The sequence below is a fragment of the Hyperoodon ampullatus genome, assembly GCF_949752795.1.
Source record: "Hyperoodon ampullatus genome assembly, chromosome: 15".
Classification (NCBI taxonomy): Eukaryota; Metazoa; Chordata; class Mammalia; order Artiodactyla; family Ziphiidae; genus Hyperoodon; species Hyperoodon ampullatus.
Genome location: NC_136928.1, coordinates 37,839,970 through 37,955,497, shown reverse-complemented (window position 1 = coordinate 37,955,497; position 115,528 = coordinate 37,839,970). Strand labels below are relative to the sequence as shown.

Sequence of the window (115,528 nt, the reverse complement as noted above, 5' to 3'; positions counted from 1 at the left end):
GTATGTGTACCTTATGCCTTACATCCTTCAGTCTCACTCAACTGTTATTTGATCAGGACCTTCCATGACTATATATACATTGGCACTCCATGTCTCCCCTCCTTTACATTTGTCCGTAGCACTCATTATCTGACTTTACTGTTTGTTTGTTTATATTTGTTTTCCCATACTGGAATATAAGCTCCGTGAGGGCAAAGTTTTGTGTTTTTGTTGAATCCCACATTTGTAGAACAGTGTCTGCTTCCTGTTAAGCACTCAGTAAATATTTATTGAACATTCAAAGTACTACTAATAGAACTTCGGTTTTTGAAAGAAAGAATAGCTTTAATTATTAGATGTTTATGATTTTTATAGTTCTGCTTCATGTGACATTGAGTTTATTATATCAGAATCATGTACATTCAGGTTGATGACTAATAATGGTGACCCAAATTGTTTGAAAGCAGAGTAATCCCAGTGGGAAAATGACTGTAGAATTTGGACAGTAATCTTAATTGTGATGGAATCATCATGATGCTAAGTAACTTGCTAAAGATAAAGACCTAGTTTATTTTACAGCTAGAATGTACGTAAATGTTGAGCATATTTCTAGCTAGAAACAATGTGTCTTTTCACTTAAGTGTAATATCCAGCCAAACCATAAATTTACTGGAACGATTAAAGCTAGTCAATTTCATCAAAATGGGGAATGTGTGAATGTCATAAAAATTAAAATTCTGAGTTGAATGATACTGGGAAATGAGAAGGAGAGCATAGTAAGACTTGGGGTCAGAAGAGTTTGGAAAGCAAAAGAAAAAGATTAAAGACACCTAACTATCATTAATATTTCTTAGAAATTATGATTTCAAAAGAAATACTTCTGTTGTATAACTTTAAAAATCATAAGCATATAACATACTTTAGTAGAACTTACCAGGGAGAAAAAACATGACGGCATTTCTTTCCTGTTCAAAATATGAACCCAAGATATCTCCAGATAGTAGCTTATAGATGGTGAACTTTTTTTTTTTTAATACAGAATCCTATAATTTTGTAGTAACTAGCACTTATCAGCTTAAACACTGACTGTTAGGCTATCTAAATGGATACTTCAAATTAAACAACTGACTTGTTTTGCGGGGTTATTTTTCTATGTAATTTGAATCAAGGTCCTGCTACGTTTGTGTTCAGAGTATTTCCAAAGGATTTTTCATTTTTCAGGTGCTATTTACTGATCACAGATTTTATTTTATAATTAAAAAAAGTGGCAACCTGCTTCTTTTTCTCTAAATGTATTTATACTTTCATCTGTTCTTTTATCACCCTACTTTTAGTTTTGAGGAGAAGATTACCTCTTGCTTCCTAAACTCTACTTGTATACTGGATCCCTCTTCCTTCTCTCCCATCTTGTTTCTGTATCCTCATATGACCATTTAGTGCTTTTCTCGTATAAACACGGTAACTGTTTTCTCTAGCCTAAAAGAGAAAGGATAAACACCTTTCCTACCACTATCATGCTCCTTCCCTTCACATCCAGACTTACGAAATACTTTCAGCCTCCATTTCCTCACTTCCCAGTCATTCTTTAGCCTATCAGTCTTTCTCTTTTATCTCCTACTATTTTCTTATGATATTCTGGGAAAAGTGACCGGAGATACCCTCCCTTGTCAAATCTAGTGTCTTTTTATCAGTCCTCACTCTGCTTGACCTATCCATAACCTATCCTCTTGACCACTCCCTCTTCAGATACTCCTCTCTGAGGTTGACTTTCTTTCCAGAGTCTCATCCCCAGCGCTCAGTTGGTGCTACTTTTTTCCCCTGGGTGACCTCATCAGTGTTCAGAAGAAAGCTTCAGCTTTCTCTTACGATACTTGAATGTCTTTATAAACTGGCTACTCCTGTTGCATTCTCTACTTTCATTAATGGCATTACTATTTACCCTACCATCCAAGATATTTAATAGGAGCCTCAAAATCGTATTTTATTCTTTTTTGTCCTCACACTCAAAGAGTTATCAAGTCCTTTTGGGTCTGCCTCCTGAAAATCTCTTGCATTTGTCCTTTCTTCATTCCTGCTGCTTTCTTAGTTTAGGCCTTCATTCTTTTTCCCTAACAAGAATCTTTTCCATATCGCCCCAGTTAAAGATAATACCCTTTCTTCCATACACTGTATTGCATAGTTAGCATTCCTTGAAGACTCTCTCAGGCAACTAGTCCTCCATGCCTTTCGCATGTTGCCCACTCTGCCTCTGCTTTTTACCTCCGCAGCAAGCAGCCTTCAAGATGGGGCTTCTCTGTGAAGTTTTTTTTTTTTTTATTATTAATTGATTATATTTTTATATTGAATAATCAGAAAAGTTTATATAATCATATAGAAAATGTTTATCTTTTTCTAAAATAATTCAGTTGGGTTTTTTTCTTATTCAAATTATCCCCCATACTTAATGCTACCCACCTTCTCATTATTTTTTTTTTTTTTTGCTTTAAAACAAATTTAATCAGTTATACATATACATATGTTCCCATATCCCCTCCCTTTTGCGTCTCCCTCCCACCCTCCCTATCCCACCCCTCCAGGCGGTCACAAAGCACCGAGCTGATCTCCCTGTGCTATGCGGCTGCTTCCCACTAGCTATCTACCTTACATTTGGTAGTGTATATATGTCCATGCCGCTCTTTCACTTTGTCACAGCTTACCCTTCGCCCTCCCCATATCCTCAAGTCCATTCTCTAGTAGGTCTGTGTCTTTATTCCTGTCTTACCCCTATGTTCTTCATGACATTTTTTTTTCTTAAATTCCATATATATGTGTCAGCATACAGTATTTGTCTTTCTCTTTCTGACTTACTTCACTCTGTATGACAGACTCTAGGTCCATCCACCTCATTACAAATAGCTCAATTTCATTTCTTTTTATGGCTGAGTAATATTCCATTGTATATATGTGCCACATCTTCTTTACCCATTCATCCGATGATGGACACTTAGGTTGTTTCCATCTCTGGGCTATTGTAAATAGGGCTGCTATGAACATTTTGGTACATGACTCTTTTTGAATTATGGTTTTCTCAGGGTATATGCCCAGTGGTGGGATTGCTGGGTCATATGGTAGTTCTATTTGTAGTTTTTTAAGGAACCTCCATACCGTTCTCCATAGTGGCTGTACCAATTCACATTCCCACCAGCAGTGCAAGAGTGTTCCCTTTTTTCCACACCCTCTCCAGCATTTATTGTTTCTAGATTTTTTGATGATGGCCATTCTGACTGGTGTGAGATGATATCTCATTGTAGTTTTGATTTGCATTTCTCTAATGAGTAAAGATGTTGAGCATCCTTTCATGTGTTTGTTGGCAGTCTGTATATCTTCTGTGGAGAAATGTCTATTTAGGTCTTCTGCCCATTTTTGGATTGGGTTGTTTGTTTTTCTGTTATTGAGCTGCATGAGCTGCTTATAAATTTTGGAGATTAACCCTTTGTCAGTTGCTTCATTTGCAAATATTTTCTCCCATTCTGAGGGTTGTCTTTTGGTCTTGTTTATGGTTTCCTTTGCTGTGCAAAAGCTTTTAAGTTTCATTAGGTCCCATGTGTTTATTTTTGTCTTTATTTCCATTTCTCTAGGAGGTGGGTCAAAAAGGATCTTGCTGTGATTTATGTCATAGAGTGTTCTGCCTATGTTTTCCTCTAAGAGTTTGATAGTGTCTGGCCTTACATTTAGGTCTTTAATCCATTTTGAGCTTATTTTTGTGTATGGTGTTAGGGAGTGATCTAATCTCATACTTTTACATGTCCCTGTCCAGTTTTCCCAGCACCACTTATTGAAGAGGCTGTCCTTTCTCCACTGTACATTCCTGCCTCCTTTATCAAAGATAAGGTGACCATATGTCCGTGGGTTTATCTCTGGGCTTTCTATCCTGTTCCACTGATCTATCTTTCTGTTTTTGTGCCAGTACCATACTGTCTTGATTACTGTAGCTTTGTAGTATAGTCTGAAGTCAGGGAGCCTGATTCCTCCAGCTCCATTTTTCGTTCTCAAGATTGCCTCTGTGAAGTTTGATCCTAGCTGAGGCACAGCTTTACACATACCCACCCTACTGCAGAACTCCTCTCACTGAACTATACAGTTATATGAAGTTTCTCTCGTTCACCTTTGGAACTCCACCACTTAGCGCAATGCCTGGCACAGTTGGTGCTGAATAAATGGTAGTATTGATAGAGAGGGAAGGGTGAAATTGACATAGGTGTGATTATAAAAAATGTGGACAAGGATATGGCTATTAAAGTGAAAGGTATTTAACCTGGCAGGAAAAGCCACGATGCCAAGATTACCAGGCTTGTGACGTACTTTACCCTGTGCCTCCTGTAGTGTCAACTGTATTGCATAGAAATTTTACAGTTACTAGGACTGTTTCATATCTCTGACCTTACTCCTCCTCTCTCTGTGTGGCAGGTTTAATCTCAGTTCTCCTCTGGTGCATTTCCTCAGCACCTTACCCTTGCACAGAAACTCCAGTATTCATGTGATCAGTCACATTTTTGTATGTCTAATGTGCAAAGCACCATGTTAGGGGCTAGAAATGACATAGAGGTGAATGAGAAAGTCTTGCTCTCAAAGATGTCAGTCTTTTTCTTTGGAGGGATAACATATAGTAAAGTGCATAAAGTGGACTAATTTTAAATTTGCAGCTTGATGAATTTTTACTTATGTAAATAATCATTTCTAGCTCCCCAGAAGTTTCCTTCATGCCCCTTGCCAATCTACCTACTCCTCAAAACCACTATTCTGATTTCTGTCATCAGAACCTACTATCTTAATGGCCTTTTACATTGGTAACTGGGCTTCCCTACTCAAAACCTTAGTGAACAAAAACAGCTGGGTTGTCAACTTCTAACCTAATGCTTCAGAAAAATTAATTATACTGTCCATGTTAAGAGAGACTTAGAATTGGTGGTCCAGTCTGCCTAGTAGCTCCAAATAATTTCTTCTATCATTAATTGATTGAGGGATTTAAAAACTTACTGTGTGATGTTAAATAGCATGGAGAAATGGAAAGAGTAATTTTTAGTCAACATCTGGGTTTGAATCTTCAGCTCTACCACTTAGAAGTCATTTAATATTTAGCAGATCACACTTTCTATGGGCCTGTCTCTTCAGATATAAAATGCAGAAGAAGAAACACTGTAAATTGTATAGTGCAAATCAAATATTGTTAGTAAACCAACATATGCATATATCCTGTGGCCCTGATAATCTCTAATCCAAACACTCCTTCCAGTTCACAGAGTGACAGATCACTATGGATTAGATTCTTTAGTAAGAACCCTGGAATGACTTCCTCTTTAGAATGGCTAGCTATTGCCCAAATTTGGAGGACTTTCATTTGGCCATATTCTTTCCAGAACATTTCCTATTGTATAGTGAAGATAAGGTCAGTTAATGACTTCGGGTTCTGAAATTCTATGACTCAATTTCTTTGCCAAAATTGACTATGAATTGGGAGTATTATGACTATCTTCCTAAGAAGGAGTCTCATCATAGCTAATGAAGTGGCCACGTAAAGATTTCTGATCTGTTTTGTTTCTGGAGATTGAGTATGAGAGGGGGAAAATTAGGGTGCTTTTTGCATCACAAATAATACAAAATTTCATGCTATTTAACATTATAAGCCCAGGAGTGGGTAGCGAATCAGAGATAAATGTATGAATTGTCTGTACCCAGTTTTATGCCTTTGTTTGTCTAAGACTTGGTCAACTTAATATCTTAACTAATACATCTTAGCAGTTTAAAGTACAAACTTAACATCAGTAAAGTCTCCAAAGTAATCATGTCACCACTACTTTCACTAATAAAACACAGATACAATTTTTAAAGAATTATTTCTTCTAAATATTTTTTCTATTCTAAATGTCTGTGGCTTTAGAAAAAAGTACCTGCTAGTAATTATCTACTTAAAGGGAGTAGCATTTATCATACTCTTTTTTCTTACATCTCCTATTTCTACAATTTCAGTTTACTATTGGACTTCAAAAATTTAAAGAATCACCAAAAATTCATTAAATACCTATGTGTGAACAGTAATACACAGTAATTAGTACAGAATGTTGGTGCTTCAGTAAATCAAGTTTTCAGGAATATCAGCAGATAAGTAAAATATAAACTTTGTTAAAGGTATCATTCATCTTGCTTATTTTTCTTAAGCAGAACATTACAGCTCTGCATAAAATGTAGTGAAAAATAAGTTGGAGTGTTTGGAGACCCCATTTGTGGAATTCAGTCTCAGGAGACTTCATTGGTGACACACTTGATTTTATTGGGTAATCAGCTAAAAATATTGGTCGCTGGTGCACAGTTCAGATAGCTTTAAGATGAGATGGAAAGGAAAACACAAAGTTTTTGGGTAACGGGCATTCTTAAATGCATGGTTCAGACCAGATGAACCCTTTTGGAGATGACTTCCATTTTAAAAGAATGTACTTAAAAATACTGTTGACTATGATGAATCCAGATCCCTGCAGAAGGGCACTATTCTATTTTTTTTTTTAACTGTTTTGAGTATTTGTATATGCTTCTTAATGACTGTAATGAATTTGGAAGCACTGAAAAAAATGATTTTTAAAAGTTCTCAGTACTCAATTATTTAATGTTAAAAGTTGAAATCAATTTTTAAATGTCAAAATGTCTTTTGTACAGAATATTTTATTACCTTTGTAATATCCTGTATACAGTGATTTTTTTTCTTGATAATAAATGGAAAAAATTCTAAAACCCTTAAAAAATTTGTTGCTGTTTGACTTTAAAATTATAAAGATTTTCTTGTATTTATAGCATCCTCCTTAAAGAGAAAGGCAGTTTTGGTTGCTTAGAAACATTAGACATTTTTATGGAATGCTGTATCTGAATATACTTACATATGTAACTGTCCTTTAAAATGATAATTTTTGTAGAGTACTGAAATGCCTTTTAAAGAGATTTTCATTTTCTGCCTTCCTGACTTATTTCCTGCCTGTTTCTCTCCCTTCCTGAACAATTCAGGACAAAAGTCATTTGCTTATTCTGAGCAAGGTACAGTTACCTATTGCCACAGGGGGCGAAGATGGTGGCCCATTGTGGGATTACAGTGTGGAGCCTGGGAACATTTGAGGGTAGTAGGGAGGGGAGTCTCAGTGATCTGAAATAAGGATGCAGCAACAGGAGATTGGTGACTTATGAGGGGGAATGATCTATTAAGGAAAATATTAAGGCTAATGGACCCAGATTTCTCACTGTCAGAAAGGACTTACAAATGCGGAAAGGGGGAAAACTAGAAGAAGGTTGGAATCGGAAGTACTGGTATAAACTCATAATTTTCAATATATGTAGATAAGTATATAGGGGTGTGTGCATGTGTGCATGCCATGAGAGGGCTTGGTAGCAGCAATGCTGCAACAGCAGTGAGCACACCTAGTGCCCAGATCTTTTTTCTATCATTTTCCATGAAAAGGAACCAGTTTTTCTTAGAGAAATAGCCCATTCCAGGGCTGGTGCAGATGAAATACAAGATGAGCCTGGAATGTCTCTGTATTAGAAATACAATAAGGGAAAGCTCTACCTTTCAGTGTAATGCCAAAAGGAATGGTGGAATTAGAAAATCATTTGATAATCATTGTGGTAATAGATTCAGGTGAAAATCTTCAATAAATGCTAAAACTAGTGAATGAAAGTTTGAAGGTCTCCCTACAAGATACTTATTAAAGGGAAAAAAAGGGTAACTATAAAAGTGAAGGAGATTGGCACACACCACCTTCGTTAACTGATCAAAGCCCAGTCATCAGTAACTGCAGTGATCAAAATTGTGACATCTGAGAAGATGCAAGAAGATAATCTCCCTTCTGTGGTATTCTTGCTAGAAAGGTACAAACTGAACCTAATTATAAGGAAACATCAGGCAAGCCCAAATGAGGAACAGTCTGCGAAATAACTGGCCTGAAATCCTCAAAAATGTTGAAGTAACGAAAGTCAAGGAAAGACAAACTGTTTCAGATTGGTGAAGATTAAAGAGACATAGTTAAATACAAAGTTTCATCCCCTGACTGTGAAGGACATTTTTGGACAACTGGTGAAATTTGAGGGGGGGGGGGTCTGTGGATTACATAATAGTAATATTAGTGTTAATCTGATTTTGATAGTTACATTGTGAGGAAGTAGAAGAATGTCCTTGTTTGTCGGAATTTGTCCTTGTTTGTAGGAATTACACACTAACACATTCAGGGTGATACATTTCTGGGAACATTCTTCGTACTTTTCATGCAAGTCTCAAATTATTTCAAAATGAAAAAATTGAATTGAAAAGTATAAAATATATTTTCCCTATAATAATAAAGGGCAGCATTTTAAAATATCAACTCAGGAAAGCTTACATCAAAGTTCATTCTCATATGGACTTAAAAATCAAAGAATAAAGCCCCAAAAGATCTATCTAAGTAAGATGCCTTTTTCTCTTTGGAAATAGAAATCTAACTTCTAAATTGATTTCATATAACTTGTAAATGAAACCAGTTATCTTATTTGGGAAATTTTTCATTTTACCAAATTTTTTTTTCCCCCACTTTTCCAGGTACTCGGTGTTTTTCCTAAACTAAACCACGGACTATATTTGGAACAAAGAGATACTAAAAGTACAAAGGGCCCTTTCTCTTAAGTGTTGTTGTTGGTGTTGTTGTTGTTTTTTAAATAAGCTATAGAGGATCACAAAAGTAATTTTAAAATATTTTTATATAGGCAAAAGTTAAACTATGTAGTACTCTCATGACTTAATGTCTTCTGTTCTGCTTAAATAAAGACCTACATTAATTTTTGACAACCTATGTCTCATATGGATATTTGGAGTAAGTATTTGCAGCTAATGCTTACTCTTGAAATTTTGTATAATCCCAGGAATAGAAATTTAAGAAACAAGTCTTCTAATTTAAGTTTGCTAAGGAGATTCTTAATTCTTCCATTTGCAGATCCACTAAGTTCAAAGCTGAGCCAAAAAGAAACCTGCAAAAGACTATTTCCCAAATTATTTAAATCTCTTTTGTAGCAAAGTTTCCCCCAAAACTGAGAAACATCCACACAAACGTTCTTACCCTTTTATCAAGTTTATTTCTATTATCCCTTTCTCATTTACCAGCATTGAAAATAATGAAAAAGTTATTTGCTATTATTCACATATGAAATTTCTTCATGTCAGTTAAACCGTTTTCCTGATTCTTAAGGTGAATGATACAACTTAGTATCTCTGAATCATGTTTAATATAGAGATGGGAAATTGAATAATCCAATACTATCCAAGTCACATGTGTTCCAAAATAAGCTCAGAAAGTTGAATCAGGGTGATGGAAATTGCACTTAAATCTGAAATTTTAATGAGACTCTTTTCTGAAACTTTTCTCTTAATGATCTATCCATTTTCTTTGCTTCTTTAATGTTTTTCCTCTTCGTAGTACCAACTAATGATTAACTAATTAACAAATGGTAATCATATGAGCTCACGTGAAATTTACCTGGGCAATTTTTTGGTAAGCTTGATTTGGTATCTAAATTCCAAAAGTCAGTTCTCATGGTTATGTCCATTAAAATGACATTCTTGGTTGCCTCCTTCATGTAGCAGATGCTCAATAATAAGATTTATTAGAAAAGACTCTAGGGACCGGGAAACTTCAGTCCTAGTCCTAGATATGGAAGTAACTAACAATTTTAGATAAGTCAGTTCACTTCTATTCTTTGGTTTTCATATTTATAAAGTGGAGATGATAATACCCTATCTACCTGATGAAGATGTTTGACATTGGATAATACATTGAAGCACTCTGGAATAATATCAGCTTATCTTTGTTTAGCAATGTCAATTTTTCAAAATCTTATCCCTGGGATTGAAGTCATTGAAGGCACTTGTGACTCCTTATTTAAAAGATTTATGAAAGTCTCTTATTATGGTATGCCTCAATTCCTAAGGTCTCACATTCTCTCCCCCAGGAAACGTACTGACAATTTTAGATTGTCAAAAGTGTAACTTGGAGTCATTAAGGTTTGTGACAAATTGTACCAAAACACACTTCTGTTGGTAATAGCTTGCTTGAAGCTTACTGGGAAAAATATTAATGATGTCAGATTTGCATTTGGTATCTTAGAATATTACAAGGATACTGTGCTGCATAAATCTAGATGTAACTTTTATCAAGATCATTTAAAAAATTTTAAACCTGATTTTAAAAGTGGTATCTGGGCTTCCCTGGTGGCGCAGTGGTTGAGAGTCCGCCTGCCGATGCAGGAGACGCGGGTTCGTGCCCCGGTCCGGGAAGATCCCACATACTGCGGAGCGGCTGGGCCCGTGAGCCATGGCCGCTGAGCCTGCGCGTCCGGAGCCTGTGCTCCGCAACAGGAGAGGCCACAACAGTGAGAGGCCCACATACCACCAAAAACAAAACAAAACAAAACAAAAAAGTGTTATCTATCCTGTGGAGGGCAATTTTGCTGAAAGAAATTACAGCTTCTCAGATTTTCAGAGAATGTATCCTGTTTGTGTACCTCTCTGAATGAATGGTTTCATTATTCAGTTTGGCTTGTGGGGGGTTGGAGAAGGAACAAGAAAAATCATAAGACATCCTTAGAACAATTCAACACAAAATATACACGTACATAGATCCTGAGATGTTAAAACAAATTTAAAAATAGATAGATCAACATGATCCAAATGGTTTCCAAGACACCGTTATGGTGGGTAAAAACAGCCATTTTACAGTGTATGCTGAATGGACGTCCACATTTTGCTGGAAAACCCTACTCTTTGTTTCCCATTGAAAGCTAGTCATCCAGAGCAGGGGGCCAATCAACATCTACAGACTAGAAAGAAGAAAACAAGTCATTAAAACATTATTGTTCTAGTAAGCATTTGCTGGTAATGCTGTATAAATCTAGTAGTTCTAATATAATGCAACAGAAGAAACTGCATTGGAAGAAAAGAGCCATTGAACACCACGATTTAACACTCTAAAATCCATTCTAGGACCTGGGATTCTTGGGCCTGAGGTCTGTTCCTGAATTCACTGAGTATTTGGTTACTCAGCCAGTTATTAATTTTACCTTTTGGTCAATACAAGACTAGAGTATGTTTAAATTTTTCAAATGTTATTTATGGGAAAAGTAGCAAATAATTCAGGGGCCAACAACAACTTTCCCTCAGAAGTCTCAGCAACTTTTAGTCTGACTGTTTTCATTTTCCCATAGACTACTCAAGTAGTCTATATACTTATAATCTTGTTTGTAACTTAGCAACTAAATGTGAAATAAATGGTTATGAAAGATCACTTGTAACTAGAAAAGGATTAGAGATCTTTGCATGTCACTTCAGCAGAATTTTTGTTTCTTTTAAAATTGAATTTATCTATCTCTACTCATCCTGGTTTGGCACTTCTAGAACGAAACCTTGATCTTTAAGTCATAATGGAATTATAGCAGCAGATTATTTGTCTCCACATAAATAATCATGTCCCAGGCATTAGAAGTATGAAATTGCACTTTGCCTTAACTACCCTAGAGGGCCTAATTTAGAAGTTAAAACAAAAAAATACAAAAAACGAACAAACAAAAGCAAAAAAAAACTACCATACCCATGTAGTTTTTCGAGACTTAAAGTGTAAAACCTGAAATGATTTACTACAGATTATTTTTTAAATTAATCTGAGTCACTACCAGATTTGGAAATTTTTATTAGAAAAGCCCAAATAACTATTGTGTGTGTGTGTGTGTGTGTGTGTGTATGTATGTGTGTGTGTGTGTGTATGTATGTGTGTGTGTGTGTGTATCTTTTACAGATGCCAAGAAATACTTTGGTTTTGTTTCAGAATATAGCCATAAAACAAACACCCATATATAAATTAATGGGTGGTTTCTCAAGCCTGAAAACCAAACATTACTGATCACAATCTTGTATGTGTTGAGGTCAGGGGAAGGTAGGCATATTTATAGGGTTTTAAAAGTTCTACAGGTGATTGCAATGGACAATCAGGGCTGAGAAACCCTGGCCTTTGGTTCTTTGACACTCCTAAGCTGTCCTAAGAATTAAGGTCAAAGAAGATGAATGCATTTGGGATTTTCTTTAAGAGAAGGTTGTCTTCCTCAAAATGATAGTCTTACTAAGAAGACTCCCTGCAACCTTGAAGATGCTGTCACTGGTTGTACCACAGGTGTATAAAATCTAATCTGAAAGCACTCAAGAGAAGTGCTGGTAAAGCAATGACATTCCAGTGATCATTTGATTACCATGGCTGTTTTCATACTAGGCAATTATACCCACTTCTTTTTATTTATAATGAGATTATTCCCAAGTGCAAAAATTCCTTTTTTTGTGTGGGGTGTGGGGAAGCTGTTCTTAACCAGATATTTACCAAAGTGCACAACTCGTGACTCAATACCTATTGATGCTCAAATGAGAAAAATGTTTATGGAGAATTGTCTGAAAGATCCATTCATTCCATTCTTCTAATTACTTAAGAATGTAATCTGATTTCAGTTCAGACTATAAGAGCAGAGAATTTCTCTTATACCACATCACAGAACACTTATAGAACTGCTTTTATTTATAACCATTGGCTCATCCCATTTTCTATCCCTGTCTTGAATATATGTTTCTGAGGAGGCTGCCTTAAATTCTTTATAAGAGAGTCCAAAGGATATATGAAGGGCACTTACAACTTCGTTTCCTTGCTTGGTTTAAGGGTTTAGATCTCATGTCATGTGTAAAGCACAGTTAGTAAATTAGCTATATATTTGCAAGGATTATAAATGAGACCTTGTGTTTTTTAAAAAATAAAAATTCTGAAGATAGTCCCTCCCTGCAATTCAATGCTACTGTGAGATTTTGACCATTTTCAAATACCTATTAAAGTGAATAGTACTATTTGGTTTAATGCTAAAAAAGCATAACCTTGGCTGATTCAGTGTACAAATAGGCATTTCCACAATAAAATGGTTTACCTCAACATCCAGCTCAAGAATGTCTGCAGTCACATCCATCAGAGAGCAAATGTTCGGCTTCGTTCTTCCAAAGTCTCCATGTACAAACTCTTTAATGTAGCTGGGTTTTGTTTAAGGAAAAAGTGAAGATAACCATGCAATACCAACAGTTTGATGAGATTTGACAGGTTGAAGGGGAAATGACAAACAAAAGCAGAAAGGTTATAAAAGGGAGTTTATTTCTGAGCCATGACTTGGGATGTATGTCTTAGAAATTACAGCTGTGGCAATAAATAAACTAAGGATGGCAAACTGGTTCCTTCCTACCAGCCTGGCAGCCAACACTGGGACCTAGGGCCTATGTCAAACTTCCCAAGAGTCATGACTTTTCTTTTGACTCATCTCCAAGTGCCAAGGTTTGAATATGGATTTTAAAAATTAACTATAATTCATCGCTTTAAAAAAAAAAACCTCAGCTATTTTCTTTTTTGCCACAGATTCTATTTGGTCATCTTTTTGGTCTCATCATTTTTCGATAATGACAGTAGGCGGTTGCCAAATGGTAGGTTTTCACAGGGTCACTCATAGAGTGACCTCAATGATGGCTCTCCTTATAACATGACCCAGTGACAACAGCAACAGTATGGGAGAGAAAATGAACTTATTAATTTAGACTTGATGAAGGCCCTTCAGAAGGATCATCAAAGGACCTAAATTTTAGTTGTTTGCAACTCTTGCATGGTTAGCAATAGACCTAATTCTTTTTTGTGTGTGTTTTCTTCATAGATCTTCAAAATTTCAAAGTCAATGACTGATCCTAGAATTATTCAGATTACCTTAACACTCCTTACACAGAACTCTACTATAATCTTAACAGTATTTTATCTGAAAGATGTGTTTTTGCCAGCATTCAGTAAACACTCATTTAGCATTATGTTGTGTCTATAAAGCAGCACTTAGTATAAAACTTAATACAATTTGAATATAAAAAAGTTTATTCTCAGATGATAAATAAAAAGTTAACACCATAATATGCTGACATTATGTCCTCCTCACTTTCTGATAGTTTATTTACTATACTTTCACCAAACGTTTTGACTCAAGCATAAGGCATATAATTATCTATTAACTGTCTTCTTTGCTAAACTCATAATTACTCAACAATTGTCCTTTTTCTCTCACTTCTTTAGAGAGTGCTACTTCTAAGTAGCAATGATGAGGGGAGATGACCAGAAAGCCCCAGAATAAAAGGTCCAGAATGTTTTTTATGAGGTATAAGTCAAATGAACTACTTCAGTATACTGAGCAATATATGAGAAAAATTCATATTCTTCTGTGTATAACCACATGGTATCTAAAGTTTTACCAAATAGGGACTTCCCTGGTGGCGCAGTGGTTAAGAATCTGCCTGCCAACGCAGGGCACATGGGTTCGAGCCATGGTCCGGGAAGATCCCACATGCCGCAGAGCAATTAAGCCCATGCACCACAACTACTGAGTTTGTGCTCTAGAGCCTGTGAGCCACAACTACTGAGCCCACGCGCCTAGAGCCCGTGCTCTGCAACAAGAGAAGCCACCACAATGAGAAGCCCGCACACCACAACGAAGAGTAGCCCCCACTAGCCGTGACTAGAGAAAGCCCGCGTGCAGCAACGAAGACCCAACGCAGCCAAAAATAAATAAATAAAATAAATTTATAAAAAAATAAAGTTTTACCAAATAGCCTTTCTTGGCTAATGCCTTAAGTACATGTACATGGCTGGTTCTAAAAATATGTTAATGAGATTGAAAAGACATTAGCTTCTCCATAAGACCACTGCATTTCTTCCTAGCACACCAAAACCAAAGCTGAAATTAGGTAAAAATATGTTTTTAAAATCTGTGATTTCTTTGAAATTCCATCCACATTCCATCTACAATAGGCAAATGTGCTCCATGCCCACTGGTCTAAATAGATCCAAACTGCAAAAATTTAGAAGATTTTAGGAGTAAATAACCTGTACCTGTTTCAGCTTAGTCACTCCTGGGGTGGAGTAGGGAAAGAAGAGGGGAGAGAAGCTTGATGGGAAAGGAGAGGCAGACTAATTATAGCAATATAGTGAGAACACTATTTGGTGATTAAAATGACATTTTTCCCTCTGTTGTATCCAATAAGTATGTCATTAGTTTTATACTAATTAGAAGGTTTCATGCTTCATGCTATTGGATCACAAAATAATATAAAGCCAAGAAACAAACAAAAACTAGGAGCACCTTTGAAAACTAAACTAAAGCTAAGATTATGGCAGCGCCCTGATATATTTTAACCAGCAACTAAGATATGATACAAAACCACACAAAGCAGGGTAGGTTATGAACAAGTGATCAAACTGGGACTATTATTCTCTTGTTCTGGGCCAGTGGCCAAATAATGTGAAGGTCTACATGTAAAGTAGGGCCATTCCCATCTACCATCCCTGTTTAATCATTTGGGGCAAATGCTCGAAATGCTGAAAGGACTCAAATGTGGTTATGAATATGTGACTTGCAAAATGTGTAAAGACATGAATCGATGAATGAATCAATCAAAAGTGTTCCCTGGGGCTTCCCTGGTGGCGCAGTGGTTGAGGGTCCGCCTGCCGATGCAGGGGACGCGGGTTCGTGCCCCGGTCCGGGAGGATCCCACGTGCCGCGGAGTGGCTGGGCCCGTGAGCCATGGCCGCTGAGCCTGCGCATCCGGAGCCTGTGCTCCGCAACGGGAGAGGCCACAGCAGTGAGAGGCCTGCGTACCGCAAAAAAAAAAAAAAAGTGTTCCCTGAGCACTTACTATGCCCTCAGCACCTCAGCATCATGTGAGACACTAAAAATTTTAAGGTTCACATTGAATTGGCTGCTGCCTCATGGTTTAATATGTCATCTTGAAAAACACAAATTTAATGGGTAAAAACACTCCAGACCAAAAAAAAAACAAAACAAAAAAAGGATTCTTCTCCAGCCCAAACCTTTCCCGAACTGTTCCGAGATATGGTTGAACCTCTTTTCTAGGGCAGCATGAACTTTCCTAATAGGATTCTGGTTAGATTAGTGCTACACAGACGGTGAAAGGATACGTTCCTGCCTGAGTCTTCAGATAGAGACGGAAATGGTGCTCATCCACATAGTGTGTCTCCATGGAGTGAATGATGCGAGTTCTCACAGCCAGGGGCCTCCGGTGAAGGACCCGTAAAGGTGTTTTCTGGTCAATCTTTAAGTCCTAGAGGAGGATATGATAACCACGTGTCAGCTTTGCCGCCCAGTGAAGCCCACTTTAGCACCTCCTTTGATCATCCATGGCTCACTACAGGCACCCCCATCTATCACTGTCAGGATAGAAACTAATACTATCATAAATTGTATCCTCTAAGGTTCAGACTCTGTGGGACTTCCTATAACCTGGTCCACAATTACTCATTTTCTGGGCCCCAGTATGCCATTTAAAAAAAAAAAAGGCTTTGAAGTAAATGATACCCAAGGTCTCATCTGCTCTAATATTAACAAATTGATTGGACCCTGGAGTCTTATCCTGCCCTTTAAACAGAGCTCTTCTAAAAGATAATGTTCTTACCTTTTTTTTCCCTAACCCAACAGAGTGACCTAATAGTGGGGATTTCAGACTGAGGTGAGAAATGGTGTAGAAGGTGGGACATCAGCATCACCTGTGTGCCTGGACAGTGTCCATGTTTTAGGGAGAGCCATATACCTACTCACAGGATTTTTTTTTTTTTGGTTATACAAAAGGATTTATCTGGAAAATTAACAGCTGCATCTCTGTCTAGGGTGGTATTTCCAAATAATAATTACAAATAAGTGTGTACAATAAACAAGGACCTCTCAATATTTGTTAGCCCAGTTCAGGTTACTTGAGAATAATACTGCATGTTTCTTTACAACTCAGGTTTTTAGGGACAAAGTCTTGTTTTTCTCACAATTAGAGATGTCCTTTTATGTCACAAGATATAAATTAAGAAATAGAGGTTGGGCTTCCCTGGTGGCGCAGTGGTTGGGAGTCCGCCTGCCAATGCAGGGGACACGGGTTCGTGCCCCGGTCCAGGAAGATCCCACATACCGCAGAGTGGCTGGGCCCATGAGCCATGGCCGCTGAGCCTGCGCGTCCGGAGCCTGTGCTCCGCAACGGGAGAGGCCCCGACAGTGAGAGGCCCACGTATCGCCAAAAAAAAAAAAAAAAAAAAAAAAAAAGATATTGGGCATAACCAGCAACGCAGGTTCATAAGAACTTTGAATCCTCTGAAATTTCTTGTAGGAACAACTCCTGCCTGATTTACATGATTAGTGAGTGCCTAAAGCCATGCTGAGAAAAGAAAGATTTCTGTCTGGTCTCCCCCTACCAAGTTCTGTACCAAGAAAGAAGAGCAGGTTCTGACAAAGACTACACTTGAAATGGTATGACTGCTTTTATCAGGGCAGTGAGTCAGTGACTCCTCCTTACGATTCTATAATTCTTTGATTTTTAGAAGCACTTTGTTCTGATGAGATAAGTTGTTTCCACAACGTTTAACATTACTCTGGCCAAAAAGACCAAAAAAAGGACAAGGCTGAATTATTATAGAATCGATAAAGATATGGCCTCCACAAGAGCACAGAACCAGCTGGCCTTCAAAGGAGTGACTCGCTAAGGTGTGCCCTTCCCCTCTGTTTCCTTTACCTCGAGTCACTCCCTGGACTCTGACCCAGGAACAGTCAATGGAGGTACAACTGAGCTAGTAGATGCACCACTGCTTCCAACATAACACTCAGATCAACACACTTGCGTGTCATTTTTGGTTGCTTGTGTCTAGCAAATGAAAGGAAACTGCTTCATTTACTCTAACACTGCACTCTGCTGTCCCCATACTGAATTTTCAGAAACACACGCAGGTGACTTTTTTCCTTAGAAGTAGGTTGCCCTTAAAAAAAAGGAGACAAGTGGTAAATTTGAAGTGACCTTTTCTCAGAATGGGGCAGTAACTCAGTTTTTTTATTTTTGATGCCAATAGGAATATCTGAAAAATGTTTTAACCCTAACACTTTAAAAAAATTATTAGACGTCACGTAGTCTCATCAGTCCAATTGGGCGGTGGGCCATTAAATCAGACCCTTTCACTACCTAGTGTGTACCTGTAACAATCATCTTTCAGCATCATTTCTGAATCAGCTCTATGGCTACTCCCAAACTGTGAATCTATTTTTAAAATGAGTTTTTATTTTCCCCACAGCATTCTAAATGAGCTGTATACATGTACACACGTGATAGAATAGAGGTTTACAAATTTGTTTTGCAATCTTAAGGATATCTGTCTATAGCATAACTATCATCCTAAAGACTCCCTAGATAATAGGGCCAAAGGCCAGAAGGCCTTAGATTTGGAATCACAGAATCTGAGAAGTGGAGGGCCCACTGGGGATCATCTAGTCCACCCCTCATTTTATAGGTGAACTTCTCTAAGCAGGTGAAATGACATGTATGATTTCACCAAAACACTCATACTATAAACATTATTCTGCACCTTGCTTTTTTCTGGTAATATCATGGGTGTTCCTACAAGTCCTAGATGTAGACCTACCTTTATCTCTTTTTCCAACAGTTTTAGGCATATATACACACAATAACATAAATTAAATGGGATCACATGCTGTTTTAGTTTTTTTAAACAGCTGTATAATATTCCAATGTGTTCTACCATTTCCTTATTGAAGGAAATTCACTTTTGTTTCCAGTTTTGTTGTTGATTTTGTCACTCTGAACAAAGTCAACAAACATCCTTGTGCACCTATCCTTATGCACTGGAGTTTTATTTCTTGTCCTGCCAGTAGTGGAAGTACTGGGTAGAAGACCAGTCTATTTTTTATTTTTACAGTCACTGCCACATTGTTTTCCAAAAAGGCTGAAACACTTACATTTCTACTGAAAATGTATATAACTAGGCTTCTCCTCCCTCCAACCAACAGGCATTCTTAGTCTCAGAAGAATAAAGTGATGTCTTATTGTTACTTCAGTCTGGAGGTGGAACATCTTTTCAAATGATTCTTGGCCATTTGGAGTTGCTCTTTTTTCAGCTGTCTTTTCAAATATTTTGTCCATTTTTCTCTATTGGGTATTTGTATAAATCCTATTTATGGTATTTTTTTTGCCATACAATTTGTTTTCTTTATAGTCATATATATGTGTATACATAAGCACACACTTGTGTGTGTGTGTGTGTTTAAATCACAATGTATCATCCTCTATATATCCTTATAGCTTGTTTTTTTTCCCCTTAGCATTCATCAGGAACATTTTCCTTTGTCAATGAATATTCATCTACCATATACTTTCTAACAGCTGGCTAGTAATAGTCCATCATACAGATAAGCCATAAGATTAAACCAGTCCCCTCTAGATTATTACAAAATATTGCCCATTTAAACAATGTTGTGATAACGATTTACATCTTTGTGCCCATTTATGCTCATTCCTTGCATGTGAAAGTAAGTTATCTTTACAGGAAGCAGTGGGGGCAGGTGGGAAGAAACATGCAAACGAACATGTAGACCCTCTACAGCAGCATGCTCATGTGAAGGAAAATCTAGCATGTGCCAGAACATTTGTGCTCTACATGTATCACCCTGATGTATTTATTTAACAACATGTTTTATTTATGCACTTAATCTGAGCATCAGTTCCATTAGATAAGTTCTATTTTCTATTTCCTTTTTGCAAATGGCCAAATATAATAATAGCATTGCTGAGTGTTTTCTATGTGCCAGATTCTATTCTAAGAGCTTTATATGACTAAACCCGTTTAATTCTTCTAACTAATTTCACAGATGAAGAAACTGAAGCATAAAGAGGCTAAGCAACTTGTCCAAAGTCACACAACTAAGAAATGCAGAACCAGGATTTGCACCCAGACAATCTGTCCTTGGAGTCAGACTCTTAATCACTAGCAACACTGCTTCTCACACAGGTTAGATGAATTGCCCAGTCATTTAACTAGTAAATGGCAAAGGCAGGATTTAGAACCAGGTCTCACAGTCCCCAAAGCCTATGCGCTATGACTTGTTGGTAATAAACGAGAAGACAAAGGACTCTTTTATAGGCAGTAGAAAAATAAAAGAATTAGAGCACTGAACTACCTTTATGTCATCTAGGAATTCAATGTCCTTCCTCTGTATTGCTTTATTTGTCCATATTAAGGCACTATAGGTCTTGGTCTTTTCTTCTTCACCTTCTTTCATATGACCTATTGCCTCCCTAAACAAAAACAATAAAAGAAAGTTTGTCTGAATATATAAAATACAGACAAGACTTGCCCCAAACTTCCCTTTCTTTAAAAATAGATTTATTGAGATATAATTTACATACAATTCCCCTGTGTAACTGAACGATTCAGTGATTTTTAGTACGTTTACAGAGTTGTGCAGCTATTACCACAATCTAACTTTAGAATACTTTCATCACCCCAGAAGAGAAACTCCACACCTATTTGCAATCACTTCTCATTCCTCATTTCCCCCAGCCCTTGGCAACCACTTGTTGACTTTCTGTCTCTATAGATTTTCCTACTCTGAACATTTCATATATTAAAATGTGAATATTGTAAAATATACAATAAGTGGTATTTGATGTCTGGCTTCTTTCACTTTATAATGTTTTCAAGGTTCATCCATGTTGTAGCATGTATCTGTACTTCATCCCTTTTCATTACTAAATGATATTACACTGTATGGATATACCACATTCACATTTTGTTCATCCATAGACATTTGGGTTGTTTCTACATTTTTGCTATTATGAGTAATGCTACTATAAACATTCATGCAGAAGTCTCTGTGTGGATGCACATTTCCATTTCTCGTGGGTATATATCTAGAAGTGGAACCGCTGGGCTATATGGTTACTCTATATTTAACTTTTTGAGAAACTGCCAAACTGTTTTGCAAAGTGGCACCAGTTATAATCCCACAGCAATGTATGAGGGATCCAGTTTCTCCATATCCTTGCCAACACTTGTTATTTTCTGTCTTTTTGTGAAGTGGGATCTCACTGTGGTTTTGATTTGCATTTCTCTAATGACTAATGATGTTGAGCATTTTTTCATGTATTCACTGGTTATTTTGTGTATCCTTTTTTGGAGAAATGTTCACGTAATCATCTCTCCATTTTTAATTGAGTTATTTTCTTATTATTGAGTTGTAGGAGTTCTTTATATATTCTGGATACAAATCCCTTATCAGATAAATGATCTACAACCAAAACCCCCCTCTTGAAAACATATCCAGTGAGCCTACCCTTACCTTGTGACAAGCTGCAAGTCACGGACTTGGATTTTGTTAGATGAGTTATTAATTTTCTGTAGTAGTAGAGAAAGAAAAACAATTAGCAACTCTAGTTCAGTTACAGAGTTGCAGAAACATGACAATTTCCATGTCATGAAGTGGTTTACCTGCTGAAGTTCCTTAATTTCTTGTGAAGTGAAATGTACTCTATGAGGATTCACCAGCTCAATTGCAAAGGGCCTTCCTGGCAGCACACACCCCGTCATGAAACAGAAACGTGTTGATGGAGTTAAAACATTTGGGCTAATGCAAGAGGGTTAGGAGGTGTGAAAAAACGAGTTGAGCTCTAGAGGACTGAAAGTTTAGTGACATGACTACATCTGGGGGAGAGAAGAATGTGTGAAAAGAATCATGGGGCTTTTTGGGGGCTGCTAAACCCCAGGACAGGCAATATGTAAAAATGACTGCTTTCCCAAAAGTCCACGAACAAGCCTGTGTTAATTACAAAATCAAATCCAAACAGCCACTAATTGACTTGGTTACACTAACATAATGTTGTCACATGCAGCAATGCCCAGGTATACCAAATTGAAATACATGCTCCTAGCCTAGTGAAATGAAAAGCTGAGATTCCATGAGAAGGGACTATAAATCTCAAATACCTCAGGATTACTCTCATCATCCTTCTTGTAATGCAACAATGTAAAATGAGAGAAATGAAGGCTAAGAGAGCAGAAGCACTTTTTAAATGAAGACATTTTGCAATTTAAATGAGGTGCATTTTGAAAATTGTACTGGTACTGAAATGTTATTAAAAGGAACAATTAATTATCAATTTTTGGAAAAAATCAGGCACCTCTTTGTTAATGCACATAGAAGTCCCTTATAACCTACAGGTATTCAATAAAGATGGCCTCTGAAGAAATGATCCCTGTTAAAACATAGTCATATAATTTACAAGGGTAGCTCCATAATCCACAAGGCTTCCTCACATGGAGAAGCTCTGGGCTCTGCCAACTTTGATTCTGACTAAGTGACTACAAAAAAGCTGCTGTCTGAAAAGGGTGATAATATGAAAGTTAGTTCCAGTCAAGTGATATTGTCACAATCTTACCATTTCCTAGTGTTCTCACATCTACATCTTCTCTCCCAGAGGATGAAAAATTAAAGCCTTTGGAAAGCAGATAAAGAAAAGAAAAAAAAAATCAGAGACATAACAGTGCTAAGACTTTCATTCCCATCCTTTGGTAGAAACCCAATTTGTCTTAAACAATCTACAGGAGAATCCCAAGGAATAGTCATCATCACACCTCTAATCCCAATCTCTACTAAAAATAGCAATGATAATAATAAATACCATTTATTGAGCACTTATTACATACCAGGTACTGAGCTAAAATTCTGCATACATTATTTCATTCAATCCTTATTACAACCTTATGAGGTAGGTATTAAATAAAAGAACAACAAGCTTCTGAAACGTTAAGTACTTTTCCCAAGGTAACATGATTAAATGGCAGCGCTAGATGTTTCTGATGTCAAAGCCAGACCTTACTTATCATCCCAGTCCACCATCCCATAGGAAAGCCAAAGGCAGAGCACTGTTTGGAGGAAGGCCCCACTACCACCCTGGCTACAAACTTATGGTGAAAAATCTATCTTTCCTCTTTTCCTTAAAACAAAAGAAAACAAAATAAAAACATTATTTGAGAATTAAATTCTATGAAAAGAAGAGGAGGGGAAAAAAAAGGTTTGATTCTAAAAGGAAATTCATTATGTAAGCAAACCTAAGCTAGAACCACAATATAACTAGTATACATTTTAAGATAGATGGATCATCAGACTAAAAGCTGCAAATATTGGAATGGGAAAGTGGTCAATACAGTGTGGGTGGGCAGGGGAAGTGGTTCCATGACAACTTTCTTAGATACAGAAATAACTGATGATTTCACCACAGCAAAGATTACCATGAGCAGGCATTATTCTAAGTACTTCATATATGTTAACACTATGAGGTAGATACTATCATTATCCCCATTTTATTTATAAGGAAGGTGAGACAGAGACAGCATAAGTAACGTGCCTAAGATCACATCACTGGTAATTGGTAGGGTCAGGATTTGAACCAGCCTGGCAGTCTGGCTCCAGAGTCTCTTAATCACTGTCTACACTGCACCACCACAAAGACAGCTGGAAGAGCTCAGACTCGTGCCAACTGGGACAAACAAGACCAATCAGTCCTCTTGTACCAGGGATTGGGAAAGACTAGGATGTTTTGGAAACCCTGGTCAATCCATAGTTCAGCCACTTCGGAGAGCACAAGATGAGGAAGGACAAGATTGCTGGGAAGGACAGACAGGAAAGGGAGAAGGGAAGGAGGGTCTGTACCATTTTGACAGACATTTTTCTCCCAGGAAAGGTTCAATATGCAAAGGTCCCATGTAGATTTTAGAAAAAGGAAGGCTAAAAGGCTTGAAAAGTGCTATAAAAACTACACTGAAGATTAGCTCTCCTTTCTAGGATGTTTAGCTGTGAAGAAAGTAACATTTCACCCTTCCTTCACCTTTAAGACATCCCTTTAGCAAGTCAAGGCCAACACTTGTTGGAAACATGGGCTCCAAGCTGTTGTCTGTCACCCACTGCCAAGGTGAAGTGGGCTCTTCTCTGCCCCACATGGCCCAAAACTGTGGGTCTCCCAGAGAGGACCAACCCAGGACTGGTTAGGTAAGGCCTAGGTATCTAAGGTTGGCCTAGAATTCAAGCTGCTCAGAGGTCTGGGTAACTTGTGCAGTGTTAACACCTGGGGACTAGCCAAGCGGGCAGCCATGAGGGGCACAATGTCAGGCTCTTCTCCAGGTGGAGAATCTACACCAGGCAGGTAGTAGGATTCTGCGGACCATTAAGTCCCAAAGAACCCTCCATTCCCTGTCTATACTCCATTGTCAAGCAGCTAATAAACTTATAGCAGGGCTTCCCTGGTGGCGCGGTGGTTGAGAGTCCGCCTGCCGATGCAGGGAACGTGGGTTCGTGCCCCGGTCCGGGAAGATCCCACATGCCGCGGAGCGGCTGGGCCCATAAGCCATGGCCACTGAGCCTGCGCGTCCGGAGCCTGTGCTCTGCAACAGGAGAGGCCACAGCAGTGAGAGGCCCGCGTACCGCAAAAAAAAAAAAAAAAGAAAACCTACAGCAACATCAGCAGCTTCTAGTCAGAGTCAACAGACTCAAGAGTAGCGCTAACTAGGGATGGATAGCTACATGGAGAGTTCAAAATGGCATCTGGGAAGCTGAAAGATACTCCCTGGGGTGGGGGTGGGGGGCTGTAGTTTGTCTTATACCTGCCCACCTCCATCTCTAATCCAGGCATAATACTGGGGAACCAGGGCCCTACAGTGACTAAGCCATAATCTGTGACTGATAGGGGTGGAGGGAATGAACAGGACACAAAGAGGTAGATCTACTAGTGACCACTCAATCAGACCAGAAATCTCAAATTCATAAATTAGCCCATAAAACTTCCCACAAATTCCAGCCCATCAACAAGAAAAAAGTACAGAAAACTAGGCTCTTGAGAAGTCCAAAGAAACATTAAATCCAGATTAAGGGAGAAGGGGTATTTATTATATCTTTTAGGAAAATGTTGCAAATTTGGATCCTACATTGAGAAATACTTCAGGGGGCAAACTTTAAAAAATAATTTGCAATTATGAATAATAAATGACAAAAAAAGGAAAAGGAGTCACTGCCTTAAGTATGAGGAAATATATGCTTAAAATTTAGTTGATTTTTCTAAACTCACATTACGCCTTGCCTTATCCCCCTAATCCTGTGAGTTCTACAGACTTCTGCTCAATGGAACAGATATTTCAAACATACAAACAAACAGACAACAAGGACAAAACCAAGGGCAAGAATGATCAGGAACTGTAAGGGGTTCCGATAGTCTGTAGTAGCTCTCATACCTGGGGGCAGATAGACAATGGGACTGAAGGATGGGCGGAGGCCAGATGATGATGGTCTCAGAATATCAAGTTATATAGTTTGGACTTTACCCTGTAGCTAGTCACTGACCAGTTTTCAGCAGGGAACTGACATGACAAATATTTATTCCATAAGTGAAGTAATAAATGTATTAGGAAAACATTTCTTAGACATATTGATTTTGAGAGTGTGTCAAAGTTTTACTTATTAACTAGAGAATGGCAAGTAGAGAATATGATGTATCAGTCTGAAGTGGCTGACAAACAAGTTTGTATCTCCCGCGGAGGGGAAGGAGTACTAGTTACTTCTGCTTTATAGAAGTAGCTAGGCTGCTTCATGCAATACTGGTTTATTTTCATAGAGCTGTAAAGCACAGAGGTACAACAGTCAGAACCATTTTCCCAGAGCTGTCAGATGTGAATCACAGAAGTAACGAGTAATGTATCTGAGAAGCACAAGTTTAACAAATCGATGCTATTAATCAGGCATTTCTAACAACAAGGTTTTATTTCATGACAAGGAGCCAGTTAGCACAGAGACCCAGAGGTCTGCTTTTTCTCAAGCGGCTCTTAATAAATTTCCTCAGCACACAATTACAGATGCTAAACACACAGTTTGCTTTATTTTCAGTTTGGGGAAATTTTTATTCCCTCCTCAAATGGAAAATGACAACAAATCACCTTCATGAAAGCTTGCAAGGGGGAAACATATAGCTATTTCAGAGCCCCCCAACAGCCCTCTTGGTAATGGAGGCTTCCTTGGGACCCAAATAATCAGAACTAAATCTTGAATCTTCTTACAGAAAGGGAATAAGGTAGCCCCCCAAAAAGAGTTTGAAGGATACTTTTCATGCTAATGCTTTATTTTCACTTCTTTGTAACTTGGATAAGTCTTATGAGATAACCAGTGTGTAAGTATTAAATTAAGTAGGTAAAAGCTCGTGGCAATAGCCCTCTACAGCTAAGATTTTGAAAAATATTAGGTTGCTAGGTTAGTTTCTTCTCCATTCAGTAAACAATTCTTAAAGGCCCTTTTTAAAAAGGCCCACCTACCTGATAGGCAACAAATTATAAGAGGGATATGGTTTTTGAAGTGTTTCTCTTTCCTCTTAACAAGCAGAGAGCTGGAAGGGATAGCCACGTCTCATTTTGGTCACCTGCTCGCCATTCCTAAAGCAGGCTTGTCTTAAGGTTTGTCAGAGAAAAAGATGGATGTCTCGGTCTATCTGGTCCTTCAAAAAGGGTGTTCTTGGACTTCCCTGGTGGAGCAGTGGTTAAGACTCCATGCTCCCAATGCAGGGCCTCGGGTTCAATACCTGGTCAGGGAATTAGATCCCACATGCGTGCCGCAACTAAGAGTTCACGTGCCACAACTAAGGAGACTGCCTGACACGACTGAGGAGCCCATATGCCACAACTAAGACCCGCCATAACCAAATAAATAAATAAATAATTTTTTTTAAAAAAAGGTGTTCTAATTATGCTAGGAGACCCACTCCAAAGAGTATGATATACTTATTCATTGTCTACAGTTTCTCCTGATGTACAACATGGTTTCTTGTGATTGAAATCTTAGTCCCTTTCCTCTAGTCTAATCCTAGGTGAAATCACAAGGTTTTTTACTCCTTTGACCTGATAGCCCTATTGAGCAAAGAAAGCATATGCCTGACAGGATCTGACTCACCCCACAAACCTGGGCTCATTAATACTTAGGAAATTAAAACAACACAACTACTATTGAGTCTTTGTAAAATGGTAGCTAGTGATCTATTTTCTCTAGGCCTGAACTTTATTCTAGGACACTTTAGCCATTAAGATGGAAGCTGGGCATTTGCCAGTGATTATTCTTGAACAAGCACTGGATGTGGAAGCTGTATTTTAATTACCTCATATTCCCAAAAAGAGGCAGAGGCTCAAGGTGTCCCAAGGTCAGAGCTTAAGTGCATTCATTTAAAGTAGTTTCAATTGTTTTGAATTTGCCCAGGAAAAAGCGTAATCTTGAGAGAGGAGAGAAATCCTAGGGCACCTTGGCTCAAATTCAGCCCAGGGCAGAGGAGCTCAGGACACGGCGGTCCCTGTTCACAGGAAGCTGCCAGTCAAGGGGCCCAGACTTGGTGGTGGTTTACAAAATATAGAAATCTTTCCTGCCACCTCCAAGAAGTCTATTTATGAATGACAATGTAACTAAAATATGAATATTATAACACTTACTCTCTGCTTTGAACACTGTCAAAAGATGGTCTGAAATTAATTCTTCCACTGAAGAGTCCAGCTTCCTTTCTCCATCAATTATCCAAGGAGTTTGTGGTAGATTCCTGGAGTATTTATTATATCTCCCTGCCAAAGAAATATAAAGGTTACCTGGATGGAATGGTGTGCTTAACACAATAGGATAAAAAGGAAAGCAACAGCTATTTATTGAGTGCCAGTATCCTAGGTGCTATGATATAAAACAAGGCTTAGCCTTCAACTAACTTACAATCTAATTTGGAGAGTCAACACATACACATAATTAAATGAAAAAATTTAAGGTAGCAATAGAAGAGATGGCTAAAGACACGGTATGAATCATCAAATGAGTTCTAAAGGAATGCTCAATATACTTATTAATTTTTTTGGCTGACTGAACAAGTTACAATATTATGGAACACACTATGAATCACTTAAAAAAAGAGCAACTACTGTTTTTATGCCTGGTTAATAATACTCTCAGTGTAATAGTCATTGGTGATCATGTATTCCAAAGAATTCAAATACAGGAAATTTTGAAGTTTTTGTAGGCAAAAAAAAAAACAACAAAAAAACCCCTAACAGAATATGACTCACTGTTTATGAAAAAAGCTACGCCAAGGCAGGTAGCTTCTATTACCCCAGGGCAGGGTATTATAGTCAAGACTAAAGAACAATTTCATTTCAGCTATTACTATGAAACAGCTGTAGCTTTCAAAACAAAAACTTTTTTTCAGGATTGATTTCATGTTATAAAACATCCTCTCCCTTCTCCTGACCAGTTTCAGGTCTGTACATGTACCCATATTTTTACCTGGCCATCTCTGATGAAAACTATTAAAACCTGGGAAGTATCATTTCCCTTCAACATGGCATTTTAAATAACAAATCTCCTGAGTGACCCTTAAGAATGCCTACAGAACCTACAATAAACTTGGTTATCAGCTCTAGTTCTCAAAAGAGTTAACTAATCAGAAATTATTAACAACAGTAAGAAGGAAACAGAGGAGGAGTTAGTTGAGTTTTTCAGAAAGGAGAGAAAATTGACAGTGTAAGTATATCCTGGACTAAATATTTTACCAGCCACAAAAACAGCACCATGAGCACATTCAATTTCAACAACACTGCATACAGCCTTTGGTGAGTTTGGAGGACAAGGAAACTGCCTGCAAAACAAAATAAATTTTACAGCTACTATTTTCCAGACATGATATTGAACCACATAACTAAGATGAATCAGCACTGTCTGAGTTACACAGAGCCTGAGTCTCTCAAGGACTAAGCCTCTCCCTAATTTTAAGTTTTGGAACCATAAGGGTCTCTTAGGCCTCTGGAGTACCACTTTTAATACATGAGAGTGGCACTAAGTAAATAAGGGCTCGCTAATAACATTCATGCTCAGGAGGCCTCATGTTCCCAAATGACAGTTTCCAAAATCAACCTGGAGATTTGGGGGAAAAAAAATCCATCTATATGCAGTGGAAACCTCTCCAGGTTCACTTTGCTATCCATGAACACTTGCTGCTGGCTGACAAGGTCCTCAGTCATTTGGGTAAAGCTGGTGTGCAGTCAGAGACTGGCCCCATGAGCATGTCCCACCTGCGGGGAGGGTACTCCAACATTTTTCTCTCTTTTTCCTCTTCATTTCAACTATGACCTTGGGAATCAGACCACAGAGCCAGAAAAAGTGGAATATGGCAGACTCTATCCTTTAGCTAAGAAACTTCAATCCAGCTGAGGACAGACCAGAAAGAGCAATGTATGGCTTTATTCTCTGTCCACCATCTGAGAAATTCCAGAGCCATGGAATGGAATCTACCTGTAAATGACTAGATGTGCACTTAATCCAAAATGCTTGTCTTAAAAGTTTTCATTCCGTTTCCCAAGATGTCTTAACAAAGAAAGCACTTAGAAACTCAGGAACTATTGCTTGTAGAGAGTAACTGTCTTTACTTCCTAAAGTTTAATAGGGAATTCCCTGGCACTCCAGTGGCTAGGACTCTGTGCTTCAACTGCAAGGGGCACAGGTTCAATCCCTGTTCGGGGAACTAAGATCCCACAAGCCATGCAGCATGGCCAAAAAAAAAAAATTTTTTTTAATAAAAATATTTCCATTCTGAGACTCATGTTTAGTCAGTAAAATATATGAAACATTCCTCATAACTTCTTCTGGAAGGGTAACTGTGATAATATTTTATTAAATAAAATGAACACACTGAGAATTAAATCTAAGATTTACTGTAGTTCAGTATATTTTAACAAGAAAGGAAACTCAGGGGCCCTTTTCTCCCTCTTCTGAAGACGTACAATAACAGGAAATCCAGGATAAGGGATGTAATGGGGCCAGTCGTAGGCTGGAGAATCAGGAAACCTGGCTCTACGTCCACTCTCTACTGCCCAGTTGAAATCTTAGGCAAGTCAACTCCCTCTTTGGACCTCAATATCCTCCTCTAAAAGATAAAGAAGTTGGACATGATTCATAAATTCAAATATTAATTTGACATTTACGAACACCACTACATGCCAGCTACTGAGCCAGGGATTGGGGATATAATAAAGATTAAGACACAATCCTGTTCCCTAAAATATATCCAGTCTTGTTTTTGAGATAATCCAGATTATTTCTAACATTCCCTTTATTCTAAAATTCCACGATTATTTCTTGTTTCTATAATTCTACTTACTTGCGGAAATCCTCTTCTTTAATCTTATTCAAAGCTTTCATAACTGCCATTCTAGTGAATACTGACTATATAGGGTAAAATGAAAAGAAAAGACATTTATCACCTATATAAGTGACTCATCATTCAACTCATCAGAGTTGAAACAAAGAACACGGTTGGAGAAATTATATCATTTTAAACCATACTTAAAAGGGAGAAATATTTAATAACTTCAAGAAAATAAATGAAGCACAAGTGTTCATACTGTCAGTTCTGTGATTGGTAGACCCTATAACCCTTCTCTTCAATCTAGTCTATGTCTCTAATACCAGGTGGATCTAGCAGAATGTCTTCTTCACTGCACTCTCCCATTCCCCTCAAAATGTGGTATTCCTCAAATACAAAAATGATGACATTGCAGGAAATGTGCTTTGAATATTTTTTCCTAGACCTCAAAAGAAGTTTAGGCTGACCCATCTATCTTTTCTTCCCTACATCCCTTCAGGGGCCACGGTATATAGTTTAGGAGTTGGCTGCCAGGGTAAGGGGTAAAACAGAGCCAACCAGCCTGACTTGGCATCTAGCAATTCAATATCACTCACCAACCTCTGAGAAAGTAAATGAATCCACTATACTGAATAAAGGGGCATCTACAAATGTCCCACTCTGGGTTTTTTAAAATAAGAAAAGCCAAACCTCGTGGTAGATATACTAGAACTAATTAGTGCATATATTTGTGGTCACTGTGACAAATCACAATTATTTCTTCTGTTATGAGAAATTATACTTGACTGAAAAGAAGAATAATGTAGGTATCTAAACAGTTTATCATCAAAGAAATGATTTTCTAAACCATATTCTGGGGAACCCTAAGGTGTCGTAGGGTTAGAATTAAAAATTAAGTACCTGTTTGTTAAGATATGAAATCTTAGGCCTGAAAGAATCTCAAAAGGTCATTCAAATTATTCCCAGCCATAAGGCAGGAGAACTACATTTAAGACTATACAACACCTACTGGCCAAATGGCGTGGTGTCCATGATCATTTGACAAAAACTTCCTTACTCTATTATTTGATGCTGGTACTTATATACTTCCTCAAAGATAACAAAAAATAAAACTAGATCTTTAATATAAATATGGCTTACAGCTCATTTGGGCAGAGCTTCCCAATTGGTATGGCAAAGCACACCACTGGGCTACAGTTGTGCCCAGATCCCTCTAGTTCACAAGGGCTGAGGGGCAGGGCCTGGAACAATGAGAACCCCCAGGCCTATTACTTACAACTTAGAGCAACTTCATCTGTTAACCTCAGGGTGCTGGCCAAACATGGCAATGTTCTAGGTATACCATGATGTGAGAAAAGGAGGCAAGCAGTGTTTTAGGCTTCCTGCATTTCTGATTATTTCCACACAGGGCAGTTGGCAAATGTTACAAACTCCCCAACCCTCCCTTCCCACCCCAGGCAAGAGGAAAGACCAAAAGATGTATCTTTGGCAATAAATAACAACCACAACAGCAAAATTGATGTCGGTAAAACTAGGAATGCCTGAGTCTACACAAAACCAGCTAAGTAACTGGGGTGTGAAAGCTTGCCAATATCGTGCCATGCTATTCTATCCTGGCATAATAGAAACTAAAAGTACATGCTAACTAATTTTTCTCATTAACATGAAGACCAGCTCACATCAGACAGTAAAGGAGAGTTTAAATAAAATACCTTTTGGCAAATGTAGCCTGAAATAGGCTCTATTAATTCAGGACTGTTCTAAATAAAATAATTTACTTTGGATTATATTTTCAAAATACCGATTTCTAGAAAATAAATATTAGACAAAAGTTTGGAATGGTGATGATACTGAACAGGTATTTTCCCAGATGACATAATCTTGGGGAAACAATCCAGACACTGACACAAGCATGAGAACATTTGTGTGTTACGACTTCCCAGCCAAAGGCAAAGGTGTTGAGAATTGAAAAAATGGAAATAAGTGTAGCAAATGGAAATATTTAAAGACTGATTCTTAGTATAATAGATTGCCAACATTTCTAATGCATATCCTTTTTGTTGTTAATTTGAATATTCAGCTCAGACAAAACTCACTAAAGAGTAGGAAGCAGGAATCCTTCCTTACCTGTTTGTTTTTGGCTGGCTTGAAACAATCTGGGCATATCGCACGTCTAAGTAAAATTCAAGGTAATATAAAAGATTAATGAGTTTATTTTGGGGAGGATAAAATTCAAATATATTTTATACAACATGGCTGCTAAATTCAGGATATCAGAAGCAGACAAAATGAATCCCTATATGAGCTGCATTGGTTTGCCTAGACCCTTATGTCAGACAGCTCACAACCTACTAAGACATGACAAGTTCTAACAGGCTCATTAGAAAGAAGAGCAATACTATTTTCATGAAAATCAAAAAAATATTAACAATGTTGCACAATTGGCATTGTTGTTTACATTGTAACTTACAGGAAGTGGCAATCCTCAACTGTTTCTGGGTGAGCAAAGACCACACTCACTTCAAACAAGCTCTAAAAATTATAAAGACAGTTTAAAGATGAGCAAAAGGAAACTAACATCTAACAACTTATGAATGGAAACAGAAATTTACTCTCAAAGATTGGCTCAGAAAAAGAGTGACAAGGAAAACTGGAAATACTACTGTTTTCAAATCAGCTTGTTCACAGGGCAGCTGTAAAGGAAATCGTCTTTTTTTTTTTTTTTAACTTCTAAAACTCAATCATCAGTGATCCTACAAAAAACAACTTTAAAACAAAATTTAAAATAAATTTGTATGATTTTTTGTACATGTATACATTTTTGTACAAGTATATTTTTTCTACATGTATATATTTTTATAAGGTTATACAAAATTCCACACTGAGAAAAATATATAAATGTACAATTAGGTATGAAGATGAATGAGAATTCAGGGAATTGGAAAGGGATAACTGAAAGAAATGAAGAATTACTCCTCTCAGTACTATGATTAGAATTATTAGCAAAGCAAATAGCACTTTATGCACATGCTTAAAAACTCTGTATGAGGCTTGTTTTAAGTGCTCAAACTTCTTAATGGATTTGACTTTTAAAAGCAAGATCTTAATTTTTTGTTTTATTAAAAAAGTGATCATAATAAATTATAAAATAATCAAACAGGATGGGTTTTCAATCCCATTCCACTGAGGTAGAACCAGTAACAGTTTGGCATGTTTCCTTCTAGCCATTTTTATGAATATAAACATAAATGTATATACTTCTTTGTATATTAAACAGACTTGGAAAATTGCTTAATTCAATTAATATTGCATCATGAACATCTTTTCCACTCTAGGGACTGTTGGACGTTTAAGTTTTAGTTACGTTTTTCTGTTTTTAAAAAATGCCACAATGAACATCCTTGTACACAAAAAAGCACAAGTTCATACTCTATATACATTTACCTCCATGGAGATTATACAAAATTCCACACTGAGAAAAATATATAAATATCATACCATATAACAATTTTTCCTTTTTTATTGAGTTCTATATTTACTGATTGCATTGGATCGTCAGCAGGCTTATTAGCGACTCTATAATCACAATAGTGAATAGCTAAATTTTTGCTCTAGTCTAATCTACAAAATAAAATTAAAATTACAACACATTCCTTTTACTCAAGAAAACTTCATTCACCCTGAATCCATTAGAACATTACCGCATCTTTTGTTTTCTATTTTCTGTTCTCACTGATTCAACGTGTAAAATTATCTGTGCTTCAAACTGAAATTTGAGGTTAAAATATTTTGCATCAATGACTTCTCTAATTTCCAAAGTACTTTCATCACCTCATTTCCTCTTCATACTATCTGTGAAGTGGTTTTATTCTCTATTCTCTTAGTATTCAGTTTGAAGGACAGAGCTTACTCTTACTAACAGAGGGAAACAGAGCTATATAACTCAGAACAAGGAAAAATTTTTAATTACTTAGCTTTGAAAGATGGTTTTGTGACTTTACTTGAATAGGGGTGTGTCTGATATTCAGGGAATTTCCTTCATGCAAAATGATGAAGCAATGGGGCCATACTATTAAAGTCTAATTTAAGAGGAGCTGGGAATATGTCCTGTTTCCATGTCTGGAAACCTATTGAACTCTTCCCTAAAATTCAATCCATTTCAAAGGCTGAGGCAAGGTCTGCCTTGGAATAGGGGAGATGGTAAGTGTTCTGGTTTCAAAGGCAGTCTGCTTAAAATTAAACAGAGGGACCTGAGATACGAACAAGGTGGGATAGGTTGAGCCCATGCTCACTGTAGTCGAATAGGGTCTGTCTGCATATTTGAAAACAAAATTAGCCGCAGATAACCAAAATTAAATAGTCTAGAGTTGACTCCATACTTGTTCATAGTTATTTATGTTTAGCTTTGTATCAGTAAATCTGTCTATCTAATTAAACTATAAATATACTAAAGGCAAAGATTCACTTCTAACCTTTTAAGGTCAATTAGGATACACTGCACCTGTTATAAGTGTCTTGGATCACAAAGAAATCTTTAAAAAAAAAAAAAAAGAAAGAAAGAAAAACTTTAACCTCAATTTAAGACTGTTAGAAATTAACATTTTAAAAGTTTAAAAATCCTTCATTGGATTATTGAAAGAGAAGATTCTTTTGGATAACCAAAACTCTGCCATATAATGAAGTAAAACTAGTAAAACCACAGAATAAAATTAACAATGCTGATGACCCAATACCTTTCCATCAATGGGAACACCCAGTTCCTCTGAAAACAGGGGGTGAGTTATCCATTTGTAGGCTTCTTTTAGCTGAACTGTATCATTTCTTTCCAGCGACAGACTCTGCTTTCTGAATAACATAAAAATTAATTCACTGACATGAAAAGCTTCATTTTTATGAAAGCAAGAATTTATGTGATTATTAAAAAGTATGTATTATTGAGTGCCTACTATGTCCCAGGCACTATTCTACACATTAGATAGAAAGCAGAGACCAAAGCAGACAAAAATTCCTCAGTTCATGGACCTATATTCTAGTAGAATCAAGAAACTACTTTTTTTTTAATGGCATATAAGACAGTTTTTGAAGCTTCAAAGACAAAAGCATACAAATGAGATTTTTCTGAGATACAATTGCCAGATTCCAGGATTTATACATCAGAAGATGGAAAGGTGGAATAGAGAGGATTATTTATTGCTTAGAAACTACAAACTGTGTATTACAATAATCTCAGACCAAAAATGTTTGTATCTACTCTCTTCCTGATAATGGAGGCTTACTTTTGGGAAATCGATGTAAAAGCTGTACTTCTCTTTACTGGTGAAGAACAAGTATTAAATCCTAAAGTATCAGTGTTCTAGAATGCTTATCAATTTAACAACATATAAATATCTCAATAAATATTTTACATTCCCCCCAAATCTACTCATGAGCCAATAAATAGGTTTGGGGAAGACCCAATTATGAGTTCTAGCTTTTAGTTTGTAACCTAAAATGAGATAGAAAGGAACTGAAGTAAAAGGAAAGAAAAACATGGTATGGTAATATTTAAACAGTCCTACTCTGCAATATCACTATTAAACAGGCTGTATCATTCAAATAATTAAAACTTCAAATCAGTCTTATAGCTATTTACAGGACTGCTTTTAACAAAAGAGGTGTTTAGGCCAACTTGTGAATCATTTCTTTCAATGTCCTATTTTCACTATTAGAAAGGACAATATAGTCAATATCCATTGTAATTTAATTCCTCAAGACCAAAAGACACTACGAACTACAGGTAGAAAACAAAAAATAATTTAGCTAATGGCTAAACTTAATTGATCTAAATACACACACACACACACACACACACATACACACACACACACATAAAGACCACTGTCCCTCTAAAAATGCAAATTAAGAAATAGTTGATCTACCCATTCTTATCCAGCTGAGAATAACTGGTTAAACAGAATGCTTTCATATGCTTTGGGATTGTGGTTTAACAATGAAATACTCTGATAAGCCCTACATCTGACAAAAAAATTAAGTTACTTCTTTACACTTAAGAAATTATTCAAACACTGAGCGTTTTAGCTTCATAAACCGTTCCTAGTTCTCTATCAGAAACATTTTAGAAATTTTCAGACTATCTTGATATTATATCAACAGTTTAACTAATGATATTTGCATAAAATAGCATCGCAGTTGAAAAGTAAATAATTAAGGGATGACCATATATTTTAAAGAACAAAAAGGTGAAACAGAAAACACAAGAATGGAAAACCCTTTAAAAATTGTTTAGACTCTAGAGAGTACAAAGGATTGTAGCCAAAGCCAATCCTAAAAATGGATTAAAACATTACTCATTATATATTTAAGAAAACTGATACTTTAAGTCCCTCATGTCTTTGAAAAACATTTAAAGCACGTTAATCCAGTTTAAAAACTTCAACTACAGGTATTTTTTCCTTCCAGATTAAAGAGCTATAAGAAAGGGTTAAGAGACATTTTGGAAACCTTAACCTCACATTTAAGGCAAAAATAAAATACTTAAAACTCCAAATTTTCAATCCTGCAAGTTGAATGTGGCTAATAGCTTTTCTAATATAATTTAGGGTGAATGTTTTCACAAAGGTCCTTAGCTTATGGCTGATGGTCCTTTAGAGGAATCAGTAGTCATTAAGGTAAATTCAGTACCAATTTAATACTTAGTAACTGCATTTCCCTCTTTCCTCTGTTAGATAACTAATGATGAGGATATCAATTAGGATCACTTTTGCTATAGATACAACAGGATAACCATTCTAAAGCAAACATGAACCAAAATATCCAAAACATTTTTTCCTAAATTCCTTGAATCAATTCTTTAACGGCAATTCCTCCACAACCTTTTGATATTAGAATGAACTAGGGACACTGAGAGAAAAGACTACTATTCTATATTTTTTTTCTGTTCTAGTATCCCTATATTGATCAGGATCTTTTGGAAGAACTAAGCTTAGTTTAAAATACTTCAATAAGAAATAACAACAGCAAGCAAGGTAGATGGAAACTGGAAACATTTAAAAAATAGCATGCTCTGACTTGACTATGCTAACAAATTTCTCAAACATAGGACCAAATTTTATTATGCCAGAATAACAAGCATTTGAGACTAACTTAACATAACCGAACAGAACCCCCAAACCTTTAATAAATATGTGGTTATTACCCTTTTAAAAATGCAGATGTGAAATACAACATACACAAAAAAGCCAAATCAACTAATTTTCTATAAAACACCAAGTATGAGATTCTGATACAGAAATTTATACTTCTCTCTGTGGTTTTCTTTCCAGAGTACACAGGAAACTCCAGTAGTCACATGGTCCTTTTCATACTGGTATAAAATTTTTAATTTCAAAATCCAGAAAGCTCTGGGAAATTAAAGAATTTTTCCTTAACTCAGTTGACAACCAAACTCTGACTTGAACATGTGAGGCTATTTATTTAGACTTTGTTTATCAAATTTATTGTGACTATTCATATATTTCACTGCAGAAATATTAATGTTTGATTATATAGTACTACCCCAGACCCTGGAGGAGATGGGTATATTTTATATGGTATTTATACTGCATTACATTTCCAAAGTCTAAAAAATTCTAAATTTCAAAACACATTTGGCACCAAGGGTTTCAGATAAAGGATTGTGGACCTATGTTTTCTATGTCTTATCTATGTATAAACTCACTGTTGTTCTGCCTTAACTAGGACTTTACTATGTATCTTTTATAGCATAATTAGTTTTATAATTTAGTTTCTAAGATTAGTATAAAATGTGTTCCTTTAAAATAAGTTGCCAAACTACATGCATTTACATTCATGATAAATCTACCAAAAAAAAATGAGTCTGCTTTAATAGACTACTAATATGCTGTGCAAATAAACCAATTAAACAAGGTTAACACCTTATATATATACAATAAAAATTTCCTCTTTGTGCCAATTTCTCTAGCAGCTAGTGAACTCCCTCTAAAAAAAGAGATAGTAGTAGTAAAAGTACTTTAAGAATCAGGTAGCTTATATTTAAAGGGTAGCAAAAATTCCCTACCTAAATTACTTACCCCATTTCCTGTTTTACCAGCAACCATGCAGCATGCTGTAGGCAATTTAGTCACACCCAGAAAGAAAAGGGAAAAAATGTTCATTGAAATTTGGTTCCAATATCATTAGTGAACTGCCTAAGTAATTTGCTAATCAAACTCTCCTTTTTAGGAGAGGAGTTAGTGTTCAGAAATTCGGCAATGACCTCAATCTCATTTAAAATCAGAAGTGAGGTAAGATGCCACTTTGTAGTGCTGGCTTGCTGTGGCCTACGAATTCAACAGTGGTATAACCCTCCTCCCCACAGATTTCTATTTCTCATTAATGAGTTACAAGTGTTTTTTAATATGGGTAGCTTACATTTTTTAAAAAAAATATCTTACTATTTCATAGGGGAAAGCTCAAAGTGATTGAGGAGTACATACTATGTCCCCAAAGAAGGCCTCAGTTTTTTGTTTTTGTTTTTTTAATAGAGCTAACATTTTTAACGCTAATTAATGATATCCACATGTAAGTGTTTAGGAGTAAAATGTGCTAATGTCTATAACTCACTTTGAAATACAACAAAAACTAAGATGGGTAGCTGGATAAATTGATAGGTATATAATAAAGCAAATAAAGAAAAATAGCAACAAGTATAGAATCTAGGTGGGTATATGGGTGTTCACTGTACAATTCTTTCAACTTTAATATAGTTTTGAAAATTCTCATAATTAAATGCTAGGGAGAATGTTCTGGGAAGGATTAATAAAAAACTGAAAAAGTTGCTAAAATGAAAACAATAACATTCACAGTCATGGTCGTTATGAGGATTAAGTGAAATTCATATAAAATGCTTTGCATGGTAAGTGTGTGACACTAAGATTTCTCAGTTTGCCATTGACTCCCATAGCTTTCACCTTAAAGAAAGGTAATACATGGCCTGCCTCGTATATACAGCATCCTGTGAACATGACAGAGGCATACATGTGTAAGTCAATAAAATGCCATAAGTAGTCTCTGCTTCTATATGTCACAAAAATGGCCAGTCACATCCACTTCAAGACCTGGAGAAAGAGAGGGACAGAGAGAGCAAGACAGAGAGAGAGAGACAGGGAGACAAAGACAAAGAGAAAGAGAGAGACAGAGAGAGACAGAGAGACAGAGAGAGAGAGAGAGACAGCTTTTGTCGTGCATATGTAGAACCCTGTCCTTTTAAACTTCAAGTGGCTGGTGGGGCACCAGAGACTGCTAAAGACTTAGGATCATTTGGAAACATTAGGTGCATTACTTTGTTCAGACATGAGCCAAGCAGAATAAATTAATCACTAGCTAGGTAAGAACTAGAACTGTTCCCAATGCCTAAATGTCTCATCAGTACCTTCCGATCTGTTAGTTTTGTTTACTTTGCTAGCTCAAACTAATACCATTTATAGCGCTGCAAGACCCCTTCCTTCTTGCCTTCCATTTACTCAAGCCCTCTCTGAAAGTGCATGGGCATGGTGTAATACACAAATTATGAGTTGTCAGAAGACCTGGCTTTAGGCTTTACCAGATTTCTGGCACTCAGTTTCCTAATGTATAAAATAAGAGAGTTAGACTAAGATGATTGTAATTTAAATTTTTCTGGATGGCTAAAGGTCATCATTAATGGACATTACTTAGTATACTGTTTTGTAACAGGGGCTATTAAGACTTATAGGACTTTGAGATCATAGAAAAAAATAAATAATAATAAAATAGGGCTTCCCTGGTGGCGCAGTGGTTGCGAGTCCGCCTGCCAATGCAGGGGACGCGGGTTCGTGCCCCGGTTTGGGAAGATCCCACATGCCGCGGAGCGGCTGGGCCCGTGAGCCATGGCCGCTGAGCCTGCGCATCCGGAGCCTGTGCTCCGCAATGGGAGAGGCCACAGCAGTGAGAAGCCCGCGTACCGCAAAAAAAAAAAATTAATAAATAAAATAAAATAAATAAATCGACTAAGGTTGAAACCTTGTATTCAATGTTACCCCACCTTCCTTCAGCCTCCATACTTTACTTAACAGATCAATAAATACTTGTTTCCTCATCTGTAAAGGGATATTAATACTCCCCTTGCAGAGATATTATAAGGAGTTAATGAAATTATGTATGTAAAGAACCAAGTAAGATTCCTGGAATGTACTTAATAAATGGTAACTATTACTGTCATTTTTGAATTAAAACCTTATCTGTATTTCACAAGTAATAAAATTATTATCCCTTTAAAGACTAAAAAGGCTGGATCCCTTTCCCTCACGTCCCAAACTGCTCTGCTATAAGTAGTTCTGGAACCTCCCTCATCAATGAATCCCTCATGGGTATCTGAGCTATAGAGAACTATCTGTCCTTTTTTTAAGGGAACTCAGACTCTTCTGTCCTTTTATATTGACCTTTTTCTCTCCTCTTCTGAGGCAAACTCTGTTCCCTATGGTCACTTCCAGATGATGCCATCAAGTCTGTAATCTACCTGCCATCTTCTGATTATAAAGTAGGGTAGAACTGGAGGTTGCCAAGGGAAACCAGATTACCATGTGTAATATGTAAAATTAAATCAAATGTCTTCAGTACCTGAGATTTGTTAAAGGGTTTTTCCTTCCTAATCCTTTGCAGGCTCCCTGCTTAAGCATGCCAGCAAGTTGGACTGAACTAATCACACAGCAGGGGCTGGAAACCTGAATCCCAAAGTAGTCAGTGTTGCTCAATTATTCAATTTTTATCACACACTAATAATGCCTTGGACCTGCTTCTGCTGAGGAAAAAGAAGTACATTTCCCCCTTTCAGTCACCAAGATAATTTTAATAAATGTTCTATTCCTTAGTGGAAAAAATTCATTCTCTAGAGTAAGCAATTTAATTCTTCCTCTGCAACAGAACCAAATGGCATTAAAGTTATCAAGTTTAATCAAATTTGATACCAAAGGCAGCATGTCACCTCCTGAAAATTCAGAAACCACAGAATTTAATCCTGGGCTCAGCTTTGCTAAATGGGGCAGTTGAATAACGTGCTTGCTAAAAGTGCTTGTGCACTCTGGCCATACACAGACATACAGACACACACACACAAGCATATACCTGTATACACATATCATGGAAACTCTATGCCTGGGAATGGATTTTTTTTTTTTTTTTTTTTTTTTGGCTGCGTTGGGTCTTTGTTGCTGTGCGCGGGCTTTCTCTAGTTGTGGCGAGCAGGGGCTACTCTATGTTGCAGTGCACGGGCTTCTTGTTGCGGTGGCTTCTCTTGTTGCGGAGCATAGGCTCTAGGCGTGTGGGCTTCAGTAATTGCAGCAAGCAGGTTCGGTAGTTGTGGCCCGCAGGCCCTAGAGCATGCGGGCTTCAACAGTTTTGGTGCACGGGCTCAGTAGTTGTGGCTTCCGGGCTCTAGAGTGCAGGCTCAGTAGTTGCAGCACAGGGGCTTAGTTGCTCTGCAGCATGTGGGATCTTCCTGGACCAGGGATCGAACCTGTGATCCCTGCATTGGCAGGTGTATTCTTAACCACTGCGCCACCAGCGAAGTCCAGGGAATGGCTTTCAGAACTCATAGAGTTCTGAGCTGGGGGTGCATCCAGCACCAAACTATGAGAGTGGATTACAGTAAGGCCAGGGATTGAGGCTGATTCAAGCAGAGGTGGAAGGAAGGAAGAACAGAGAGAGAAGGGGAGGAATTAAAAATGGCATGTTGTCACATATGGATCAATGGAACAGAATAGAGAGCCCAGAAATAAACCCACACACCTATCGTCAATTAATCTTCAACAAAGGAGACAAGAATATAAAATGGGAAAAAGACAGTCTCTCCAGCAAGTGGTGCTGGGAAAGTTGGACAGCTGCATGTAAATAAATGAAGTTAGAACACACCCTCACACCATGCACAAAAATAAACTCAAAATCGCTTAAAGACTTAAACATAAGACATGACACCACAGAACTCCTAGAAGAGAGCATAGGCAAAACATTTTCTAATCGTACCAATATTTTCTTAGGTCAGTCTCCCAAGGCAATAGAAAGAAAAACAAAAATAAACAAATGGGACCTAATCAAACTTACAAGCTTTTGCACAGCAAAGGAAACCATAAAAGGAATGAAAAGACCACCTACAGAATGGGAGAAATTATTTGCAAATGATGCGACCGACAAGGGCTTAACCTCCCAAATATAAAAACAGCTCATACGACTCAACAACAAAAAAGCAAACAACCCAATTGAAAAATGGGCAGAAGTCCTTAATAGACATTTCTCCAAAGAAGACGTATGGATGGCCAATAGGCACATGAAAAGATGCTCAACGTCACTAATTACTAGAGAAATGCAAATCAAAACTACAATGAGGTACTACCTCACACCAGTCAGAATGGCCATCATTAAAAAGTCTACAAATAACAAATGCTGTAGAGGGTGTGGAGAAAAGGGAACCCTCATACACTGTTGGTGGGAATGTAAGTTGTACTGCTGGAGAACAGCAGGGAGGTTCTTTAGAAAACTAAAATTAGAATTACCATATGATTCAGCAATCCCCTCCTGGGCACATACCCAGAAAAAACTATAATTCAAAAAGGTACATGCACCCCTATGTTCATTAGCAGCACTGTTCACAATAGCCAAAACATGGAAACAACCTAAATGTCCATCGACAGATGAATGGATAAAGAAGCTTTGGTACATATATACAATGGAATACTACTCAGTCATAAAAAAGAATGAAATAATGCCATTTGCAGCAACATGGATGCAAGTAATTATCACACTAAGTGAAGTAAGTCAGAAAGAGAAAGACAAATGCCATATGATATCACTTACATGTGGAAACTAAAATATGGCACAAATGAACCTATCTACAGGACAGAAACAGACTCACTGACATAGAGATCAGACTTGTGGTTGCCGAGGGAGAGGGATGGACTGGGAGTCTGGGGTTGGTAGATGCAAACTATTACATTTAGAATGGATAAACACCAAGGTCCTACTGTATAGCACAGGCAACTATATCCAATCTCCTGGGATAAACCATCATGGAAAAGAATATAGAAAATCATGTCTATGCATGTAAAACTGAGTCACTGTCATGCACAGCAGAGATTGGCACAGCACTGTGAATCAACTACACTTCAATAAAAAGAAAAAAAGGCACGTTGGGGAACTACAATTCAGTAAAGTTGGAGCTTGGGGTATGTATGTGTGTACATAAATGTGAGTAGGGGTTCAATGACTAGAGATGAAACTGGAAAGGTCAGCAGATTTTGAGTGCCAAGCTAGGGCATGAAACCAAAGATTGAAACCATAACATGAAGTGCCACGTTATGTGTATACAAATTCCCATGGCAGCACATTTGATCTTCTATAATTGATCAAGTCACAATATAACCATCATCTTCACACTATCGTTTTTCTTATGCAGTAGCTTAAGAGAAAAATAAAGTATTTCTTGTACAAAAATATTTCTTTATTATACATGGGAAAATACAGTGTGAAACAGGCATATGTTCAGAAAAATGTCAGAATGACTGTAAAAAAAACAATCCACTTTTCTCATATTTGTTGCCTATCTGGGCCTTACAGACACCTGAGTCTGTAATTCCTGACAGAAGGAAACAAACACTAGACTAAAAGGTAGGCTCTAAATATTGTGTGAGCACTTTGCAAGGTGGCTTATCTCTCTGAGTCTTGGTTTCTCAACTATAAGATAAAGTGGCTCAACACTTCATTATTTGGGGGGTACCTCCTATGTGGTGATATCTTTACTGAGAAAACAGACCTGAAAGACTAGTTTCTGCCCATAAGGGAACTCGTGAACTAGGAGAGAATAAAGGTAAGTAAAATGATAATAAAACCACAATAGTGATTAATAATATTAATACAAATAAAAATACAGAATGGTGGGGGCTGTGACAAGGACATATTCTGAGTGGACACTTAGGGCATCCTCAGCTCAGCCTTGGCATTAGAGTTATCAAGAAGTGACACCTAATCTGAGCTCTGAAGAATCAGGGATTGAGAATTAACTGGGTGAAGAGCGGGGAAAGTCATTCCAAACAGAGGAAACTGTTGTGCAAAGGTCACGGAGCATCAGGAAGGTTCTGGGAACTAAAGGTTAGTGGTCCCTACAGAGCTGGGGATGTGTGGCTGCAAAGTGCAAAGGAGGAAGCAGGACTAAGATCATAGAACTAGTGTACCCATGCTAAGAGGTTTAGATTTTTACACTTAAGGCAATATGGTGCCACAGAAGGATTTTAAGCAGTGGAGTAGCATGGTCACATTCGTCATCAGGAATGCTCACTCTGGTTGCAGTGGGAATGAGAGGAAGAAGATGGGAACTAAGGGAAATGAAGATGTTTGGTAAACGAAAGCAGTAATTCAAGTAAGAAATAACACATATGGCAGTGGCGGTAGGAATGGAGAGGAGGGGGCAGCTCTAAGAGGCAATAAAGACACAGGCCAGTGGGACTTGGTGATCGACAGTGGTGTTGGGGTTTCTAAATTACCACTAATGCCCTTAAAACTCTGAAGTCTTTTGAATCCTACACATCTCTTGGACTCATTTATAATTACAAGGGTAATGCAAATATAGATGTGCACCAACAGGGAAATGACAATAGTTGTGTGGGCAGCTAGAAGTACTATCCCCTGCTCTTTCTTCTTCTCCCAACACACACACACACACACACACACACACACACACACACACACACACACACACTCTTATGTATTTTTCTTGCATACAAATAGTCAGTTGGGAACTAGGCTCGATAATGATGTTAGTAACAATAGAAACTCTTATTCCCTCTTCCCACCCAGCAAAACTGCCTAAGGTTTCCTTCTCCTCCTCCCCACCCTGCAGTCTGAAACACTTTGAACATCTGCCTGCTCCTCACCTTGGGTCAGGTTTGGTGTCAGGCGTGGTGGCAGAAAGAGAGGTAGCGAGAATATACTCCTAGAACCCCTCTAGACTCTTCCACTTAGCTACCCCCATGTCTCCTTACCACCGTCACCTCCCTGCCACTCTTCTTTTCCCCAGAATCTCAGATGTCAGACCTGTGATGTAAAACTAACACACTGAGTCTGGATGTCTCTTTTGATAAATAAATGTTCTGTTAGCCATATTTAAAAACCCACCCCAATCCTCTACATTATCTTTCTCCACAGGGTTGAGAAAAAAAGAAAATGAAGCCAGACATAAGACCTTCTCACTCCAGCTTTTCCTACCACTGTTGGCAATAAAAAGCTTTAGATAGCATTAAAAAGGTTGAACATGTTATTTTTGACAAGGCAAGAGGAGAAAAGCAAGGACAAGTCAGCAAAGATAGACTGAGTCTGCAGAGCCGACTTACGTACAGCTCTGCTGACCCAGTTCCCAAGAGGATTCCTATTTCCATTTTGTGAGTTTGAAGAAGGAGAATTTCTATTTCATTTTCCAATAGTCTAGATGCTGATGTCTGCCTACCTCTGAAGGACTTGAGTGGCAATAATCACAAGAGGAAATTCTATGGGGGTGGGAAGATGGGGTAGGAGTGCAGGGGGAGAGAAGGAACAGAAAAGACATAACAGCTGCAATGAATGAAAGGCTCTGGGACAGACATAAATAAAGACAGATACGGTTCAGTCTTGTCCTTCAGTGTCATATACTAATGAGGAGATAACCCGGCAACTGAATTTCAGGTAATTCTAGAGCTCAAAACATCAGTGAAACAGAGACATCTCAACAAATATCTGTTAGCAACTGGGTGTGGCTGAGAGTGCAAACGTGTTTCCTTCTAGAATTTGGTTTTAGAGAACTAGCATCCTCACTGAAATACTGGTTAATGTGAAGTGAATGTGCAGATTGAAGAGGCTTCAATGTATCAACTAGCTCAACGTCAATAGTCATAAATACAATTTTACTTCAAGACAACTAACAAGAAAAACAGCGTTTAAAGTAAATTTTAAGGTTTGGAATACCAAGGAGACAAACTAATTGTTAGTTGCTGAGAACCTACTAATTGTTGAAAAAGGTCTCTTCAATAAATAACTCAAGAACTCTAAAAAGAGAATTATTTAAAAATTATTCGAAATTATCACAGAAAAATTACAAGACTGGCATCATTCCATGTGTTGAACTTGATTTGCACTAAATGTATTCTTAGGGATAAGGATTTATTTATTGCATTTTTAAAAATTAATTTTTAGATATTACTTTTTAAATATACTAAAAGAATATTATAAAATAATCAGATTTCTGGCTTCAAGATGGTGGAAAAAAGCCCTTTCTGCTCACTTCTCTGGAAGTGAGCAGAAAATCACTGGAAAATCATTGCAAAATCAGGAGAATGAGAAACAGAAAAAGAAACTCCATCTACAATGAAACAAGAAAATACTCATCATCCCAACTCTTGATAGGTGACAGAAAGGGAATGCAGGAGTAGAAAGTAGCAGAGTCCAGGAAGCTGATCCCTCAGTCTCAGCAAAGGGAGATGCTTGCTCCTCCAAGCCCTGCAAAGCTGAGGACCAGAGACCTAAGACAACAGAGGGTGAAACATGGGCTAAAAAGAAGAGGAATAGCTGAAGGCTTGTATAAAGAATGGATAGACTCCCAACCTCCTCCCTGACACCAAGCAATAGGAGATTTATACTCTGAGAAACTAAACTAGAGGTGTCTGCACTAAGGAGCCCCTGGCAAGAGGACAGCTGGAGTGAAACCCTGCAAGGAAAGCAGGAGGGGTCAGTGAGAGCTTACAGTGTGATCAGAGACCTGCAACCCCCTTTCCTACCCTGCTCTGGGTACTCAGGCTGCCAAGCTTATATCTTTCTGGATGGGAGCTTAGAGGATTCTTCTCTGGATAAACTGGATGGTTTTTGAGGGAAATTTTTCAGATAATGTCATATGGTCCTTCCTTACAAAAAGTCAGTTTACTACCTGTTCTCTTCCAATAAAACCCAGTCAACAAGCACCACCATCCCACACCATACACACATAACTTTCAATCACCTTTTAATGTTCTATGCTTAAATGAATGGACAGAGATCACTAGTCATTTGAAGAAAATCTCTAACATGAAAGGAAGAAACCAAAACATCAAACACAAGTGGAAAGAATAATACACGAATTCCCATGTATCCTTCAAGCTGGCTTCAAGTTATCAACATTTTGCCAAACATGTTTTATCTATCTCTATTACTTTTTTTCTTTTTAAGAGGGAGGTGGGCGGGAGTTATTAAAAGAAAATCTCAAACAATTTCACCTGTGAATATCTTCCAATGGAAACATTTTGTTTGTTTGTTTGTTTTTTTGCAGTATGCGGGCCTCTCACTGTTGTGGCCTCTCCCGTTGCAGAGCACAGGCTCCGGATGCGCAGGCTCAGTGGCCATGGCCCACGGGCCCAGCCGCTCCGCGGCATGTGGGATCTTCCCAGACTGGGGCACGAACCCGTGTCCCCTGCATCAGCAGGTGGACTCTCAACCACTGCGCCACCAGGGAAGCCCCAATGGAAACATTTTTAAAAGCAATATTCTTTGCTGTCATTTAAACTTACAGTGAAAATTTTCTGATGTCAATTTTAAAGTATGTAAGGAAGTACATAGTTTCTCAAAATTCTTTTGGGGGGCTTCCCTGGTGGCGCACTGGTTGAGAATCTGCCTGCCAATGTAGGGGACACGGGTTCAAGCCCTGGTTTGGGAAGATCCCACATGCTGCGGAGCAACTAGGCCCGTGAGCCACAATTACTGAGCCTGCGCGTCTGGAGCCTGTGCTCCGCAACAAGAGAGGCCGCAATAGTGAGAGGCCCACGCACCACGATGAAGAGTGGCCCCCACTTGCCGCAACTAGAGAAAGCCCTTGCACAGAAATGAAGACCCAACACAGCCATAAATAAATAAATAAATAACACTTAAAAAACAAACAAAAAAATACAGGATGACCATTTAAAAAAAAAAATTCTTTTGGGGCTGGAGAAGGGTACATAAGCAAAAAAGCGTGAAAAGCATTTACTGAACCTTAGCATAGACCAACACCATTAGAAATGAAAAAGGGACTAGAACCACGTGTGCAGGGAAGGGTTTTCTTTTTCTAATTTTCTGCTCTTTTTATATAACATGTTAAAAAGTATAGAATATACTGTTATTTACTGCGGAACGTAATTTTCTCTCTCTTTCTCTAAGGATATTATCTCAACCTCAAAGGTTTTGTGTTTTTTCAGCAAAAAAAAAAAAAAAAAAAAGAGTATGAGGGTCCCTGGGGAGCTGAGGAGAAGGAAAGACCTCCTTCCTCCCATTCCCCCTTTCTTCCTCTTACTCTTATCATTGGATAGATATAAATTGCCACTGCTGCTGCTGCTGCTGCTGGGAACCTGGGTAAGACATGCTGGATATGGTCCAGAGCGACCATAGTCAATGACAAATAACATTGTGTGTCCATGTGTGGTAGGTATACATTAGTAGACAAAACAGACACAAATCCCTGTCCTTAAAAAATTTATAGTCAAACAGAAAACAAGCAAAATAAGTAAACAAATCACATGCTGTTTTATGTGATAAATGCAATGAGAAATGATAAATACAGTGGAGAAAAGTAAAACAAGAAAGAGGAATGGAAGAAGAGCAATTTGCAATTTTAAACAGAGTAGTAAGGGAAAGCCTCACTGAGAAGGAAAAAAAGATATGAAGGAGGTGAGGGAATAAGCCATACATATATCTGAGGGAGAAATATTTTAGGCAGAGAGAATAGCAATGCAAAGGCTCTGAGGCAGAAGCGTGCCTGTTGTGTCCAATGTGGCTGGAACAGTCAGGAAAGAGAACAAGTATAAAGTGACGAAGTCAAAGAACTAAGGTGCAGTGGTAGGGCAGGGCCAGTATAGGACCTTGTAGGCAATTAAATGACTTTGATTTTACTCCGAGGGAGATGGGGAGACATAGGAGGGTAAGCAAAGGAAGGACATGAATTGATTTACTTTTTAAAGTGGTAGGGGACAAGCATGGAAGCAGGGACAGCTTTTAGGAGGCTACTGTAAAAATCCAAGCAATTGCTCAACCTGCCTCTGGATAAAGGAAATGATTTTGACAGGTAAAGCAAGGAGAAGGATTAGGGTCTTTTCCAGTCTTGGATCTCAATGCCTTCAAACTAACCCTTGTTCAACCGTCCTTGGCCCTTTTGCTGAAAGAATAAGTTGAGGCTTTAACAGCTAAAACCCTGTCCTAGGTCTTGGCTTGTAATCCTATGCCTCACTGTGCTGGATTATTCCCTTCCAAGAAGGAACTCCCAGTGCACAGATAGCAGGCAGGAGGTACCAGGCCCAGGCATCTCATCTGTGCCCTGCAGTACATCTCCACAGGCACTGGCCTTCAGAGCCAGAGGCTTCTAGACTGTCATCATGGATAAGAAGATCAAATAGTCCAGTTTGATGGGATTGGGGAAGAGAGTACACTGACGATAGACAGCTGGCATGCATAGACTGCAGGCCCCAGGAAAGTACGGACCATGGGATTCATAGTGGCCAGGATCCTGTACATAGCAGACTCAGTCTAGGGAGTTTTCTGGATTCCTTGGACACAATATGGGTTTCAAGAAATCCAATGTAACCATCAGAGCATGAGGCTGGCCTATGATAGCAACTTCCCTGGGAGAGCCTCCCACTCTTCCTGCTACAGCTCAGGAACTCCATGCCTTTCATCCAGGCTGACCATCAGAAGTCTGCCACTTCACATATCTAAGTCACTTCTGTAAACATGGCCCGTGGACAAAATCAGCCACAAAGAAGATCCAAAATACCAAGTGGGCCAGTTCTTCTATCTACATTGGGGTGCTGCTCACAAGCACACATGAAGAGACACACAATAAATATGTAAAAAACAAAGATGCAGCAAATATGTTTGTGTACGTACAGATGCAGATATATATATGTATGTGTATATATATATATGTGTGTATGTGTGTGTGTGTGCGTATATATATATATATATATACACACACATATATATATAAACATACCCATAAGGCAGAAGGCAGAATATTCTATTCAAAGAAGATTTCAAGAAACATAGCTGATAAGTATATGCATTTTCAAAAAAATTAAATTATTAAATCTAGATCAGTGGTTCTCAAACAGTTTGGTTTCAGGACTTTTTACAGTATTAAACATTTTTGAGAACCTGATATAGGTTTTGTTTATGTTGGTTATATCTATCAATATTTATAATATTAGTAATTAAAACTAAAAATTTTTTAAATATTAATTCATCTAAAATTGATAACAAAGTAATAAATCTACTACATGCTAACATAAATAACATTTTTTAAATATTATATTTTTCAAACAAAATAATTAGAAGAATGGCAATGCAGTACATTTTTTCAATTTCCTCAGTCTACATCTTAATAAAAGATAGCTGTTTTTTCATATCTGCTTCTTCATTCAATTTGCTGCAATAGTACATATCATGTAGCCTCTGGAAAACTCCACTGTATCCTCTTGAGAGGATGAGAATGAAAAAGGCAAATAAGTTATATATATTATGAAAATACTTTTGGCCTTATGAACCTCTTGCAAGGACGCCTAGTAGTCCCTACACCACACTCTGAGAACTACTGATGTGACTGAAATGAACAATTTTGAAGGAACATACAAATAATTAAAATTTGACTCAAGATGAATGAACAAACCCATATAGACCAATAACCTTCAACAGAATAAACTGAAAAAGCAATAAAGATCTCCCCTTAGTACTCCCTAAAATGTTTTCTTAAGTGTAGTCTACCAGAACTTCAAGAAACAGAAATAGATTACTCCTTTGTTGATAAAATTTTCCAAAGACAAAAGACAGAAAGCCTAAGTTTGCACAAGCCTCTTAGATAGTCTCATCCACCAGAGGGCAGACAGCAGAAGCAAGAAGAACTACAATTCTTCAGCCTGTGGAACAAAATCCACATTCACAGAAAGATAGACAAGATGAAAAGGCAGAGGGCTATGTACCAGATGAAGGAGCAAGATAAAACCCCAGAAAAACAACTAAATGAAGTGGAGATAGGCAACCTTCCAAAAAAAGAATTCAGAATAATGATAGTGAAGATGATCCAGGACCTTGGAAAAAGAATGGAGGCAAAGATCAAGAAGAGGCAAGAAATGTTTAACAAAGGCCTAGAAGAATTAAAGAACAAACAGAGATGAACAATACAACAGCTGAAATGAAAACTATACTAGAAGGAATCAATAGCAGAATAACGGAGGCAGAAGAACGGATAAATGACCTGAGAGACAGAATGGTGGAATTCACTGCCGCGGAACAGAAGAAAAAAAAAAAAGAATGAAAAGAAATGAAGACAGCCTTAGAGACCTCTGGGACAACATTAAACACAACAACATTTGCATTATAGGGGTCCCAGAAGGAGAAAAGAGAGAGAAAGGACCCGAGAAAATATTTGAAGAGATTATAGTCGAAAACTTCCCTAACATGGGAAAGGAAATAGCCACCCAAGTCCAGGAAGCAGAGAGAGTCCCATACAGGATAAACCCAAGGAGAAACACACCAAGACACATAGTAATCAAATTGGCAAAAATTAAAGACAAAGAAAAATTATTGAAAGCAACAAGGGAAATACGACAAATAGCATACAAGGGAACTCCCATAAGGTTAACAGCTGATTTCTCAGCAGAAACTCTACAAGCCAGAAGGGAGTGGCATGACATATTTAAAGTGATGAAAGGGAAGAACCTACAACCAAGATTACTCTACCCAGCAAGGATCTCATTCAGATTCGATGGAGAAATCAAAAGCTTTACAGACAAGCAAAAGCTAAGAGAATTCAGCACCACCAAACCAGCTCTACAACAAATGCTAAGGGAACTTCTCTAAGTGGGAAACCCAAGAGAAGAAAAGGACCTACAAAAACAAAAACAAAACAATTAAGAAAATGGTCATAGGAACATACATATCGATAATTACCTTAAACGTGAATGGATTGAATGCTCCAACCAAAAGACACAGGCTTGCCGAATGGATACAAAAACAAGACCCATCTATATGCTGTCTACAAGAGACCCACTTCAGACCTAGGGACACATACAGACTGAAAGTGAGGGGATGAAAAAAGATATTCCATGCAAATGGAAATCAAAAGAAAGCTGGAGTAGCAACACTCATATCAGATAAAATAGACTTTAAAATAAAGAATGCTACAAGAGACGAGGAAGGACACTACATAATGATCAAGGGATCAGTCCAATAAGAAGATATAACAATTATAAATATATATGCACCCAACGTAGGAGCACCTCAATACATAAGGCAAGTGCTAACAGCTCTAAAAAAGGAAATCGACAGTAACACAATAATAGTGGGGGACTTTAACACCTCACTTACACCAATGGACAGATCATCCACAATGAAAATAAATAAGGAAACAGAAGCTTTAAACGACACAACAGACCAGATAGATTTAACTGATATTTATAGGACATTCCACCCAAAAACCACAGATTACACTTTCTTCTCAAGTGCGCACAGAACATTCTCCAGGATAGATCACATCTTGGGTCACAAATCAAGCCTCAGTAAATTTAAGAAAATTAAAATCATATCAAGCATCTTTTCTGACCACAACACTATGAGATTAGAAATGAATTACAGGGAAAAAAACGTAAAAAACACAAACACATGGAGGCTAAACGATATGTTACTAAATAACCAAGAGATCACTGAAGAAATCAAAGAGGAAATAAAAAATACCTAGAGACAAACGACAGTGAAAACACGATGATCCAAGACCTATGGGATGCAGCAAAAGCAGTTCTAAGAGGGAAGTTTATAGCTATACAAGGCTATCTCAAGAAACAAGAAAAATCTCAAATAAACAATCTAACCTTACACCTAAAGGAACTAGAGAAAGAATAACAAACAAAATCCAAAGTTAGCAGAAGGAAAGAAATCATAACGATCAGAGCAGAAATAAATGAAATAGAAACAAAGAAAACAAAAGCAAAGATCAATAAAACTAAAAGCTGCTTCTTTGAGAAGATACACAAAATTGATAAACCATTAGTCAGACTCATCAAGAAAAAGAGGGAGAGGACTCAAATCAATAAAATTAGAAATGAAAAAAGGAGAAGCTACAACAGACACCTCAGAAATACAAAGCATCCTAAGAGACTACTACAAGCAACTCTATGCCAATAAAATAGACAACCTGGAAGAAATGGACAAATTCTTAGAAAGGTATAACCTTCCAAGACTGAACCAGGAAGAAATAGAAAATACGAACAGACCAATCACAAGTAATGAAATTGAAACTGTGATTAAAAATCTTCCAACAAACAGAAGTCCAGGAGCAGAAGGCTTCATAGGTGAATTCTATCAAACATTTAGAGAAGAGCTAACACCCGTCTTTCTCAAACTCTTCCAAAAAATTGCAGAGGAAGGAACACTCCCAAACTCATTCTATGAGGCCACCATCACCCTGATACCAAAACCAGACAAAGATACTACAAAAAAAGAAAATTATACACCAATATCACTGATGAATATAGATGCAAAAATCCTTAACAAAATACTAGCAAACAGAATCCAACAACACATTAAAAGGATCATACAACATGATCAAGTGGGATTTATCCCAGGGATGCAAGGATTCTTCAATATATGCAAATCAATCAATGCGATACACCATATTAACAAACTGAAGAAGAAAAACCATATGATCATCTCAATAGATGCAGAAAAAGCTTTTGACAAAATTCAACACCCATTTATGATAAAAACTCTCCAGAAAGTGGGCATAGAGGGAACCTACCTCAACATAATAAAGGCCATATACGACAAACACACAGCAAACATCATTCTCAATGGTGAAAAACTGAAAGCATTTCCTCTAAGATCAGGAACAAGACAAGGATGTCCACTCTCACCACTATTATTCAACATAGTTTTGGAAGTCCTAGCCACAGCAGTCAGAGAAGAAAAAGAAAGAAAAGGAATACAATTGAAAAGAGAAGTAAAATTGAAATGTAGATGTTATGTAAATGTTTGTAAATGATGTGTACTATAGAGAGAATCTAAAGATGGTCGTCAGGAAACTACTAGAGCTTAATCAATGAATCTGTAAAGTTGCAGGATATAAAATTAATGCACAGAAATCTCTGGCATTCCTATAACACTTAATGATGAAATCTGAAAGAGAAATTAAGGAAACACTCCCATTTACCACTGCAACAAAAATAATAAAATACCTAGGAATAAACTTACCTAGGGAGACAAAAGACCTGTATGCAGGAAACTATAAGACACTGATAAAAGAAATTAAAGATGATACCAACAGATGGAGAGATATCCCATGTTCTTGGATTAAAAGAATCAATACTGTGAAAATGATGATACCACCCAAAGCAACCTACAGATTCAATGCAATCCCTACCAAATTACCAATGGCATTTTTTACAGAACTAGAACAAAACATCTTAAAATTTGTATGGAGACACAAAAGACCCTGAATAGCCAAAGCAGTCTTGAGGGAAAAAAATGGAGCTGGAGGAATCAGACTCCCTGACTTCACACTATACTACAAAGCTATAGTAATCAAGACAATATGGTACTGGCACAAAAACAGAAATATAGATCAATGGAACAAGATAGAAGGCCCAGAGGTAAACCCATGCACCCATGGTCAACTAATCTATGACAAAGGAGGCAAGGATATACAATGGAGAAAAGACAGTCTCTTCAATAAGTGGTGCTGGGAAAACTGGACAGCTACATGTAAAAGAATGAAATTAGAACACTCCCTAACACCATACACAAAAAGAAACTCAAAATGGAGTTTAATGTAAATGTAAGACTGGACACTATAAAAATCGTAGAGGAAAACATAGGAAGAACACTCTTTGACATAAATCACAGCAAGGTCTTTTTTGATCCACCTCCTAGAGTAATGGAAATAAAAAGAAAAATAAACAAATGGAACCTAATGAAACTTCAAAGCTTTTGCACAGCAAAGGAAACCATAAACAAGACGAAAAGACAACCCTCAGAATGGGAGAAAATATTTGCAAACGAGTCAACGGACAAAGGATTAATCTCCAAAATATATAAACAGCTCATGCAGCTCAATATTAAAAAAACAAACAACCCAACCAAAAAATGGGCAGAAGACCTAAATAGACATTTCTCCAAAGAAGACATACAGATGGCCAAGAAGCACATGATAGCTCTCAACATCACTAATTATTAGAGAAATGCAAATCAAAACTACAATGAGGTATCACCTCAGACCAGTTAGAATGGGCATCATCAGAAAATCTACAAACAACAAATGCTGGAGAGGGTGTGGAGAAAAGGGAACCCTCTTGCACTGTTGGTGGGAATGTAAATTGGTACAGCCACTATGGAGAACAGTATGGAGGTTCCTTAAAAAACTAAAAATAGAATTACCATATGATCCAGCAATCCCATTACTGGGCATATAACTAGAGAAAACTGTAATTCAAAAAGACACATGCACCCTAATGTTCATTGCAGCACTATTTACAATAGCCAGGTCATGGAAGAAATCTAAATGCCCATCGACAGACGAATGGATAAAGAAGATGTGGTACATATATACAATGGAATATTACTCAGCCATAAAAAGGGACGAAATTGGGTCATTTGTTGAGACGTGGATAGATCTAGAGACTGTCATACAGAGTGAAATAAGTCAGGAAGAGAAAAACAAATATCATATATTAACACATGTATGTGGAACCTAGAAAAATGGTACAGATGAACCAGTTTGCAGGGCAGAAGTTGAGACACAGATGTAGAGAACAAACCTATGGACAGCAAGGGGGGAAAGCCACGGGGTGGGGGGATGGTGGTGTGATGAATTGGGCGATTGGGATTGACATGTATACACTGATGTATATAAAATTGATGACTAATAAGAACCTGCTGTATAAAAAAATAAATAAAATTAAATTAAAAAATTTTTTAAAAAGATAGAAAGCCTGATAATTAAATCCACATAGCTTACATAATCTAATATTCAAACCATAATCCAATATGTAATCTAATTGCATAATTTAATACCCAAACCAAAGGTAGCATAAAAATGGTAAATAGGCTATTCTTATTTACATATATACATACATATGTATGTGTATATGTAAAAATCCTATATAAAATATTAATAAGTCAAATTTTTATGTAAATAAAATGACTAAAAATGTTGTCTCAGGAAAACAACAAAAGTTCAACATAAGAAAATCAATTCATTTACTTGACTATAATAATACCTAAAAAGATAAAAATATGTCTGCAAATATCTGTTCCTGATTAAAAAAACTTCCTATACTTGGCATAGAAGCAAACTTCCTTAAATAGAGAAAGAGTATGTATCAGAAAAGAGTTAACAATGTAATTAATATTTAAACTCTAGAAACATTCCTATTATTGAGGGTCAAGACAAGAGTCACTAGTATTACCATTATGTAACATGTTTTGGAGGTCCTAGTCAAGTCTACAAGATAAATACACACACATACATACATACACACATATACATAAATAGTAGGAGAAGAAGAGTAGAAAAATGATCATAATTTGCAAATAAGGTAATAGCATATTTAGATAACCAACTGAAAAACCACTAGAATTAACAATAGAGGCTAGAAAGTTGGGCAGTTACAAGATAAATATCAAGACACACAAACATACACACATTACTTTCCTAGTAACCAAATAGAAAATGTTACTAAAAGAAAAAAAACCTACTCAGATTACAATTAAAATAAAAAATGAAAACATGTTAAAAAAAACCCACATAGGAATAAATTTATGAAATGTGAGATGAAAACTGTAAAATAATTGTAAGCCCAAACAAGGAATTGAAAAAATGTAGAGAAATTTGTTCCTAGTTGAAAAGTTCCATAAAAATTAGAAATTTAAGTTTGTTGAATGACCATAAACAAAGATAAATGACAAATAACAGGCTGGAAGAAATAAAATAGACAAAGGATCAATAACCATATGTCCAAAGAGCTCTTACAAATCAATCTTAAAGAGCCAAATAACCAAATAAAAAGGAACCCCAATGGTTAATAAACATGCAAAAGAGATGTGAAAACTCACTTGAAAATCAAAGTGTAAATTAAACAAGATCATTTTTGCGTGGTTTAGAATACGAAAGGGTATGATATACCCAGTTTGGGCAAGGGTACAAGGTTGTAATACACTGTTGTAAACTGGTAACATCTTTTAGGAGGGCAATTTGGAAATACTTATCAAAATTTTAAACAATTCAAAGAGAAGAGTTGCCCATTTTAAATGTAAACCTCATTCTCCATAAATACAATAGCTATCTTTAGAAGTGCTGTGATGACAGAATGAATGTTTTGTAAACTATAAAATGTACACACAACACCCTCCCCCACCCCATATATCATGATCTTATTTTTAGAGAAAAATTTTTCTCCAAGTTAATGAATTTTATTATAATTTGAGAAACAGCTTATGTGTCAAGGTATTAATATTGGAGGCTTTCTAAATTTATTAAAACAATGTCCTGAAAACTTCAAACAAAATCTTTCCAAATAAATGACAAACTCCTCTGATCTGGTAAGGTTTAGTGTGCCTACCACTTTTTCTTTCCAGGAACTTGCCTAAGTAGTGTCAGAGGCAGGATGGGAAGGAGGTCAAAAAGCATCCTGGAAAAAGCATGGGAGTCTGAAATAGAAAGAACTGGGTTCAAGTTCTCTTCCTACTTAGCAGCAAGTAATTTGGGGCAATTAAATGCCCTTTTGGTGTTTGTTTCCTCGTCTGTAAAACAGGGAGAATGCTGTTTCTTGCATAATTGGAAGTTTAAATGAGATATTATACCAAAATGTTAATTGTTGTTTTTATAATGCAGGTCTCCTAACTCTGTTTAGTAATGCACATTAAACAAAAACGGGGATTTCCTCAAGCCTTGCCCCTTCCAAACTTTCAGTTATAGTTTTAGTCTAAAAGTTTAAGAAAGGTGATTTGTTATGAATTTGAGAATGGAACAGCATCTGCACTGGGCCAGTTTCTAGCCATGAATGCTAGTTAACGGGTGTGCAAGACATAAAGGCAAATGATCAAGGCACATCAAACCATATACCCAACAACAAAATGCAGTATGATGCTGATGAAAGGAGAAAGGCAGGGGCCCTCGGACCTTAAATTTTGTCCAGTTTGAATCCTGCCAATATCTTTATTAGGACACCTTGATATAGTATTTGGAAGGAAGGGAGGGAGCAAGGGAAGGCAGAAAGGTAAGGGAGAGGGAAAGGGGGAGAAAGAGATGGAGACAGTGAGAGAAAAAGAAGGAAAAAGGAACCACAGATTCCTACGAATAATTTGGTGAAGACTATCTAACGGCAAGATCTAATGACAAGGCTTTGGTGGCTGGGATATTTCAAGTGCATTTCTAGAAAATGGCAGTGTGATGAGTTATTCATATACTACCACTAATTTGTACAATATGATATAAAAATAGAAGCTAAAATAACTAAACAAATAAAAAAGGCCTAAGTTCATGAGATGTCAAAAATGATTATTATACTCATGAGTCTAATTGGTAATGAATTTTTTCTAACCTTTTCTTCCACCTACCATTCCTCCATTACATAACCTTAAAATATGCAAACATTGTAAAGGTCATTATTGGGTAGGAACCCTACTATTAACTGCCAAAAAAGAATATAAAATTTCTTCAAGAATATTTTTTCTTCATATTTTTCCATATAATTAATTTGTAAAATAAAAACTAAATTGACAGATTTCCATTAGGGTTGTAATAGCATAAAAAAGTATTTCTAACCTCACAGATGAAAGAAACTAGACAGTATACTTTGATTTTGGTAATTTGTTTAATGTAGTAAATAAAAATAATGTAACTATAATAAAAATTAAAATGAGACAAATGCAAACATTATATTTTAAAAGTAAGCAAATGTATTTGGACTTCTAGGTGAAGAGAGAATATCAAAGTCAGGTATGTACTTTTGCTAATCCTCTAAAACAACAAGTAACGAGATTTGTTAAAAGAGCATAAAATCCACCAGGATGGGGACAGTGGGAGTGTAGTTAGAAATCTGGAAGTTGGAAAGCAGATAGAGGAGTGGTAAAGGACAGAGACACACACACACACAAAAAAGCTGAATCCTAGACTGGCAGCACACATAACTGATACGCCACAATCAGCAAAAGTCTGAGGAGTAAACACACCACCATGGAATTCTGTAAGTGGGGATAGAAGGAGCAAAATAAGGAAGTTTGACTGAAAATCTGTTTGAAAAAAGAGGTAGATCTTCAAATCCCCTACATCACTTCATTCAGCCAGGTGAATGACCTGCCCTAACTCCTCTAAAAGACTATTTATTTTTTTTGGAGAAGGTAAAATGAGGGTCTTTTCAGTGGGGGTCATGAGTCACATGAGGGGAAATGACACCAGATGGCAACTTGGATCTAGAGGAAATGAGGAGCACTAGAAATGGTAAATTTGTGGTAAATATAATAGGTAGGCATATTGTTTTCATCTCTTCTTTAAAAGATACATATTTCAGGGCAAAAATTATAACACAGTATTGTAGGGTTAAAACGTATATAGACATAACAGATACATAACAATTGACTAAGAACAGTAAAATAGAAATATAATGTTGTAAGATTATAATATTCCTGATTGAGTTAAGATAAAGAGCATCTTATAAGCATATTATAGCCCCTAGAGCAAAGGTTGGCAACATTTTTCTGTTAAAGACCAGAAAGTACATATCTTAGGCTTTGCTGGACATATGCATCTAGCACACCTAATCAACTCTGCTATTGTAGCGCAAAAGAAGAAAAACCCAAAATAAACTATCTAAGCTCCCAACTTTAGGAAGACAGAAAAAGAACAATTAAAGCCATAATAAGTAGAAGGAAGAAAATAATAAAGAACAGAAATCAATGAAATATAAAATAAACATATACAGAATAAATCAATGAAACCAAATACTGGTTCTTTGAAAAGATCAATAACATTGGTAAATCTCTAGCTGCACAGATCACAAGAAAAAAAGAGAAGACACAAATTACCATTGTCATGGAATAAAACATTAAACCATAAGAAGGGGGAACATTATGAAAAACTTTATGAAAATAAATCTGACAACTTAGATGAAACAAATTCCTCAAAAGATACAAATAACCAAAACTGACACAAGAAGCAACAGGAAACTTGAATAACCCACTATCAACTGAAGAAACTGAATTTGTAATAAAAAACATGGTCAAATATCCTAAGGAATCTACAACTATTAGAACTATTAGAACTATTTTTAAAAGTTTAGCAAGATTGCAGGTTACAAGTCTGCAAAAACCAACTACATTTCTACAGATCAGCAATGAAAAATTGGAAAATGCAATAAAACTCCAATTCCAATTACAAGAGCACCCAAAACAATGAAATTCTTAGGGACAAATTATTTTAAATATGTGTGAAATCTGTACACTGAAAACTGTAAACCATTGTTGAAAGAAATTAAAGATCAAAATAAATGAAAGTGGGAATGTAGACTAGTACAACCACTTTGAAAACAGTTTGGCATTATCTGATAAACTCAAAGAAGTGTATTCCTTATGACTCAGCAATTCCACTCATAGGCATATACCATAGATAAACTCCTGCATATGTGCACTAGGATAAACTTCAAGAATGTTGATGGGATTTCCCTGGAGGCCCAGTGGTTGAGAGTCCGCCTGCTGATGCAGGGGACAAGGGTTCATGCCCCGGTCCAGGAAGATCCCACATGCCGCGGAGTTGCTGGGCCCGCGAGCCATGGCCGCTGAGCCTGTGCGTCCGGAGCCTGTGTTCCGCAACGGGAGAGGCCACAACAGTGAGAGGCCCACACACCGCAAAAAAAAAAAAAAAGAATGTTGATGGTGTCACTGTTGAAAGTAGCTAAAAACTAGAAATAACCTCAATATCTGTTAATAGTAGTATGAATAAATTGCAGTATATTCATGCAACTAAATACTGTACACCAATGACAACCTACAGCTCCACATAGCAATATGAATGAATCTCTTAAAAATAACATCAAATGATAGAAGCCAGACATAAAAGATTTATCATGTTATGATTCCATTTTATATAAAGTTCAAAATCAGGCCCATTTCAACTCTAGCTTTAGGAGTAAAGACAATGGTTATCTGTGAGAAGGAAGGGGTTAAATGCTGATGAATATAATAACATAAATTGCTAAAAAGAAAATGAAAATATTTCTATTCCAGGATAGATTTCAACTTCAAGGACTCACATCATGTAATCTCTGTGTTTCCTATGAGGCAATTACTTAAAATGTGAGAAACATGAAAGACAAAACAAACTGGAAAAAGACTACCTAAGATGTCCAACAAGCTATCCAATAGATGTACTATATCACAAGCTCAGGAAAAAAGAGTCTCTATGCTAATTGAATATTGTTTATCTGAACACTCACTCTGATTCATTACACTATACCTGTAGTGAGTATGATTAAAAGCCCTTCAAAAGATACATGTGGTGCATCTTAATCTTATTTACAAAATAACTCAGGTTGCATCATGAATAAAAATGTATCCAAAAGAAGTGCCCTGAATACATGTCTGCATTTAAAAAAATCTTTTGGAATACCAATTTAGCATTCGTTCCTGGTTACTGATTTATTCAATAGGGCTTGAGTGGACATGCCCACTTTCTTCATAAGGAGAGATTCTACCAGGTAATGCTTTCAGAAATACGATCCAAAGTCTCACTAAAATCATTCTCTCACAGTTTCTAATATGAATTTATAGTGATAATACCAAATGAACAGAATATTATCAATACACATAACACCCCAGCTTCACAAAAAATTTAAATCCTAGATGTGAACTGAATTCTAAATAGAAACTATTTTATATTATGATTCTTTTTTTTAATGAGTTGAGTTTTTTTTAATTTATTTTTATTTTTATTTTATTTATTTATTTTTGTCTGTGTTGGGTCTTCGTTGCTGCACACGGGCTTTTCTCTAGCTGCGGTGAGTGGGGGCCACTCTTTGTTGCAGTGTACGGGCTTCTCATTGCGGTGGCTTCTCTTGTTGCAGAGCATGGGCTCTAGGCACGCGGGCTTCAGTAGTTGTGACTCACGGGCTCTAGAGCGCAGGCTCAGTAGTTGTGGTGCATGGGCTTAGTTGCTCCACAGCATGTGGGATCTTACCGGACCAGGGATCAAACCTGTGTCCCCTACATTGGCAGGCAGATTCTTATCCACTGTGTCACCAGGGAAGCTGTGATTTTTTAAATTGAGATAAAATTGGTATATGACATTATATAAGCTTCAGGTGTACAACATTATAATTTGACATCTGTATATACTACAAAGTGATCGGTACCAATAGTCTAGTTACCATCCATCACCATACAATTGACCCGCCTCACCCATTTCATCCATCTTGCAACCCCCTTTCCCTCTGATAACAACCAATCTGTTCTCTGTATCTGTGAGTTTGGAGGGGTTTTAAAAAAATATTTATTTATTATTTTTAGCTAAGAAGCCCATGTGCCGCAACGAAGATCCCACGTGCTGCAACTAAGACCCAGTGCAGCCAAAATAATAAATAAATAAATAAATATTTAAAAAAATAAAAGCAAAGATTTGTAAAGATAACATCCAATATTTTAAGCAGTACAACCTAATTTTTTTAAAAAAAGAAGCAGGAGCAGCTGTAGCACTACCATTAATCAATACTACTAATTCTTTTTTTTTAAAGGTAAGAAAGTACCAGTACTAGTTCTCAAGAAAGAGATTTCTGAGAAGTCAATAATGAAGTTGGATTTGTCTGACTTCAGGGTGGCACCAGCTCTCTCTTTTTGGATATTTGGAAGTACACATGACAAAAGGACATGGCTGAAATCCTGACATGCCCACCTTTAATTATTAAGGGAATAACATAATAATTCATCATCACACACACCTACCAATCGTCCTAAGATTAAAGGAAAAACAGAAGTAGCTCCTCACAAAAGTGAATGGAAATTCCTCTATTTTAAGACATCTGCTGGGGCTTCCCTGGTGGCGCAGTGGTTGAGAGTCCGCCTGCCGATGCAGCGGATACGGGTTCGTGCCCCGGTCCAGGAAGATCCCACATGCCGCGGAGTTGCTGGGCCCGTGAGCCATGGCCGCTGAGCCTGCGCGTCCGGAGCCTGTGCTCCGCAACGGGAGAGGCCACAACAGTGAGAGGCCCACGTACCAAAAAAAAAAAAAAAGACATCTGCTGTAAAAAGATATTTGATTTAAAACCTCTTCTGTACCTATTCCAATCATCTGATAACAAAACTTGAGCTCAAGTGTGGTGGGAAAGTGCTAAAAAATGTAATTTTAATTTTACTTTCAAAGTTGTAATTTTAGAGAATCACCAAATAAATTGGTGGTTTATCATCATGTTCATTAAATTATTACTCTTGTTAAAATATTACAAGAGCTCTGGTTCCACATATATATATTATATATATATATATATATACTTTTTTTTTTTTTTTTTTTTTTGCGGTACGCGGGCCTCTCACTGTTGTGGCCACTCCCGTTGCAGAGCACAGGCTCCGGACGCGCAGGCTCAGCGGCCATGGCTCACGGGCCCAGCCGCTCCGCGGCATGTGGGATCTTCCCAGACCGGGGCACGAACCCGTATCCCCTGCATCGGCAGGCGGACTCTCAACCACTGCGCCACCAGGGAAGCCCAATATATATATATACTTTTACCAAGAATCCTTTCCCTAACTTTGAAGATACTATACCATTTGAGTGTAAAGGTCAAAACCTAGACTAAGCCTCTCCTGTAAACACAGATACACAATAACCCACTTCTGATATCTATCTGACCAAATCACAGTGTAGGTAGTAAGTAGGGCACAGCAATAATCAAAAGCATATACTTTGGAGTTGGATACATGAGCGTTTAAATCCTAGCTCTGTTATTTATTAGCAGTGTAACCTTGAGTTTCAATTTCATCATCTGTAAAATAGAATAACACTGCCTACTTCAAGGGGTTGTTATGATTAAATGAGACAGCACAGGCAGCACACTGACCTACAAATAATAAATGGTGGCAGCTACTGCCCCTTGTTTTTTCCAAGAAAGGGGTTGTATCTTACTGCTCCTAAAACATAAGCACACATTGTGGTGGTGTGGCTGTTTCACATATAAACTATCACTTTATATACATATATTGTATATATAAATTATGAATGATTTTTCAAAAATAATAACTTAGTAGTTCAGAATTACTAAGTCTAAAACATGGTGGTGATCTCAGCAAAAAGGGTAATTGAGATGACTTCTCTATGTAACAAAAGAAATCTGAAATAGAGTCTAATTTAGAAGCTCCCTTTTTCTGAAACTTAGTCCACTAGGCCATGCAGTCCTAAAACTGAATGAAAAAAAGGAAAGTTTGATAAGGAACTCAATAGTTGGTAAGTAGCAATGTGAAAATATGTTGCATTTGATGGGGAAATAGAAAAAGGGTTTCCTTCATCTTGTATTCCTATTAACTCTGTTATATAACCATTTCTCACTAAAAATTTTAAAGATGCAAAATGTGACAATTAATGAGACTAAGACCATACAAATTAAAACATAAACTTCAAAATTTTAAGGCTGCCTCATGCTCTTAACACACCCTGCTACCTCTCAACCACCCACACTGGTGGATTAGCCATAGCAACCTTTTCTTTCTTGCTGCCTCCTCTGCCTATACTTAGCTGGTTCAGGCCAAGAAAAAAGCAAAGCTAGGAAGTAAACATACGCATCTTCAAGTATTTAAACATATGTCTGAATACTCCGCCAACTGCATTCCTGAATCCAGTATACATTATTGTGATGGTTTTTAGAATTAGCCTTGCTCCTTGTCCTACTTCACCATGGCATCTCATTCGTGGGAATATGATTTGTTCTTCCTTGCTACAATGCTCAGTGACTTCAGGAAAGGGTTCTTGCTTTATTTGTTGGTCTCCCTGCACCTGTACCCTCTAATAGTGAGTTATTAAACCTATTCAATACCTGCTCTGACTCCCTGACAGCTGGACTGCTGACTGCCCACCCTAAACTAACGAGGACTTGGGTTCTACAAAGACCTTGACTAATCACAGGTCACTCATCTTTTCTTCCTTGGAACACACATCCCAATTGTAGATGGAGTAACAGAATCCTGAACCTGCTCCCATGTCTAGTCCCATGTTCCCCCTGATGCAACAGCTCTGCCTAGATTTTATCATTCTTTTGTCCCCTGATCCTTCTCGAGTGTATGGCTTAACAAGTGCAGTAGTTAAGAAAAGGCAATGCCCATAGAGCCAAGGTGGTTAAGTAAATAAAACACACCTAAGTATAAAAGATGGAGAGATGGTGTGGATTAAAAAAAAAAAGAGCATGAATGAGGGAGACACACCCAAATTCCAATAAATGTGACACATTGGGCAAGGTTTGGTCTTCCCCCCTTCACATGAGATGAGTGAGATGATTAGTGAAGTAATCCCAATCTGTGAGGCTGAAAAAAATCATCCAAACATATCTTCTTTCCAATTCACAGACACTGGGGATCCGTTAAATTTTCAGAGATTAAAAGGTTGGGAACTCCTGGACTCCATCAGAGATTCTCAGTAGGTTTTAAGGGATTTATACCTGGGGTGGTGGCATGGCCAGAGCTCTGACAAATCACAACCATATACATGTCATTTTTCAATGAGGCTAGATGGTCACCAAGGTCTCCTACAGATCTATGATTCTGTGATTCTGATCATGCAGGCTTCCATATACTGATGTTGTGCTCACAGAGGTATGCTATTGGGGTCACCTCTCATAAGGAAGATGGGTCTGCTGCATGTCCTCTGAATGGCTTAAAATGTTGCAGCCTGTATATGCAAAACATTAGCAAGGTTACATCCCCCCAACCCATCCATAAAAAATCTACTGAAAAATCCCTGAGAGGCCGAGACAGTGATTGCTATAATTTTGCATGTTTTTCAGTGCCTCATTCAGCAACCTTGTAAAAATGCTTTGCATGGATAAATGGACCACATAAAGATTGAAGCAAGTCTTAACTAACTAACCTAACCAAAAAATAGGGTTACAAAGTCTGAAAACTCCTTAGTAAGCTCAGAAAATTTATTGATTGAAGTGAACCTTAAGTTGGTACTAAATGGTGGGTAAGAGAGAACAGAAACTGATTTAAGCAGGGTGTTTGTCATACAAAATAAAAATTAAGAAGTCACGCAAAATGAATAAAAAGTAGAAAATATGCATGCTAAATTAGAGAGTTGGGTTAATGAATGAAGATAGCCAGCTCAGGCCTACACATACAATATGAAATTGAAAGTGTAGCTCTCTGTACTTGAAGTCAAAGAGATTTCATCAAATTCTGTACTATGAGCTAATCATAATTAGAAAAAACACTGCCCTTTAGAAAAAGTAAGCACATCAATCAATTACAGAGGGGGAAAATTACTGGAGTGTCCAATTAAGAAAGATCCTAGGTTAATGGCTGGGAGTTTAAGGGGTCTATGTAAATACATGCAAAATTCTGAATACATGCATTTTTAGGACAAGGGAGTCATTGCTTTCTTTAGATTCTTAATGAGATGATGGTCCCAAACTGGTTAAGACTGCACAGATTTAAGTAAAACTCCAAAGTCTTTTGAATACCCATTTGTCAGAATTTAAGAAAAGAACAATTTTGTAAATATAAACTGCTACCACAGAAATGGTACTGCTTTTATTTTTGGCTACTTTTCTAGGGCTGTGTATAACTTATAGTACTTAGTGCAAAGCATGGAAATATTACAAAGTATAACAAATGAGAGAAAAAAGGTTTTGATTTGATAAATAAAACTCAAACTATACCAAGCTGCATATAGAGAAGTAGGTGTTTCATACGATCAAAGTAACATTTAAGGGACAATTAACATTCAAAGTCAGTAGTAATTAAGGACCTACTGTAGAGCACAGGGAACTCTACTAAATACTCTGTAATGACCTATGTGAGAAAAGAATCTAAAAAAGAGTGGATATATGTATAACTGATTCACTTTGCTGCACAGCAGAAACTAACACAACGTTGTAAATCAACTATACTCCAATAAAAATTAAAAACAAAAACCAAAAAAGTCAGTAGTACACAACTGTTTCCCACACGCTGCTCCTGAGGTGGGGCCAGTAGGCCAAACTGATAGTACAATATTGCCCCCTACTGAACTGTACTAGTAAAGATAAACCTAGAAGAACAGGACTTTAAAGTGCTTACTTTTAAAAGGACCTACTTGGAATGCTCTTTTCCCATCAACACCAGGTTAGCCTAATATTAGCATAAGTCTGGGTTATTCACTCTATGGTAATTTTAGTGTGGCAGTAATGTAATGTGGTGTAGGAGTTTAGAGGAATCAATCATGAATATAAGGTAACATTTAAAAATTACTATAATAAATATTTTTCTTAAAACTATATAGGATGTTGAAGTTTGTAAAGGCTGAACAAAGTCTCTAGTCTAACCAACTATAGGTTTACAACTTCCTTATATATATATATCTCTGCCAAGTAGCTGCCCAGCCTTGGCTTAAACATTCTGGTGACAGAAAACTCACCATTCCTGAAAACAGTCTATCCTGTTTTGGATAATCCTCCTTACAGCTGAAAATTACTTTATCTCTCCAGGAGAAAACCCCTCAAATATTTAAGCAGAGCAAATTCGTCCCACTAAATCATCTATTCTCCAAATTCAATAACCCAAGTTCCTTTGGCAGCAGCTCCTGTGACCGGGGTTCAGATGTCTCCAACATTCTAAATGCACTCATCTAAATGTGTTTGTTTCTATTGTTGCTATAACAAATTCTCACAAATTTAGTGGTTTAAAACACAAATTTATTATCTTACAGTTCTTTAGGTCAGAAGCCTGACACTGGTCTCACTGGGTCAATAGGACCATATTCTTCTCTGGAGGCTCTAGGCTAGGAGGACCTGTTTCCTTGCCTTTTCTAGCTTTCAGATTCCACTCATTTTCCTTGGTTCATGGCTCCCTCCCACTATCTTCAAAGTGAGCAACACTGCATCTCTCTGACCATTCTTCCACAATCACCTTTTTCTCTTACCATCACCTCAGCCAGGAAGGGTACTTTTAAGGACTCACATGATTAGGTTGAGCCCACCTAGATAATTAAGGATAATCTCTGTATCTCATCATCCTTAACCTTAATTACTTCAGCCAAGTCCCTTTTTTAAAAATGCAAAATAACATATTCACAAGTTTGGGGGATTAGTACATGGACTACTACAAAATGCCTTCCCATTTGTATTTGTTCCTCCTAAAGTAGAACATTCCATCTGAATATGGTACTCTAGGAATGGCCAGCACTGAGTAAAAAAGGATTGTCACCTTCATCTTTTCAGATACTATACTTCTAATATCTGGATGAAAATCCAAAGAACTTATCTAATCACACCCATAATTCTCATTGGGCTACTAACTAAAACTCCTAAGCCATCACTATAAACACAGCTCTTTTTAAAAAAATTTTTATTGGGGTATAGTTAGTTTAGTTTCAGGTGTACAGCAAAGTGAATCAGTTATACATATACATACATCCACTCTTTTTTAGATTCTTTTCCCATATAGGCCATTACAGAGTATTGAGTAGAGTTTCCTATGCTATACAGTAGGTCCTTATTAATTATCTATTTTATATATAGTAGTGTGTATATGTCAATCCCAATCTTCCAATTAAACATAGCTCAAGCCACTCCTGCCTCATCCTTTACTTGGCAGTTGTTTTTCTAAACCCAAGTATAAGAACATAGGTTTAAGGACTTCCTTAGTGACGCAGTGGTTAAGAATCTGCCTGCCAATGCAGGGTACATGGGTTCGAGCCCTGGTCCGGGAAGATCCCACATGCCGTGGAACAACTAAGCCCGTGCACCGCAACTACTGAGCCCATGCTCTAGAGCCTGCAAGCCACAACTACTGAAGCCTGCGTGCCTAGAGCCTGTGCTCCACAACAAGAGAAGCCACCGCAATGAGAAGCCCACGCACCGCAACGAAGAGTAGCCCCGGCTTGCCGCAACTAGAGAAATCCCGCACGCAGCAACGAAGACCCAACGCAGACAAAAATAAATAAATAAAAGCAAGAAGAGTTTATGCAGAATAATTCTCTTTTTTAAAACAGCATCTTCTATTTCTAATATGGAATATAAATACTTCATAAGTATTCAACATATTAAGTTAATATTGTTAAAATCATCACATGTGGTAAAAATGGACAATACAAATTTTAATGTAAAAATATAAACTTTGAGATGAAGATTGGTAGTAAGATATATAACCACACTTAGAAAATATATTTCTTTTCCTATTTTTGTTACTCAAACACCGAAAGCTTTTGTGAGTCACTTAGCTTTTGGAAGTCTGTTTTTCTCCACCAAAATTGGACCCTGGAGATGACCTATCTGTGAGAAATGCATTGATGATTGACTAGAAAATGACTTTTAAGTGTTTATAAACCTCAGTATTATCATTATCACCGCCTTTACTCTTCCATTTGCTCCATTATCTTGTCATCAACAGAGATACTACTTAAAATCACTCTATTCTTTTTCACTTCCCAGCTCTTCTCTATCATTTATCCAGCCTCAACAAGTCTTAAGTCAATCTTTAGCCTTTTAGGGACTAATAAACATATTCACCCAAAGAAAATGACGGTATAAGATGTAAGGTGATGTTTTGGGATTCTTAGGGAAAATATACCTCATACATATAAATGGATGTGTTTACAGCTCATTATAATTTGAGATTACAGAGGCCATTTTCTCTATACTACATTTAACAGTATTAACAAAGATAGTTTTGTGTTTTCACATCAGTTTCTACACATAGGAACATTACAATAATGACTACTATTATTTATTTCACTTACCAAAAGAAAAAAGTTAAAATAAATATGAGGCTATTTCTCTCCCTTTTTCCATTGACTAAAAGAGGTGCCGTCTTTTTATATTTTACTCTGGAAAAGAGAAGGCTCATCAAAATTAAAATGATCTTATCCTAGGACCATTATAAAACCCATACATCTGCCCCAAAAGATCTCTGAAGTCCTGGTCAAATATCTTTCTCTGACCAACATGCCGCTCAATGAATGTTGCTACTGAATTAGGACCTTTTAAAAAGATGGCAGTACTGTGATGAATAAACTAACTTGAACCAATAATTCCTTTTCTCATTCATTCACTCAACATCATTAAGCAACTATAATAATGAATGCTTTCAGTCATTCAATAAATTCATAAAATGTGAAAATATAATATGGGAAGGAATATTTATACTTATTTTTTTAGAAATGTCTATTGTGTACTTCACATATAGTTTTATGTATGTAAATGACCTTACCTCTCTTACAGATAGCTGTGGTGGGAAGGAGACTGACAATACCAAGTTGGTGAATTCAAACCCAGAGGCCTCAACCTTTTGGCACACCTAAAAAAGTATTACATAAAAAGTATTTTTTATTACATAAAAAAGTATTATATAAATTCCCAGGAATTGCTGAAATTTTTACACTTATCTTCATAACATGAATTTTTGGTCCAGGAGATGACACTGCAAAACTTCTAAACTTTTACCTTTGAGTAGGAAACTCTCACAAACATCCTGAAATCAAATATTTGCCAAATATGACCCTGAGGACTGATATCACAAGGTGCCAAAAGAGCCAGGACTCACCTGCAGAACAACCTGTTGAATATCAAGATACTTTTGTATTAAGTCACCTGGTAATTCAGAAAAGATTTTAAACAAAATAAAGCCAAATAGGCACTCTTGATACCTGGAAACAAAAAGCAATCCCACCTTTAATCATGTACCGTCCTCAAGGCTGTTAACACTAGGCTTTTCTAGACACTAAAAGGTATGACTAAAGAAGAACTTTTCTCTAACTCCTTAGTTATGTTAAACAGCAAAGGGAAAACTGCTACATTTTTGTTCAATTGAACAGCACTCATAACTGAAATACATGGATACATATTTCATTAATTTTCAGACATGTTGATAGAAAGGTAATTTGAGAATAGTAGGCTTTTTTCAAAAAAAATTAAGAAAACGTTCTAATGATCCATTTGTGTGAAACAAGTTGAAACGAATGGCATTGTTCCTTTGGATACAAGAATTCTAGGCCTTAGAACTGAAAATCTTTACGAATCACACATTAATAAAAAAACAGTTTACCTTTTTAATGAACTCTTTTTCACAGAAATCTTGAAGAATTCCTAGGCATACATTGCATACATTTAAATTTAAGTTCTTGGAAGCAATGTTTCCATCTTCAATAATCGAGATCTTTCCCTCTCCATTTTGACTCAGATTATCCATCCCATCAATCCCATCTTCTAGTTCTTGTAGTCGAATTTTCTTGGGAGGTGGGTTTGGAACTTCTGAAACTAATTCATCTTTTTCAGTTTCCAGAAATTTTTGCAGTTCATTGAGCAACTCCTGGAAAGTTAATTAAAAAAAAAAAAGTAATGACACTTTGACAATGTCCTTAAGGGTAAGATGAAGCATGAAAATTATGATATATCACAGACTTATACAATGCTGACTTATATTGGTTCTGGAGCAGTTAGTTTTATTAGCCAGCACTGGCCTTCAGGAGAATTTAAAAGAGAATACCTAATTCCTATAATATATGTGTGAATATTTTTTCAAAAGAGTTTCATACATCAGTGAAGCTAAAATCCTAAATCTGAGATGGAAAGGCTCCATTAACAAATTTATTAATTTGGTCTGTAGTTCTGTTGTGAGGGTCATTCACTTGCTAATTTCAGCAAAACAAACAAACAAAAACAAAAAAACCCAATTTCAATTCTAATTATTAGCAAATAGAAATGCAAACTGAATTTCCATCTATGCTAGGTTATTTAATAATCTCACAACCACTAAAACTTCATATGTACAATATTTAATATGAAATATGAAAAGTTACATAGATTAGAAGTCTATTAAGTAAAAATAATTTCTAGGCAATTTACTAAACAAAGGCAAACAGATGCTGGCAATGCTGAAATTTGGCATAATAATTACAAACCATTTACAGGCATTAATTGAAAAAAGCCCTCTCCTACATTCTGGTTTGCCTAATTTCTGTCACTCTTTGTATTGGAATGTAAGAAGTGGCATTCCTTTCAAACCACTATCATATTTCAGACATTCTACTCATCTAAATACTCAGAGGACTTTTCTTCTGTTTTGTCTACATTGGGCAGGTTTTATTATTCAGTTGTTGAATAAATATCCTTTTGAAATTCACTCATATTACAATTTACTGACTCTAAAGGGAAAAATCTTTCACTCAAACAAACTTAATTCATTTTATTAAGACATGAGATCTCCTATTAAATCTTTTTTTTTTTTTTTTTTTTTTTTTTTTTTTTTTTTTTTTTTGTGGTACGCGGGCCTCTCACTGCTGTGGCCTCTTCCGTTGTGGAGCACAGGCTCCAGACGCACAGGCTCAGCGACCATGGCTCACGGGCCCAGCCGCTCCACGGCATGTGGGATCTTCCCGGCCCGGGGCACGAACCCGTGTCCCCTGCATCGGCAGGCGGACTCTCAACCACTGCGCCACCAGGGAAGCCCTCCTATTAAATCTTTAACAGAGAAATACATACTCATACACATATACACATACAGGCATATTATGGCCCACACAAATATGTTTATTATTACCTAAGACCTATAATGTCAATATAACATCGTACAGATACATGCATGTGTACATATATCACATGAATATAAAGTATCAAAATATATTTACCCAGAAAAGTGCTCAGATATTTTCATGTTTATTTACATAAAATGATACAAAAGTTGGTAACACTAAGTTTCTTTCTATAATATATATTTTAAAACTTACAACATATGTATAAAATAATAGATTATAAATGTGTCTGAAAAAATTGTAAGGCAAGTTACACAAACTCAATCTTATTACTTCATAGTCATTATGCGTATAAAGGAATATAAATGTATATATTAATCATCATAGCATATGTACCATTTCCAGTTTTCAAAGTATTTTCACATACTTTATTAGATATTATCCCTTAAAATCCTGTGAGGTGGATGTTATCATCACGCCCATTTACAGAGAAGAAAACTGAAGCTGGAAAGTGGTGAAACTGGGATTCAAATCCATGTCTTCTAGCTCCAAATTCTAGGCTTTGGATTCAGACAGACAGTTCATATCCTAGCTTGCTCACTTAATAGCTGTGTAACTTTGGGCAGGTTGCTTAACCTCTCTGTGCCTCAGTTTCTTCTTCTGAAAATAGAGACAATCATAGTATGTACTTACCTAATAGGTTATTGTGAGGATTATATGAGAGCTTGACATATAATAATGCTATATGAATATTGGATATAATTATTTCCAAAATAATAGAAACTAATACATAGGAGAAATGACTGCTATTGCTAACTCCTGGGCAATATTTTTTAATTATAGGAAGCTGAATATGTGTGTTTGTGTGTGTGTGTGTGTGTGTGTGTGTGTGTGTGTGTGTGTGTGTGGTGTATTCGTACTGTTTATAAGTACATATTTACACATATGTATATAATTACTATCTGCCTCTGAAAAGAACATCACTGTTAGAATAAAATATATTTCACAAAACGTTATATATTTTATATGAAATATTCTATTAAATGTCAAAGCTCTCTGTATATTACCATAAATGTCAAAGACCTCAGTATATTACTTTTGCTATTAATAGTGGTAAATGATAATAAGCATTTACTTCTAGAGAGTTGCAAACACCTATTTGTAAATACAAGTGGTAATACAGAAAACAGAAAAAGAAAAAAGGCAACCAAACCCACCATGCTTCCACCCCCCCCATTACATTTTACTAATATCTGGTGAGACACACTATTTTGTGATATTCTGTCTAGATATTCTTTAGGAAAGATCTATGCAAACATTAAATGCACCAGTGAATTGCTTCACAAAGATCTCACTACATTAAATGTTAAATATAATCACTTAAGAAGGAACTTACATTTTATATGGTAATGGCAATTCCAAAGTTACCATTATCGGTAACTACTTTATTATAGTTTTTAAAAAAATTTAATGAAGAGTTATGAAGAGATACTTGCTCTCAAATACACAGGTATTGATTTAAGACCCTTTCTTAACTTAAAAAAGGAAGGAAGGAAGGAAGGGAGAGAGAGAGAGAGAGAGAAAGAAAGAAAGAAAGAAAGAAAGAAAGAAAGAAAGGGAGAAAGAAAACGAAAGAAAGAAAGAAAATACCCTTACCTTGCAGGGAAGTTTGTATGGTGCATGAAAATCCACACCACAGAATCTGAAGATACATCTTGGACAGGTACCAGTACTGAGCAACAACTGGGCCACATGCTTGTTTTCCACAGTCAGTGGAAACATATTAAATAACTACAGCTAGAAAAAAAGAAAAAGTAAAACTAATGAGCACCTTTTCTGTTTTACTTTCACAGACAAATATATGGTCACCTTTAAAGATAAAAATCTTTAAAGATAAAACATTTATATTTGAAAATCACTATTTGGTATTCTCCAATAATGTCCCTTTCATTATATCCATATTGAAACAAAAACTTGAAGGCAATTTATTAGATGGATCAGGTAAAAGTTTCTAATTGTCAAGGACTTTAACATTCTGGATTATGATAAATTGCATCAACATAACTAAATCAATCACAAGAAATAAAAACTAGTAAAAAATGGCTGTCTCTAAGGAGGGTAATGAAAACAAGAATACAGAGTGTAATTTTGCTCTTTATTTTGTACCATTCAGTACTGTTTGAGAACACAGAGTTGTAAATTCAATAAACTTTCCTGTTAGAAATAAGAAATGAGTTTGCTAGAAAAAATAATCAGATCAGTCTACGTTATGTAATACTTGACTGACCTTAATGATAGTTAAGCAGTCAAGTATTCAAAGCAAACTGATCAGATTCAAAAACATCAATTTTACTTTGATGAAATAATAACTAAATAAAAATGAACTATTAGCAAAATGAGAAAAATCTTCCCCTTTCATACACAAGTAAAAACTCCAACAAAAACAAATTAAGTGCAAAATATTTTGGAGTAATTATTGTCTAAAACAAGTTGCCACTTTTTTGCAATTTGAACAAACTCACTTGGAAGTAAATGCTACATAGAGAATGGGTTCTTGTTGCCAGGAAGGAGGGGGGTAATGAAAATTAAATTACTTAGTCATTCTGTTTGGAGGGAAAAAAAGGTCTTCTGATGAATGAATCAGCTCACATTACTTTAAAATGAGGAACTAGTGATATTTTATAAAACTATGATTGCATGGTAATGGTACTGAGGTCATAGAGATAAAAGATTGTGGCACCTTTAATTTGTTCAGTTTCTAATTCAAATGAACTTAATATTTGTGGAGGGTGAAGCTCTTACCAACTGCTTACTATAAAGATGTGACTCTTAGAATTAGTTTGTGTTTTCTAACCCTTTAAAACCCACTACTTACTTGCAAGTTTCTAAATGTTTGTGGCCACTTATCAAGAATAGATCCTTGACAGAAAATAGATAGTACTATGGAACTCTTCACCATAAAAATAAGGTCAGCAGGCAGGACTACAAAAACCAGATTGCCTGTGGCTGGGTTCTAATTCAGGTGAATACGTGAGTTGTCAGGGAGGGGAAGGGAAGAAAACCAAGCTTCTCTGGACACACCAGTGAGAACTTTCAGACACCCAGATTGGGAAACTGATTTAGGATTGCCTAAGTAAATTTGAGCTCCAGAAAGTACAGAACATGTAAAGAACACCCTCTGCTTAATGAAGCTCTGTGTGATCACTGTTATTTACAAACGATCTGAATCCCTTCCCCCAGCTCATTTAATCTAATAGTTTGATGCTGATAAGGGGTTGGGATTCTTCGAGGAGCTGATTATCAGCATTTAAAGCGTATCCCAACTGCATTCCCCTCACAGAGAAACTGTTTCTTTCCCCTCACAGAGAAACTGTTTCTATCTCGTCCTTTTTTTCTCCGCCTTTCCATTAGCTAAGGTCAAGGATTTCATTTAATTGAGAATTAACCTTTAACTCAGAAAGAGAAACAAATAAATCCTCGTGTCCAATAAATAAATCCAAGAGTGAGTGCTTAAGAAGGACACTTTGTATCAAAGATTTCCCAGGAGACTTAAGTTATGCTTTTTCCCCCCTTTGGCTTAAAGACAATGTTTGTTTCTCCAGTAGGTTCACTAGAACAAAGGTATCACGCTAGTCAATAAATGACACATTATAATCTCTTGGCTCTAAAGTTTCCAAACCCTTTCAGAATTAGGAAATCTCCTGTCTTGAGTAATTTGAAGAGGTCTTAAAAGAGCAAAACAAAGCCCTCTTTCGTAATTATGTTAGTAATCGAATGGCCTTACAAATTTCTCAAGATCATTTTCACCTAGCAACAATCTAGCGACTTCCCAAGCGCGTTAACATTAGGAAAAAATACGTTCTTAAATTTAGTTATTTCATCTTGATGTACAGCGCTGAAATGACAGGATTTCATAAGACATCAGAAATCAGTTGTTCCATATTAGATTTATTATCTTTGAAACCAAACCCTGAGAAATGCATCCCGTACTGTAAGGTTTTCATTGTCGGTTGCCTTTAAGATGTTTGCTTTTCGTTTACGTGTTTACTTTACCCAAAGAACTGGAACATATCATTGCAAGAGAATCTCTTCCCAGGTGTCAGGATCCTACGGCGATCGAGTCCCTGCTCCACAAATCAATGGTAACTAGCCCCGTCTCTGGTTTACCAGAGAAGATGGTTTTTCTTTTCACTTCTCGGACGATTACAGAAACTATTTATTACAAACAGGCCAGGAGCAGGAAAAATAACCAGGCTGAGTCTCACATCCCGGGATCTTTTAAAACTCATTTTCATACAGAAGGGTGTCATTCGTCTTGTGGGGTGGGGGTGGGGTGTGGATTTTTAAAGAAAGGCGCTCGTAACTTCATCGCGCTACTGATACACTCAGCAGTGGAATCTACTCTAGATTTCTGGAAAGTTCAACCCCAGGTCTAACCTCCAGTCTTTCCTTTGGCCAACCAAGAAAGCCCTTCTCACCTTCAGTCGGGTCCCCAAACACTTGCCACTCACCCCTCCTTGCTAACAAAGCCTCTCCCACAGGAAGGAAACGATTCCCTCCATCCACACCTCTCCGGCACGCAGTCCTCACCCGCTCTCCTCAGACCCCCCTTGCCTCACCTTCTCCCACGGCGCCGGAGCCAGAGATTTAACCCCTTCCAGCCCTCAGAGGGAACGGGGAAGACTAAAGACAACGCACCTATTGCGTCTAGCAATTCTGTTCCCCGAGGAAACGAGAGCTATAGAACGAAAAGTACCAGCTCCCTCACGCGAGGACTGAGTGAATTCTCCCCTGCTGGTTTGCAGGGAAACCAGTCAAGATGCCTGGCCGGCCGCCACACACCCTGCCTGCCCCGCGGGTGGAGGAGTGGTGTGTGGGGCATTACTCCCGGCCGGGTGCAGGACTTGTCCCAGGGAAGCTTCCGTGGGACTCTGACGTCTAGGACATTATAGCCGCCACCAGAAATATCGATGAGCTCTTAGCCTCTGTTTAGAATGGAAGTTCTTTCCAAGGCAAATAAAAAGAGAGCGTTTCTTCCCATAGGTTAGTGGCATCCTCCTAGGCTGTAACACCAGCCAGCAAAGCACCACAAGCCACACCCGCAGGGGAGGGCCGGGTGGAGGGCTCTGTACTCTGCATGTTGTGCCTGGCGCTCAAGCGGCTGGTATCCTCGGGCCTGGAGAGTCCCAGCGCAGAGCGGGATCTGAGAGGAGGCGGAGATGGCGTCCCAGCCGCCGCCTCCCCCGAAACCCTGGGAGACCCGCCGGATTCCGGGGGCCGGGCCGGGGTCAGGACCCGGCACCTCTTTCCAGTGAGTGTGCGATTTTTCAGGCCGCGAGTTTTGTGAGCCATAGCGGGGACTTGGCAGGAGGCGGTTGAGGCCGTTGTTGGGTGTGAAGTGTCCCCTCCCCCTCTCAACCAGCCCCCACCCACACCCCTAGCCTTAAGGGAGGTCGAAGTGCTGCCGGGGCGCCTGCAAGGGGAATTTCGGAGTCAGACAACTGTTTCTGACTCGGCGGCTCTCGGCAGCGACGTTTCCGGGGGGTGTGGGGGGGGGGTGGCGATAGTCCTGGGCTCCTGTCTGGGTGCCGGTGCTTGGAAGAAAGGGTCAGGTACCTGTTCCTTGTGTTTGGGAGACACCCTGACTGAATTGCACGACTCTCTTCCCCCCGCCACCCCCACCTTAAAGAGTTAAGACTTTCGGTCCGTAGCAGGTGAGAGAGGCATTTGCCCGGCCCCGGCTCGTTAGGGAGCAAAGTCTCGAAAGCTTTTAACCATCTCTCGACAAGTTGGTGAAAGCCCAAAAGGTCACTTTTACACAACTGGAACTCAAGCCTGTACAGTTTGCATTCTTTTCCAGCATAACTCAGCAATGTTTCGGATAAAGATTTGGAAAAGCAACTTGAAAGCGGGAGTTAAAAACTGAGGCCTATGAGTGGCCTTTGTGTGCTAGATAGTGTGTGATTTTTTCCTAAGGCCTGTGGTTTTTTGTTTGGTTTTAATCAGTGTTAAATGGATCTACAACTCAAAAAAGGTTAAAATAGAATAAAAGAGAAGAATTTCACAGCCTTACGTGTTTTGTGTTGGGTGGATCTGGACATCTTTTAAAAAAATTTTTTATATTGGAGCACAGTTGATTAATAATGTGTTAGTTTCAGGTGTACAGCAAAGTGATTCAGTTATACATATACATGTATCTATTCTTTTTCAAATTCTTTTCCCATTTAGGTTATTACAGAATATTAAGCAGTGTTCTCTGTACTATACAGTAGGTCCTTGTTGGTTATCTATTTTAAATATAACAGTGTGTACATCGTCAATCCCAAACTCCCAGTCTATCCCTTCCGCCCTTGTAAATCATAAGTTCTTTTCTCTAAGTCTGTGGATCTGGGCATCTTAATTCAGATGGTGAGACTCGAATGTCAGATTGCCTACTATGGTAGGTTTACTTACATAGAAATCCCCAACATACTGGAATGTATTTCTGCTATGTTCTAAAATCTTGTAATTTTTTTAAGGTATTTGAACACAATTGCTACTTTATTTAATAATGAAGGTACATAACTAGTAAGCTTTAATTATGCTATTAAGTTGGGATGACACTTTCTGCTACTTTCTTTAAAATAAATTTGTTTTATTTATTTATTTTTGGCTGCGTTGGGTCTTCGTTGCTGCGCACAGGCTTCCTCTAGTTGGCAGCGAGCGGGGGTTACTCTTCGTTGCGCGGTGGGTGGGCTTTTCATGACAGTGGCTTCTCTTGTTGCGGAGCATGGGCTCGAGGCGCATGGGCTTCAGTAGTTGTGGCTCGCGGGCTCTAGAGCACAGGCTCAGTAGCTGTGGCGCACGGGCTTAGTTGCTCCTCAGCATGTGGGATCTTCCCAGACCAGGGCTCAAACCCGTGGCCCCTGCATTAGCAGGCAGATTAGCATTTTTTGCTAATCTAAAGGTAGCATCTGCTATCTATTTTTTTTTTTTTTTTTTTTTTTTTTTTGCGGTACGCGGGCCTCTCACTGTTGTGGCCTCTCCCGTTGCGGAGCACAGGCTCTGGACGCGCGGGCTCAGCAGCCACGGCTCACGGACCTAGCCACTCCGCGGCATGTGGGATCTTCCCGGACCGGGGCACGAACCCGTGTCCCCTGCATTGGCAGGCGGACTCTCAACCACTGCGCCACCAGGGAAGCCCTGCTATCTATTTTTATGAGTGGTTTGACCTTCTTCAAAAATTTGGACTGCGCTTTAGAAGAGAGACGTTTTATTTTTGCATCTGTTAAAGTTCTGTTTATGTTAAATTAACTATTTTCCCACTTTTTAAGAAAATGTGAAGTATTTTAAACACCTAGAGACTGGTAGAGAGTAAGATGATGAATACATGTGTATTAGCTCCCAGCTTTAAGAAATATTAACATTTTACCAGATTCGCCTCAGATTTTTTAAAAAATAAAAATTAGAGCAACAGTTAAACCCTCCCATTCTTCTTTCCTGCGGTAACTACTGTCCCTATTTGGTTTTTATTGTACACAATGTTTTTATACTTAAGTATTTAGCTTTGTGTGTACATTACATATGTATATGTGTATTATTATTCAGTATATTTTTAGACTTTAAATATATTCGAACTGTATGTATCATTTGCAAAGTGTTTTTCCACTAAGTATTATTTATTTTGAGATTTATCTTGTTCATTCTTGTAACTGTACAGGCATACTTGGGAGGTATTGCAGGTTGGGTTCAGACCACCGCAGTAAATCAAATATTGCAATAAAGTGAATTGAATATCGCAATAAAGCGAGTCACATGAGTTTTTTTGGTTTCCCAGTGCATATAAAAGTTATGTTTACACTCTACCGTAGTCTATTAAGTGTGCAATAGCATTATGTCTAAAGAAACAATGTATATAACCTTAAAGATACTTTATTGCTAAAAAAAAATGGTAACCATCATCTGAGCCTTCAGCCAGTTGTAATCTTTTTGTTGGTGGAGAGTCTTGCCTTGATGTTGACTCATTGGAGGTGGTTGCTGAAGGCTGGGGTGGATGTGGCAGTTTCTTTAAATAAGACGACAATGAAGTTTGACACACTGGTTGAGTCTTCCTTTCTCGAACATTTCTCTGTAGCAAGAAGTACTGTTTGATAGCATTTTACCCGCAGTAGAACTTCTTTCAAAATTGGAGTAAATCTTTTCAAACCCTGATGCTGCTTTATCAACTAAATATACATAGTAGTCTAAATCCCTTGTTGTCATTTCAACAATCTTCATATCTTCTTCACCAGGAGTGGATGCCATCTCAAGAAACCACTTTCTTTGCTTATCCATAAGAAGCAGCTCCTCATCTGTTAAAGTCTTATCATGAGATTACAGCAATTCAGTTACATCTTTAGGCTTCACCTCTATTTTTAGTTCTCTTGCTATTTCCACCACATCTGTAGTTACTTGCTTCACGGAAGTCTTGAACCCCTTTAAAGTCATCCATGAGGGTTGGAATCAACTTCTTCCAAACTCCTGTTAAAGTTGATATTTTGAACTCATCCCATGTATCACAGATGTTCTTAATGTCATCTAAAATGGTGAATCCTTTTAGAAAGGGTTTCAATTTACTTTGCCCAAGTCCATCAGCGAAATCACTATCTATGGCAGCTATAGCCTTATGAAATTTATTTCTTAGATAATAAGACTTAAAAGTCAAAATGACTCCTTGATCCATGGGCTACAGAATGGATATTGTGTTAGCAGACATGAAAACAACATTAATCTCATTGTACACCTCCATCAGCTCTTGGGTGACCAGTTGCATTATCAGTGAGCAGTAATATTTTGAAAGGAATCTTTTCTTCTGAGCACTAGGTCTCAACAGTGGGCTTAAAATATTTAGTAAACCATATTGTAAACAGATGTGCTGTCATGCAGGCTTTGTTGTTCCACTGATAGAGCACAGGCAGAGTAGATTTAGCATAATTCTTAAGGGCCTTAGGATTTTCAGAATGGTAAATGAGCATTGGCTTCATCTTCAAGTTCCAGCTGCATTAGCCCCTAAAAAGAGAGTCAGCTTGTCCTTTGAGGCTTTGAAACCTGGCATTGCCTTCCCTCTAGCTATGAAAGCCCTAGATGGCATCTTTTTCCCATAGAAGGCTATTTTGTCTGCATTGAAAATCTGTTGTTTAGCATAGCCACCTTCATTAATTATCTTAGCTAGATCTTCTAGATAACTTGCTGGAGCTTCTACACCAGCACTTGCAGCTTTACCTTGCACTCTTATGTTATGGAGATGGCTTCTTTCCTTAAACCTCGTGAAACAACCTCTGCTAGCTTCAGACTTTTCTTCTGCAGCTTCCTCACCTCTCAGCCTTCACAGAATTGAAAAGAGTTAGGGCCTTGCTCTGGATTAGGTTTTGGCTTAAGGGAATGTTAATGGCTGCTTTGATTTAGCTAGACCACTAAAACTTTCGTCATGTCAGCAATCAGGCTGTTTCACTTTCTTATCATTAGCATGTTCACTGGAGTAGCACTTTTAATATCCTTCAAGAACTTTTCCTTAGCATTCACAGCTTGGCTAATGGTTTGGTGCAAGAGGCCTAGCCTTTGGCCTATCCTGACTTTTGACATGCCTTCCTCTCTAAGCTTAATCATTTCTAGCTTTTGATTTAGAGGCGTGTGACTCTTCCTTTCACTTGAACACTTAGAGGCCATTGTAGGGTTATTAATTGGCCTAATTTCAGCATTCTTATGTCTCAGGGAATAAGGGAATCTCGAGAAGAGAGAGACAGACATGGGAGGAAAGGCTGGTCGCTGGAGCAGTCAGAACACACACATTTATTTTGACAGTTTGCTGTCTTATAGGGGCACAGTTCATGGTGTCCTAAAACAACTAGAATAGTAACATAAGAGATCACTGATCACCATAACAAATATAATAGTAATGAAAAAGTTTGAAATATTGTGAGAATTACCAGAATGTGACACAGAGACACGAAGTGAGCAAATGCTGTTCAAAAAATGGTGCAGATAGATTGGCTTGACACAGGGTTGCAACAAGCCTTCCATTTGTAAAAAACACGATCTGCAAAGCGCAGTAAAGCAAAGCATCATAAAATGAGGTATGCCTGTAGTTCGTTTTAACTGCCATAAGATATTCTGTTATATAAAAGCAAACTATTTGTTCTGTTATAGATATTAGAGTATTCGTTGTTAAATATTTAAAGCTACTGCAGTGAACATTCTTGTGTCTTTCTCCTTGTGCATGTTTCCAAGAGGTTTTCTGGGAGGAGAGTTGCTTGTTGGAAGGGTATGCTTATCTTCAAGTACTGACTATCACCAAGGTGCTCCTCGAAGTGGTCGTTAACCAATTTTTACATTTTCACTAGCAAGGTATTCTTTTTCTCTACATATTTTCCAACACTTGATGTTATTTTGTAGTACTGTATTTACCAATCTAATAGATGTGAAATGGTATTTAATTTGCACTTCTCTGATCAGTAATAAAATTGAGGATCTTTTTGAATGTTTATTAGCCGTTTGAAATTTTTTCTGTTGGTAATCTTTTGCCCAATTTTATGTTGGCTTTATCTTTGCTTATCAATTTGTAGGAGTACTTTATTGTTTGTACTGATCCTATTTTGTTTTTATCTTTCAATCTATGACTTGTCTTATAGCTTTATTTACATTCATGTTCATTTTTGTTGTACAGATATTTTAATTTTAATATAGCCAAATTTTACATCTGTTATTTGTGCTTTTTCTGTCTTGGTTAAGAAACCCTTTCTACCTCAGATCAGGAAAATTTTTCTCTATATCTTCTTTTAACTGTTCATTTCCCATTCATATCTTTTTTTTTTTTTTTTTTTTTTTTTTTGCGGTACGCGGGCCTCTCACTGTTGTGGCCTCTCCCGTTGCAGAGCACAGGCTCCGGACACACAGGCTCAGCGGTCATGGCTCACGGGCCCAGCCGCTCCGCAGCATGTGGGATCCTCCCGGACTGGGGCACGAACCCGTTTCCCCTGCATCGGCAGGCGGACTCTCAACCACTGTGCCACCAGGGAAGCCCCCCATTCATATCTTTAATCCACCTGGAACTGGCTTTGTTGTACAAAAATCAATGTGAAATAGAGAATTCAATTCTTTTCCATGTGGATAACTTATTGTCCCAGCACCATTTATTAAGTAGTTTATACTACTTTATAATGCCATCTATATCCTACCAAGTTTTCCTAAATGTGTGGTTCTGTTTGGGAGACTTTATAATATGTTCTGTTGCTCTATTTATCTATTCTTAGGCTAACACCACACTGTCTTTATAATAAGTTTTGATATTTGGTATGTCAAGATCCTCCACACATTGCTGTTCTTCATAATTGCCTTTGTTGCACTTAGCCTTTATAAAAAGACTTACTGGGATTTTTATTAGAAACTTTATATTTTATTGGAACTTTTATGTAAAGATCAAGTAAGCCTTTTCATCCATGAATATTGTGTAAGGTGCAATTGGTGAGATTTTGACATTCTTTTTTGCTTTAAGTAGTGTTTTATAATTGTTTCCATGAAGTCATTTCCCATCGTTTATAAGATATAGATATTATATCCAGCATAATGTCAGACTCTTAATTTGTTCTGATGGTTTGGTTGAAATTCTTTTGAGTCCCATGTTGACAATCCTATCATTTACAAATAAGCCAGCATAAATTGCCAACATTCTTGTATTGTTCCAGACTTTCATTGGAATGCTTCTCAAGTCTCACTATAAATTATAATGTTTGCTTTTTGTTTTTGATAGATATCCTATCAAACTTCTATCTCTCTACATTGCTCAGATTTTAATTATGAAGGGGTATTAAATTTTATGAATAACTTTTCTGCATCTGTTGGGATAATTATGTGTTTTTATTTTAATATGAAAATATGGTTTATTGCATCAATTAACTGTCCAATGTTGAATCATCCTTGCGTTTCTGGATGAACTCTGCTTAATTTTGATTTTTTTAAAAAAATACAATGCTGAAATCTAATATTTTAAGATCTTTGCATATATGTTCCTAATTGGCCTATAATTTTCTTTCTTTGTGTTATACCTTTCTGGTTTGGTATCAGAGTTTTGTAGCTACAGAAATGTTTCTCTTGAGTCTAATTTTTATTCCTTTACCGACTATGTTCTCCTTAGCAGCCTTTAAGATTTTCCCTTACCTTGGTCCTCTACGGCTTTATTAGGCTCTATCTAGGTTCAAATATTCAGATATACATATGTACATGTATATATTTTCCTCCTGCTCAGCAGCTACAGTGTTCATGCTCAGTACCCACAGTGTTGAATCCGAGGATTCAAGTCTGTCTTTAATTCAGGAAAACTCTCACGAATTCTATCTTTAAATATTGTTTGAGCACTATTCTTTCCCATCTCTTCTTCTGGAACTACTATTAAACATATCAGGAATAGTTCTGCTCCAAGTAACAATATCTGACTTTCTGTGCTTTCAACTATAGAGGCATTTATTGTTTAGTTGACAAGAAGTCTAGAGATCTGCTAACTCACCATTGTCATCAGGGGACCTACACTTTTCTTGGCTTCCTTTTTCTCTGTCAGCTTTCTGACATTTTCAGTCATCTCTGTCTTACTCTTGCTTCTTCGAAAGGAATCTCTTTTTTTTTTTCCCCAGCAGTTACACTTTGTTGGGCTTCAATGTATTTTTCATTATATTATTTTTGGTGGGATTCATAGAGATACTTGAATCTGACTTGATGTCTTTCATTGATTTCAGAAAAGGCTCAACCATTATTTCTTTAAATATCGCTTCTGCCCATCCTCTTTTCATTTCTCTGACCCCAATTACATATATGCTCTATATTTCACTATACACTCTGTATCTTACACTCTTTTCTGTATGTATCCTTTTGTTACTCATGCTTCATTCTGGGTGTTTTCTTCTGAACTCTTCTAGTTCACCGGTATTTTTCTTTCAGTGTGTCTAATCTGATAGTAAACGAATCAGTCATTGAGTTCGTAGTTTCAGGTATTTTATTTTTTTAGTTTTAGAATTTCCGTTTGGTCCTGCTTTATAGTTTCTATTCTCTTCTGAAAATCTGTCTTGCCTTTTTTTCCTTGAATATGTATAGCATAGTTGTTTAAAGTCTCTGCCTGATAACTCCATTATCTGGATCCATATGGATCATTTTATATTGGCTAATGTCTCTCATTTTTTTTAACATGTAGTTTTGTCATCATAGAGGTTCAATTATTTTTCAGTGAGAGCTGGCCATTGTATGTAGATAATTTAAGGCGATTTGAGGCCTAGTATGGTGTCTTCCTCCAGAGAGTTTTACTTTTGACAGGCATCTTGGGCCACTAGCAATCTAAGATCATTTTAATAATTTCAAATTTGAGCTAACTTGAAATTGTGGTTTTCAGTTTCTGCCAGGGCTAGTCTATTTCTTGTTAACCTTTTCCCCCTTACTCCTAGCATGTGGCTGTTTAAAGTCCCAGTCTGAAGTGTGGGCATTTATCTTGTCCCTCTTTTGGGGCTTCTGAACTCTAGTTTTTGTCTCCTTAGCCCAGAGAGTCTATTAAAAGCTCTACTCAACTTCTCATCCTGTCAGCCATCTCTTCTGGAATTGGCCCTCTTCCCTTGAGAAACATCTAAAATGGGCTCTCTAGGTTTTCTCCTACTCCTGGATCTTGACTCTAATTCCTCAATGTCTTGTCTTCTCATGCTTTAAACAGATAATTTTATATTTTTTCTAGCTTTTCTAATTGTTTTCTGTGAAAGAGTTGGTTTGATTACCTAGAATACCATTACTTGAAGTAGAATTCCACAAGTTCTATATTTCTACTCTGTTCCTTAGTGTACAACAACTAATTTTCTTTTTGCCTCATAGTTACAAGACGCCTTGTGGCTGTGGGCATTGTGTATAAGATTTCTAATGAAATTTTTTTCATATTTACATGTTTTATTTTCAATTTTTATTTCACAGATGTTATTGCTACATTTATCTCTTTGACTTTTTTAAAATCAATTCATTCAATCTCATTATTCTTGTTCTGCTTATCTCTTTGACCATTTTAAACATATTTAGAATCTTTGATGAGCTATTATATAAAATTAGTTTTTCCTTGAACGACTTTTCATTCTTATTGTTGATTTTTGTTATTTTGGTCTCTGTGTTTTTTTTTTCTTCTTGAGTGTAGTATGTTTGATATGTCCATTTTGAGTGCGAATTTTGGGGTTCTGTTGTCTCACTTTTCCTTCTACATTCAGCTCTTTCTATCTGGTAGGCTTCCTGCTGCTTGTACCTCCCTCTCAGCATCCACTCTCCATATAAGAATCTGGTAAAAAGTGGCTTAGTTAAGGATATCACAGATTAAGTCATTGAGTCAGTTGTTAACTTGTTTCATTTCCTGAGTTTGAGGCTTTATCAGAGTCTTCCCCCATTCTTAGTTTTGTAACTTTCTAAAAATCCTAAAGTGTTGTCAGCAAATTTTATAATCTCTTTTACCACTGTCAGCAAATTTTTATGAGGCAAGGTGGCACTTTCCAGTCCCCAGCCTCAAGCAATGAACTAGTTTCATTTGAGTGGAGCACTTACCCTCTGAGCTGCTTCATCCAAACCTGAATATACTACACTATTTGGTAGTCTACTGACCCTTTTTAAAGTTTTGTTCCTTTTTTTTAATTTTAATTTTAATTTTTTGGCTGCGTTGGGTCTTTGTTGCTGCATGTGGCCTTCCTCTAGTTGCAGTGAGTGGGGGCTACTCTTTGTTGCGGCGCGCAGGCTTCTCATTGCAGTGGCTTCTCTTGTTGCAGAGCACGGGCTGTAGGTGCACGGGCTTCAGTAGTTGCGGTGTATGGGCTCAGTACTTGTGGCTCGTGGGCTCTAGAGCGCAGGCTCAGTAGTTGTGGTGCATGGGCTTCATTGCTCCGCGGCATGTGGGATCTTCCTGGACGAGGGATCGAACCCATGTCCCCTGCATTAGCAGGCGGATTCTTAACCACTGTACCACCAGGGAAGTCCCTGTTCCTTTTTTTATGATGTAATACAATCTGAGGTAAACAACTTCACTCATGATTTATGCTTGCCAAAACCTTTAGATCAAACCTTTAGATGCATACTTCCAGTTTATACTTCCAGTTCATACTTCCAGTTTATACTTCGAGTTTAACTGGAAGTATAGAGGATAGGGGATAGTTAAACAACATTTGATGGGTAACACAAATCCAGAATGTGGGACACTGTAGAAGAAATTGACTGGACTCTTCAAAAAGTCCAGGGCATTATTGTTCTGTTTAGATGAGAATAGGGACACAACCAACCAAATGCAATATGTGAGACTTAATTGAATTTTTGTTTCAAAAAAACCTAAAAAGACATTTTGACTTTTACAACTCAATGATAAAAAGACAAATAACCTAATTTTTTAAATGGACAAAGTATGTGAATAGACATTTCTCCAAGGAAGATCTAAAACTGGCCAATAAGCACATGAAAAGATACTCAATATCATTAACCATTAGGGAAATGTAAATCAAACCCACAGTGAGGTACCATTTCACACCCACTAGGGTGGCTATAGTAAAAAAGACAGATACAAGTGTTGGCAAAATGTAGAGAAATTGAAACCCTCATGCACTGCTGGTGGGAACATAAAATTGTACAGTTGCCTTGGAAAACAATTTGGCACAGAGTTACGATGTGACCCAGCAGTATCACCCCCAAGAAACATGAAAACATGTTCACACAAAAATTTGTACATAAATGTTCATAGAAGCATTAGTCATAATACCCCCAAAGTGGAAACAACCCAAATGTTTATCAGCTGATGTATGGATGAATATAATATAGTAATAAAAAAGAATGAGGTACTGATACATGCTACAACATAGATGAACCTTCAAAACATTAAGTGAAAGAAGCCAGTCACAAAATACTACATATTGTAAGTTTCATTTACAGTAGATCCTCATTATTTGCAGATTCATTATTTGCAAACTCTCCTACTCGATGAAATTTATTTGTAAGCCTAAAATCAGTACTTGAGGCATTTTCGTGATCTTTTCAGACACACATAGAGCCGTGAAAGATCTGAGTCATCTCTCAGCTAAGGGTGAACAAAAAGCAACATTCTGGCTTCTTGTTTCAGCTCTCGTACTGTAAACAGGTGTCCTTTTCAAAATCAGTTAAGTGCCAGCCACGTTTTTCACATTTTTGTTGATGATTTCACTGTCTTTAAATGGCCCCTAAGCATAGTGCTGAAGTGTTCCTAGAAGGCCATATGGAGAAAATATTAGCATTAAATAAACTTTGTTCAGACATGAGTTGTGGTGCTTTTGGCCATGAATTCATTGTTAATGAGTCAACAGTGTAATTAGATAAAGTGTCTTTAAACAGAAACATACATTAAAAAGTATATGTATTGATCAGTAGATGAAAATGTCGTGATCAGAGGCTTGAAGGAACCTAACCCTTTGTTTCCTCCAGGAGCAGTGATTCAGTATTTGCTGATTCATTGTTTGCAGGTTTATAGAACATCACTATCGCAAATAACAAGAATCGATTATATAGGAAATGTCCAAAGTAGGCAAACCTATAGAGACAGACAGTAGATTAGTGATTGCCCAGGATTGGAGGAGGGTAAGAAATGGGGAGTGACTGCTAATAAATATGGGATTTCTATCTGGGATGATTAAAGTGTTCTGAAATTGCATATGGTGATAGTTGTACACCTCTGTGAATATATGGAAAACTGTTGCTTTTTACACTTTAAATGGGTGAATTTTATGGTATGTGAATTTTATCTCAATAAAGCTGTTTAGACAAAGATATTTGAGAGTAATGGATATGTTTTGAATATCAATTGGGTAATAGATGATATGGACTTATTAATTTTCAAAGATGGGAAAACAGTATTATGTTTTTGTATAAAATATCTTTATTCTTAGGAAATGCCTGCTGAGGTATTTAGGAGTAATTTATTAGGTCTACAAGTTAATTTCAAATAGTTCAAGAAGTTTTAAAAGACTAAAGAGTGATAAAGAGAAAGCAAATGTGGCAAAATGATAGCAGTTGTTGAATCTAGATAGAAGGTGTGTGGATATTCATTGTACTTTTCTTTCAAGTTTTTTTTTTCCTGTTTGAAACTTTTCAAGGGAAAAAGTTGTGTGGGGGAGACTTTGCACATTCAGCAATGAGAATAAATCATTTGTTCTTCTAAGTCATAGGCTTCTTTAGCTTTTTTTTTTTTTTTTTTTTTTGGTGGTACACGGGCCTCTCACTGTTGTGGCCTCTCCCGTTGTGGAGCACAGGCTTCGGACGCGCAGGCTCAGCGGCCATGGCTCACGGGCCCAGCCGCTCCCCGGCATGTGGGATCCTCCCAGACCGGGGCACAAACCTGCGTCCCCTGCATCAGCAGGCGGACTCTCAACCACTGTGCCACCAGGGAAGCCCCTTCTTTAGTTCTTATTATGCTTGTTGTAACAGAAAGCAAGACTGTACATGCACACTGAATGCACTTGTGTATGCCGGAAACAGACCACATTAAAACCAAAGAAGGGGGAATTCCTTGGTGGTCCACTGGTTAGGACTCCTCACGTTCACTGCCAAAGGCCTGGGTTCAGTCCCTGATAGGGAACTAAAATTGCACAAGCTGAGCAGGGCAGCCAAAATTAAAAAAAAAAAAAAAACAAAGAAGAGTAAGAGGAAAGCTCTTTATTTTTTTATTACCAAATGTTTAAATTTAATTCCCTATAATTTTTTAAGTTACATATTCATCACAACTTATGAAACAATACAAAGATATATAAAGAAAAATCTGTATTAATAGTCTTTGTGATATATGTGTATTAAATATTTACTAATGAAAGACTCCAGTATAGTGTTTGTATCAGTACCTATTTATATGCTAAACACTATAGTTAGGTGATGGAGAAACAAGGAAAGCTCCCATGCCTTTGAGGAGTTCGCCATTTAGAGGAAGAGTCAGATGTATAAATAAATGTAAGATACTGTACAAAATATGGACAAAGAATTATAGGAAGGACTTTTGATGATGGCAGAATAAGTACTTTAGGAAAAAAAAACTATTGAGGACAAGTAGAAAGCTAAGCAGAATATAAAACATCTGGAAGGCATTATAGGGCAAAAAAGAAAATAAAGATTTATGGAGCCCAGATTCAGGAAAGTTAAAAATTCATAAAGGTGAGCATGGCCTTTGAAAGCACTTTTCCCATAGAAGCTTCTGCTGATTTCAGAAGAAGCAGCTTAGATAATGAAGTTAGTTGAGTAGAACTTTTGACAGACTCTTGAATCATGGTTAGAGTTCAGACGTCCTCCAAGACGAGATACTGATAAATTACCCATACCTAATGTTAGGTACATCTAGATATAAGGGTATAAAAGATATATCTAGATATAAGGGTATAAAAGAAGTAGACAGGCCCTTATAGGAACAGAAGCCCAGCTTCAAATCATCAATTCCTGAAATTAAATTAGGGACATCATGAATTGATAGTAGCCTTAGCAGCCTGCTTGAACCAAATTAGAGAATAGTCCAGAAAACAATATCCAGATACATATTACTATATATAAAATAGATAAACAACAAGGACCTATTGTATAGCACAGGGAACTAATGTATAGCACAGGGAACTATATTCAATATCTTGTAATAACCTAAAATAGAAAAGAATCTGAAAAAGAATATACATATTCAGTTTTATATGTGTGTGTGTGTGTATATATATATATGTATATATATATATATCTGAATCACTTTGCTGTACCCCTGCAACTAACACAACATTGTAAATCAACTACATTTCAATTAAAAAAAAAGAAACAATATCCAGAATGAAACACATCTGGAGAAAGAGAACATCATCCAGAATCTCAAATTACTGCTACAATAATAACTGCTGACGCACAGCAAAATCAAATAGCCAGACCCAGGAGGACATTATGTAACATAAATGGCAGCTAAGTTAACATCTGGAAAAACAAATTCATAGGGACTGTAGATATTGGAGTTAGCAAAGAGACTTTAAATTATCTTTAATATGTTGAGGGCAATAAAAGAGAAGATGAAGAATTTTGGCAGAGAATTGGAAACTATTAAAAGAGGAAAGGAATTTCTAGAACAAAAAATACAGTAACCAAAATCGAGAACTCGTTGGGTTTAGAAACAGATTAGACACCATTACATAGGGAATTAGTGACTTAGAGCAGTACTACTCGAAGTGTGTTCTGTAGCTACTGAGAGTCTATGGGCTGGCTGCTATTTTTTGAACTGTGTAGTAACAGTCCACAACAAGATAGGAAATGTGTGTCAGATGTAGAACAAATTGACCCTGAGCACACCATTTAGTTCAACTGGCATTTTCTTTTCTTTTCTTTTTTTTAAAAATTTTTATTGGAGTATAGTTGTTTACAATGTTGTATTAGTTTCAGGTGTACAGCAAAGTGAATCAGTTATACATATAAATATGTCCACTCTTTTTTAGATTCTTTTCCCATATAGGCTATTACAGAGTACTGAATAGAGTTCCCTGTGCTGTACAGTAGGGTCCTTATTAGTTATCTATTTTATATATAGTAGTGTGTATATGTCAATCCCAATCTTCCAATTTATCCCTCCACCACTCAAGTGGCATTTTCTTTTTTTTTTTTTTTTTTTTTTTGCGGTGTGTGGGCCTCTCACTGTTGTGGCCTCTCCCATTGCAGAGCACAGGCTCCGGACGCGCAGGCTCAGCGGCCATGGCTCACGGGCCTAGCCGCTCTGCGGCATGTGGGATCTTCCCAGACCGGGGCACGAACCCGTGTCCCCTGCATAGGCAGGTGGACTCTCAACCACTGCACCACCAGGGAAGCCCTCAGGTGGCATTTTCTTGATAGCAAAACTTTCTCTGTGAAGGAAGAATTTGTTGATTTACATTATAGTGCAAGCTCCTTATCTTGCGGATTGACCCCTTGAGTAGCAGTGACCTAAAGAATAGTTGGAGGGCTTCCCTGGTGGCACAGTGGTTAAGAATCCGCCTGCCAATGCAGGGGACACAGGTTTGAACCCTGGTCCAGGAAGATCCCACATGCCGCAGAGCAACTAAGCCCGTGCGCCACGACTACTGAGCCTGCGCTCTAGAGCCCGTGCTCTAGAGCCCGCGATCCACAACTACTGAACCCACGTGCCACAACTACTGAAGCCTGCGTGCCTAGAGCCCGTGCTCCGCAACAAGAGAAGCCACCACAATGAGAAGCCCGTGCACCGCAATGAAGAGTAGCCCCCGCTCGCAGCATCTAGAGAAAGCCCGTGTGCAGCAACGAAGACCCAACGCAGACAAAAATAAATAAATAAAATAAAAATAAAAATAAAAAAAGAATAGTTGGGAAGAAAATATCTAGAAGGAAGTACAAAGAGACAAAAGGACAGGAAAATACAGAAAGGAAGGGAAGAGATTTAGAGGATGAAGCAAGGTATATTTTACAGATAGAAAAGATAAATAGTCCTTTAACACTTGAAGCAGTGCTTCTCAAAATATTTGTGATGATAGCCAATACTTTTTATAAAATACAGTAAAAATATCATAGCGGTGTCAAATTACTTAAACACAATCTCGTTTTCTTTACTTTTCTTATTATAGATTGGTATAAAATGGTTCATAAAATAACACTGGTCCACAGACCACATTTTAAGTAGCATGATACTAAAGAAGTTAAATTCATAATGAAAATTCTTCCCAGTAGGAGAATTCCAAGCCCATATGATTCACTGGTAAACTCTAGAAACCTTTAAGGAAGAAATAATTAACTTTTCTAGAGTATAGAAAAGAGTGAAATACTCCCCCAACTCTTTTTAAGAGGCCAGTTCAACCTTGATGTCCAAACCTGACAAAGACATTTACAATAAAAGCATATTAGGACAGTCTCATTCATGAACATAGATATAAAAAAATCTTCAATAAAATATTGGCAAACCAAATTCAGAAATATATTGTGGCCTACTTGATTCTACTTCAGGAATGCAGGTTGGCTTTAACATTTGAAAATGAATGTAAATTCATCATAGACAGTAAAGGAAAAAATTCATATAATCATCTTGATAGGTGCTAAGGAATCATTTGATAAAATTCAGCATTCATTCGTGGTAAAAAATTTTTTTCGAAAAGAAATAGAAAAGGAACTACTAAATCTACAACAAACCTACAGCAAACATGATAATTATTGGTGACGTCTTGAAAGTTTTCCCTTTGAGATTAGGAATGAGACTGGGATACCTTCTATCATCCCTTCTATTCAAGATTGTACTGCAGGTCCTAGGTGAATACCTTAATAATCAAAGCTTTAAGAATTGAAAAAAGGAAGAAATAACCTATCGTTATTCACATACAATATGACTGCAGATCCTTAAGATTCTAGAAAATACAAAAGAAGAATCCAAAATAAGGTTGCTAGATATAAGGACCATATTTTTTTTATCGATTATTTCTATATAACAGCAAAAAAGTGAAATTTTAGAAAGACACCGTTTACAATAGCATCAAAAAAATCAAATATATAGAAATAAATCTAAAGAAAGACCTCCACACAGTAAACTATAAAACATTGAGACTCAGTGGTTATTTTATTTATTTTTTAATTAATTTATTTATTTTTGGCTGTGTTGGGTCTTGATTGCTGTGCACAGGCTTTCTCTAGTTGTGCGAGCAGGGGCTACTCTTTGTTGCAGTGTGCACGCAGGCTTCTCACTGATGTGGCTTCTCATTACAGAGCGTAGGCTTTAGGTACGCGGGCTTCAGTAGTTGTGGTGCATGGGCTCAGTAGTTGTGGCTTGCGGCCTCTAGAGTGCAGGCTCAGTAGTTGTGGCTCACAGGCTTAGTTGCTCCATGGCATGCGGGATCTTCCCGAACCAGGGCACGAACCCCTGTCCCCTGCTTTGGCAGGTGGATTCTTAACCACTTCACCACCAGGGAAGTCCCTCAGTGGTTATTTTAAAAAAACATTATTAAGAAAAATCTTTAAAAGACATAAGTAAATGGAGGATATGCTATGTTGAGTTGAAACTCTCAATATAATGGAGATGTCGACTACCTCAAATTAATCTACGAATTTAATGTAATCCCAAACCAGAATCTCAATAGGGCTTTTGTGGGGAGAACAGTGTAGAACTTCAAACTCTGATTCTAAAATATATATGGATATTCAAAGGGTCAAATAGCCAAGACACTCTTGAAGATGAAGAATAGCGTAGGAAGATTTGTCTTATTGGATATTAAGACCTATTATAAAACTATGGTAATTAAGATAGTGCCATTTAGGTGTAAGGATGGATAAATATCGAGTTGTGACTAACTCTGAGGAAATGGACGTGTGTCTTAAAAAGAAACCAAAGGTTGAAGATACTACTAATAATGCAGCATAAGTAAACAAGAATATAGAGTTCAGTCAGCTATTTTATCTTATCCATTTTGTCTTTTTTTTTTTTAAATAAATTTATTTATTTATTTTTGGCTGCGTTGGGTCTTTGTTGCGGTGAGCGGGGGCTACTCTTTGTTGAGATGCCTGGGGTTCTCATTGCAGTGGCCTCTCTCGCTGCGGAACACAGTCTCTAGGCACACGGGCTTCAGTAGTAGCTCATGGGCTCTAGACCACAGGCTCAGTAGTTGTGGTGCACGGGCCCACAGCTGCTCCACGGCATGTGGGATCCTCCCAGACCAGGGCCCGAACCCGTGTCCCCCGCATTGGCAGGCGGACTCCCAACCACTGTGCCACCAGGGAAGTCCCTCCATTTTGTCTTAACACAGATTCTAAGCATCTGGTTATTAGAGACTATTCCTTACTCTTAAGACATCTTTAGTAGGATCTGTCGTAACACTAGGTATATACAAAGTGTTTAATAGTTACTTTGAATGAATTTATTGTGTGCTTAAGTTACAACTTTGAATCCTTTTTGGTTTTAGATCTGCTGATTTGGGTCCTACTTTATTGACAAGACCTGGACAACCAACACTTACCAGAGTGCCACCGCCTATTCTTCCAAGGCCATCCCAGCAGACAGGAAGCAGTAATATGAACACTTTCAGACCTGCTTACAGTTCATTTTCTTCTGGATATGGTGCCTATGGAAATTCATTTTATGGAAGCTATAGCCCTTATAGTTATGGGTATAATGGGTTGGGCTATAACCGCCTTCGTATAGATGATCATCCACCTAGTAGATTTGTTCAGCAAGCTGAAGAAAGCAGCAGAGGTGCATTTCAGTCCATTGAAAGTATTGTGCATGCATTTGCCTCTGTCAGCATGATGATGGATGCTACCTTTTCAGCTGTCTATAACAGTTTCAGGGCTGTATTGGATGTGGCAAACCACTTTTCCCGATTAAAAATACACTTCACAAAGGTTTTTTCAGCTTTTGCATTAGTTAGGACTATAAGGTATCTTTACAGACGGTTACAATGGATGGTAGGTTTAAGAAGAGACTCTGAGAATGAGGACCTGTGGGCAGAAAGTGAAGGAACTGTGGCTTGCCTTGGTGCTGAGGACAGAGCAACTAACTCAGCAAAATCTTGGCCAATATTCTTGTTCTTTGCTGTTATCCTTGGTGGTCCTTACCTCATCTGGAAACTGCTGTCTACTCACGGTGATGAAGTTACAGGTAAGAGTAATAAAATGGGTTAAAAAACCATATAACAATCTTAAATTTCAAGAATAGATTAAATTAGCTTTCTTTATTCATTTGTATTTAATATTTTGATCCAGTTATATTTTCAGTTAAGAACTTCAAAACTGGAAGAGGAACATGTAAAAAAACAGGCTTGTTGATTTATTCTTTGTTAGTTCAGTTTAACAGCACACATTACTTAACTACTGTTCACAAGTCACTGAACTTGATGCTGTGGAAGATACAAAGATAACATAGGGCATAATCCCTTTATCTTTCTAAAACTTACTGGGAGAGAGGTGGGCGAGACACATAAATAGGTAATTGTAATGAGGCATAAAGAGTGTAAGTAGTACAACAGTTGGGGAGAAACATAAGATTTATTAAGCCTTTTTTATTATTATTTTCTTGAATTTTATTTTAATTATTTTTTTATACAGCAGATTCTTATTACTCATCCATTTTATACACATCAGTGTATACAGGTCAATCCCAATCTCCCAATTCATCACACCACCACCCCCACCATCACCCTCCGCTGCTTTACCCCTTGGTGTCCATACGTCTGTTCTCTACATCTGTGTCTCAATTTCTGCCCTGCAAACTGGTTCATCTCTACCATTTTCTAGGTTCCACATATATGTGTTAATATATGATATTTGTTTTTCTCTTTCGGACATACTTCACTCTGAATGACAGTCGCTAGATTCATCCACGTCTCTACAAATGACCCAATTTCGTTCCTTTTTATGGCTAAGTAATATTCCATTGCATATATGTACCACATCTTCTTAATCCATTCATCCGTTGATGGGCATTTAGGTTGCGTCCATGACCTGGCTATTGTAAATAGCACAGCAATGAACATTGGGGTGCATGTGTCTTTTTGAATTATGGTTTTCTCTTGGTATATGCCCATTACTGGGATTGCTGGGTCATATGGTAATTCTATTTTTAGTTTTTTAAGGAACCTCCATACTGTTCTCCATAGTGGCTGTATCAATTTACATTCCCACCAACAGTGCAGGAGGGTTCCCTTTTCTCCACACCCTCTCCAGCATTTGTTGTTTGTAGATTTTCTGATGATGCCCATTCTAACTGGTGTGAGGTGATACCTCATTGTAGTTTTGATTTGCATTTCTCTAATAATTAGTGGTGTTGAACAGCTTTTCATGTGCCTCTTGGCCATCTGTATGTCCTCTTTGGAGAAATGTCTATTTAGGTCTTCTGCCCATTTTTTGATTGGGTTGTTTCTATTTTTAATATTGAGTTGCATGAGCTGTTTATATATTTTGGAGATTAATCCTTTGTCCGTTGATTCATTTGCAAATATTTTCTCCCATTCTGAGGGTTGTCTTTTCGTCTTGTTGGTAGTTTCCTTTGCTTTGCAAAAGCTTTTAAGTTTCATTAGGTCCCATTTGTTTATTTTTGTTTTTATTTCCATTACTCTAGGAGGTGTATTTAAAAAGATCTAGCCATGATTTATGTCAAAGAGTGTTCTTCCTATGTTTTCCTCTAAGAGTTTTATAGTGTCTGGTCTTACATTTAAGTCTCTAATCCATTTTGAGTTTATTTTTGTGTATGGTGTTAGGTAGTGTTCTAATTCCATTCTTTTACATGTAGCTGTCCAGTTTTCCCAGCACCACTTATTGAAGAGACTGTCTTTTCTCCATTGTATATCCTTGCCTCCTTTGTCATAGATTAGGTGACCATAGGTGTGTGGGTTTATCTCTGGGCTTTCTATTGTGTTCCATTGATCTATATTTCTGTTTTTGTGCCAGTACCATATTGTCTTGATTACTGTAACTTTGTAGTATAGTCTCAAGTCAGGGAGTCTGATTCCTCCAGCTCCGTTTTTTTTCCCTTGAGACTGCTTTGGCTATTCAGGGTCTTTTGTGTCTCCATACAAATTTTAAGATTTTTTGTTCTAGTTCTGTAAAAAATGCCATTGGTAATTTGGTAGGGATTGCATTGAATCTGTAGGTTGCTTTGGGTGGTATCATCATTTTCACAGTATTGATTCTTTTAATCCAAGAACATGGGATATCTCTCCATCTGTTGGTATCATCTTTAATTTATTTCATCAGTGTCTTATAGTTTTCTGCATACAGGTCTTTTGTCTCCCTAGGTAGGTTTATTCCCAGGTATTTTATTCTTTTTGTTGCAGTGGTAAATGGGAGTGTTTCCTTAATTTCTCTTAGATTTTTCATCATTAGTGTATAGGAATGCAAGAGATTTCTGTGCATTAATTTTGTATCCTGCAACTTTACCAGATTCATTGATTAGCTCTAGTAGTTTTCTGGCAGCATCTTTAGGATTCTCTATGTATAGTATCACGTCATCTGCAAACAGTGACAGTTTTACTTCTTCTTTTCCAATTTGTATTCCTTTTCTTTCTTTTTCTTCTCTGATTGCTGTGGCTAGGACTTGCAAAACTATGTTGAATAATAGTGGTGAGAGTGGACATCCTTGTCTTGTTCCTGATCTTAGAGGAAATGCTTTCAGTTTTTCACCATTGAGAATGATGTTTGCTGTGTGTTTGTCATATATGGCCTTTATTATGTTGAGGTAGGTTCCCTCTGTGCCCACTTTCTGGAGAGTTTTTATCATAAATGGGTGTTGAATTTTGTCAAAAGCTTTTTCTGCATCTATTGAGATGATCATACGGTTTTTATTCTTCAATTTGTTAATATGGTGTATTGCATTGATTGATTTGCATATATTGAAGAATCCTTGCATTCCTGGGATAAATCCCATTTGATCATGTTGTATGATCCTTTTAATGTGTTGTTGGATTCTGTTTGCTAGTATTTTGTTAAGGATTTTTGCATCTATATTCATCAGTGATATTGGTGTGTAATTTTCTCTTTTTGTAGTATCTTTGTCTGGTTTTGGTATCAGGGTGATGGTGGCCTCATAGAATGAGTTTGGGAATGTTCCTTCCTCTGCAATTTTTTGGAAGAGTTTGAGAAGGATGGGTGTTAAGCTCTTCTCTAAATGTTTGATAGAATTCACCTGTGAAGCCATCTGGTCCTGGACTTTTGCTTGTTGGAAGATTTTTAATCACAGTTTCAATTTCATTAGTTGTGATTGGTCTGTTCATATTTTCTATTTCTTCCTGGTTCAGTCTTGGAAGGTTATACCTTTCTAAGAATTTGTCCATTTCTTCCAGGTTGTCCATTTTATTGGCATAGAGTTGCTTGTAGTAATCTCTTATAATCCTTTGTATTTCTGCAGTGTCAGTTGTGATTTCTCCTCTTTCATTTCTAATTTTATTGATTTGAGTCCTCTCCCTCCTTTTCTTGATGAGTCTGGCTAATGGGTTATCAATTTTGTTTATCTTCTCAAAGAACCAGCTTTTACTTTTATTGATCTTTGCTATTGTTTTCTTTGTTTCTATTTCATTTACTTCTGCTCTGATCTCTATGATTTCTTCCCTTCTGCTAACTTTGGGTTTTGTTTGTTCTTTTTTCTCTAGTTCCTTTAGATGTAATGTTAGATTGTTTGTTTGAGATTTTTCTTGTTTCTTGAAGTAGGCTTGTATAGCTATAAACTTCCCTCTTAGAACTGCTTTTGCTGCATCCCATAGGTTTTGGATTGTCGAGTTTTCATTGTCATTTGTCTCTAGGTATTTTTTTATTTCCTCCTTGATTTCTTCAGTGATCTCTTGGTTATTTAGTAACGTATTGTTTAGCCTCCATGTGTTTCTGCTTTTTACGTTTTTTTCCCTGTAATTGATTTCTAATCTCATAGCATTGTGGACAGAAAAGATGCTTGATATGATTTCAATTTTCTTAAATTTACTGAGGCTTGATTTGTGACCCAAGATGTGATCTATCCTGGAGAATGTTCTGTGCGCACTTGAGAAGAAAGTGTAATCTGTGGTTTTTGGGTGGAATGTCCTATAAATATCAGTTAAATCTATCTGGTCTCTTGTGTCATTTAAAGGTTGGGTTTCCTTTTTAATTTCCTTTTGGATGATCTGTCCATTGGTATAAGTGAGGTGTTAAAGTCCCCCACTATTATTGTGTTACTGTCGATTTCCTCTTTTAGAGCTGTTAGCACTTGCCTTATGTATTGAGGTGCTCCTACGTTGGGTGCATATATATTTATAATTTTTATATCTTCTTCTTGGACTGATCCCTTGATCATTATGTAGTGTCCTCCTTGCCTCTTGCAACATTCTTTATTTTAAAGTCTATTTTATCTGATATGAGTGTTGCTACTCCAGCTTTCTTTTGATTTCCATTTGCATGGAATATCTTTTTTCATCCCCTCACTTTCAGTCTGAATGTGTCCCTAGGTCTGAAGTGGGTCTTTTGTAGACAGTATATATATGGGTATTGTTTTTGTATCCATTCCGCAAGCCTGTGTCTTTTGGTTGGAGCATTTAATCCATTCACATTTAAGGTAATTATCGATATGTATGTTCTTATTACCATTTTCTTAATTGTTTTGGGTTTGTTTTTGTAGGTCCTTTTCTTGTCTTGTGTTTCCCACTTAGAGAAGTTCCTTTAGCAATTGTTGTAGAGCTGGTTTGGTGGTGCTGAATTCTCTTAGCTTTTGCTTGTCTGTAAAGCTTTTGATTTCTCCATCGAATCTGAATGAGATCCTTGCTGGGTAGAGTAATCTTGGTTTTAGGTTTTTCCCTTTCATCACTTTAAGTATATCATGCCACTCCCTTCTGGCTTGTAGAGTTTCTGCTGAGAAATCAGCTGTTAACCTTATGGGAGTTCCCTTGTATGTTATTTGTTATTTTTCCCTTGCTGCTTTCAATAATTTTTCTTTGACTTTAATTTTTGCCAATTTGATTACTATGTGTCTTGGTGTGTTTCTCCTTGGGTTTATCCTGTATGGGACTCTCTCTGCTTCCTGGACTTGGGTGGCTATTTCCTTTCCCATGTTAGGGAAGTTTTCGACTATAATCTCTTCAAATATTTTCTCGGGTCCTTTCTCTCTCTCTCTTCTCCTTCTGGGACCCCTATACTGCGAATGTTATTGTGTTTAATGTTGTCCCAGAGGTCTCTTAGGCTGTCTTCATTTCTTTTCATTCTTTTTTCTTTATTCTGTTTCGCAGCAGTGAATTCCACCATTCTGTCTTCCAGGTCACTTATCCGTTCTTCTGCCTCAGTTATTCTGCTGTTGATTTCTTCTAGTGTATTTTTCATTTCATTTATTGTGTTGTTCATCTCTGTTTGTTTGTTCTTTAATTCTTCTAGATCTTTGTTAAACATTTCTTGCATCTTCTCGATCTTTGCCTCCATTCTTTTTCCGAGGTCCTGGATCATCTTCACTATCATTATTCTGAATTCTTTTTCTGGACGGTTGCTTATCTCCACTTCATTTAGTTGTTTTTCTGGGATTTTATCTTGTTCCTTCATTTGGTACATAGCCCTCTGCCTTTTCATCTTGTCTATCTGTGAATGTGGTTTTTGTTTCACAGGCTGCAGGACTGTAGTTCTTCTTATTGAGCCTTTTTTATATGCAAGACACTGTGCTAAGTATTTCGTGTATTTTACTCATTTAATTCTTACAACAATTCTAAGAGAAATTATCCTCATTTTACACTTGATAAAACTGAGGTTCAGAGAAGTCTTTTGCTCAAGGTCACATCTTTAATAAGCCAGACCAGAAACAAAACCAGGCATATTTGACTGTTAAGGCTTTACTCTGTCAACTGGTACAGAGTATTATCTCAGCTCAGAAGTGAAGCTTATATTTTTTGACTCTTCGTATCCAGAAGGAAGTAGCATCTAAGTTAGATTTTCGAATGATAGGTAACATTCCATGAGTTACATAGGAAAAAAAAAAGACTGAAGCAGATGGAGTAGCTTGAACAAAAGTATATAGGTAGGAAATATGAGATTTGTTCATCAGCTGTCCTATAGTATTAAATAGAAGGATATTAAGAAGTAAGGCTGAGAAATTAGATTGGAGCCTAGTAATGGAAGATCTTAATTTCCATGACAAGACTTAATCTTCATTTAGTAAGGAAAGGGTGGTTTTTTGGTTGTCTGCTTTTGTTTTTGTTTTTTAAAGCAGGCTTATGACATACATATAAACAGTGCTGTAAAGAGGTCAGTCTGTCTTAAGTGTTTAAAATAGGTCAGTGCAGGTTAACACAGGTTGAAATTGGATGGTAAGATTAATAAACAATTTTGGGTTATACTTACAATTGTATTCCCAAAAGCTAACAACCTGACCAGCATATCCAAGTTGCTTAATAAATATTTATTAATTTAGGGACATCAGTTATGATGCTTTTGCATTTGAATGGATGAGAAATAATGAAGACCTGAACTAGGGTATGTGAAAAGCAGCAAAGATATAATAGACGTAACAGATTTAGTTACTAGCTAGATGGAGTACGTAAAGGGAAAGGAGGAATTGAAATGCCCTAGACCTTTAAAATTGAGTTATGAGAGGGATAGTGTTTTATTTGTTAACAAGTATTTGTTGAGTGCCTACTACATACCAGACACAGTTCTAGGATCTAGGGATATAGCAGTGAGTAAAACAGATTTTTAAAATTCCTGCCCTTGTGACTAGTGGGTAGAGACAGCAATAAACAACTAAGTCAAATATTTAGTAAATCACAAGGTAATAAGTGCCATAGGAGAAAAATAAAGCAGGGAAGAGTGTTGCGGAGTGCCAGTGGTAGGAAATGGGGTTACAGAGCTACACACAGGGAAGGCCTCTCTGAAGGAGATAAAGGGGGTAAGCTGTATGAGGGAACTGCTGGAGGCATAGGGAACAGCAGAACTGCAAAGTTATTTAAGTGGCAGTGTGCCTGGCATGTCACATGAACGACAGGAGGCCAGTACGAATGGAGCAAAGTCAGAGTACCAGAGGTGAAGGAGGGAAGAGTACAGAGTGTAGATGGTATAAGCCTTGTAGCCATTTTTAAGGACTTTGGCTTTTATTCTGAAATGCGAAGCCATGGCAGAATTTTGAGCAAAGGAGTGATATGATTTGACTTAGGTTTAAAAAAAAAATCTTTTTCCTGAGAATGAATTTTAGGTAGAGCTAGGGCCAAAGAGACCAGTCTGGAGAATCAAGAGGCCGTTACAGTAATTCAAGTGGGAAATGATGGTGGCTTGGCTCTGGGTCACAGTGATGCAGGTTCTGAGGTGGGTCACATTCTGGATATTTATTTGAAGGTAAAGTCAATAAAATAAATATAGAGAAATCACATGGAACAACTGGTTTGTGAATGATTATCATTCATTTCATTAGAGCTATATTGAGTTTGGTTGTGCCAGTGGGACATTCAAATGGAACTTGAGAAAGTTTCAGAAAGCAGTTTAAAAGGCAGGAAAGGATCTTAGGAAAGAGGTGAAAAATGAAATATTTAAGAGTCATCCACATAAAAGTGAGAGTTGAAATAGTGTTAGTGGATGATATTACAGTGGTAGAGAGAAAGAGGAACTAAGATGGAAACCAGGAAGAGCAGAAGTAGAACTATGTTAATCCTGTGTTATAGAAGTGAAGGTGAAAGGAGGAAATTTCAAGAAGGGGGAGAAGGATGATGCCTGGCGTCAGATGCTGTAGTAAGATAAGATCAAGAATTGAAAAAAGGTCATCACATTTGGCAATTGGAGGTCATCAGCTCCAGCAAGCAATTTTAGTAAAGTAGAGGAGAGAGAAGCCATGGAGGAGTATAAAGGCTATATAAAATCAGAAGGTGTGAAAAAAGAAAAGATTAACAATGAATGGAGGAAGAAAAATGAACAGGCTGCTTGGGTAAGAGCAAGTTGATGTGGTAGTTTTCTGTTTTTTTGTTGTGCTTTGTCTTTTATGAAGTACATCTGGGAATGTTTTTAGGCTGAAAGAAAGGAGTCTGTAGAGAAGGATTGATTGTCAAGGAGGGAGAAACAGGAGTCAAAAAATGAAGCCTCCTGTAAGAGGTGGGAGAAGATACGATCCAAGGCAGGTGAAAAGGAGGGGCGATTTTTTTATCTGAGGCCGAAGAGGGAGCAATGGGTAATGATACTAAGAGATTTTTGAGGAAAAGCGGAACTGAGGAAGCTTAGGCCTTATGACTTCTTAGCTGCTTAGGACAGAGGTCAGCAAACGATAACCTGTCAGCAAGATCTGCCTTGCTCCTGTCTTTGTACAGCCCACAAACTAAGAATGGTTTTTACAATAAAATCCAAAAGAGTACTATTTGTGACATGTTAAAATTATATGTAATTCAAATATCTGTGTCCATTAGTAAAGTTTTATTAGAACACAACCGCATTCATTCATGTATGTGTTGTTATGGCTACTTTTGTACTGAAAGACCAGAGTTGAGTAGTTTGTAACATAGAGATCCTGTCTATGTTGGCACTCTCATTGCTTTGCACTTGTTCTGCACACTGCAGATCTCAGTAACATAACTTGGCAATGTGTTGAGTGCCACATGTATTGTTATACTGCAATATATATTTTTATTATGAGTACATACATGCTACACAAGAAAAGAAGAGTGAAGTGGACTTTGAAGGTCACACTTTTAAGGCACAGTATAGTCTGGATTATTTTGTTACTGAATTAGCTGGTAAACCATTATTACATTTATTATGCAGTGACAACATAGCTATGTTAAAGGATTACAATATATTATGTTGGCCAAAAAGTTCCTTTGGTTTTTGTTGTGTTTTTAAAAATTTTATTTATTTATTTTGGCCGCATTGGGTCTTTGTTGCTGCGTGCAGGCTTTCTCTAGTTGCGGTGAGCGGAGGCTACTCTTTGTTGTGGTGCATGTGTTTCTTACTGTGGTGGCTTCTCATTGAGGAGCACAGGCTCTAGGCACATGGGCTTCAGTAGTTGTGGCACGCGGGCTCAGTAGTTGTGGCACACGGGCTTAGTTGCTCCGTGGCATGTGGGATCTTCCTGGACCAGGGCTTGAGCCTGTGTCCCCTGCACTGGCAGGCGGATTCTCAACCATTGCGCCACCAGGGAAGTCCTCCTTTGGTTTTTAAGTAAAAATAAAAGACACATTTTTCATTTTCACCAAGAACTTTATTGAACAACATATTCACCATTTTGTTCCACTACCTTCTGCCATTTTTCAGGGAACTTCATAATTCCATCTTCCCAAAACTTTTTATCTTTTTGAGCAAAGAACTGTTCCAGGTGCCTTTTACAGTCTGCCAGGGAATTGAAACTTTTTCCATTTAGAGAATTTTGTGAAGACTGAAATAAATGGAAATCTGAATGAAGGTGCCATGTCTGGTGAATACCATGGATGAATCAGAACTTCCCAGCCAAGCTCTAACAGCTTTTGCCTGGCCATCAAAGAAACATGTGGTCTTGCATTATCCTGATGGATGATTATGTGTTTTCTGTTGACTAATTCCAGACGATTTTCATAGAGTGCTGCTTTCAGTTGGTCTAATTGGGAGCAGTACTTGTTGGAATTAATCGTTTGGTTTTCCTCAAGGAGCTCATAATAGAGGACTCCCTTCCAATCCCACCTTATGCACAACATCACTTTCTTTGTTTTTTTTTTCTTTTTTAAATATTTGTTTATTTATTTTTATTTGGTTGCACCGGCTCTTAGTTGCAGCTCACGGGCTCCTTAGTTGCGGCTCACCCACCCCTTCGTTGCAGCACATGGGGTCCTTAGTTGTGGCATGTGAGCTCTTAGTTGTGGCATGCATGTTGGATCTAGTTCCCTGACCAGGGATCAAACCCGGGCCCCCTGCATTGGGAGTGTGGAGTCTTAACCACCATGCCACCAGAGAGGTCCCAACATCACCTTCTTTGGATAAAGACCAGCCTTTGGTGTGGTTGGTGGTGGTTCATTTCACATGCCCCACGATCTCTTCCGTTCCACATTATTGTACAGTATCCACTTTTCATCACCTATCATAATTTGTTTTAAAAACGGAACATTGTCATTACGTTTAAGTAGAGAATCACATGTGGAAATATGGTCAAGAAGGTTTTTTTCACTTAACTTACATGGAACCCAAACATCAAAGCGATTAACATAACCAAGCTGGTGCAAATGATTTTCAGCGTTTGATTTGGGTATTTTGAGTATGTCAGCTATCTCCCACGTGGTGTAACATTGATTGTTCTCAATTAATGTCTCAGTTTGATGGGTATCAACTTCAACTGGTCTACCTGACCGTGGAGCATCATCCAGCGAGAAATCTCCAGCACGAAACTTCGCAAACCACTTGTGACACGTTCGATCAGTCACAGCACCTTCTCCATACACTGCACAAATCTTTTTTTGCACTTCAGTTGTGTTTTTACCTTTCTTGAAATAATAAAGCATAATATGCTGAAAATGTTGCTTTTTTCCTTCCATCCTCAATATTAAAATGGCTACACAAAAATTCACCAATTTTGATGTTTTTTTTTCTGATATAACAGCTGTCACAAAACAGTCTAACAAAATTGTTTTAAATGAAGTTAAAGACAACTAAGCACTACTAGAGCCATCTTACAGAAAAAACCAAACTCTTTGGCCAACCCAGTACATCAACATTACCAGACTGAGCACTCATCACAATATTCCCAACTCACAGGAAGTGAACAGTCAGAAAAATTAGAAAATTTAAAATGGAATAGCTCATCATAGCAGAATTTCCTCACCCAAAAGGGGTCAGGGGAAGGAACAAAAGAAGGGGCTTCCCTGGTGGCGCAGTGGTTAAGAATCCGCCCGCCAATGCAGGGGACATGGGTTCAAGCCCTGGTCCGCGAAGATCCCACATGCCACAGAGCAACTAAGCCCGTGTGCCCCAACAACTGAGCCTGTGCTCTAGAGCCCGTGAGCCACAACGACTGAGCCTGTGCTCCACAACAAGAGCAGCCACCGCAATGAGAAGCCTGTGCACTGCAACAAAGAATAGCCCCTGCTCGCCGCAACTAGAGAAAGCACACACGCAGCAACGAAGACTCAACGCAGCCATAAACAAATAAATAAGCAAAAGAAGAAAAAATAAGCCTGCAACCAAAATAAGTTTCTGAGAGGCTCACTTGTCAGATTAGCAAGGAAATCTGTTTACCAGTGGTTATTGCAACAGTCAAGGAAATGTGTCAGAGAAAGTAAACTTGTTTAAGACTGTTAACCTTTCAGGGAGAACAGTTTCTTAAAGAGTATTTGAAACATCATTTTAATAGTCATTTTAAAACAAGGCAGATGAGTTCAAATGGATTTACTTGGCTCATGATGACCCAATAGATATTGTTACTGCTCAGTGGTTTATTGGAAGAGTCAGTGTTGAATTTGAAGTGGCTGAAGATGTAGCCTCTGTGAATAGTCTGCGTGGAACAACTACAGACAAGAATATTTTCAAAGAATTTGGAAAAAACACTAATCTGCAAAGATGTGTTGTGACTGATGGTGGTAAAAATTTGTGTGGAACAGAAAAAGGCTTAGTCGGACAAAATTTACAGAGTTTTGAAAACATAAGGTTTTTAAAGCCTATAGTTATTCATTGTATTCTTCATCAGCAGGTACATTGCAGAAAATATTTGAATTTATCATGTGTTACTGAATTAGTAATGTCAAAGGTGAACTTCAGTCACCCTTGTGGGCATAACTATTGTCAGTTCTGTGAATTTTTGTCAGAAGTAGAAGCTGAAGATCCTGACTTGCCCTACCACACAGCAGTTAGATGGCTGAGCAGTCAGTGGTTAAGTTTTATTACTCTTTTTGAGAGATCAAGGCCGAGACTGAAATTTTTCTGAAAAACAAGAACCACCATTAGCCACTCTTAGAAAATGTTTAATGGCTTTGGAAATCAGCTTTTGCTGCAGATTTGGTAATCTTCTTAATGTATTCAACCTAAAACTATAAGGCAGAATAGCAATTATATTGTGAAAGTTACATTGGAGTGAAGTTATTTTGACAACAACTAATATTGTTTGAATCACAAGTAATGTCACACTGCTTTATACATTCCCCACCCAGGTTGTCAAAAGTTAAAGAAATAAGATTTCCTTTCCCACATAAGTTTGCAGCAGATAGACTTTTCAAGCTCAAACTACAATTCAGAAGTGTTTTGGACCTCCATGCAAGTGCGAAGGAAATGTCCATATTTCAAAATCCATTTAACTGCCGTTGAGGAGTTTCCATTTAGTCTTCATTTGGAAGTGATTAATATCTAATGTAAGGACATGTTAAAAGGTTAATATCGAAGGAATTTAACAGAATTCTACCCTATTCATCTTCTTAGGATGAATATGCTCAATTAAAACCACATGTTCGGGCTTCCCAGGTGGCGCAGTGGTTGAGGGTCCGCCTGCTGATGCGGGGGACATGGGTTCGTGCCCTGGTCGGGGAGGATCCCACGTGCTGCGGAGCGGCTGGGCCCGTGAGCCATGGCCACTGAGCCTGCGCGTCCGGAGCCTGTGCTCCGCAACAGGAGAGGCCACGGCAGTGAGAGGCCTGCGTACCGCAAAATAAATAAATAAATAAATAAAACCACATGTTCAATGTATTGATACCAGAATTTGGCAATACATATCTATGTGAAAAAACATTTTCAAAATGAAATACCTCAAATCTCATTACAAATTAGCATTAACAGATGAATATTTGCAATTGATATTGATGATAGAAAACACTACCTTTGAACCCCAAATTAAGTGAAATACTATCCTATCCCAAAAAGATTCCGTTCTTTGTAGTAGACCTATATTACAAAAAAAGAATTCAGTTGTTATATTTTGAATTTTTCATAAAATTTATGGAAAATTTTTTTCTCTCTTTATATAAGAAACTACACAACATGTTCAATTTTGCCTCATGGCCTGCAAAGCCTAAAATATTTACCATCAAAAATCTTTTTACTCTACAAAAAAATTGCTGACCCCTGGCTTAAAGTAAGGGAACTAGAATTTAGAGCTTAAAGAATAGGAAAAAGTTTATAATAGGTATCGTAATGAACATATTGTTGATTTTACGTAGTGTTAATTGTGGAATTTACTTTGGGGGGAACTTTTCTCTTGGCAAATAAGTTTATACAGTTTGCAAAACATAGCCACTGAAATATCTTTTTTCTTTTTTTTTAAGTTTTACTAACCTAATCTTAATTCTTAATTTGGTTTATAGACAGTACCAACTGGGCAAGTGGTGAGGATGACCATGTAGTCGCTAGAGCAGAATATGATTTTGTTGCTGTATCTGAAGAAGAAATTTCTTTCCGTGCTGGTGACATGCTAAACTTAGCTCTCAAAGGTAACAAAACATGAATAAATTGGAATTATCTGTGCATTTTTAGAATTTGTAAATGTAATATTAAAAACTGCATTAAAGGATCTTGGTCACTGTTAGTTAACTCAGAAGTAGTTACTAGGATTTCTCTTTGTCAATGTAGACCTTCTAAATCTGGGGGAGTGGGAGAAAAATGTCCCAACAGAGTTGTTCCAATAATATTTCACTGAGATAAGGAAAGATTTTGTTTATATAATTTCTTCTAAACTCAAAACACTTTTAATCACCACCCAAAAACATGAGGTAAGCGCTAAGTGGAACAAATCTAATAAGCCAAAGTAATTGTCTAGCATCATCTAAGCATCCCCGTTGGTCTTTTATTTCTGGGACTAGTATTGCTTTCTTTTTTACTTGAATAATGTTTACCTTAGAAACTTCAACATGAATATTGAGGAATTACTGTCATGACGTATTAAAGAACCTCAGCAAGAAATTTATAGGCATTCAGGTTAATTTTCAGACGAGGTCACTAATAGTTTTTAATGGCTCCAGACAAAACGGCCTTTTCCTCCACCTTTCCCCAGTAATGATCAGAATTTTTGTGGATTTACAAAAAAAAGATTTTTTGTGTATTTGTGGAGATTCAGGTTTGCTACAAAAAGTCATATTTTGTTGGTAAAGATACTAGTAACAATAATAACAGCTGTCATTTATAGACTGCTTAATATGTACTAGGGGGAATTCCCTGGCAGTCCAGTGGTTAGGACTCCACGCTCTCACTGCCAAGGGCCCAGGTTCAATCCCTGGTTGGGGAACTAAGATCCCGCAAGCCATGGGGCGGCCAAAAAAAAGGAAAAAAAAAATGTACTAGTCACTGTACTTTACATATTTCATTTAAACCTTATAATAATGCTATAAAGTGAGTACTGTTATTATCCTGTTCCTGGTTTACACATGAGGAAAGTGAGATTCAGAATGAGAAAATTGTCCAGTGTGTTGGAGCTGGACTATGAACCTAGGTTTATCTGACTTCAGAACCTGTATTTTTAACCACTTTGGCTGATTTCCATGTGACCTATTAGTGGAAACTTTAGCCTTTTATTGGTGTTAGTCACTCTTTACATAAGGGAAAAATACCTTCAATGTTCAGATCATTAGTTTAATGTGTAAATAATTGAAAATTTTGGATCAAATTTGCTAAATCTCTGCCTCATCTCTTCACACACAAAACCTAGACTTCCAATAAAAATTTTTAAATAAATAATAAAATAAAATGTAACTTTTCAAAAATCCTGGCTTTTAGATATTATATTCATGTTTCTCTTCTGGTGAAAATAGTAACTTACTATTTTAGATTTCAAAAGAATTATTTCTTTTTAAGATTTATTGTTAGAGGAAAATACATAAATATTTTAAAACTATTAAAAATAATAGTTTTAATAAATCTAATTAAAGAATAAAGATCAAATGTGGTTTCTTTCAACTAAATTATAATATTCCAGAAAAATTTTATATCTCAGATTATTCTTCAACTAATAGTGCCATTTAACACTTTGGCTTTGCTTTGTTGCTTTCCTCCATTGCTCAAGTAAAATATGTGTGGGCATTTAGAACAAAATCAGTCACAGACATGGTTAATTTAGCTTTTTTTTTTATCATAGAGTAGTATTAAACGTGAAAATGTCATATTGTGCCTAAATTACAGTGTTGAACTAAAACTTAACAGTTAAACAGGTTTTTAAAGACATGGATAAAATAGGTGGGAGAATATCAAAATACAAAATTGAATATTTAAATAATCTTTCCTACTTTAAGCTTAGAGTATTGCCTTTAACTTTTTGTTATGTGGCTATAGGTAACTGAGGTCTTCAATTTTTGCCCACCTTGGAATAAAATTAACATTCACTGTCCTTCAGGATTATACATCACAATCATATGGAATGAATTTTATATTTCAGCCAAAAATATATAAAGAAAGCTGCCTTATGTAAATGTATATATTTATTTTCTATACTTACCCCTAATTTATCCTATTGAGAAGTAATGAGATATTCATTCCTTAAATTTCAATTTAAAATATGAAAGACATTGATGTTAATTTTCATCTTTTGATAGAACTGAATCTTTTTACTCTATGAATGCACCAACTGATGTAAACTTCATGTTCTTCAAGGCTGAAAAAATATTTAGTAAATATAAAATTAAAAGTGTAAGTTATAAGAAGGGATCCTAGAATTAAACCTACTCATCTTGATTTTTTGAATATTCATGTACACTATTTGTTTATGTACTTATTATGTAAGTGTAACAGAGATTTTACTTAACATTTTATTATCAATATTCTGTTGGACCCTCAAAGTATGTGATAATTACAAGGCTGTCTTTTCTTCCATCAGAACAGCAACCCAGAGTGCGTGGTTGGCTTCTGGCCAGTCTTGATGGTCAAACAACAGGACTTATACCTGCTAATTATGTCAAAATTCTTGGTAAAAGAAGAGGTAGAAAAACAGTGGAATCCAGTAAAATTTCCAAGCAGCAACAGTCTTTTACCAACACAACACTAATTAAAGGAGCAACAGCTGCTGATTCTTTGGATGAACAGGAAGCTGCCTTTGAATCTGTTTTTGTTGAAACTAATAAGGTTCCAGTTGCACTTGATTCCACTGGGAAAAATGGAGATAAACAAGATCTTTGATAACTTTCATGTTTACCTGCAGCTGAACTATATACTTCAGAGTACTTTTAAAAAATTTCTTCTTACAAAGAAATTATTCTTCAATCCAATGAAAACATTTGTTAATGGCTATTCCAGATGTTTTGCTGCTAGAAATTATTAAAGTTGTACACTAGTATGTTGGTCTAGTGACCTGGTTACATTTTACGAGTTGTTATTGGACCATGAGGATATTTGTTTTACCTAGATTTTAAGATTATGGAGACTATCATTTTCATCTTATTTAAAACCCTGTGTTTATTGAAAGAATAAGATTCATGAACTATAGAATACACAGTTTGCTACAGTAGGGATCACTAATGCATTTTAAAATTCTAGATTAATTGACTTGGAATCCTCAAAAGTTGAGTGACAGCATATAAATATCAGAACAGGCAAAAAGGCTAATTTTTCTACAAACAGAATAATAAAAATTTTCTGATGTGTATTACATCCAGTATTGGGTTTGCTTTAGGCAGTAGTAATATATTTTCACCCACCGACAATTGATACTTTTATCTTTTATTGTATTTTTTAAAAATTTATCTTGGAAAAGTCACTAGCAGCATTGTGAAGGAAATGGTTCCAGGGTGACATATAGCCCTAATAGTTTTCCCTGCTAATAAAGAGGCTATAATTTATCTTTCTTACAGATTATTTCCATTTCTTCAGAGGATCATCTCCCTTTACAGTATGATTAGTTTTCATCCTGGGTGAATCAGAATACATATATGAAAGATTTACTTTGTTCTCCTCCAGCCAAGACTCAAGTCCTTTGAGTTTCCAACTCAGTTCTAGCAGCAACGATTTTAAATCTTTTTGTCGATTCTCTGCTTCTACCTAATTAACTTTTTTAAATTCCATATTCAGGCTGTTCTTTAAACATTGAGAGTGTGTCACATTGGGTACACATTTCTTTTAGGTTTGGTTTTTACTACTGAGACTATAAATACAATGCTGAATTGCCATTTAGAATATGATAGTGCTATTTGACTTGTTTTTTGTTTAATGATTTTAAATCTAGTTAAATTTCAGAACACTGAATATTCCCCCACAAAACTGGAAAATTCATGTACTTGCTGTGATCATACTACAAAAATAATACTATCAGGAATACAGGGTACAAGAATACATTTACATATATTGTTGAAAACTTGGAATTATTTGATAAAGATTTTGATTTAGTATTTTTATCTTTCTTCTTACAGACTTTATGTTCAACAAGTAAGTAATTCTAGAACAGTTCAAACTAAAACATTAGGAACCAAGTATGTATATAATCAACATAGAATTTTACTAAAGGCTTCTTGGGAATCTCTCTTTTGAGACAATATAATAAGTAATATATCATTTAAAATACAAATGTTGACCCCATGCAGAAAAAGTAATAAGATAGTAAAATCTGTTTATCTTAGGCATATTTTTCTAACACCCGGTTCTTCAAACCTTCAAGTTAAGGAGATTAAGTTACTTATATATTATTTTCCACTTGTGTTCTACAATTAGAGGTTCTGCTTTGTTTGTTAGAAAGTAATTTATGGGGGCTTCCCTCATGGCGCAGTGGTTGAGAGTCCGCCTGCCGATGCAGGGGACACGGGTTCGTGCCCCGGTCCGGGAAGATCCCACATGCTGCGGAGCGGCTGGGCCAGTGAGCCCCCGTGAGCCATGGCTGCTGAGCTTGCGCGTCTGAAGCCTGTGCTCCACAACGGGAGAGGCCACAACAGTGAGAGGCCCGCATACCGCAAAAAAAAAAAAAAAAAAAAAAAGAAATTTATGGAAATTTTGTTATTGAAACAATTTTTGATAAATTATTAAATTTGGCATTGAGACATCTAAATTGAATACTAGAAGTGAAGTAGAGGTGAAATGTTGAGTCAGCGCTATTTAGATTAGAAAAGGTGGGTCTTTAAAATAGTACTTGTGATTGCTATTAAAGATGTATAGGGAAAAGAGTATAGTACAGAATGAATGACAAAAATAATTTGACTTGGGACATCCCTGGTGGTCCAGTGGTTAAGACTCCGAGCTTCCAATGCAGAGGGCACGGGTTCCATCCCTGGTGGTCGGGAAACTAAGATCCCACATGCCTGCATGGCATGACCAAAAAAAGAAAAAAACTGACTTTTCTTAGGGTGTTTTGGTTTTGTTTTGTTTGTTTGTTTTTGGTTAAGAATGCTAAATTGCAATGTATATTATCTGATTGGTAACTATTTGTGTCTGAAAATTCCTTTTCTATTAAGAATCTAGAAAAGGAATTTAGGACTAGAATAAGCAGAGAAATTTTGTAACCTTTTTTAGATGACTAAATGTAATGTTTAAGGCTCTAATATTGTTATTTTTAGGAACTTATTTAAGGACTGCTACTTTACAGAAATTACTAACTGAAACTAAAACACTTGCAATTAAGTAAAATAATAAATCACAAGTTACAACAAGAAAACAGGTTTCATTTAAAATTTTTTTCTGATTGTAGTTTATCAGTGTAGAAAGGAAAAGGTAAGAGGACTATAAATTTTCATGTTTTAACATTTCATTTAGGTACTTGATTTAGTCTATCAGTGTGTCATAATTATATATTTACTTGAATACTGCTGTCCTTTATCTTGTGCTTTCTTTAGTAGAAAAAAGAATTATATTAAACGCAGTTAAAATTTTATTTTTAATAGATTGTGAAGTTACTTTTACTGGACAAATAAAAATATATTAAACTTGATTGACATTTTTTGAAGACAAACTGTTAACTCTTTTTTCAGGATTGCAATTAATGTAAAAGTCTGTATTTTTCTTCATATCATTGTGTATATTAACTACTGCAAACCAATGCGTCTGCTCTATTTCCTTGTGATTTAAAGAAAATATTAAATTTACATTTATATAAAAATTATCTAGAAGGTGAGTTAAATAAAAATAAGGCCTCAAATCTAGGTTTTGGGAGACCTAGATTCTAGTCTGGACACCACTACTCACTTACTGTAAGATTATTTTTCAGTTTCCTCATTGATAACATTGGAGATAGCTACTACATCTGCCTCATATGAGAATGCTTTTTTTAAAATATGAAGCACAGTCAAAAGTAAGAGATTATGACAACTACTTATTTGTAATTTTTTCCACGTATATTTAAACTTCTTACATCCTATTAAAATGTCACAAGGTATTTATATCAATGTAAAATTTCAGATTCACACATAATCAAAAATTAAAATTAGTTCACTTATACTTATAAC

General features: G+C 37.0%; 2 protein-coding genes across 3 annotated transcripts; one reads left to right on the top strand and one right to left on the bottom strand.

The window, feature by feature from the left end:
• Positions 1–10,600: 10,600 nt before the first annotated feature.
• PUS10 (pseudouridine synthase 10) lies at positions 10,601–77,378 on the bottom strand. Of its 2 annotated transcripts, XM_079721210.1 has the most exons (18): positions 77,318–77,378; positions 74,463–74,603; positions 71,381–71,644; positions 70,547–70,633; positions 38,191–38,225; positions 34,834–34,945; positions 32,571–32,632; positions 32,228–32,273; positions 30,116–30,180; positions 28,512–28,597; positions 27,414–27,539; positions 22,340–22,396; positions 21,393–21,469; positions 21,244–21,299; positions 20,083–20,200; positions 16,041–16,183; positions 12,973–13,072; positions 10,601–10,839 (listed from the first exon to the last, which is right to left on the bottom strand). In XM_079721210.1, exons 2-18 carry the CDS (start codon positions 74,586–74,588, stop codon positions 10,801–10,803), a joined length of 1,599 nt encoding a protein of 532 aa, XP_079577336.1. In that variant the 5' UTR covers positions 74,589–74,603; positions 77,318–77,378; the 3' UTR covers positions 10,601–10,800. The 2 variants fall into 2 exon arrangements, with proteins under 2 accessions (XP_079577336.1, XP_079577337.1); XM_079721211.1 differs by lacking the exons at positions 70,547–70,633; positions 71,381–71,644; positions 74,463–74,603; positions 77,318–77,378 and adding an exon at positions 63,100–63,192.
• Positions 77,379–78,025: 647 nt separating this feature from the next.
• Positions 78,026–112,283, top strand: PEX13 (peroxisomal biogenesis factor 13; the record flags this gene model as incomplete). Its single annotated transcript, XM_079721212.1, has 4 exons — positions 78,026–78,117; positions 95,729–96,423; positions 109,487–109,612; positions 111,985–112,283. The coding sequence occupies 4 exons, from the start codon at positions 78,026–78,028 to the stop codon at positions 112,281–112,283; spliced, it is 1,212 nt and encodes a 403-aa protein (XP_079577338.1).
• Between the last annotated feature and the right edge of the window lie 3,245 nt (positions 112,284–115,528).

Bases quoted from the DNA above. Each gene is read 5' to 3' on its own strand.
- PUS10 (XM_079721210.1), bottom strand. From the start codon at position 74,588: ATGTTTCCACTGACTGTGGAAAACAAGCATGTGGCCCAGTTGTTGCTC. The intron at 16,184-20,082 runs GTAGTTCAGTGC...ATCCTCCTCTAG, and splicing joins AATTCCTAGATGACATAAAG to GACTTAAAGATTGACCAGAA. The intron at 10,840-12,972 runs GTAAACCATTTT...TCTTCTTTCTAG, and splicing joins TTCTTGAGCTGGATGTTGAG to TCTGTAGATGTTGATTGGCC.